We start from the raw sequence: 123,672 nt of genomic DNA on the forward strand, positions 1-123,672 counted from the left end.
GTCGGCGGGTGAAATGCTCATGGTCGAGAAGCGGCTCCAGAGCGAACGCAGATCCACCGCAGGTATCGGTGTCTCTGATACTAGATGTTAACAGCATAGATTGAAGAACATGGAAGCAGATAGGAAATGGGAAGAGGAAGAACAAGATAGCAATGTCGGATTGGAATGTATGCATTTGGAAGAAGATAGAGTTTACATAATTCTTTTCATAACCCCTCTCAACACGACTCTTCTCTATTTAACGCTCGCTAAGCCCCGTCTGGGCCGAACACTCGCGGATTCTTCTTCCTAGGCCTGGTTCCCTTTCGCGGCCCAACCTCGCCTTCAGGTGTTGTTGCTCGTCCAACAACGTCTTCAGCTTCTGTTACTGGTCCAGCTCTTGTCGGCAACTCCTGACGATCAACGCTAACACCGCAATATGTACATGTGGAGAGTATCGTTGTCTTCCTCTAAAAATTTATGTATTTCTACCACCACACAATGATTTTGTGGTGGGCTTCTCCGAGAAACATGGCCCATCACCTCCAAGAACTTCTAGGTCAAGGCGTTCATAACCTTCTACCATTTCTTTCACCATGACCTTGGTGAAGCCCAGCGGTTTGCCATGAATAGTGGCATTCGGCCCCGTTACAATAGCCTCTGCATATGCCACCTAGGTAGCGACGTTCACTGATGATACGTGTAGCTCACGTGGCACACATCGCCTGAAAATCGTCCACGGAATAATGGCCCATGTCCAAAGGTCCCCATAACCATGGTTCAACAGTGGAAGCACAACCACTCCACTTTTGTAGGGGGCTGATGAATGCAGGATTACTCCGTGCCATTTGTTGCTGCAGCATCGCATCGTGGCTCATGGCTTGTTCCATAGCACAGAACTTATCTTCGAAATATTGTTGCAAAGCCTACAACTTTTCTTCTTCTGCTGACATGCTTTCTTCAGTGACTCCGATAAGAAAAATATAGACTAAAAGTGGCCCTTGGTATCTGACACACTGACTGTTCCATTCACCTTCTTGCAATAGGAGAAAAAACATTTCAGACATTTGATAAATAATTAACCATCAAAGGCTTGTGGTGACACATGAATAATGAATTACATTATCATGTGCTTCTTCTTTGGCCTCAATATTGTCCTTAGACATGTTGAGGTATTGGTTAGTTGGGTGACCCTCCTGACCATGATTCGGGTTACCCTTGGGCTACCCACCTAATAAGCAGAACCGGCAATAATCTCCTCTAGCAACATATCATTGGCTCCTGCATCTTCTTGATTGAACCTTGCTACAGGATTGCGATCCATTGAATTCCGAGGGGTGGTGTTGGATTATTGTAATTTGGTATCACAATTCTGTAAAAAAAATATAGACTAAAAGTTCATCACCATATTTTACAATTCATTGATTCCCCCTAACTTTTTTCTAACTAAATTTCCATCCACAAATTTCATCTTCATATTTCACAACTCACTAATTCTCCCTCAGTATTTTTGTAACTAAATTTGCAATATTTCCACAAATTTCATCATCATATTTCACAATTCATTAATTCTCCCTCAGTATTTTTTGTAGCTAAATTTACATTCACAAATTACACACATATAGATACATCGATCGGGTAGGGGCACGTCGTCCACTTAGTCGTGTGGTGTCCGTTCACAAGAGCGGCAACGTAGAAAACAATACCATTGAAAAACCAAATCATAGAAACTAAAGAATGTCAGCCGATTCTTTTAAAGTGGGAAGAAAGAGCAAAGAATCAGGAGAGGACACGTGTAAGCTTCTCGTTTGCCATCGGTTGGTTAGAACCGGCATCGATTCATTTGAATGGATGGATGAGATCATCTTGATCTCTATGTTCCGTAACAAAAAGGAATCTGTGAGTTAGTACATGAGCAAGAAAGGAATCCGTGAGATTTGCATTTGTTTTTTTTTTCAGTTTTCTAAAGATTCAGTTAATCTCCACCGTAAGAACATTACTTTTTTATTTTTGTAAAGTGAAATATCAACCTTTGTATGATCTACTAACCATAACTCAGTCACGTGTGCTAAATTTTTTTTTAGATAAAGGATAGTTTATATCTGGCTTCATCTACCGAGGTAGAATCAGGCCCATTATTACAAAGTTCACAGCACACCACTTTCAAGGTTGAGACGCTCACATCCAGACTTTGGGAAACAAAACATGAAGAGAAGTCCTGACTAAGAAAGACCACAAAACCTATTAGATAACCATACACTGGAACTAAAGAAATGCAGGGCTGAAGTCGTTTCCAAATGCTGCCCAACAAGGGTCAGCTGGTCCCGTAGATCATCACGCCGCTGCAGTCTTGCCCACTGCCGTTGCCAATGGGTTCCCCTGAAGAGCACCTGCAAAAAAGTTTTTGGTCTGCATTTGTCAAAAACCACTTCATTTCTTGTTAACCAAATTATCCAACATAAAGCCGTTGCTGCCGTTAATAACAATGAGTTATAAATAACACGACCCATCTTAGACCAAGTAACAAATAAATCGTCTATGTTGAGAGGAGGTGCTATTCCAAATAATAAGTGTACAGCGCGCCACAGAAATTTGGCATAAGCACATTCGAAAAAAAGGTGGTGAATAGTCTCTGTAGAATGACAAAAGCAACAACTTTTGTCACCATTTCAGTTACGTTTTGCAAGGTTATCTTTGGTTAGGATTACACCTCTTTTTTGGTACCACAAGAATATCTTCAAAAGGCTCGTGTGCTAGATAGACGATGGTCATATATTTTTCTTCTTCTCCGGTTAACGTGAGATTTTTTTTTTTTTTGAGAGTTTATGGTTAGTATAGGTATTGTGGATGTGCCTTTTGGAGTTTAGACAACTAGCAAGGTACTGATGCATGGTATGTGTGCAGGTTATCAATGCTGACACGATCGACGCGGCTGCTCAACTAATTCTTCATGAGCTCAAGGGCGACAGCAACAATGTCATCTACTTCGATGGCTGGGACGGGATGGGGGCGTCTGCTGTCCTTCGAGCCGTCGCCCAATGCTTTGACGTGGCCTCTAAGGTCCCAGTGGGACTGCAATTTGATCAAATCATCCACGTCGACTCCTCAAAGTGGCAGAGCAAGAGAGCACTTCAGAGGGCGATAGCAGAGCAGCTGGACCTGCCCGCAGAGGTGATGGGGATGTTTGACAGGCAAGATGAGGAGGATGATTACTATGGGGTGGCCCAGGGCTCCCGTGCCGAGATACCGGAAGTCCTCAAGGCGATGTATCGACGCATCAAGGAGCTGAACCGCAGGTTCTTGGTGATCTTCCACAATGGGAGCAGCGAGGAGATTGACCTAGGCAGCTACGGCTTTCCTTTGTCTGAACACTATGACAACAAGGTGCTGTGGACTTTCCAAGGGAGATTCCGGCTCTACCCCAAGATGAAGGTTGACAGGGCCTTGAACAAGAGCACTGAAGGGAGGGTGGCGACCTACCTTGTTCTCTTGGCCTCCTCCCACATTGAGGGTCGAGATCCACAAGAGATGTGGTCCTCCCTTGTGCGACAAGAAGCTGCAGAGATCATCACTAATACTACTGGCGGGCCTGCACGAGTTGCTGAGTTCTTCATCTTGTTCATGATGAGGCTTTGTTGCATATCTTATAACTTGATGATGGACTACGATTTGGCTACCCATGCCTGCAACTACTGGGTGTGTGATGGCATCCGACACCTACAACAGGGAGACAGTACTGGTGATGGCAACGACGTATCATGGAGATCAGCAGATGCTCTGCACCTTGAGATGCAACTGGATTTGGACTACTACCACTATAACCACCAATATTTCCCCTCTCACCTGCTATACCGGACTTCACCATTCTCTGGATTTCTTTTGCTCCCTAATGCAGACTTGTTCCAAGACTTGGGCAAGATTACTGTGCTGAAGCTTTCACGCCGCACCTTCAGCTTCACATCACCTCCGTTTGTCCATTGCCACAACCTTAAATTTCTATGGCTTGACCACTGCCAAGACCAAGAGATGATCAGTAGCAGCATAGATGGCTTCCTTCAGGATGAAAAGAAGAAACTCACCCAAGATGAAGATGGAGCTGCAGCAAAGGAGTACATCCAGCAGTGCTTCAAAAGGCTCTGGGTGTTAGACATCCGCTACACACCCTGCAATCAGATCTTGTCTGCACAAATGATGGATGCCATGACTCAGCTCAGGGAGCTAAATGTGATGGGAGCTGAGGATTGGGACATGGGCCAGGTGCAAGGACGGCTTCCTAACATCTGCAAGCTCCGAATAACCAAGTCAGCAATCCGCTGCCCATCAGGAAATGACGCCGACCTCTTGTTGTCAGGAATGGACAAGGTGCAGCTTCTTGACTTTTCTGGGAACCAGATCATGAAAGAGAGTGGCAAGAAAAGCTTACCTACGACAAGCTTACCTGTGGCAAGCAGCCTGGAGACTGTCATCATCAATGACGGATGTGTTGGGTTAGAGAAGATTTCCTTCAGGGGGTGTGCCAAACTGAAGAATATCCTATTGAAAGGATCGTTCCAAGAGCTTCGAATCCTGGACGTCTCGGGCACAGCAGTGAAAACACTGGATCTCAGTGCAGTTACAGCAGCCCAAAAACTTGACGAGCTCCTTCTACTTGACTGCGGCAAGCTCTGTGCAATCCTGTGGCCACCACAAGAGGTAATTAGGAGAGCATTGTTGAGGAAAGTGTGCATTGACACTACCATGCAGACCTCAGTATCAACTGCGCCCCGATCCAGAGAAGAAAAATCAAAGGAGGGTAGTCCTGTTGCTACGACGACAGGACCCCGAGCACCATCTCAATGTGATCGGTTTGTCTCTGTGAGGGATGCGAGGCTCCTGCGTTCACTTGTTCCCTTGGAAGAGCACTTCAATTTCGTTGTGCATGTGGAGATTTCCTCTCCACTTAGTCATCCTGCTATCATCTCTGGAGGAGGTAGCAAAGATGCTGACAGCAGCAGGAGCAGTGAGCAGCCACCGCTTGAAGACGGTAACGGCGGCCACATGCAGCAACTGATGGCAAGCGAAGGCGGCGGCAGGGGTGAAGAAGCTCCAACAATCACACAGATATCCCCTTGCCCGCGTGCTCCTAATCTACCGTCCCAGAACCATGGTTTCTTTTATCGGCCGAAATATCCTGATATTTCCGATATATCCTTTTTATCCGTAGGTGCCGATAAGAAAATATCTATCTTTTTCATACAAATTTTGTTCAAATTTATTTAAATTTACTTAAATTCAAATCAAATTTTATTTGAATTTGGTCCGATATTTTCGATATATCCTATTTATCCTCTTTATCTGTGACCCCCGATAAATTTTAATTTCCGAAAATAAAAACCTTGCCCAGAACTGCTACACGTACATACAAGACCGTGACCAGCATCCGATGACCTTTACAATACCGGACTTCATCTGTGATAGAGCTATGATCCTACACGTCCACGATAGTCTGTCCATCATCAGTATCCCTGGCCCTGCACCTCTACAAGGTTCACAGTGGACAAACCTAAAATGGTGCCGAGTTGAGCGGTGCCCCATGCTGGAGTGCGTCTTCACCGCACCCCGGTCGTTGTTAGGAGATGGCGACGCTTGCGTCTTTTACTCCCTGAGCACATTCTGGGTGTCGCAGTTTCCCAAGGCACGCTTCATCTGGAACTGGAGCTCATCATCCTCAACAATCAGCAAGCTTCCGAGTGGATCGTTTCTTTTCTTGGCCATGTTGCACCTGGACTGCTGCCCCAGCCTGATATATGTACTCCCGATGCCAATCCAAGGTCTACGCGTCCTGCGGACCCTCGAGATCATGTGGTGTGGTGATCTTGTCGATGTCTTCCCATTGGAGCCAAACACCGCATGCCATGCGACCGTGGAATTCCATAGTCTTAAGCACATCTGCCTTCATGAGCTGCCGAAGCTGAAAGGCATATGTGGTAGATGGAGGGTGTACGCGCCTAAGCTCGAGACCATCAGGATCAAGGGATGCTGGAGCCTCAGGCGCCTGCCCGATGTCCGTGGTGGTAGCAGGGTCGAGTGCAGCTGCGAAAAGGAGTGGTGGGACAGCCTGCAGTGGGAGTGGGGAAACCCTAACCACGACCCTTCCCTCTACGAGCCCATCCACTCGCCGCATTACAAGAAGCACCTGCTCCGGACAACTGTGCTCAGATGAGGTATTTAGGTACGTCGGCGGCGAAAGTTAGATTTAGGTTGCTTTGAATGGATTAATCTCTTAATGTTATACACCTTGGCTTCTCTGGATTATTATTGCAGATGGACATCGATCAACATCAATACGTGCTCAGCTCGCTTGCTTCATCATCGAGTGCTTGTGTGAGGTCTTCGATTCACGGTTGCGATGATCCGTCGCTCGCAACAGCTGGTGTCTCTGCTTTGTGATTTTTCTTCCACTCGATCTGCTGCTTTTGGTTTACTATCGATCGAATTTGTGTGTGAGATCTGCATCGCCCCAGCCCCATCAAGCACTGCCCACTTTGCTTTGCTTTGCTTTGGTCGGGCCGGCTTGCTTGCTTCGGCATCAAGTACTGCCCTTGTCATGGCAACTTGTTGGCTAAGCGCATCTTGGTGTGGTGTGATACATATCTATCTACTCTGAGCAGTAGGTAAATATATAAATAAGGGCGAGACATTAGTAGGAATTGGACAGCTGAATTCCCTTTCAGCTTATGCGGCAGCAGATAGCATTCATGCTGCCGCCGCCGCCAACTGCTCTGCTCTAGCTCGGTACTTGTCGTGTGTGTTGTGGCGTACTGCGTGCTATATATGTGGCCCTCGGGTAGTTTTGATTTGCCACCTGTGTGTACGAACTGAATGACCAAGATTTGTTAAACTTGCTTCACTTATTATATATTTGGTCCGTTCTAAATTATTGACGACTTTAGCTTTATTCTAAGTCAAACTTGTCTAATTTTAATCAGATTTATAGAGACAAAAAATTACCAACATATATACATCAAATCAGATTCATTAAATCCACCGTAAAATATATATTGGTAGCGTATTTATTTTATATTATAAAATTAATATATTTTTCTATAAATTTGATCAAAATTAGACAGATTTGACTCAGAAAAACATTCAATAATTTACTAGAACAGAAGAGTAAACCACCTCATCCGTCAACCGGCACACGGAGACATCACGGATGTGGTTAATAACACACGGAAGGTGACAATATTAGTGGTGGCCCCCGAGAAGCACCGGCACGATATGTTGAGTATTCATGCCCCCCAAACAGATTGCCGGTTGCCGCAAGCACCGGCAGTCATCGCCCCGTGCCCCCAAACAGGTTTATTAATATCCAAAACAGCTGTTGGATATTAAGTTGACCTACCTGCCGGTCAAGTTGCCGGATTATTTAAGAGATGAGACAGGGGGACTGATCGATGGCGCTGAAACTTTTAGTTTCCGGAGGCATCATCATCCACAGTGATCTCAGTCACAGGGAGACAGCCGTGGGTGTAAAGCAGGGTTAACAAAGTCGACGATAACTGCGTCGATTTGGCGGTTACCAACATGGGTGTAAAGAGATATATCCAACATTTGATTTTACACACTAACGTTATTGTTGCCTGTAGCACCACACTGAAGGAAATCGTGGATCTTTTAAAAGTAAAAAATGAAGGAAATCGTATTACAGTTAATTTGTAGAGGACGGATGTGAAACCAAATCAAATGTTTTGTCTAGGTTTAATTGAGCAGTGCAAGTGCTAGCTCAACGAAAACAATAACACATTTGTTTTTCACGTCCCCGTGGGTCTGCCTTCCTGCGACACTGCATTCCTAAAAAGACTCCTAAATACTTTTTTTGCCTGTTGCTAAGATCAATCATCCTCAAAACAATATATTGCTAAGATCAACATCATGTTTTCTATGCTCCGTGTATTGCACTGAAAATATTTCGCCGTCCATAGCAACACACGACATAAACATAGTACTTACTAGAATCTTATTTAGGCTATATTAGCATGGTCTTACAAAAATATATACATCATATATGGCCGATAAATATGTAGCCATCGTCCTTAGGCACTTTTTGGTTCGGAATAATATTTTTTAGTACGTAGGCTTTAAAAAAAGTGGGGATATATTGATAGCTAAAATTGACAAGCTTAGTATTGACACTTATTATTCCGCAAATCTAGTGTGTTTACATGTTTTGCAGGTTATAAGCATCATATTTGGATATTTTAGGTATGATTTTTTTGAAGACATAAAGAACTTGTAACAGTACCAAAATAAGGTTACATCATGTATTTGAGTTTGCTAAGACGAAGCCCCCATTGAGACGATGTAAACAGACTAATGGATCGCCTAATTTGGATTCATGATGCTAAAGTTATAATGATAGGAAAGTCTCACAAGCTGCAAAATTGGGTCATCCGGTTTTAGAAATGAGGATGTCCGCGGTTTTGGCAGCCATGCAAGTTATGGAAACCAGAGCATCTAGTTTTTGCAAGTCCAAATCAAGAGTTGTAATTTGACACGATTTTGGACAATCAATCTATCTCATCAATCAAAGACCACATTTGCTCTTTCTGATCAATCTAAGCAAAGGCCCTTTCTGAATTACAAAACTCTTCATTTGGACTTGCAAAAAACTAGATGCTCTTTCTGATCAATCTAAGCAAAGGCCCTTTCTGAATTACAAAACTCTCTTTCTGATTGTCCTTTATATTTATAGAGTAGGGAGATCAGAAAGAGCAAGTCCAAATTCTCAGTATTAGCAATGGGGTGGGCCTTCCCAACAAAACATCTTATCGGATGATCTCACGATCAAAATGACACATTTAGTGCGGCTTTTGCAATTTTCTCAAAGGACAGAAAGAAAGAAATATACATACATACATACATACATACATACATACATACATACATACATACACACACTGTTTTGCTATAATACACCTAGGTGCATCCTGTACGTAGAATGCACTCAGGCCGGCGGGCGCACCAGGTTGTAGCAACCAGCGCACCCAACCGAATATGCGGTGCGTGCTTCCTAAGTTAATTTGTATCTTCCACCTACCACGTAAAGCCACCTAGGATACAAATCCCACCAGACTGCATGCATGCATGGATGGATGGAATCTTTTGTTGGTTCGAATATTTGAAACAAATTTTATCCTAAACCGTAATCCCGATTGACAAACCGTTTGTTGCATTTAACTCAAAAAAATATGCTTAACAAAACTAGATGTGGGAGCTAGCAGTTGGCGTACGTAGAGTGTTACTTATTACCTTGTCAAAAACTATGCCATGCATGGGCACGACTATAATGCAAAAAGAAAAAAAAAGGGCACGACTACGGAAAACATGCAACTCCTAGGAGATTGTGGAATTTCTTACCATGGACAAGCACAGGCTTGATCTCGCATGTTTTGCAGGCGGACACCCACATGTAGTGATGTAGGACAACAATAGAGACAGGCACGCGGCATGTAAAATTGGCAGGGGACACAGCTGAGCTAGCTAACGGCCAACGACGCTGCTGTTACTACTGTCACAGCGCAGCATCCAAACAAGCACCATCTGCAGCACTATAATGCCCATAGTTTTCTGAATGTAATGCAATGATACTGTTTATCTGCTTCTGTTCACAGGACATTCCAATTAATTTGAACATGCTTCATCATTAATTAGCGAAATCCGGTCTCCAATCCATATGCTCAAATAAAGTTGTATTTTTTTCCGCCTGGTTTACGCGGTGAAAATGACATATGAAATTCAGCACCAATGATTTTCTTCTAAAGTTTGTTTCATCTGACTGAAGACAATTGGGGAGGAGCTAAGGTAGCTCTTGCTGCAAACAGTGTAGGAGACATGTACATGTACTGCTACATTTTGCTTTGATTTGCAAATAAACTATATATAGAACACCACAAGGGGGAAATGCATGGGTCAACGCTTCACCTATCCAGAAGGTGGTTGAATGAAATGGATCAAACAAATCACATAAGATTAAGAGACATTCTGTTAGGGTGTGCCTTATCAAATGAAAAAGAACTCCCAGGTGGATATGGGAGAAATCTAGTGCTTTTACTGTAAAGTCTGTGCACAACCATTTGTGCAGCTCTGAGATAGATATCCCTCATAAAAGAATCTGGAAGGCAAAACTTCCCCTGAAAATTAAAGTGTTTATGTGACTGGGTGCAGAATAGTGCCATCTTAACCAAAGATAACTTGTGCAAAAGAAACTGGCAGGGGGATAAAAGATGCAGCTTTTGCTCTGCAAATGAAAATATCCCTCTTCTCTTTTTTGATTGTCCCTTAGCCAGATATGTTTGGAGCTTAATTGCTATGGTTTTAGGTGCTAATTGTAGACCAATTTCTGTTGATCAATATTGGGTTTGGGTAAAAAGCATTCAATTCTACCCCGGGCTCAACAATTTCATATGGTTGGGTTGTCGGATCGGCTGCATTTTGGGCAATATGGATTTCCAGAAACAAAGTGTGCTTTGAAGCAAAACAGTGTAGATCTCCTACCGGGATTATATGTTTAGCTGCTTCTTTTTTTGTCATACTGGGCAGGACTGCAAAAGCCAGAAGACAAGGGAGACCTGGAAGCGGGAGCTGAAGCACTTAAGGCGGCGGCACTCCACTTCCATCCACAGGAGGCCACACCTGAAGATGATGGGGCCGGGTGTTGATTCAGTAGATGAAGGCCAAAAAAGCATCGTGGATTTGAAGCTCCCCCAACTGATGGTAGACAAGTCATGCAGATGTTCTCTTTTGAAGGAAGCTGTTTGTGCAGTGCAATGCATTTGGGAGTCGACAGTTTCTTTTCTTTTATATGGCTGTTGTTGGGCTATGAGAGCATCTACTTTACTTTACTTTCTCTAGTTAAACTCTTTTACCTCCGGGGGTAGTAGGCCCTGTGTGCTGCGCTTCCTGGTGTATCTAAGCAGACTCCTTTTTTTTTCTTCGAAACTTGGTCGGTAATTTGGTTGCTTCGTAGAGTAATTAATTAGCAACCCATAGTAGAAAAAAAAAACTATCCAGAAAGAAATAGAAAAACCTTTCGAGCATCCAAGTGCTAGACTAGGGGCCTACAAAAGCTTCCCTGGGATAATCTTTTTAATTTTATCGCAGCTAGCTAGTTCCTGATGGATTGCTCACTACTACATAATGGACTTATTGTCCCGGGCGGTAACGGCCTTTAGTCCCGGTTACCGTGCCGGGACAACGATCCCTGGGACTAAAGGTGCCACATTTAGTCCCGGGTCATCGAGCCAGGACTAAAGAGGGACCTTTAGTCCCGGTTGGTGTTACCAACCGGGACTAAAGGCTCTCCAGCCGAGCAAACGTGGCCGCACCCTTTAGTCCCGATTGGTAACCCCAACCGAGACTAAAGGTTCCTTTTCTTTTTCTTTTTTTTTTTGTTTAATTTGTTTTCAGTTCAGTTACACGTATTTGTTTAATATATAATATGTTTTTATGTACGTATTCTACGCTGATAATATAAATACACGCACGCATATAATTACATCTAATTCTCATCTCGAGCATTATTATATTCGAATAAAGTATGAACCTATATATATTATAGATATATATATGTATATATACAACACTTTCATAATCTTGTTCTCGAAAATAACGATATCAATAAACATTTAATTTACATCATTTATTCCTTAGGATCAAAGTAAAACTCGCCGTTGGGATTTAGCACTTTTTCTAGAAGATATCCTGCTATTGACTCTTAAACTGCTTTCAGATGGTCTTTTTGCATGACCCTTCGTTTCAACCATTCAGTCTTGCATTTGAAATAAAAGAAAAAATATTAATACATACATACATATATATATATATATATATATATATATATTCATTTAAAATAAATAAAAAATTGATATATACGTACTCTGAGGACATCTTTAGGAGTTCTTCTTATGTGCGCAGTGATAAATTCACAAACGTACTATCCACACAAGTTATTACCTGGTTCCTGCCGCAAACACCACTGTACGAGAAGAAAATTATTCTCATCATCTCACACGTAAATTGAAGTACGATATAGTAATTAAACACGTGGGGAAGTGTATATAGTACAACTTACTGATATTTCAACTACATTAAGTGGTGCCTTGCAATCCTTGCGATATTGCCGAATAAACTCTTTCCAAACCCTGTGCGACCAATAATGTACGATCGTTAATAAATTATGGCAAAGTCTATTCAATAATAGTTGTGCGCGAGAGATCGAAATTACCCCTGGATAATGTCTATCATATCTTGGTATAGTGCCCGCTCTTTTCTTAACGAGTCAAAGATTACTAACCGACTTGAGTTTAACTCAATGACAATGAGTATCCAGTGAAACCTGCATTGGTTTATACACACACGTACATGCATATAAGTTGTATTGAATATTACATAAAATGTGTAGACTACATTATTATTAACACTTACTCAAAGTTGTATGGGAAAAGTATTGTTGTCTTGTCGTGCTGCTTTATGAAGAACATCATGATATTATCCTGTGCTTCAGATACCCACCGCTCCTTGACAATAATACCGGTTTTGAATACGATATAAGGATCAATGAAGCCAACACTGGTGTCTTGTATTCTTTGGAGCTCTGACATCTGGAATCTGTATATAAATATAAGTTACATGTGAAGATAATTATATACACGTACGCATGGAAGTGAGTTTATTAAATAAAAGTAAGAATCACTTACAAACAAAAGGAGCTAATGATTGATTTGTCCAGAGCGTCCATGTGGTATAGTTGATGCAATTCTTCGAAACTAATATGTAAGATGTCATCGCCACGGAAGTAATGATGGTCTCTAAATCTGACAAAGATCCACTGCTCACCCCTGCCACACGCCTGCATGTACCTACTTATTGAGCAAGTACATTTGCGTACCCAATTCATTCAGAGCCGCATGGTTGTATAGACTTTTGCCATATTTATAAGTCTTCCAGGTATCAACTTCTAGGTTCTGGATTGGAGCTTTGCCCGTCAATTGATCCAAGGTTAAACCAGTATCTTGAAAAAAAGCATTAAGGGCTTGAACCGACACTTCTCCAGAGTTGTCTGATCGATAGACTTCTATATTGGAACCATATTCATTAGCAACAACAAGATTTTGCATTGGTTGCTTCTGTTGTCCGAGCTGTGGGACATCCTTCCCTGATGCTCTTTTCCTTTTCTTATCTGCATCATGTGACTTCACGAGGGAGCGGTCATAGTCTGATAGTGGCGAAGGCTTACGAAGTTCAATCATCTTTTTCTTGTGTGCATCGACCTTCTGCCTCAGCACATCTCGTGATATGTAAAAGTATGGCTTCTCCTTAAGCTTCGCTTGACTCTTATTTTTGATATCTATAAAAAAATCTTTCACTTTTTTGTCTTCTTCAGCTGCTATTTGCTCATCAGTCTTTTCAGGAAGTATTTCTTGAGAAATAACTCTTTTTCTCGGGGTCTTCTTTGCCGCCGGGACCTTAGACGTCTTTGTAGTGCGTCGCTGTGGAGGGGGTGGGGGCGGTGTTGGAGACCGGCGTGGAGGCGATGAGGCCGGTGTTGGTGGAGACCGGCGTGGAGGCGTTGGAGATCGTTGTGGAGGCGGTGGGGCCAATGTAGGAGTTGGAGATCGTTGTGGAGGCGATGGGGCTGGTGTAGGAGTTGGTGATCGCCGTGGGGATGAAGTCGTCTCGCCCCCCGCGACGCTGTGATGAGATGGGGAATGAATGATTAGGCTAGGCTGGGGGGAGACCCTGCTACAAAAACAAGTTGTGTGTCAATTATTTTTGAAGCCAATAGAAAATTAATGGAAAAATAATATTTCATTCACTTTCATTCGTACCTAGGGTGAGGTAGGGGAAGCGGTGGCGCCCCAGGAATGATGATGAAGCGTTTGCGCCATTGAATAAATGTCTTCTCTGCTTCTCCTAGTGTTTTCTCCCTATCACCGCCTTCAATGTCAAGAGGAACATTGCTGTAACCTTTGAGCACTCTATCGACCAAGACGCTAGCATATCCAGGTTGAATAACTGACCCATGGATTCTTGGTGTCTTCGTTCGGTCTATTGGAGATACAACCCCGACAGCCACCATGATTGATGCATTATTACCATCTAGAATGTGCAGCTCATATGTTGTTAGAGGCTCGGTAATGTCATCAACAGAGAAGCGCAACCCAGCGTCGTCTTGAATAACTGGCAGCTCCGTAGAAGCACAACTGCTTTTCATCTGACCAACGGGGCTAATGGTGACTCCCGGCGTTGATTGCGATTGCATTTGACTCATTGCTAGCTGCACTTGCCTCTTGATCTCCTCCTGCATTCTTGCCTCAAGAGATTTTTCTCGTTCACGTGATTCAAGCAATGCTTGTCGTGACTCATCAACAAATTGCTCCAATGCACGGATTCGTTCTGCCTCCTCATCCTTCTTTCTCTAGCGGCTTCTGTAGGTATCCTTGTCTGCTGGGAATGCGTGTAGCCACGGAACCGCCTCATAGCCTCTTGTTCGACCACCGTGTTCGGGGTTCTCTAGGGCATATGTCAATTCATCCTTCTCTCTGTTGGGCTTGAAAACACCACTATCAGCTTCTTCCCTAGCACGAGCTAGTCTCTGTGTTGCTCTCTCAATTTTTTGGCCGAAAATTAGCTTGCCAGTGTCTGGGTCTAGGCTTCCCCCATGAGCGTAGAACCAATTCTTCACGCGTTGAGGCCAGTTCTTCTCTATTGTTTTAGGTATGATTCCCTTGGCAGTAATCTTTGCTTCTATGTTCTGCCACTTAGGAATAGCACTCCTATAACCACCTAATCCCATGCGATGATGGTATTGCTTCTGTCGGGCATTCTGCCGATTCCTCATCACACGTTCCTCACTGTCTTGAGATGTCTTGTATTCTACGAAGGCATCCCAATGGGACTCCAACTTGACAAACGCCTTAGCATTGAAATTCGGCGTAGCATTCTTCAAGATAAACTTTTTATACAATGTCTTCTTCCAACTCTGGAAAAATGTTGTCATCTTCTTCATTGTCCAATCCCTCACTAGCTTCTTCAAAGCATCATCTGCTTGTAATGTGAAATGCTGAGTGATATCTCTTCAAGCTAGGTTCTTGTCACGATCAGATACAAAACTAACATTAGGAGCGGATATCTTCTGCTTTCATTCATGAGCACTAACTGGGATCCTATCCCTTACAATGAACCCACATTGATTGACATATGTCTGAGCATGTGGTCCCAATGGTTTGCCGGTGTCGATGTCGAATTCTGATATTATGAAACGGCCCTCTAATGGCTTTTTTGGCCCTCGGACTTTCCTACTTTTGTCGGTGGTTGATGTAGATCCAGAGACCGGCTACAGTAGAAACACAATGATTAACAACAAATATACGTACGCATGCATCTATAAGAGATGATAGATAATCGAATATACCTCGCCAGTATTTTCTTGCGCGATAATTTGTTCTTCAACCACCGGCATATTCAGGATATCCTCATAATCAGCAAAGTACTGACTCGTGTCATCTACATCCACATTGGTGCCGGCGTTGATAATATCCGCCATTATGTCATCACTCAAGTTATCATCCGGAGCAGCCATTTGTATCTTCAAGATAACACATAGATAGAATTACTATGGTACATAAGTACATGTGATAACACATATAGAATTACTAAATCCAATTAAATATAATAACACATAATATTTCATAAGGATAAACAATAATAAGGTATAGGCTTTAGAATCGAATCAAAAACACTTTCGATCCAAAAACATGGAAATAAGTACACGTATATATACACATAGAATGATACAATATATTTTCTCTCTCTCAACACATAGAAATAAGTGCATATGTCTATATCTCTAGATATGCATGTGATAACACATAGAATGTCTCTCTAGATATAATTTTCTCTCTCTCTCAACACATGAAAATAAGTACATGTATATATACATATAGAAATAATTAAGTACATATGTATACATATAGAATATCTCTCTAGATATATATAGAGAGATAGAATATATAATTACTAAATCCAATTAAATAAATCTAACATGAAATCAGATAAACTAGTAATAGATAATACATTTTAATCTAACATATATCAAAAACTATAATAAAAAACTATCTAAATAAACTATCTAGCTAAAATACTAATTAAATTTTAATACATTTAAATCTAACATATATCAAAAACTATCTAAAAATAACTAAAAAACTAACAATAAACTACTAATTAAAATTTAATACATTTTAATCTAACATACAGCCGAGACTTTGTAAAAAAAATCTAAAAAACATGGCCGATTGAGAGCACAGATCAAGAGTTTGACGGAGGGTATGGTGGGCGCGCGGGAAGCGTCGGCGACGGAGGGTGGGGTCGGGTGCGGCGGCGGAGACGGGATGCGGCGCGCGATGCGGGCCGGGAGAATGGCACGGCCGGGCGGGGGTAGACGACGACGGCGGCGCGGCAGAGACGAGCTCGACGACGGCGGATGGCGAGGCCGGGCGGGGCTGAGCGACGGAGGCAAGATCAAAGATGAATAGAACAGACGTTCGATATATATAGGCCGGGACTAAAGGACATTTAGTCCCGGCTGGTAAGACCAACTGGGACTAAAGGTCCAACCCTTTAGTCCCAGTTGGTCTTACCAGCCGGGACTAAATGTCCTTTAGTCCCGGCTGATGTTACCAGCCGGGACCAAAGGTATTTTTGGGCGGGCACCGAAATTGCCACCCACCCTTTAGTCCCGGTTCTTGGCCTGGGCCGGGACTAAAGGCCTCAAATTTTGGCAACCCGCCAGCGTAATTGGAAAGGCCTGGGATTTTGATTTTGTTTAATACTAGGTTAATCAATTAATTCCATAGCAACTTCAATACTTTGCAATATTTATTTTAAAAAATACTATTGATTAACTAATTATTTATTGTAAATAGGAAAATTTTGTAACCTAAAGTTTTTAATTTCTTTTATGAATATAGAATATAAATGTTACTAATACTAAGTATTTTGTTAATGCAAAAATATATTTGTAACTTAAAATTAATAAAACTAATATTATTCGATAGGAAATTTATTATCACATTATTGTAACGTCAATGTTTCAATTTTTTCTCGGTTTTTGACCAAAATTGACAAGAAATTTTTGTTGAACCTATAAAAATAAAGAAAATGTAGTATTTTTTGTTCTACAACTTTTTCAAATGAAAAAATGGCCTATATAAGGATTGTATACATGTTTCACTATGAAGGGTGGAATTTGGACATTTCTTTCGTAATCTTCTGACATGTCTGACTTGTCTTCAATTCCCACTATATTTATTTTCCCAGAAAGAATTATGTGGCGCTTTGGCTCATCCCTCATTGAGTTGATGTCTTCGTTTTTTCCTCTCTTTGATTTTGTAGACATGTCTTTCACATAGAACACCTGACTCACATCGGCAGCAAGGACGAATGGTTCCTCTTTGTACCCAATATTGTTAAGGTCCACTGTTGTCATTCCATACTCTTTGTCGACTGTTACCCCTCCTCCGGTCAGCTTCACCCATTAGCACCGGAACAAAGGGACTTTAAAATTAGGTGCGTAGTCTAGTTCCCATATCTCTTCTATGCGGCCATAATATGTTTGTATATTCCCATTTGGATCTGTGCCATCTATGCGAACACCACTATTTTGATTGGTGCTCCTTTTATTTTGGGCAACTGTGTAAAATGTATTCCCATTTATCTCGTACCCTTGGTACGTGAGGATATGCCACGATGGCTGCCTAGCCAATAAATATAGTTGCTCATCAATATTGTCATCGCCTTGACATTCTTTTCGCAACCAACCACTGAAACTTTTCATGTGCTGACGCCTAATCCAAGCTTCAGTCTTCTCTGGAAACTTGGATCGTAATAACTCCTTATGTATCTCGATGTACGGATGCACCAATGACGAGTTCTGAAGAACTGTGTAGTGTGCTTTATTGAAATAATCGTCTTCCATGCCGATATATGTTTTCTTCCCTAAAGTTCCTTTACCACTGAGTCTCCCCTCGTGTCGTGATTCGGGAACGCCAATCGGGGCAAGGTCAGGAATAAAGTCAACATAGAACTCAATGACCTCCTCTGTTCCATAGCCCTGGGCGATGCTTCCTTCAGGCTTAGAACGGGACTTTCACATATTTCTTCAAGACTCCCATAAATCTCTCGAAGGGGAATATATTATGTAAGAACACAGGTCCAAGAATACTAATCTCCTTCACCAAATGAACTAGGATGTGTGTCATGATATTAAAGAAGGATGGAGGGAACACCAACTCAAAGCTGACAAGACATTGAACCACATCAATCTATAGAGTAGCTAGTTCCACTGGATTGATTGCCTTCTGAGAAATTGCATTGAGGAATGCACATAGCTTCACGGTGGCTAGGCGTACATGTGGAGGTAGAATTCCTCTTAAAGCAACTGGAAGCAATTGCGTCATAAGCACGTGGCAGTCATGGGACTTTAAGTTTAGGAATTTCTTATCTGGCACATTTATTATACCCTTTATATTGGAGGAGAATCCCGATGGGACCTTGATGCTGCTTAGACATTCGAACATGCTGTCCCTCTCTTCTTTGCTAAGCGTGTAGCTAGCAGGACTTAAGTAATGACGTCCATCATCTGTCTTCTCTGGATGAAGGTTGTCTCGTTCTTTCATGCCCTGCAAGTCCTGGCGTGCTTCAAGTGAATCCTTTAGCTTCCCGTACACACCCATGAATCCTAACAGGTTCACACAAAGATTCTTTGTCAGGTGCATCACGTCGATTACGTTGCGGACCTCTAGGACTTGCCAATAGGGTAGCTCCCAAAAGATGGACTTCTTCTTCCACATGGGTGCGTGTCCCTTAGCATCTTTGGGAACAGATTCACTGCCTTGTCCCTTTCCAAATACTACTTTCACATCCTTGACCATTGCGAGTACATCTTCCCCGGTTCGGTTATGAGACTTCTTCCGGTGGTCTGGCTTACCTTTAAAATACTTTTCTTTCTTTCTTACTTGGTGATTCAAAGGAAGGAATCGACGATGGCCAAGGTACACGACCTTTCGATATCTTTTCAAATATATACTGTCAAGGTCATCAAAACAATGTGTGCATGCATTATATCCTTTGTTTGTCTGACCTGAAAGATTACTTAAAGCAGGCCAATTCATTGATTGTTACGAACAACATTGCTCATAGGTCAAAGTGTTCTTGTTTGTACTCATCCCAGACACGTACACCTAGTTTGTTCCATAAAACTAGAAGTTCTTCAACTAATGGCTTCAGATAGACATCAATATCGTTGCCAGGTTGCCTCGGACCTTGGATGAGGATCGGCATCATAATGAACTTCCGCTTCATGCATAACCATGGAGGAATATTGTAGATACATAGAGTAACTGGCCAAGTGCTATGACTAGTGCTCTGCTCTCCAAAAGGATTCATACCATCTGTACTTAAGACGAACCTTAAGTTTCTAGCCTCATTTGCAAACTCTGGAAATTCCCTATCTATCGCTCTCCACTGGGACCCATCAGCTGGGTGTCTCAGTATATTGTCTACCTTACGGTCTTCTTTATACCACCGCAACAACTTTGCATGGTCTTTATTTCTGAACAAACATTTTAAGCGTGGTATTATAGGAGCATACCACATAACCTTAGGCAGGGATTTTCTTTCTAGGACGTTGTTCACCCTCGACGTCATCAGGATCATCGTGCCTGATCTTATACAGCGATGCTTTACATACCGTGCAGTCATCCAAATTCTCGTATTCATTGCCATAGTAGAGGATGCAGTCATTAGGACATGCATGTATCTTTTGGATTTTTAATCCCAAAGGGCAAACAACCTTTTTTGCTTCGTACGTAGTGGTGGGCAATTCATTTAGCTTCGGAAGCATCTTCTTTATGAGGTTCAATAAATTCCCAAATGCCTTGTCGGATACACCATTCTTTGCCTCCCACTGTAGCAATTCCAGTGTTGTACCCAGCTTTTTTTGCCCCTCTTCGGCCGTCGGGTATAGCAACTTCCTATGATCCTCAAGCATGTGCTCGAACTTAACTTTCTCTTTTTCACTTTCCCATTCTTGTTGTGCATCACGAATGGCATCGCCAAGAGCATCACCGAGATCATCTTCTACCACTACCACTTCTTCATCTCTCCCCATTGTAGTATCATCAAAGGCACCATACTGAGCAATAATGTCATCAATGTCTAAATCTTCTCCTTCACCTTCTTCCATCATGACCCCGCTTTCTCCATGCTTAGTCCAACATATATAGTTTGACATGAAACCTGACTTAAGCAAATGTGAATGAAGACTCATTGAGCTTGAATATTTCTTTAAATTCTTACATAGGACACATGGACAGCACATGAAACCATCCCGCTTATTTGCCTCGGCCACACCTAAGAAATAGTGCAAGCCCTCAATAAAGTCTTGGGAGCGGCGATCGGCATTGTACATCCAATGGCGTGACATAATCTGTATTACACGACAAATTATGAAAACCTTGAACATAATTAAGTATTTTATTATACAACATAAATGACACACACATGGTTGATTAATTAACTAAGCCTGGCTACAATGTAAGCAATCCCAATTATCACTAAACAAACTAAAACTACAATGCACTTCAGTAACATAATTATTTCGTGATCGTACGCAACTAAAACAGACAAATTATTCTTCTGTTGAATATCAATAAGCTTCTCCTGCTGGCTCACTGCCTCATCAGCAGCAGCCGCTACCTCAAGCGCACCCAAATTCTACACGTATGTAGCATAATCTTCCTCCCAGTACCAACCATCGCATCCATTGTCCTCCCACTGAAATTAAAGCCAAAAAATATTTAGTCAAAAATATTCAAGAAAAGCAGGTCAATTAGCCATAATTATAAAATACGTAAGAAACTCACATCGCGATCTGGGTACTTGTAGAAAACACGACCCTTGTTGGGTCCCTGTCTCTTGACTCGGTACTCCATCACAATCTTCTGCTTACACTTGCCGCAAATAATGAGAGGGAGTTCTGGCCTCAGTCGTTTCGCAACCGAACGAGAGGCCGAGGATCCGGTACTAGTTGTCATCTACTTTCTATACTTATTTTTGCAAACTAGTGTAAATTTCATATTTTCTAAAATGATATATTTAAACAAAACTAGTACGGATTTCACATGTTTCAATAAATAACCATCCGTACGAGTTGATCTTGCTTATGTGATCATCTCGGTCAGCATTTCTCCACCGGACGGCACCGTACTTGGCCAAGGAAGAGCTCCGATTCTACGAGAAAGGGAACACGGTCTTCTACGACCGTTGCCGCTCTCCCTCGTAGAATCAAAGCTCCTCCTTGACGTCCGTTACCGCTCGGCAGAGAACATGTTGGCCGAGCTGAACACGGTCCGCAAGTTCAACTAGTACGGATTTTCTATAATTTTCTAACTATTTACTAAGTTTTTCATTTCATGGAAAATTTAATTCTAAAAAAAAGGCATGATTTCTAAGTAGTTCATTTCATGGAAAAAATAATTCTAAGTGACCTGCTCGATATCGGCGAGCTCACGGACGTTTAGGTTGCCGAGGATAGTAACATTTGTAGATGATATTTATAGGTCTGAAGTTATCAAATATCCATCAAATTATAGCTCAAAAACATGTTTCAATAAATAACCATCCGTACTAGTTGACCCTGCTTACGTGATCAACTCGGCGAGCATTTCTCCACCGGACGGCACCGTACTTGGCCAAGGAAGAGCTCCGATTCTACGAGAAAGGGAACACGGTCTTCTACGACCATTGCCGCTCTCCCTCGTAGAATCAAAGCTCCTCCTTGACGTCTGTTACCGCTCGGCAGAGAACATGCTCGCCGACCTGAACACGGTCCGCAAGTTCAACTAGTACGGATTTTCTACAATTTTCTAACTATTTTCTAAGTTTTTCATTTCATGGAAAATTTAATTCTAAAAAATAAAATGCATGATTTCTAAGTATTTCATTTCATTTGATGAACTAATTTAACTTTTGTTTATCCAAACATATATGCAAATCATCATGTCATTTTGAGCTAAAAATGACATATAAAATCATAATAAAGTCCAACATATAAAGTTACACATGCATCTACATCGCAAAATGAGATAAGCTACTGATAAAACATAAGAGGATTAAGTTTGTTACCTCCAAAATCGAAGAGCAACACCAATGGAGGGGGAGAGAGCAAGAACAACAGCAAGCTGAAGAACAGAGGCAGTGAGTTTGAATGGAATGGCTCGGGCCCGGGGAGAAAGAAATGAGCTGAATTATAGGCCGGGATAATTAGTCCCGGTTAGGGGTCCAAACCGGGACTAAAGATTAATCTTTATTCCCGGGGCATCACCCAAACCGGGACTAAAAGCTTTAGTCCCGATTGGTAATATCAGCCGGGAATAAAGATCCCTGCCCCGCGGACGACCGTTGGGCAGGGATCTTTAGTCCTGGTTGGTATTACCAACCGGGACTAAAGGGTCCTTTAGTCCGGGGGCAAAAAAAAAAAAATACCGAGACTAATGCTAAATTGAGACATCGTTCTAAAGTCTGTTCTCTAGTAGTGGCTGCTAACTGTTGACTACTTCACCTTGACCTACACTTCCAATCCATATCGCCACAACTCTTTATTACTTTGTTTGACCAAATAAAATATAATAACAATCCCATGCATGCAACTATATATAGTGCTTCTCGTATGTGTCATGTCAAAACTAATCCACGATCCAATGGAAAACCTACGCGGCATGCATGCACTACCATCATAAAATCACTGCAACTTGGATAATGTCAACCTAACAAAACCATCAGTGAAGCTTGCCTTTCTTTGCATGCCTTCGCTAGATTGACTTCGCTGCGATCACAAAGTCAATCTAGTTCCTTCTTTGCAGCACTATGGTAATCACTTTTGAGCGCATGATTTTAGCAGCAAGTCAACGGATGCATCGTCCTGCAATGCTTGGGCTGCAAATTTACATAGAGGCGGGCCGCGGCGGGCACTGCAGGCAGCCTCTGGTCAGCCCAAGCATAAAAGCTGGCAGCCAGCAAGGAAAGAGTACAAGTGGGCGTCTAAGTCGAGGCCCAACCCTTTTCAAAGCCCACAACTGTGCCCTTCTGTCCTTGCCGGCAGCCTTTTGCTCTCCTCTCCGGCTCCGTCGCCGTGACAGCGCTTCCATTGGTTTCTCCGTGCTGCGCTCGCGTGCCGTCCTCGCCCACTCTCACTCGCTACGCCTACTCGCTTCCTTCGCCGCCTACCCCACCCGCGCGCCGTCTCCTCCTCTTCCTCCCCCCGCTTCAGCCGCCGCCGGGGATGGAGGCCTCCTACAAGTTCGGGCCCTACAAGATCGACGCCAGGGAGGTCTTCCATGCCACGCCCCTCTCCTACGCCATGGTCAACCTCCGCCCCCTCCTCCCGGGTATTATTCCCTTCCCTCTTTTCACTTCGCCTTTGCCGATGCTTTGCTTGCCTGCTGTACCCGCCGCCACTCCGCCATATCAATCATTTTTGGTTTGTGGTTGCTATAACATTAGTCATCGCGAGAGAAAGGGGGAAAAAAATTCCAGCTTTCTTGCGGAAATGTGGCTAATGAAAGTTACATTGATCAAACAGCGAGTTCCAAATGCTAAATAAAGATTTTGTGTTGAGAGCCATTTCTGTCCTAATAATAAATTCATCCAGGCACCAGTGTACCATCGTACCATTACGGGTTGTTTCGGTAGGCTAGGAATATGGGCAATGTCTTATGCTTGGCTGGGAATTTGAACTAAGTTCCCTGCAAGCGGATGCTACTTGATCCAATCTAACTACTGAGTAGTGCTTGTCGTGGGCGTTGCATTCAAGCTTTGTAAAGCTTCAAACCATGCCACCACATCGCATTTCTTTTTTACCAGTTTGTGTTCTGCAGCTTTTTCTTAACCAGACAAATCATTCTTATGCAGGTCATATCCTTTTATTCAGCAAAGCGGCTTCTGTGCTTTCTTGGAAGTTAGATTTGGGCGGTTTATTGTGGCTGTGGAATTGGAGCTGCGAATCTATTTTCTTTGTGTTGTCATTTGGTGCAAAGCTGTCATAACTCATAACCCCACCAGAATAAACTTATTTGGCTCAAAGTTTGATACATCACATATTGACAAAAATGTGTTGTTCTATATATCATTTTTTTCCTTGACAATACATACATGTTCTTGTGTGCCCCAAGCATGAAGTGAAAAGATTCGCTGATCTCAGTTCTGATGTGACAAGCGACTTATGGGTTACTGCAAAGGAAGTCGGTGTACGTCTTGAGCAGTACCATAAAGCATCTTCACTTACCTTTGCTATTCAGGTGTGGTCTGCGCTTCAATTTTATTGTTGTAGCGTGCTCATCCTTTCAGTACTAATAACCCAAATTTGTTATGGACTTCTTAGTTGTTATATTCTATGCTGACATACATGAAATTGCTTATTAACAAGTGATATTACTTATCAGGATGGTCCTGAAGCTGGCCAAACAGTTCCACATGTCCACATTCATGTCATCCCGAGGAAGAAAGGGGATTTTGAGAAAAAATGATGAAATATATGATGCGGTACATGGCATAGTTTTCTATCAATCATGTTATTTTATTATGATGTCTGATCAAATAAAGCTTGCCCTTTTCCTTGGTATAATAGATTGATGTGAAAGAGAAAGAATTGAAGGAGAAGCTTGACCTGGACATTGAGAGGAAAGATAGAAGCATGGAAGAAATGGCTCATGAGGCCAATGAGTACCGTGCTCTTTTTTCCTAGAATGACATCTAGTGTAGGAGTTGGTTTCTAAGTTGAGCTGCCTGTTTGCCATGAATAAGTCTTGCTACTTCTTGTTCTCCGTTGTCGCGATTCAGTTACCATTGCAGTGACATGGTGATGGTGTCCAGTGGTGTGAACTGGAATGGTGGCATGTTATGTAAGATGGAGAAATGGTCATCTTGTCTAAGGACTGCATTCTTACTGGCAAACCTTTTAGATTAGAAACTAGTTTTTGTGTACTGAGGAGTGAGGAGGATCAGCTGTTTGTTGGAAGGATGCCTTTACTACAAATCTTTTCTTTGTGTAACTGTAAGAGAGGAGGTACCATTTTCTGTTATCAAATCTAGACAGCCGTTAGGGATTGGATGTAGACTAAGACTAAGACTCACAAATCACAAGTAGTGTACAAAAATACTATGTCATTTATTACTTTGGCTAAATCATTTTCTGAAGCCCACACCCTACCAGAAAGGGAAATTTATACTTCAGGGTTAAGTAGGAAATGTATGGTATCTTACAGAATCATATAACCTTATACTCCATAGCTATGGTTCATGAATTGAGATTGCCTCCACCCTTCAAATTTTTCAAAGGCAATATTCTGTTCACTCTACTTTGAAGTATATTGTTATTATGTAGTTAGATCTGCCCCATCCATGGGCGGACCTAGCACTAGGGCAACTTGGGCTGTGGCCCTAGTCGTGGCCCAAGTAACAAGGGAGCAGTTCTTCAGTTTTTTGGCCCATGAGACACCAGGCCAACAAAGGAGTTCAACCGAACGGCGAAGGCAGGGGTAACGCTCGCGCGAGCGCGTCGGAGTCGCACCGCCTCGCTCGTTTGGACTGGACACTGGGGTCGCGCCGCACGCCGCTCTGCGCTCCGCCTCCGCTCGTCGCCGGTCGTCCCCTCCGCCCGTCACCGGTCTCCCCCTCCGGGGCTCCGGCCTCCGTCGCTCTGCGCTCCGCCTGCGCTCGGCCTCGGCGGCTTGGCCCTCGCCCCTGGCCCCTCGGCAGGTCGCCGGCCGGCCCGCCGACTGCGTGCCCATCCTGACAAAAACATCCAGATATCAAATTGTGCACTCCCATCACCATATCTGCCATCTTCTTTGTTTTTTTTTTTTTTTTTGCTATGAGACCGAAATTAAATTGCTGGTGAATGACGTACTCTTGTGAAACTACATACAAACAAGTAATCTCATTATTACGGCAGTGGGTTGGCCACAGGCCTAGCCCACGAGCACTGTAGCTCGGAACAGTGCCACGAGGGGAATAAGATTGGTTTGTTAGCAGGTCATTAGAGATAAGGTTATTTAGATTAGATTGTGTTTGTTAGGTAGCTGGCTATATAAGCACAGCCACACCATCCATTGTAATCAAGCAAGAAGAACCCTAGAAGTAGTCAGAGCCTCCAAGAGAGGCAGAAATAGATACATAATGAGTTATAGTGGAATAGACTCAGTATTTTACTAAATTTGATGGTAGCTTTCTTGACATCTGTGTTTTAACTTTAACATATTCAGTGAACAAAAGATCATAGCTTTTTTTCTGTATTCATTTCATATGTTAATATACTATGCTCATGTAGCTACCATCACCAAATTAATCAACTAAAGAGGATATCCTTAGCTTATGACTTCCTAATGTCTTTAGGGTGCTGGTCCTGCCCTTCGACCTCATCTGCCAGAACTTGTTAGTTGTATGCTTGAATGTTTGCCAAGTCTGGAGGATCAAAGGTTGAATTATGTCGAGGTATGCTAATTTTGTTTCCCTTTTATAAGGACTGGTGGCGATGATTCTGCAGGTGTATATCTCTCAGATGCAATTCTTTACTCACTCCTGTATTTGGATCAAGATGCATGCAGGGAATGCTGGCATCAAAACAGAAAAGCTTGAAAGCTTGCGTATAGCTGTGGCTAAAGATTCTCCAATGTGGGAAACTCTTGATATATGTATAAAAGTTGTTGACAAGAATTCACTTGATATATTGGTTCCTCGCCTGGCCCAAATGGTTAGATCAGCTGTTGGTTTAAATACAAGGTTAGTATTGCTTTTACCGTAAATCTTATTCATGATAGCATCAAATGCTGCATTTCTCATTACTTCAGTCATATGGTTTCATTCGTTTTCTGTCTGATTTCAGAGTTGGTGTTGCTAGCTTCATCACCTTGTTGGTACAGAAGGTCATGATTGACATCAAACCATTCACAGCATTGTTACTGAAGTTACTGTATAGTGCTGTTCTGGAGGAAAGGAGTTCAGCAGTAAAAAGGGCCTTTGCATCCTCTTGTGCTACTGTTTTAAAATATGCTAGGCCCTCCCAGGCTCAGAAGCTTATTGAAGATACTACCTCTCTGCATTTTGGTTGGAAAAATGATCAGCTATCTGGTGCAATTCAGCAGATATAATTTTCAAATCATGCTTTCTTTGTTCTCTTTTCATGTTTTACCTATTGTCTAATGTTTCTGATGCTTCTTTGATCTATTTTTCATGAGTTTACTTGTATATGACAATAATGGTTTACTTTTTTGATAACCAGAGTCCAGAGGTCCTAGTGGTGTGAAACCAATGAGTTTGCTCGGTGATTTTCTAAAGCAGGCCAGGTTTGGCACCCTAGCTTGAAATTTACAAGCATGTAAGGAATCAATAATCCTTCCATCTGTTACCCCAAATACTGTGTCGTTTATATCATCCCAGTAGCCCACCCTTCATTTTACACCACTACTTATTCAAGTTTGCATTATGTTAAGTATCACATTTCATCACCATATATACACATCATGCTTGAAATAATCATATATCATGCTGGGGAAATCCAAATGTTCCTTTCAGATAGTGCCGATGTCATTATACAGTCATTCCAACTAATAACTCCAAACATCTCATGGTGATTTGGCAAAGAAAGTTCCGACCTTCCGACCTTTACATGGGCTGCACTTTATACTCATGGACTGGGTCATTTCCCCAATTCACCATCCTCACTTAAACATGCTAAAACAGTCTGAAACCAGTGAGACGAAAGGTTCGGGTGCCATGCGAAACCCTTTTCCCCAACAACAGTCCATGTTCCAAGTTTTCTATTTTCAAGCCAAAGATATCTCTGAAAATTTGAATGTTCAGTGTGTAAATTGTAAGGCAATGATGATATCTCTGGTCTCAAAACTAATATTCTGTCATGTAAACAAAAGGTAAATATTAAACCGTGTGATGAAATTCCATCCTTCCATCATGCATTTACCTAACTGCATTATAATGATATCTGTACCTAATGGAGTACTCTCTTGTTTACACAAACTGTTTTTTCATCATTTATATACCATAAGTTGGTTGTCTGTCATGAAATTGTTTGAAGTGGAAGTTCTGTTGCCCATCATGGCATCACCTGAGGACATTTAGAGATGTCAGAATGCTTCCTTACAGGTATGTAAAAATTCATAAAACCGTATGTTCTTCATGGCAGCAAGTATTCATAAAAGACCTATTAAGCCTAACTAACCCATCATTAGCAAATGGTTACTGTAGCATCTCATTGTCAAATCATGGTCTAGTTAGGCTTAATAGATTCGTCTCGCGAATTAGCCTCTATCTGTGCAATGGGTTTTGTAAATAATCTATGTTTAATACTCCTAATTAGTATCTAAACATTCGATGTGACAGGGACTAAAGTTTAGTCCGTGGAACCAAACGGGGGAAACAGAGTTTGGCTTTGGTCCCCTATGTTTCTGAGCTTATGGAATCTGATTGTCACTCTATATGTTCTTTGTGCATAAATTTCAAGACCTTCAGAGTAAACGGCATTGTGAACTGCAGGTCTTACATGGTGTGCTGAAAGCATCTACTATGTAGTAGTATTTAATTTGTCGTCGTCCTAATTAGTGATTACATGCTGTCAAACTTTCTTTTTTTGGCGTGCTGAGCAGATTCAGGAAGTCTTGGTAGCATCAACACTGATAATGTTATTTGGACGCAGCGCAGCTTTGTAGTCCAGGCCCGTCCTGTGCAGCCTCAACACTTGTCAGCATGCCAGAGTTGATTCACTGAACTACTGAAGCGTCACCTTCCTCCAAGTCCGTGGTGACTTGCACATCCACAATGTACTGAACCACGGCAACTCTGCTGCAGAGCCACGGCAAGGAGGACGAGGAGAGGTTCTTGGACTTCCTCAGGGCAGCTCCTTCCAAAGAACTATGGCTGCACCGCTTCGGCGTCGCCGCCCCGCACGCCTTCCTCCGCCGCGTCGCCACCCTCCGCGCGCGCTCCGCCACCTACGCACCGGCAGCCTACGCCAACTTCTTCCTCTGCTCGTCGGCCTTCGCGCGAACGCACCCCACGAACGCCGCGCTCCTCGTCTGGCTCGCTTTCGTAGCCGCGGGCGTCGCGTTAGTGTTCCTACTGATATGGGGTCCATGCATCAGTCACAATTAGTTGTGTGTGAAAGGATCAAGATGCCCAAGAGGAGGGGGTTGAATTGGGCTAATTCTAAATTTTCTTGCAATAATCAAATCCTATGGATAGCCCAATTAACCCCTTGTGCCTAGAAAAGTGTTTCTATCAAACTAACGCACAAAAGACTTGCAACCTAAGTTCCAAACTCACTCTAGCATAGCAATTCTATGAATGTAAATACAAGTATTGAATTGCTCAAAGTAAATACTTAAAGTAAATGCTCAAAGTAAATGGAGAGAGGAACGCGGCGATGTTTTGCCGAGGTATCGGAGAGTCGCCATCCTCCACTAGTCCTCGTTGGAGCACCCGCGCAAGGGTGTAGCTCCCCCTTGATCCGCGCAAGGATCAAGTGCTCTCTACGGGTTGATTCTTCGACACTCCGTCGCGGCGAATCACCCAAGGCCGCTCACAACTTGAGTTGGGTCACCCACAAGCTCCGCCGGGTAATCATCAAGCTCCCAACCACCACCAAGCTGTCTAGGTGACGGCGATCACCAAGAGTAACAAGCATAAACTCTCACTTGACCACGCAAAGCCTAATGCTCTTGATTCACTAATGAGGTTTCACTCTTGGATTCTCAAATCACAAACACCTCGCTAGGACCTTGCTCTTCTTGGCACTCACAAACGTGTTTCTCAGCTGTTGGAATGAGCAAAAGTTACTCCGCACACGAGTGGAGCTTCTATTTATAAGGCAGCCTGAAAAACGAACCATTATGAGCTTCTGCGGGATGACCGGACGCTCCGATCGTTTTGACCGGACGCTCTGGTCAGTTCAACCCGCGCAACAGTTTTCAAGTGATGACCGGACGCTGTCAGGGTCCGGTCAACACTGACCGGACGCGTCCGGTCGCTCTTGGATGCTTACTGTAATCGACCGGACGCTGGATACTCAGGGTCCGGTCACCACTGACCGGACGCGTCCGGTCACACTTTCTCAAGTCTGGACCCTTACTGGAGTCGACCGGACGCTGGCCCTCAGCGTCCGGTCACATTGACCTTCCAGCGTCCGGTCATCCAGACTTGTTCTCCTCGGTCAAATGAACTGACCGAACCCTGCGGCCAGCGTCCGGTCGCACCGGAGCCAGCGTCCGATCAGTATTTGACCCTCCATTCACTTCCAACTCACGATCATATGTGAATGAAGTTTGCTCCAAAGGATCTTAGGCATTCATAGGAGCTACCTAGAGCTAGTTTTAACAAGTGTGCACCACACCTAACTCACTGGGCTCAACTAGGTCAAGCTACCCGTTCATACCCCCCTTCATAGTACGGCCAAAGGAAAAAAAAACAAAGTCCTAAACTACTCTAAGTGTCTCTCCAACTTCAATTGACACTTAGAACTAGTTATCCTTAACTTTGTCGTCCATCCTTTGAAAACCGAAACGATTTCCATCGTAAGGGCATGACAACCTCGATTGCCCAATCGATCTCCATTATCATGACCTAACTTAATTGCCTCTGCAAACCACACGTTAGTCATAGTAATCTTGTATTGTCATTAATCACCGAAACCCAACTAGGGGCCTAGATGCTTTCAATCTCCCCCTTTTTGGTGATTGATGACAATACCACCTCGAGTATGTGAAAGAGTGAGGTTTTTGACGGGCTTGGTTCATATAAGCTTTTGTCTATAAGAACAAAAGTGTTAGTCAAGCTTATATGACCCAAGCCAACACAATGTACTCAGAGGATATTAATTAAGCACGAGTACAAATTACAAAGCTCATTTGCTTCGAAGTTTAAACGCGGAAGCAAAAGCAAATGGGCATAACACAAGTGATATGACATTTAAATAATGCAAAGTGGAAAGCACACATGTCATATATCACAATCACGTAGATAGCACTACCACATATATATAATAGTATGCATGAAAGTAAACACACGAATGCATAAGTAATAGTGTATCACACAAATAAAACTCCAAATGTATATAATAAGCTAATACTAGGTAACTAGCTCCCCCTAAATGTAGCTCCCCCTGAGACTACATACTCGAACTCCCTCTCCCCCTTTGGCGTCAAACACCAAAACCTAGGGGTCGGTCGGCGGGGCTGCAGCGGACGAGCCGGGCGCTGAAGAACGTGGGGCAAGCTGGAACTGGGCACCATCATCATCTGACCCTGAGCTCTGAACTGACTGGCCCTCTGTGGCAGGAAGTGTCGCTGAAGCGGTCTGGGTCTGAGCTAGGGCTGGTGCTGCCTGTGAAGCTGCTAGTATGTCTGTCGTAGGATCTAACGAGGCGACAGACGAGGGGAGCCTCTGAGTGGTTACAGCGACTGGAGCTGCTGTAGACGGACCGACTATATGCATATGAGGCAGGAGTAGGCATGCCGGTCAACTCGCTGAAAGATGCTCCAAGACTCCTGGAGACTGACGTGTTAGACACGAATAACGAGGAAGACCGCTCTGGTGTGAAGCCCGTCTGTAGTGGAGTGAACTGCGGGGCTACCACGGGTGAGGCCAACCACTGGGACACATGTACAAGAGGTGAAGCAAACTGAGCTGGAGGCTGTCCCTGACCCTGAAGCCCGCTGGGCTGTATAGCTGGAGTCGTCGTGGTGGAAACAGGCTGAGCAAGCTGGGGCGAAGTCTGTGGTTGTGGGGCCCCAAGAGCTATCACTACGTGCTTGCATGAAACCCATAAGCTGCTGCTGCAAGAGTATCTGCTGCTGATGCATCTGCTACTGCTGCTGCTGCATGGCCTACTGCTGCCTCTGGAACTTGTCCTGTCGAGTCTGAAACTAGGCAAAAGTAGCAGCTGTCTCCTGTGCCTGTCTATCCTGTGTCTGCTGCATCCGCTCAAGAATAGCAATGAGAGCGGGGTCTGTCTGCAGAGCAGGGGGAGCAGAACTAGAGCTACCAGCCTCTTCATCGTGTCTGCGTGGAGGCATATGAGGAATAGGCAGGTAGTCGTCGTCAGAACTGTCACTGTACTCGCTCATCTCCTGCTGTGCCTCTAGCTCCTCCTCCTCAGTGGCTGCAATCCCTCTGATGATCTCATCCTGCTGAGCTGCGAACTCTGGCACGTCGAGACGATGGCTAGGCTATCTGGGTGCCTGAGGAGTGGTGTGTCTGATCCTCTGTGACAGGTTGTAAGCTGGGAACTCTATGGTGGCACCTGTATACTCATCCATCATACCAGGAGGCTTATCAAGCACTACTCTGCGGATGAAGAACGTGATCCAATGAGCATAGGGGAGCTGCCTGCGACCCTTGAATCCCTCAGCTATAGTATCCTCCATCTCTGAAAGAAGGAGGTCCCAGATATCAAATACTGTCTGCTGCATCAAGGCATTAAGAAGCCAGAGCTGTAGGCGAGTCAGGCCCTCCCTGTATCCCAACCTGGGAAGCAGTGTCCTCCTGATGATGGCCTCTAGCACTCTCGCTGTAGGAGTCAAGTCACTAGGGTTCCTGCTCGACCCCCTCTCCAAAAGGCTCCTTGAAGCAATGTCGCACTAAATCTGTAGGAGGCACCAACCCTCCATGAGGACGCCTGGGAGGCTCCTGCTGTCCATAACAGACCTCATGCATCTTGATAGGCTGCTCTTGTAGCCTCAGTATCTCTCTGGCTCTGCCACTCGTCACTCTGTAGTCTTTGCCTCTGAAAGCAAAGTGAATGAATCTGTGATGTGGATCGATGAAGAGTGAAGCATAAAACTTGACGAACCCAAGATGGTACATATATCCCCGTTCGTCCAATCAAATCTGTCAGTCCTGGCAAATATGATAAGTAAGGCCGAATGTGCTCTCCGGCTGCTGCCACAATAGACTCTATCCGACAGACTCTCTGAGATCTGAACACTGCCCCACTGTTGAGATAAGCATTGTAGAAATCTTCCTGCAGTGGCGTGTAGAAACCCTCAGCTGCTCTCTCATCCCTCCTAGGAGGAAACCAAACCTCAAACTCAACAAAACGCAGCTGCTGAACCTGCCTGGCTGTAGCGGCCCTCAAGTCGAGGTGTACCACTGGAGGTGGACCCTGTGGTCTAGGTGGAGGACGTGATCCCCTCTGCTGTGTCGGCGGCCTCGGTGAGACTGGTACACGGGTCCGACCAGAGCGGCGAAGCTAGGGTGCCGGCTCTGTCTCCTCGCCCTCCTGAGTCTGCTGAACTGGCTCAGGCTCTGCTGGTGGGGGCTGCTGCTGTGTTGACGGACCCTCCTCAATGGCAACCCTGTCGTCCTGCAAACGTGGCAGTCCTAGCCGGACTACCGTGACGACGCTCAACCTCCTCAATCGCAGCTCTGACTGCTGGTGAAACCGGCTGATCTGCAATGACCACTCCGCTGCGGGCACCACCTCTCTCGGCACACTCTGCGGCCTCTACAACAGCTGCTGCTCTCGCTGTCTCTGCGTCGGGGTACTTCTGTTTCTTGGATGTCACCTGCTTGGTTGACTTGCCCTTCGATCCTGCTGGCTGGCGAGGCAGGGGCCTCCGATCATCATCACCTAGGCCACCACCAACGTTCTTGGTACGAGCCATCTGAACTGACAAGATGGTGAACTGCCGCTGATGAAGATCAACTGTCAAACTGCCGCTTTCGAGGCTTGGCCTCGATCCTTACTCGCGAGCTTGGCTCCGAGTTGACTGCCAACTGCCAGAAGGACCACAGCGGAACCGACTCGCTGCACGATAGAATAGATGGATATACAAATAAATACCATATGTCTAATAGATGCGAAAACCTAATGGAGAAAGCAATGTAGATGCGAACTTGAATCGAATGGCTTTCTACCTGACGATCAGCGATCTGAGAAAAGAGAAGGCGACACGTGGGGGAAACCTCGGAACCGGCAGGGGCTAGGGTTACACGGAGCAATGATGAACTAGTGGCCCTGGTATTTGTGAAATCAGTGCATTGGATTGCAAATTGATCTACGCAATTTGAAATTGAAACAAGGGGCTAGCCTTACCGAGAGGAGATGGGGCTAGGGCACACGGCACTTCACGGTGAAGAGAGGGCCGGTCGCACGGTGGCGCGCGGGGAGGCTCGGTGGTGTGGTGAGCTACGGTGGCGCAGGCTGTGCTGGTGCGGTGGCGCGCGGGCTGCGGCGGCGCGGGCTGTGCTGACGCGGTGGCGCGCGAGAAGGCTCGGGCGGAGCTAGCTGAACGGCGGCGCGGCGAGGCTACGGCGGCGCGACTTGGCGGCGGCTCGGGTTAGGGCACGGCGGGATGAGTGCGAACAAGGGTACGGCTTGCGGTTAAATAGTTCCCCACACGTGACAGAAAAGGAAGCAGAGAAAGGAGTCCTGAAGCCGCGCGAGATCCACTGACCGGACGCTCCAGTGGTAGCGATCGGACGCTACCACCCAGCGTCCGGTCGATTCCAGAGAGGTCCAAATCCTCTGGAATCGGGACCGGACGCGTCCGGTGGACCATGACCGGACGCAGGCAGGGTCCGGTCAGTACAACTTGTCCTTCCTACGATCGACCGGACGCAGAACCCTTCCTGACCGGACGCACAGACGCAGCGTCCGGTCGCTCCTTCACCAGTAGTTCACCTCCTGTGAACTGACCGGACGCTGGACAGCAGCGTCCGGTGTAGAGTCCGGTGCACCTTTTCCAGCAAATCTTCAAACATCCTTCACGCTGCCTGTTCCCAATCAAGTCCCAACTTGAATAAGATCCAAATAAACACCAATTGGGACTGATGTGAGTGACCTCTCTCAAACCCTCATATTTTTCAAAATATTTTGCCTTAGGCTATAATTCTTTTTAAGAAAATAGGCAACAAGAGGGCAAATGGAACAAAACGACAAAACAACATTCATGCATATGCAATACTTGTAAGTAAATCTAGTTGCTTGTCAAGTTTGATCCAAGGTTGAGCTTCTTCACACGCTTTTGGGCGGTTATCTTAACCATGTTAGACAAGCCCTATATGCATTGCCACAAATTAAACATGTTGTATATTACAATGAATGCAAGGGACAACACAAGCTCAATTTTTAGTGAAGTTACTAAAATCAAGTACATTGAGCTCATTCCTGCAATCTACAAAATGTAGCCTCATCTAGCGGTTTAGTGAAGATATCCGCTAATTGATCTTCGGATCTTACACCTTCTAGTGATATATCATTTTTAGTCACATGATCTCTTAGAAAGTGATGGCGGATATCAATATGCTTGGTGCGAGAGTGTTGAACCGGATTATTTGCAAGTTTTACCGCACTTTCATTGTCGCACAAAAGAGGTACTTTCTCTAGAACTACTCCATAGTCTAGCAAAGTTTGTTTCATGTATAATATTTGTGCACAACAAGCACCCGTGGCAATGTATTCCGCTTCGGCGGTGGACAAAGCCACACTATTTTGTTTCTTGGAGGACCAAGACACAAGTGATCTACCAAGCAAATGGCACCCTCCGGATGTGCTCTTTCTATCAACTTTGCATCCAGCGTAATCCGAATTGGAATAGCCAATTAATTCAAATAAAGCTCCTTTGAGATACCAAAGGCCAATGCTTGGTGTGTGCTTAAGATATCTAAGGATTCTTTTTACGGCAATTAAATGAGTTTCCTTAGGACTAGCTTGAAATCTAGCACACATACACACACTAAACATGATGTCGGGCCTAGATGCGGTTAAATATAATAAGCTACTAATCATAGAGCGGTAGAGAGTTTGATCAACCGGGTTACCTCCCTCATCTAGGTCGAGATGTCCATTTGTAGGCATTGGTGTCTTGATTGGCTTACATTCATCCATCTTGAATCTCTTGAGAAGATCTTTTGTGTATTTCTCTTGAGAGATGAAGATGAATTCTTTCATTTGCTTGACTTGAAAACCAAGAAAGAATGTAAGCTCACCAATCATTGACATCTCGAACTCCTTTGACATCAATTCACCAAATTCTTTGCATGAGTCTTCATTTGATGATCCAAAGATGATATTATCAACATATACTTGACAAATGAAGATATGCCCATCAAGCTTCTTGGTGAATAGTGTGATGTCGACCTTCTCAATGGTGAAGCCCTTCTCAATGAGGAAGTCCCGAAGGTGCTCATACCAAGCTCTTGGGGCTTGCTTAAGCCCATATAGTGCCTTGGACAACCTATAAACATGATTATGATATCTAGGGTCTTCAAACCCGGGAGGTTGATCAACATAGACTAGTTTATTTATAAAGCCATTTAAAAAAGCACTTTTCACATCCATTTGATATAGTTTCATTTCATGATGTGATGCATATGCAAGAAGGATACGGATGGCTTCTAATCTTGCAACCGGTGCAAAGGTCTCTCTAAAATCCAAACCTTCAATTTGAGAGAACCCCTTTGCAATTAGTCTTGCCTTATTCCTCACAACAACACCTTGATCATCTTGCTTGTTGCGGAACACCCACTTCGTTCCAATGACTCTTGCACCTTTTGGTCGCTCTTCAAGAGTCCAAACTTCATTGCGAGTGAAGTTGTTCAACTCTTCATGCGTGGCATTGATCCAATCCGGATCTTTAAGAGCTTCTTCTACCTTGGTAGGCTCATAGCAAGAGACAAAAGAGTGATGAGCAATAAATGAAGTAAGTTTTTGAGATCGAGTCATTACACCCTTTGATGGCCTCCCTATGATGAGATCTTGTGGATGATCTTGTAGGAGAGGTGTGTTTCTTCTATTGACCACTTGAGGAGGAGGTTGTGGAGCATCAACATCTTGTGCTTGTACCACCATTTGCTCATGAGAGATATGAATATCTTCATTTTCTATTCTCCCATCTTTTTCACCATCTTGTGGTACATTTGATGAAGAAGGTTGGTTAATGACTTGTACATTATCTTCATCATCTTTTGGCTTGATGTCTCCCACCGGAATATTCTTCATAGCCTCCCTCAATGGTTCATCACCTACATCATCAAGATTCTCATGTGCTCCTTGGGAGCCGTTAGATTCATCAAATTCCACATCATATGTTTCTTCAACCAAGCCGGTGGCATGATTAAATACTCTATATGCTTTGGACTTCAATGAGTAACCAACAAGAAAACCTATATCACAACGTCTTTGAAACTTCCCTAGGTGTTGCCGCTTCTTGTAGATGTAGCACTTGCAACCAAACACCCTAAAGAAGGAGACGTCCGGCTTCTTCCCATTGAGCAACTCATACGGTGTCTTGACAAGGAATTTTTGAAGAAATAGGCGGTTGGATGCATAACATGCGGTGTTGATTGCTTCCGCCCATAGAGCTTCGGGGGTGTTGTACTCATCTAGCATTGTCCTTGCAAGAGTAATCAAAGTCCGGTTCTTCCTCTCAACTACACCATTTTGTTGAGGAGTATAGGTTGCGGAGACTTCATGTTTGATTCCAACTTCATCACAATAAGCTTCTATGTTTGTGTTGTCAAACTCTTTGCCATTGTCACTTCTTATCTTCTTGAGCTTCACTTCAAATTCATTTTGAGCTCTCTTGGCAAACTTCTTGAAACAAGATGCAACTTCGGATTTGTCATGAAGGAAGAACACCCATGTATACCTTGAATAGTCATCCACAATCACAAGACAATAGAGATTTCCTCCCTAAACTCTTGTATGTTGTTGGTCCAAATAAATCCATGTGTAGGAGTTATAGCACTCTTGTGGTTGACATGAAAGCTTTGGTTGGATGAGTGTTTGCAACTTGCTTGCCGGCTTGACATGCACTACAAAGCTTATCCTTCTCAAACTTCACATCCTTCAACCCTCTCACCAAATCATTCTTCATAAGCTTCTTGAGTGAGCTCATCCCAACATGAGCAAGTCTTCTATGCCATAGCCACCCAAGTGTCGTTTTGGTGAATAGGCAAGTCTTCAAGTTTGCATCTTCGGAGGTGAAGTCAACTAGATATAAGTTGTTGTATCTAAATCCATTGAATATCACTTGATTGTCATCTACCTTGGATACAACAACCTCCTTCTCGGTGAATAAGCATTGAAAGCCAAGATCACACAATTGCCCAACGGATAGCAAGTTGAAGCTCAATGATGCAACATAGAGTACATTGGAGATGGAATGATCATTTGATATTGCCACTTTGCCCAATCCTTTAACCTTGCCCTTTGAATTATCTCCAAATGTTATTTTCTCTTGTCCATCTACCTCTTCATCTAGTGAGGTGAACATACGAGGATCACCGGTCATATGTTGAGTGCAACCACTATCAATAACCCAATGACTTCCACCGGTCTTGTAGTTCACCTACACATAAGAGATTCAAGTTTTAGGGATCCAAACTTGTTGAGGGCCCTTCACCTTCTCAACAAGTGACTTAGCCACCCAAATCTTCTTAGGCCTACTCTTGTTGGGGGGTCCTAAGAACATGACTTTCATCTTTCCACTAGAGTCTTTTCTAAGCATGTAGTGAGCATTGAAAGCAAAGGGTCTAGCATGCTTGGGCAAGGGTTGTGGTGGTGGAGTTTGACACTCATGAGCAAAATGGCCTTCTTGTCCACACTCAAAACATCTCTTTGGCTTTAGCTTTGGCTTTGATTGTTGGTGTTGAGCTTGAGTCTTCTTCTTCTCTACACTTGCCATATATCCAATGCCACTTCTATCCATCTTCATGACGGTATTCATGAGTAGCTCACTTTGGAGATGCTTGTCCTCTAGCAAACTTGCTCAATCCCACCTTGAGATGCTCTTTCTCCATCTTGAGCTTCTTGTTCTCTTCCTTGAGAATATCATTGTTCTTCTCTTCCTTGAGTTTCTTGTTTTCTTCTTTGAGCTTCTCATTCTCAAGGATCAACTCTTTGTCATGATCAAGAGTTTCTAGCACAATGGTGTTGTGACTTTTCATCTCTTCAAGATCTTTCATGAGCTTCTCATGGTCACTCTTGAGCTTGACATACTCATCATAGTCATTGCACTCAACCACTTGCTTGCCTTTGCTACTAGATCCATGCTCAATGCTCTCATCAATTAAATCATCACATGAGGTAGCTATATCAATCTTAACAACATGGTTAGTAGCGACATGTGGCTCATTTGGTAAAAATTCTTGTGCAATAACAAGGGTATCATAATTGATCTTTAGAGTTGTATATTCATCTTTAGCTTGTTGTGACTAATGGTAAGCTCATTGTGCACCCACTCAAGTTTATCATGTTTATCTTTAAGCTCTTTCTTAGAAGATTTGAGCTCCTTGAGTTTGGATAATATAGAGTCATTTGTTTCTTTGAGCTCATCATTAGCCTTTTCCAATGTATCACACTTAGCTAAGAGTGAATCATTTTTAGCATCAAGTTTTTCATTTGTAGCTTTACTCTTTCTAATGATCTTAGTGTATTTTCTTAATATTTTGACAAGATCATCATATGTGGGTGAATCATCATCGCTATCACTATCATCATCACTAGCTTGCTCATCATCACTACTATCATCACTCTTAGTTACCTTGCGTTCACCCTTGGCCATAAGGCATAGGTGTGTAGAGGATGATGGCGATGGTGGTGGTGAGGATGCATGATCAATAGCAATAGCGGCCACCTTCTCATTGTCACTCTCATCATCGGATGATCCACTTGATGAATCAATGTCCGTAAGCCAATCACCGACAATGTAGGCCTTACCACTCTTCTTCTTCTTGTGGAAGTCCCTCTTTTTGCCATCTCTCTTCTTGTATGGCTTGTTCTTTTTCTTTTCATCTTCATCGCTTGAATCATCTTTCTTGCCCTTGTTCTTGAACTTGTCTTTCTTGGGCTTTGTGCATTGATGAGCTAGGTGGCCAAGTTCACCACAATTGTAGCAATCCATCTCAGAGATTGGCTTTCTTCTTGAGCTAGTGAAGAACTTCTTCTTCTTGCCGTCAAACTTGATGCCACTCTTGTTTAGCTTCTTTAGCATCTTGGCGGTCTTCTTCACCATGAAAGCAAGACTTTCTTCATCATCTTCATCACTTGAGCTCTCATACTCAAGTCTTGCCTTGCCCTTATCTTGGCTAGCTTTGAATGCTAAGTCTTTCTCTTTCTTCTTTGTAGAGGATGAGCCATCTTGTGGTGTGATGTGCATATACATCTCATGAGCATTAATCTTTCCTAAGATTTATGTCGGTGTAGCGGCGGAAAGATCACCTTAATGTAGCACGGTCACAATGTGCCCATATTTGTCAATGGGGAGGACACTCAAGATCTTTCTCACAACGTCGGATGGTGACATTTGAGTAAGTCCAAGCCCATTGACTTCCTCTACAAGAACATTTAAACGAGAATACATTTCATTAGCACTTTCTTTGGGAAGCATCTCAAAAGAGTTTAGCTTTTTAATTACAAGATGATAGCGTTCCTCACGCTCACTCTTGGTTCCCTCATAGAGCGCACAAACGTCCGACCATAGTGCATGGGCGTCTTTGTGGTTCCTTACACGATTGAACACATCTTTGCAAAGGCCTCTAAAGATGGTGTTGCGAGCCTTTGCATTCCATTTTTCATAGTTTACTTCATCACCTTGAAGTTGTGCGGCATTCTTAGGTGTTGGGAAACCTTGAGAGGCGGCTCTAAGAATTCCAACATCTAGAGCTTCTAGGTATGCCTCCATGCGAATTTTCCAATATGGAAAATCATCCCCCTAGAAGATGGGAGGAGGTCCATCCCCGTGAGACATCTTGCTCTAAGCGGTTAAGCTAAAAAACGTGAGCACGAGGCTCTGATACCAATTGAAAGGATCAAGATGCCCAAGAGGGGAGGGTGAATTGGGCTAATTCTAAATTTTCTTGCAATAATCAAATCCTACGGATAGCCCAATTAACCCCTTGTGCCTAGAAAAGTGTTTCTATCAAACTAACGCACAAAAGACTTGCAACCTAAGTTCCAAACTCACTCTAGCATAGCAATTCTATGAATATAAATACAAGTATTGAATTGCTCAAAGTAAATACTTAAAGTAAATGCTCAAAGTAAATGGAGAGAGGAACGCGGCGATGTTTTGCCGAGGTATCGGAGAGTCGTCACCCTCCACTAGTCCTCGTTGGAGCACCCGCGCAAGGGTGTAGCTCCCCCTTGATCCGCGCAAGGATCAAGTGCTCTCTACGGGTTGATTCTTCGACACTCCGTCGCGGCGAATCATCCAAGGCCGCTCACAACTTGAGTTGGGTCACCCACAAGCTCCGCCGGATAATCACCAGGCTCCCAACCACCACCAAGCCGTCTAGATGATGGCGATCACCAAGAGTAACAAGCACGAACTCTCACTTGACCACGCGAAGCCTAATGAGAAGATGGATGCACACTTGTCTACTCTTGATTCACTAATGAGGTTTCACTCTTGGATTCTCAAATCACAAACACCTCACTAGGACCTTGCTCTTCTTGGCACTCACAAACGTGTTTCTCAGCTGTTGGAATGAGCAAAAGTTACTCCGCACACTGAGTGGAGCTTCTATTTATAAGGCAGCCTGAAAAACGAACCGTTATGAGCTTCTGCGGGATGACCGGACGCTCCGATCGTTTTGACCGGACGCTCCGGTCAGTTCAACCCGCGCAACAGTTTTCAAGTGATGACCGGACGCTGTCAGGGTCCGGTCAGCACTGACCGGACGCGTCCGGTCGCTCTTGGATGCTTACTGTAATCGACCGGACGCTGGATACTCAGGGTCCGGTCACCACTGACCGGACGCGTCCGGTCACACTTTCTCAAGTCTGGACCCTTACTGGAGTCGACCGGACGCTGGCCCTCAGCGTCTGGTCACATTGACCTTCCAGCGTCCGGTCATCCAGACTTGTTCTCCTCGGTCAAATGAACTGACCGGACCCTGCGGCCAGCGTCCGGTCGCACCGGAGCCAGCGTCCGGTCAGTATTTGACCCTCCATTCACTTCCAACTCACGATCATATGTGAATGAAGTTTGCTCCAAAGGATCTTAGGCATTCATAGGAGCTACCTAGAGCTAGTTTTAACAAGTGTGCACCACACCTAACTCACTAGGCTCAACTAGGTCAAGCTACCCGTTCATACCCCCCTTCATAGTACGGCCAAAGGAAAAAAACAAAGTCCTAAACTACTCTAAGTGTCTCTCCAACTTCAATTGACACTTAGAACTAGTTATCCTTAACTTTGTCGTCCATCCTTTGAAAACCGAAACGATTTCCATCGTAAGGGCATGACAACCTCGATTGCCCAATCGATCTCCATTACCATGACCTAACTTAATTGCCTCTGCAAACCACACGTTAGTCATAGTAATCTTGTATTGTCATTAATCACCGAAACCCAACTAGGGGCCTAGATGCTTTCAGTGTGATTTAGGGCACCCATTAGGTGGAGTCAACTAGTGAAGGTGCTGTGTCTCGGTGCTACCTTCCCTATCGTGATTTCATTGAAGTTAATTACTCCCTGAGGAAGCATGTCCGATGATGGGACTGCGCAATTTGTATTGAAATGAACCAATTTCCTTTAAATTCAAAAGAACTTCAACTAATTTCTATTGGTTTGTTATCCCATAGCTATACCTGCTAGAGTGCTAGTACACAGAAACTCAGGCCAGTAGTATATTCACTAGTATTTAACCTTGAGAACCTTTGCAAGGGCAGTCTCAACCCATGATATCTATAAACAGTATCTATGCTGTCATATCATCCTGAGGCATGAAAGATTTTTCTGTGACAAGTGTATCATATATAATAGGTTATACTATTCAGCTAGCGGGCTGCAACGGGTACGTGCTTTTTTTCCCGAGAAAACTACAGTAGGCGATTGCCAACCTACACTTGTCATTAATAATGTGTGGCAAATCTATTTTTTCTTGAATACGCAAAAGCTTTGCATATCATTGTATTAGGTAGAATTTAGGCAAACATACAACGCGCTTGTATCGAGCGCCGCAGGAGGTTAACCTGACACAGCCGTAGCCGGACCGTCCTAGCAAAAGACCTCTAGACTCGATATTACATTAAAGGAAGCAACCAATATCTACACAACGGTGCGATCTAGGAGGTGGCCTTGCGGCTTCGCGACTGCCTGGACACAGCTGGGAAGAGCTCGTCAAGCGCTTCGGCCTCGGACACAGTCAGGTCGCCACCGAAGAGCTTCTCATAGGCTTCCAGCTCCGACACGGATGGCGCTGATGGACCCTTAGTGAAGCCCATGCGCTGCATGATCAGCACCTCACCTCGCTTGGAAACAGGTACTCGAGAGAGGGGCTGAGCCTCCAACCGCTTGCTCCGCCGTGGTATCATTGGCTTAGCAGGAGGCTGCATTGGAGGCTCACGAATCAGTGGAGAGTCCCTCTTACGCGTCACTTCATTGATGAAGCTATCGAGGCGGCGTTTGGCAGAGTCGTCGTTGTCCTCAACGGGGTGGGTATCCACCGATGGTGAGCTGAGAGGGGGTGAGTCCACCGCCCAATGAATGTGGCGCGGAGGTGGTGTCCGCAACGCACCGGTCACCACTGCCGCTGGGTCCTCATCCTCTAGCTAGGTGGTCGCCACTACCGGGGCCTCATCTTGTGGTTGGGGGACCACCGGTGGTGACAACAGGCGCTCAAGAGAAGGCCAAGCGACGATCCGACTGCTGGCGAGCGAGGCAGCGAACTCCTCCAACATTGGGTCCTCCGTGATGTCGCGACCATGCGTAGCGTCCGGGTACAGCGTCAGCGTCAACGGGTTAGGCTGGACAATGCCTGTCTCGCTGGACAGCTCACCGTGCCCGGGATGAGCTTCAGCTGCAATCGAGGTGAAGGCCGGTGCTGTCAGTGCGGCCCCTGTCGACCGCCTATGACGCCTCTGTCTTCGGCGCCGCCTCCGCCTTCGGCACCGGCGACCGCTGATGGCAGGAACGGGGCTGCCCGACTTGACCCCACCAGAGTCTTGCGAACCATCATGGTCCACCGCCCTAGTGGAGCATGCGTTACGGGTGCCATGAAGAGGGCGTTGCGGCTGGCGACCCATGGCTCTTGCATCGCTCAAGCTCCGAGAGCCCAATCGCCTTGGCCGCTTGCAGTCGTGCGCAATGTGTCGAAATCCCCTGCACCGTAGACATCGTTGAGGCAGCTTGCAGGTTGCCACCCGATGTGCGGAGAAGAGGCAATTGAGGCACTTGCCGAGAAGATCTGTCGGGATGCGCCTCGGTGGTCGACGACTCGCTGGCTGGCCTCTGTCTGCTGGCCCTCGTGGCTTAGGCAAGGAGGCCGCAGGTCGCGTCTCCTGCCGGTGGCAAATCTATGGATTACAAAGAAATTGCGAGCACAACGCAACAGATACATGGAACACAACAGAGAGACAAGAGGAAGAAAGCAACTCTCATACACACAACTCGTGGACAAAGACCTAAGACTTGCACAGGTGAGAGCAAGATCCACCATCATTCTCCACGAAGCATGTTGCTTGCCTGCTTCACAAAGACCATTATGCCACCCCACAAACCCTCGTAGCTACGCCTCTAGCTCGGCTGCTGCCCTCCAACTCCACATCAGAATTTATCTCTATTAAGCCACGAGGGCCCGCCACAACTGCAAAGGGACTAAGAGTGGGAGGAGCACACCAACCAGAATTTCACCGGACACGCCGATCTCCCTTCGAGCTGGCAGCATCATTTGTAGAGCATCTGGGCCTCCACCTACCGCCGTCCAACGCCCTTAGCTTCAACGGAAGGAAGCCTCGAAGGAGGAAAGTCAGAAGCAATGGCGCTCCTGCCAAAGAACACAGCTTTTTTTTGTCGACTTTTTTTTTGTCAGCCGAGAGAGAGCAACGCGGAGGGGTACGCAGAGGGAATTAAAAAAAAACCGTATTTGGGGAGCATGCTTTGTTGCGGTTGTTGCAAATCATTATTTTCTTTCAATGCCATCTTGCAATTTTAGCTTGGAGCTATATACGTGATTGCTTTGGTTTACACAGGCGCCCCAATTCCTTTGGAGAATCTTGGGAAACTTTGTTGCCTATGCATGTTTCTCGTTTAGTTGTCCGAACGGCCGTGGACTTCGTATCAGCCGACTAAAATTTCGGCTTTCCGTAAAACGTAAGTTATTCTCTGTTAAAAAAATAAGAGTTAAATGCAAAAGAGATCCATTAACTTAACTTGATAGGAGGTTTCAGTTAGGTCCATCAACTTTCAAAGTAGCTTTTTCGGTCCATAAACTTAGTATGGTGTATCACTTAGGTCCATAGCTGTCTATATTGGCTTCTCCTGCTGATGTGGCATGATGCGGGCGCGTAGGCAGGTGCCGCCGCCCAGCCACACGGGCGCGAAAACAGGCCAGCCGTAGCCCCGCGGGCGCGCAAGCAGGCGCGCGGGCGAGCCGCCACTGCGGGCGTGCGAGGAGGTGCCGTCGCCGCCGCTGTGGGCTCGGGTGAGCTGCTGCCGCGGCCACACAGGCGCGCGAGCAGGTCGTCTTCCGCGGCGCCCACCGTTGATGTTGTCGTTCCCCTCCCAGTCTTCATCGTGCAGCGCACCCACCGGGGATGGAGCTCGCGCCGGCGAGGATGGCCTGCGCGCTCACTAGAGAGGAGCTCGCGGCGGCGAGGGGCCTGCAGGCCGCCCGCGCAGTCGAGCTCGGGCCCACGACGGTGCCCTTGGCAGAGCACAGGGGTGCCGGAGGAAGCTGTTGGAGTTGCGCCGGCGGCCGGCCATGAAGGAGGGGACGAAGCGCCGCCGGAGGAAGCCACCGGAGAGGAGCTCGCGCATTGGGTGGATCTACGGGTCAACGCTCGCGCCTCCTACGTGCTCGCCAGCGGTGGCGCCCTATGCAGCGGCGGCCAGTCGGGCGAGGCCCGCGCCCGCGAGCTCGCACGCGGCCGGCGACAGTATGCGCCGCGGCTGTAGCCCGAGCCCGAACGGTGAGCGAGGGGAGAAGAACAGGGTGTCAGGAAGGGGCATGTGGGCCACCACCGGTTGCCGGCGTGCGCAGGATCTGCCGGCCACGAGCGCCACCACCGGCAGGCCACGGGCACGGGCTCTACCGCCGCGCTAGCCTCGACCGAGGTGGGCTCCCAGGAAGGCGTGCACGGGTGGCCGGAGACGCTGTTGCTCCCAGCCGAATCCTGAGGCTCGGTTTCCGCGTGGACGTCCCGCACCGGCAGCAGGTGCTTGCGCGCGGCGCTCGGCTCGACGAAGTCGTCGCTGCCGACCGGCGCGTTGACGGGCCTTTGTCGTCGACCATGGCCTCGATGATGGAGCAGGCCTTGGCGACGCACACCGGTAGCGAGAAGGACGGCGTCGCCGGTGTGACCGCGGAGGGAGCTACGGAGGTGGATTGCTGGTGGTAGTTGTGGATCTCCTCGAGCAGCTGGGTGGTGTACGAGCCGGGGTTGCGCCTGTACGGAGACTGTTCGTTCTTCCTGGACGAGCTCCGGCTGAGCAACGGCGTCGGCCCCACCGCTGGACACCATCTTCCCGGGCTGCTGCCTCACGCGGTCTCCGCAGCCGGAGCCCGCCGTGGCCACAGAGGCCACAACGCCATCCGCGCGTCTCCCGGGCGACCAGCTGGCCCTCCGGCTCCCGCTCCCGCCGTCGCTCCTCTCCTGGTGGCCCGACCGCTTCCGCTACGATGAGCCCCGGTGCGGCAATGGCTAGGACATGGCCGCCGCGCCCTGTCTGTCCCAGTCGCACTCCTCGTCCCTAGCCTCCTGGTCGAAGTCGTAGCTGCGCTTGGACCCCGAGTGTCTCCTGCGGTGTCCGTCGCCGCCGTCATCTCCCACCTCGCCGGATGACGCCGCCCTTCTGGCCCCGGACGAGCTCCTGCTGAGCCGGCCGCACTAGATCAGAATCGCGTCCACCTCCTCCTTGGTGTAGCTGGAGGTGCGCCCCGGCGCCGAGGGCACCAGCACCACCGGTAGCTGCTTCGGTGCCGCCGGCTCTTGCGACCCCGACGACCGCTTCTTCGGATCCTCCCTGGGCGCCGCGGCGGCGTCCTTGGCCAACGACCCCGGCCTCATGACGAACACCGCCGCCTTGTTTGCCATCGCCTGGGGGCGCAGCCAAGCCTCGAGCACTCCGTACCTCGCCCGCGTGCCCGCGGCGGGCTTGTTCGCGCGCTCGCAGCGGCGGCGGCGGCACCTGCTCGCGCGCCCACAGGATGTTTGACGAAATGAAGCGTCAATAGTTGCTTTAGAAGGACAAGTCAGCAGGCCACGTCAGCACGAGAAGCCAATATGGACAGCTGTGGACCTAAGTGATACACCATACTAAGTTTATGGACGCAAAAAGCCACTTTGAAAGTTGATGGACCTAACTGAAACCTCCTTACAAGTTAATGGATCTCTGGTGTATTTAACTCAAAAAATAATTTCTAATTTTTTAGGGACATCAACTTGTTTAGGTGCAAATTTTGCTATTACTAATTAGAGCCTCGTTTTAGAACCTCTACAGTACATTAATCCTCACGAGATGCGCTAAAAAAATATATCATAGAAATTCTCATAAAAATTAGAAACATCCGGCCATCAATATGATAGATTCTAATAATTTATCCATTGAATCTATTATGTTTTCTAAAAATTACCCACCTCTACCATTATAAAAATAGCCTAAAGGAACCCCTAATTTAGTATCTAAACTACCCACCTCTGTCATTATAAAAACTAACTTAAATTAACACCTAGTCTTCATCTAAATTACCCACGTATGTCGGTACTAAAAATAATATCTAAATAAGCATCTAATTCATCTACATATGCATTATAAAAAAATATCCCAAAGGACAATAATTTATGCTTCTAAATTACCTATTTCTGTCATTGTTAATATAAAAATACTAACCTAATGTATACATGCATTATGTTTGTTCACCATGCAAAATATGTATATATGTATGCAGAAAGCAATGAGAATACCGATTTTCATGTTAAACACATAGTTCAAACTAAGAGTTCAATTAAACATATGTCAAATATATATGGAGATGCGATGCAAAATTTAATATGGATGAAAAGGTGTACAAAATAATTGCTAACTAAAGTCTACCACAACCAGATAAGATAAGACATATCTATATGAATATTATATTAAAATATTTAATAAATGAGAGAGAATAAGATAAATACTTTTGATTATTATCTATGGTCATATTTTTCGTGAATTTTTAATACTAATGTCTATTAAAATTATTAGCCTGTGTGGAGCATGGGTTGATAGACTAGTAATGCTAATTTTTTAATAATGGAATAGTATTTTGGTTTCAACCTCCCCAAGCAAGGAGGACGCAAACGATGCTCATATCATGGTTTATAATTTTTGGGGTGTCACAGCTCAGATGGGCACGGCCGGGCTAGGCCTAGACAAAACAAGCATTAATCATTAACAAAATTATTTAGTTAATTAAGTTTACTTTAGAATTCGTGCATTTTATAAAAGGATTCCAAAGAGCACTTCTCTTACAACAATATTCATCTCGTATATATGAGGAGGTAGGGTTACAAATTAAAGGTCTCTAACTATCTCTGCTTTATGCTACAAATACAATTCCATGCTCAACCTTTCACGTACATGTTTTGGACACGAATTTTAACAAAAGCATGGCATCCATTGAACATGATGGGCGCCGAAAGGTAAGAAAAAGCTAAATTCCGTCGTCCTTTGTCACGAATCTGATGCTCTATTAGCTCATCGTTCTAGGCTTCTGGTTACCCGGCCTGCAGGTATACAGTGTATATATACCATATAACCTGTCTGAACTGGTTTTCCATATGCTTTAGGAGAAGTCCAGAGCAACTTACAATGGGCGCAGTAACGTCCTCCCTAGACACTAGCACTTCTAATAACCTGCAGTCTAAATCCAAGACTAGCCTTCACATGTTCGAAGAGATAGTTGGCCAGGAGATTCCTGCTGAAGAGACTCTTGTTCGCGAAACAGGGATCTTGTTGGCCGATAAAAAGGTTAGATACAAACTCGCTACAACTCTAAACATGAACTGATCCGGAACCTTATGACATTTTGTTTTCTGAGAACGATAGATCCGTGCATGCTATAAATTATGTTGCAAACATGCAGAAGTACTGGGTGGACAATGAGAACAAGAACTGCTTCAAGATATTCCCTATAGACCTGTCCATCACTTGGGGTGATGACACTAGATACTGGAGCTGGGAAGAAGAATGGTACTAGAAATGATAAAGAATATCTATCTATATATCTATGTGTTTTCATATATAAAGAATAGCTATATGCATATTCAGTAGTAATTTGTGATCTCTCCAAGATCTATTGTCAGGAACAAGCTAGACTTGTTTTCGTGCTATACATTTAACCTGAGATGTTGACATCGATCATCAGTGATGCTGGTACCACGATCAAGGTCCCGAAGCTGCTGGGCGTCACCTGGTTGGATATCTTTGGGTACCTGGAGCAGTCCTATCTTAATCCAGATGTAACATACGAGGTTTCCTTCGAGCTGAAGCTTGAGAAGGGAGCCGATGGATGGAATGAGCCGGTGGAAGCCGGGGTCATGTCCGCCGATGGTGTAACTCAGAAGGGCAGCGTGTATCTCCAGCAGATCATGGAAAGGGGCAAGTGGCTGCCGATCAAGGTTGGGGAGGTTAAATCACATCCGGGCCGGACTGGAAATGTTTCGGTCTTCTTGCGCCAGGGGTTCTCTCGTTGGAAGACGGGGCTTCTCATCAGGGGCATCACCATCACTCCCAAAAGAATAACTGTACCTGGACGTCCGACGTCCAGGTCTAACATCGAATTGGCCTACGGGTAAAACTCTATTACAACATGAGAAAACATCTGTGACGACATGGGGTAAAAACGTCTGCAATAAAAAATACTAGTGTCTGCAACATCCAAAAAGTGCACTAAAAATATTGCTTTCTCTCTCTTGCATTTGCAGCCCAATTCAAGATAGAAAAAGCCACAGCAACATAAGTGCCATGTTGCATGCAATATTTCAATCTCAAAAACCAAAACAAAATCATCAACTATGGAGCATAAAAAATTATGGATGGAACATCACATGCTAACTACTTGATCAAAAATCAAAACTTCTTGATCAAAAATCAAAACTTCTTGATCAAATGTTTGCAACATCCAAATCAACTACCAGAACTCGAAATAATGAACCAATGCAACACCGGAAAACAAACTATCAAAGCATTGTATCCTATGAAACATCTTGAATCATCAATTACGACATATCGAGAGACATACCATTCCGATCAGGGATAGCTCATCGAAACTCGGCACACCAGCGTTATCCCCACGCGGAGCGTCATCCCCAACCTAGAGGGTCCTGGCCGCCATTGGCTTCTTCCACTCACTCGCCATGCTGCATATGATCTTATTATATTGCCTAAGCCTACTCTCCGAGTACTTAGGGTCTACCAGAGTTTAGCTTTTAGGTTGAACTGGTTTGTGCATCCAACTCTATGGTATCAAGGCTAGAAGTCTCGAGTTCGAATACTAGCAACCATAATTAAACTAAATAATTGTAGCTCACTCCTATTTTATTGTTTGAGACTTGAGAAAGCTTACACATAAGGTGGAGTTAAGTGAAAAGTTAATATGGTTACTCGCATTAAAGACATGGTTAAATAAAGAGAGCCATTGATGGGTTCCAACATTAGTGATCGACATGGTTCAAATAAACGCGTCTCTACTATATGCTACGAACAACACACGTCACTGTGGAGTCACATATCAGAAAAGCTTCTTCACTAAAGCCATCCCTGTTGACATGCACCTATCATCAAGGACGTGTCTCTGATATGTCCACACGAGGGGCATATGTCGGCAAAGACAGTAGTCACTAATTTGGGTGTCTCGTTTGTGCATTTTTTATTTAGTGACAGCAAATCAGAGGCATAACTCCTTTTGCTCTTTAACCTTTATCTTTGGAAAATTCTGCTCCAGGCTACAAGCAAAGAATCATCCGGGCTACAAGCAGAGAATCATCCGATATGGGTGATGAAACCTTACACTAGTTGCACATTTGCCAAAAAAGCATTGTTTACTTGGGCCACTGGCCGTTCAGCTAGTTTCCATCCGCATCCCCTATGTCTGTGTGTTTCTCATTAATCATCCGTCAGTGAATTGTATTTGGCTTGTGTCTATCTGCAGCTAGTTCCGATTCAACAGAGTTAAGGTATGTAACTTTACTGCTCTTTTGGATTGCATCCGCACCAGGATAAGAGACCAGAACAGCCGTGAGATCACTAATTGATTGGTTAGATAATTGATCGAAATGGATCTGGTGATCTGCAGGCAAAACCATCGAATCCCTTGTAGATGAAATGGAGGATCCCTTGCAGTATTACTCTGGTGGCTGTACAAATATACACTGAAGAGACCGAGCAGAGCTAGCCGATCGATCCAATTCCATTCCAATCCAATCCATCATGCGTACTAAGGTAAAATCAGCTAGTTATCATGCTATTTTTTTTAATTTCTTTTGGCGAAGGTGCATGCTTTATTATTTTGTTTGGCCTTAATCCATCCCCGAAGTTGGAGTTTGAAACGCGCCCCCGCGTCGGCCGGGACGGGTGGCGTGGGCTGCGCGGAGGCCGTGAGCGGCGCGTGCGGCGGCGGGCGGCTCAACTAGGACGGCGGTGGCGGGTCGCGCGTGCACGAGACGGCAACGGCCGCGACAACCGAGGAGCGGTGCGGCGAGGTTCCGTCCGTGGGTCCGGAGCAGCCGCGGGAGGAGACGAGGCGGTCGAGGTGACGGCGAGCGCCTTGTGCGAGATGCGGCACCTGCTGAGCGGCGTGGGCAGGAGGCGGAGCAGCGCCAGGGCGTGGTCCGGCGGGCGAGCGGCAGAAGAAGCGGACCGGCAGGGCTCGGAGGCCGCGCGGCGGCGGCGCGCGGGAGCCGCACGCGCGAGGCGGACGACGAGCACTGAGAAGCTGACCGGTGTGTGGGAGAAGCAGCGCTGGGAGGAGCCCGCGTTGAATGGGGGCCGACGGCGGTCCGCCCTCTCTGCGCCCCGATGTGGCCGGACGGAGAGGAGGGCGCGAGGCTCGGGATGAGGCGATTGTGGTTGCGTGCGGGTCGGCACCGGGACAGCTGGTGGTGGGAGCGGCCCTTCTCTTCTTCTCGTCGGCGACGCAGGTCTGCAGTTTTGCGGCGCCGCTGTGGTGGTGGGGCCGGAGGGTGCAGGGTACGCTCGTGACACCACGGTGGTGAGGCGTGACGTGCTAGGCCATCCTCCTAGCGCAGACGTTGCGAAGGGGACAGGGAGCGAGAAGCTGCTGCAAGCGCGGCAAGTTGTGAGACGCCGGGAGGCGCGCCGCCGCCGGGAGGAGCGCGGCCAGGAGAGGGCCAGGAGGAGCACGGCCGGCTAGCGGACGCGCGGCGTCGGCAGGGAGGTGCAGGCGGTGGAGGGAGCTGCACGTGGGCAGCGATGGAGGGCGGCGACAGAAACGGAGGTGGAGGTACGGCGGCTTGACGAGTGGAAGCGCGGCGGCGGAGTCGCCCCGGCTGGGTTCCCGTAGCAGTGGTCCGGGTGTACCGAACCATGTACGTGCAGCGAGGGGTTGTATTGCTCCGGGCGAAAGCCCTCACCGGCCTTTGTGCTGGTGGACATGACGGCGGCGTCCTACGACGTCGTCTTCCCCGTTGGGGGCGTCATGTCGGAATTACGATCCTGCTGCACGGGGCTCTCTGGGTGAAAACCCTGTCCAGATCCTGGACGAGCGATGGCGGCACCATTGGTGTCGTGCCGCGTCGTCTCTAGAGGCCCAACTTGGTTCGTGGCACTGCTGAATCATTGACATGGGAGGTCATAGCCGAGAGCGGCATCTCCGCCGCGTGGTGAACTGAATGGGTGTTTCCGAGCTCATGTGCAGGCGATCGAAGCTATGGTGGCGGCTAGGGGTTGTTGCATGTTTGTCGGATTTGGCTGCTTGCAGCGGACCGCGGTGGCTGACGTTGCTTGGCAGCGGTCAGTGCGGTGTGGGACTGCGTCGGAGGATGGCACTTGCGGCAACAGCAGGGTGGGACGACTGGGCTTGCAGCGGACCGCGGCGGGTTGCTCAGCTTAGCTGGGCTATCCGGTGCGGTACATCGTCGGAAGACGGCGCAAGCGACTTCTCTGGCTTGCTGACACGGCGAAGAAGGCTGTATGTACAAGGGTGAAGTAACGAGGCGAGGTCGACACTCTGCGGCGGCTTGGCTGATCAATGGAGATCTTGGGGAGCGGGGTAATATCGCTCAACACTCTGACAACGATAAAAGAAACGGATCCGTGACGTGGAGTTCTGCGGCGGGCGTGGCGATCGAGAGGCCCCCATGCGCGGTGTATCTTCGAGGCGACGTGAGAGAGGCAGAGTCCAACGGCGGATGTGGCGAGGCCCCTGTGCGTTGTGTTGTCGTGGCAGCGGCTGCGAGGCAGCCTTCGAGAGGTCCGGATTCGGTGCTATCACCCTGTCAGGTGGAGAGTGTTGTTACAGTGGCACTACGGCGGAAGGTTCTGCATGGCGGTGGTCTTCTTGGTGCGGTGCAGTCTGCTTCTCGGTTTAACGTCGACGCTAGGTTACGCTGGGAGGTTTCGTTGGGTTCTCGACCGTGTGTTTGGTGGTACGGGCTGCGGTAAGACTTCGGTTCTGTCGTCGAGGTGTTGTGAGGAGTGGAATTCGGCGTCGGTTGATTTCCCAATCCAACCGGTCGAGGGGTTGTAGCGATGAGTTTGTGCCGTCCTTGTTTTCTTGTTTTTGTTTTTAGTCCTGGACTTCATCTTCTTTATTAATATAATCAGCAGCTCTCCTGACTCGTTTAAAAAAAATAGTGATGACTAATTGTCAACCCGTGCGAATAGACATATAACATTTAGTTTGTAGTGTTACTAATTGATTTACTAAATATATATCGTGCTAGATACTTAGATAGAAATTGTAACAAATTTATAAGGAATACTATCCACAACCGGTTATCATCATTGCCTGATTACAACTCCCAGAATCTTAGCAAGTTTAATCAGACGCCACCTCCATCCAATCTATCATTTGCAACTCTGTACTTTTGAATGAATGGCTTCAAAGAGGGAGAAATAGTACAGATCAATGAAAAGCTTATTGCTGATAGCAGATAACACCTTTCATGTCCGACTGAATCATCACACCCATGCCTCGTGCATCTAACCTTCCTTGTTATGCAAGAGTACTGTCTCGCATGGGTCAACAATATGCCCAGCTGTGTAGTCCCTCGCTCATTCTTCCCAATCATCTATAGAATCATCTTCTACGTAATGTTATGCACACGAACTATTGTCCACATCTTGTTTTACGCACAAAGCATCTATTAAGCCAATGATTTCCTCTGTGGTTACATCTATTGTCATCCTTGTTGTTTTGCCGATTGGCTTTTCCAATAACAGATTTTGGACATAAACCCGGTCTACTGGGAATGAACTTTGAACCTTTCTACGTTAGATTAGCTTGGTGACAATTTTGAATGCATACAATAGATAACTTTAGTAACTTAATTGTGCTGATTAAGCCCCTAATCCACTGTAAATTCAGCCCACCAGATAGATGGCTGTATCATTTATTTTTGTAAATCAACTCGAGAAACTTTTTTATTAATAAAACATATGGACTACATCGCGTTCTTATTGCAGTGGCATGCCATACGACAATATTAATCAAAATTAAATAACCAATGCAGCTGCATATTGTCTCAAACTGGGAATGTTTCCTAGTGCGCCACAACCGATTTGTATGGCCAACTGGTTGTAGCGATTAATTGTAAAAGTAAAAATGCTAGAAACCACAGATTAAAAATTGCAGCTTTTAAAATAAATAAAATTACACTAAAGGCCACAGTTGAAGTACACGGTACTCTTGCTACCCTACTCATTATATATATTACATACATAAAAAAACATCCATAGGTCTTGTACCCTAATTAAGCATTTACATATGCTCACATGCATGTCCACAATTATAAGATTTACTTAATTATAAGTGTTACATAGAATGTTTTCTTGTCCATGCATGTGGGACCTGTCCGTCAATGGTGCTTTTTACCTTTTTTTTCTTAAAGTACGTGTTTAGCCCCTCAACTTTTTAGTTTATCTAATTTTGAGCCTCAAATCCAATATCTTCTAACTTGGGTACCCCAACTTTTAATACAGCCTATTTTTGGCCCCTGAGTCCAGTCAAAGCGATTTAGGGCTGATGTGGCAGTGGTTTTTTAATTTAGACAAAAAAAATGAGTGGAAATAAACTCAATCACCTCCAAAAATTTTAGATAAAATATTGGAGATAGTTTGGGACACCATGAATCCCAAAAAATAACTACAACTCATGAAACAAGTTTTACAATCTTCAAATAAAAGATTCTTTAAATCTAATAATAAATTTGAAGATTTGTTGAATCTTATATTTGAAGAATGTAGAACTTGTTTCACAAGGTCTAGTTATTTTTGTGGGACTCTTTGTGCCCAAAACTATCTCTAGGATATTTTCTAAAATTTTTGGAGGTGTCTAACCCAGCTCGACTACCGGTGATCCCATCATCCATGCCATGCACACCACCACCAGCAGCCCCACCCCTCACGCTCAATCCCACGATGCCTCAATCCTCATAGCTAGCTTCTCCCCAAGACAAAATTGCTCCCTCCTTCACACCACAACCTGCCCACCAATGCAATCAGATCACTCACCGCTACAACCTCGATGAATTGGGCACGAAGACTCCAGCCTGTCCTTCATAATTCGACGCGGCCAGATCGAAGCAAAGCAACTAGGAAGTGATTTGGTGACTGAATCGTAGGAGGGAAGTGATTTGGCTTGGATCCATGAGCGTCCGACTAGCATCTTTGCCGGCGGAGAGCAGCAAGAATGGCAAGCACAGAGCAGCAAGAATGGGCGGTGGCGCCGTCATGCTAGCATGATGCGGTTGTCCTCGAGCATGACCGAGTTGACGCGAAACAGGAACCGTGGTGACCTGATGCTGCTTGTGCTTGCACTTGATGTGTTTGATGGAGAATGAGAAACACGATGTGCTTGCACAAGAAGAAGAGGAGAGATGAGATGGAGAATAGGAAAAGAGAGGAGAGGAGCAGCGGTAGTACCTGATGCTGCTTGGAATCGAGGGTAGGGAGGAGTCCGACTAGCCGAGTGCCCAACCCAGCTCGACTAGCTAGTATAGCCTGCGTGGAGTTGCCCAGCGGCCCAGCAGGGTAGGGTGCGATCGATGCGGTGTGGGGCACGCGGAGGTCCGTCGACTTGGGCGAGGCCGGCTCCGACTCATGCAGAAGCGGCGGCCCCTCCGCTAGCAGCACCACCAGGCGAGGGCGAGGTGGACGACGGCCGTATTCTGGTAGATAGGCTCCCTAAGGTACCAATGCAATCTTGGAAGTGCCGCATCCTGGTAGATAGGCTATCAGTCTTCTCAGGTCAGCAAATGGCAAGCCTAGCGAAATTGTCTGTGCAATTGGTGCCGGTTCCATGCCAAGTTTCTGCTAGAAAAGTTGCTTGGGGTCCTCCGGAGGATCCATTTTCAATTTATTCTTTTCATCATTCGCCTTAACCAATACGTGCTCATAGTCTGATCGAAGCTCTTTCTCTGGCTGTTTTTTGTGCAAGGCGATTGCCAAGATTTTTTTTTGCCCCCGATGCATCGATTGACGGATCCGTCTTGGGCCTTGTAGGAGCAAGCTGACACCATACTTCTTTCCTAGACTCTACTAGAATCGTTTTGAAGGGGCTCTGACTTCTTGGATCGGTCGCATGACGATGGCTTCTTTGGTGGGAGGGCCACCTTCGTCTCCTTACGTGTTGTTGGTCATGGCAGATCACAACTACAAAAAGTATTTGTAGGAGCGGCTGGTAAGCCTTTGTAGGGGCGGTTTGGCCAGCCGTCCCTACTGAACCGTCTCTACAAATCATGTATTTGTAGGGGCGGTTCCTAGGCCGCCCCTACAAATCGATTTGTAGGGACTGGCTGTAGTACCAGCCGCCCCTACAAATATATGTTTGTAGGGGCGGTTCAATCTAGAACCGCTCCCTACAGTACGTTTTCCCGCAAAAAAAAATTTTAATTTACAATTTAAAATTGCGTTGCCGAACGTCCCGCGACCAACGTTCCGAACCGCGTTCGCGTTGCCGAACGCCCCGCGACCAACGTTTCGAACCGCGTTCGCGTTGCCGAACGCCACGCGACCAGCGTTTGCGTTGCCGAACGCCCCACGACCAGCGTTCTCATTGCCGAATGCCCCGCGACCAACGTTCTGAACCATGTTCGCATTGCCGAACGCCCCGCAACCGCGACTACAAGCACAAGAGTATTATAGAAACTACAATTACAAGTCCAATTCACAAGAATATATACAATCCATCATTAAATATATAAATTCTATACACATTGTTGTCAACGTCCTAGAGCTAGCCTTTCAGTCTCATGAAGGTGTTGGTACTGAGGATTTGTACCTAACTCAGACTCTCGGTCATGGTAGGCGTCTTTGACGTGTACAATCTGGTCCAATATGAAGTTGCAAAGGTCGCCGACGAGCTCTAAGAGTTGGTCATCCTTGTATGGGTCTCTTTTCATTCCTTTCTCTTCTCTCCACTTCAAGAGAACAAGTTTTGGTTTAGTATTTCAGACTATGTACGAAGTTTTTAAACTACGGGTGAAGAGGTTCAAACTTACCCTTAAGGGGTGTCTCCTGTAGGCACTGGTGTTACTCATCATAGAACATATATAGTATCCACAATGTACACTCCCAGACTTCTGCTTGGGGCACTGTGTGTTTTGCATATAAAAATGTTAAGCAATGCTTTTGACAGCTATGTAACGGAGTACTGAAGAAGTAAGTTACACTTACCGCACATAGTGTTTTTATAGCCAGCTTTTCCTTCCTTGCTGAATCATGCCTTCTGTGATGATTAGTGACATAGAACCTAAATGCCCTGTTCGAATTATTTTAGCAAATACAACTTGTTAGTATCCAAAAGTGAACATTACAAGTACGTATACAAACATATAAGCTAATGAGGATTGTCGATATGTATACGTCTTGAGAATCGATATGAAGTCTTTATATGTCACCGGGTCCCTATCTATTGAATCAAAGACCCATGTCATGCTCCTCTCGACATCGACGGCTATACAAATCCAGTGGTTGCTGCATGGATTTAATCATAGAACTAGATAAGCTCTTTTGCATCGAATAAAATATATCGAACAAAGCTTTAAGTATAGAGTTGAACTTACTCGAAGTTGTATAGTAGCCATATAGTAGAGTGTTGTTGGAGAGTTTTGAAAGCCAGGGCAATATATATCGCAACCTTAAGGGACTCTTCCCTTAGTTTCGCCGTACGGATGCGCTCTTTCTCCCGAAGAGTCTTTGCAGCAGCTAGCTCTTTGTCATCCAGTGTCCACTGTTTAGGGTAATTAAAATTTGTTTGGGCTATAGCTTGAGGGTCTAGATACCCGGCTTTCAAACTTGGCATTTGTTTGACAATGTGCACTTGCATTCTATAAATCACGGCATGGGTTAGTTACAACAAAATTCAAAGATTACATTCATATCATATCGGGAGGACAAGGACTTATAGGCACCACGTGCGAATTAGATTCATCTCTATTTCTCCCAGGTGAAAGCATGTGTGCATGTCATTGAAGTCAAAGACAATTTTCCCGGCTGGGCTTCCAAATGTGTTGGTGGGGAAGCATGCTTGTATGAGATCTATGCTCGTTGGGAGAACACACAAGTACCAATCATGGAACCTTCTCATTCTAAGTGGTAGGCGCTGGATGTCCCGATTTGGCAGGAAGGTCTTACCTCTTTCATATGTTTTCGGGCAATCCTTTGACCATTTGATGGCATCAACATTTGGATACTGTTTTGCAATTTGGTGGAGTTTGCTAGTGATGGCCTCCTCAGAACCCGTGATGGGACTTTTTTAACTTGGTTCTCAGGCTTGAACTGGTCATGGGAATACCACTTGGACACCGACGAGACGTCTTTTATCGAAACATAAACTGGCCTTATGTTGATTGGAATCTTCTTTCGAAGTTCCCATTCAGGCACGTCCTCATCTTCTTGTGCATCACCTTCTTTAGGATGCACTCGTTGTTCATGTATCGGCTGTCCTTGTTGAGAAGACTGTGGCATCTCATCATGCACTTGCTCAGTACGAGCTGGAGAAGGTTGTGGCATCTCATTAGGCACATGCCCTCTAGGAGGCGGGGAAGAATGTGGCATCTCAGGAATATGGTGGTCACGAGATGGTGAAAATATCTCCCCGACCTCAACAACTCGCTCCAAATTTGTGAGAGGGGGAGGCGGCGAAGAAGCAGTCAATATAATGTCCCGTTTGTGCCAGAGTATGAACTGCCCCAAAACGTCTCCGAGTAACACCAGCCCCTTGAGAGTTGCGTAGTCTATCCTCCACTGCATGAACTTGGGCTTCACTGTATGCACATCGACCCTAGTGTAGTCCGGCGGTATCTTATTATTGTGGTATAAGCCACCGGGAGGATGTGCCACACCTGTTGCCACCTCCATCGCAGTGTTCTGCCGGCCGCTGAGAAATACCAAGGTGCAACTAGTTGGTTCCCGTATGCGATCGACGGGGGTTGTGACTGTAGTGGAACCTTGGCTGCTAGGAACTTTTGAAGGGTTGTCAACTAATGCCAGTTTTCCCGGCGGCGTCACTAATATCCGTGGCTTCGTAGACAGTCCTTGCTCCTCTAATGCCTTCGCAACTAGAGCCTTCACTTGGAGCTCAAGACTAGTCTCCCGGTCTCAGCCATGTTTCTTGTACATGTGCTTGTCCTCTTCGAATCCTTGCTTCCAGGTCGTCCTTTTCCCTAGCCCCCTGGTGCGGCCTGTGTGCTCCTTGTTTCCCAAGCCAAGGCTAAGCTCGTTCCTCTCTCTGGAAGGATTGAATGAGCCCTTCTCCTTGTCTTCAGCATATTTCAGTATCCTTGATACCGCCTCTTGGGTCTCCGGCTTATCAAACTTAAGATTACCGCCGGATGATTCTGTACTCCTCGCATATATCCAATTCCTTGAGCATACCTTCAAATTCGTCACATCGATATTCTTAGTACCTACGGCCTCTTCGTCCATCTTCCTAAACTGCTCTTCCTTGGTATAGTAGCCACCAGGGCCTAGATGATGGTTGTGTTTGTTCCTCTTCGCCAGCTCGGTGTTATGGGCACTGAGCTCCAATGTCTCCGGTGAAGTCTTCTGAGCCACGAGCTCCTCTCATTGACTAGGAGTTATTTTGCCGAACTCATTGAAGGGAGTTAACCCCTTTTGGTTATACTTCGTGTTGAGCTCCGACCTCCAACGTCGGAATGACTCTCCCATTATCCTGAAAGCATTTTTTTACCAGTTCATGCTTACCCACTGAAAATCTAAAATTGAGCTTCAGCTGCCTATCCCATAGTTCATTCCTTTTGTTCTCTGGTACCTCTTTCCAATTAGGAATTACTGGGTTCAATTTATCTTTTACTAGGGCCCCGATCGTATTACGAAATCGTCCTCTTAATTCCTTCAGCTCAAGGATCTCCTCTGCTGGCCTGACCTCCGTTATCACATAGCATGCCTTATCTGGATATAGATTTCCTTTTCTATCCCCTCGTTTCCTCTTAGGCTTGGTAGTCGTGGTTGTGTCTTGAGGTTGTGGAGCAGAGGCATCGTGATTCGTCTCTGTGGCTATTGCCTCTGCTCTCCTTTCCTCTACTATGTCTTGTCCAGCGAGATGTCGCGGACGTCGACGTCGTCTTTTCTGAGTTTCAGGAGGGACCTATATATACGACAGGTCAAAGTGTTAGCAGAGGTAACATAGCCAAAGCTTTAGCAAAATTTACAAGCTAAGGCTTTTCCCTACCTCCTCGTTCGGGTCAAAATCCTTGTCTAAATCTTCCTCCGTTGGCCTCCTTCTGGCTTCACGTGGGAAAGGATCCTCGGGACTAACATATCCCTCTTCTGAGTCCTCATCATCAACTTCTTCGCCTTCAGCAGCCTCTCCTGCTCCCCCTTCCTCCTCGTCACACTCCTCCTGAGTAAGCATCACTTCTAGATCCTTTTCTAACTCGTTATCGAACTGCTCCTGAGTAAGCTGATCCTCTAGTGCTTGCTCCTCATAGGTTGGCTGCTCATCATGCTCGGGGCATCGGGCTGCACTGTCTGGTGTCCGCGACATTATTTCGCGCTTTGTTCTAATAGATGCAAGAAAGTGTGCTTTAGGTACGCGAGAAGGTATAAGAAATCAAAAAGGTCTATAAACTAAAGTAGTCCTATAAAACAACAATATATAAAAAAAACAAGAAGTAGCAGTGGTAGAGGCCTCAGAAACATGTCAAACATATTTCAGTTGAATTGGTTGCCTGGGTAAAAACAAAAGTAGGTGTGAAGAAAAAACAAAAGTGGTGTGAAGAAAAATGTACGTGCACCTAGAAGTAAATCAGCCAAGTCATATAAAAAGTCTATCTATCTATATGAGTGGCAAAGTACCTATATGAGCATCGGTGGCTCATTTGCACGTGGACGCATGGTCTATGACTTTTTGCAGAATCAAAATCAGCAGAGCTGTCGACCAACGACCAACAGCAAGATAAATAAAACCCTAGATAGAACCAACACACAATTCGTCTAAATGCAACTCCTAGCAAAGGATTCAAGCTATTGTCACCAAACGCTCCCTGCAGGAATCCATCCTATCATCCCAGCAATTGACACCCTATCCTCATTCCGCAATCAATTTGACCAAATTCCTACGGCGACGGGCAGCATCGAAATCTATCCAGCAGAAGCAGGAGCGTACCGGCACAGGTGTTCAGAAGACAGCGGCGAGCCAGAGTGGCGGGTGATGAGGTCATCGAAAGGGTCCTGATGGCCGGTGGCCTGGCAAGTTGAAGCAGTAGAAGGTCCAGAAGCCGTAGGGGCATGGCCACGCTCACCCGTCGCCGAGGAGCTCGCCCGTCGTAGGGGCGAAGCCCACCCGCGGGGGAAGACGGAGATGGTGCCGCGTGACCTTGGAGGGGGCGCGCGGGTGTGGAGATGGGGCGAGCGGCTGCGCCACCGACCGGGTACGCCGCGGCACCTCAAGGTCAGAAACCCTAGCGCCGCCAGCTGGTCGGAAACCCTAGGGCGAGGAGCGGGCGCGCGGGTACGGGAAGAGGGCGCGGGTGTGGGGAGGGGGAGCGCGGGTGCGGAGATGGGGCGCGCGGGTGCGGAAATGTAGTCTCACACACATACAAAAATATGTAGTCTTACACACATACATAAATATATAGTCTCACACGCATGGATCAATGAAGTCTTACAAACACACACACAAACACTCCACGTTCAATAAGTAGCTAGCCCGCTGTAACGACTTTCCCATCGACACCTTTTCATTCACATGGCAATATGTCTTTGGGTAGATTCTTTTCCACAACACTGATCTTCTTAGGAAAGTCTGTGAATAGCGGCATCTCATCTTAGTTATTGTAAGCTTCAACATCGTCCACGCCATCAACTCCAATAATGTGTGGTTTCCCGGAGGCAACCACGTGATTTGTCTTCTTCTTCGGGGGGAGGTTACTTTGTGGGTCAGACATATAGAAAACTTGTGCGACACGTGAAGCGAGCACCCAAGGGTCATCTTGGTAGCCTAGATTCTTGAGGTCCAGGACTCTCAATCCAATCTCGTTCAGTTGGTGTTGTTTGATCCAGCTGACATCGAAACAGGGCCACAGTTATATCCCTTCCATAGTCAAGTTTCCATATCTCTTCAATGATACCAAAGTATTTGATCTTTCACCCCAATCCATCAAGAGCCTCTATTCAAACGCCGCTGTTTTGGTTCACATATTTACTATCCTTTGCGTGGGTATAGTACATATACACATTGATGTCATAAGCATTCCAAGATGTCACTTGTCTCGATGGCCCCTCCACCAACCTACTGATGGTAATAGAGTCTATGGTTTCTCCAAGCGGTATGTTTTGGTCCTTTAACCATGTAGTTAGTCGTTGCTTGTGTTGTTTCATGACCCAATCATCCGAACGGCCATTTCTCTCTGCCATAATGATAGCCAAGTGTTTATCAATGTATGGTTGCATCAGTTGTGTACTCTGCAAGACACTGTAATGCGCCTGACTCACCTCTTTGTAATCATGGTCGATGAACACTTTTCTACCACTGGTGCCCTTCCCAGCCAGCCTACCCTTGTGTCGAGAATTGGGTTTACCAATCCCTTTCTGTATTTTTAGGTACTCTTGACAGTACTCGACGACTTCTTTAGTACTGTAACCCTCTATCATGGAGCCCTCTGGGTATGCTCGATTATGCACGTATCGACTTAGAACTGACATAAACCGCTCGTAGGACCACATTTCATGCAAGTAGCAAGGGCCCAGCGCCTGTATCTGATGAACCATGTGAATCATGAGATGTGGCATTATATCAAAAAAAGCAGGAGGTAAACACATCTCCAGTTGGTTTTGTGTCTCCACCACAAATTCATGTAGGTCACTCAGCTCTTGCTTGCCAAGCGTCTTCTGTGAGATCTTCGAAAAGAAGTAGCGCATGCGGGTGATGGCCATTTTCAAGAACTCTAGCTTTATAGCCCTGATTGCAATAGGTAGAAACACTGTCAGCATCACATAGGCAATCGTGAGCCTTGCAGTGTGTTATTGACAAGTCCTTCATCGACACTAGCTTCTTCACATTTGCTGAAAACCCAGTCGGGACTTTGATCCCCCTCAGGAAAGTGCATATAGATCTCTTCTCGTCTGGTGTTAGGTTGTAGCACGCCGCGGGTAGAGTGTATTTTCTATTAGCCTCAGGTAACGGGTGAAGCTGTGGCATCACGTTTAGCTGCTACCATGTCTTTCCGTGCTTTAGACCATCCTTTGACTTGCCTGTGTCCATCAAGGTAGCAATGAGACTCTCAAAGATATTCTTCTACATGTGCATAGCATCAATGGCATGGGGGACCTCCAAGTCTGCCAATAAGGCAGATACTGAAAGAAGATCGATTGTTTCTTGAAAGGTACGCCTTCGATAGGAGGTGTGCTTCTATCTCTGTTCGTCCCATCCGGATTCTTCTTTCCATAGACGACGCGTATGTTTTTCACCATTCTGTACACGTGTTCTCCATTATGACATCTCTCCGGAGGGGGTTCAATCTCGAGGGCATTGTCATAAAATCTAAAGAACAATTTGCTGCGGTACTTGTGACTTGTCTTTAAGAAGCGTCAGTTCCTTAGGTAAACTATCTTCTTGGATGTATCTAGGTACACCCATGTAGTACCATCTAAGCAAACCAAGCATCCCGTCTTTCCTTTGATCTGTCCAGACAAAGCAAACAGCGCGGGGTAATCATTGGTAGTAACAAATATTATTGCTCTACATATGAAGTTCTCCTTTCGGAATGCATCGTACATATGCTCCCCATGCCTCCATAGCCTCTCCATTTCTTGCATCAAAGGCTCGAGGAACACGTCTATATCAATGCCTGGTTGTTTAGGGCCAGAAATAAGAATAGTGAGGAGAAGGTACTTTCTCTTCTGACACAACCATGTTGGGATGTTGTACATGGTCAAGATCATTGGCCATGTGCTGTGGTCGCTCATCCTCTCATTGAAGGGATTCATTCCATCGGTGCTCAAGCCAAACCGTACATTCCTTGGGTCATCGCTGAATTCTTTGTGCTTCTCATCAAACCTTTGCCACTGACTACAATCAGCCGGGTGTGCAATCTTATCATCATCCACCTTGCGCTCATCATCCCACCATGTCATGAGTGCAGCTTCTTTAGGGTTTAGGAAGATACGTCTCAAGCGGTCGGTCACTGGCAGGTACCACATTACCAAGGCAGGAATTCTTCTCTACTTTGCATCGTTGCCTAATGGAGTGTCCTCTGGGGGCTGAGATTCTTTTACCACCTTTTTGTACCACCTTTTTGTACCCTTCTTATTCCTCTTTTTCCCCGTGGAGGCTTCGTCCCCACCTGTAAAGGTCATTGTTCTTGTACTGGCTAGCCCCACACCGGGGACATTTATCCAGTGACTTGAACGTTTCGCCACAAAAAAGTATATAGTAGTTGGGGCATGCATGGATTTTTTCAACCCCCGTTGTCAATGGACTTATGACCTTCTTCGCTTGGTATGTGTTGGCGGGAACTGAGTTTGGTTGTGGCAGCACCCATGATAGGAGATGCAATAGATCATTGAAACTACAGTCTGACCAGCCGTACTTAGCCTTCAGGATGAGCAGCTCAAGTACAAAATGTAGCAATGTCCAATGTGTCGGACAATCCTTTTCAACACCATACACAGTCTCCTTCGATGCTTTTGTCACCCTTTCCAAATTTTCTAGACCTTTCGGGCTATTTAGTAAAATCTCTGGTCCAAGGGCTCGAATCATGTCCTCCAAGTCATCTTCATCCCCGACACGTGCTCCACCATCATTATTGGCACCACCTTCGTCGTTACCATCCCAACCACCAGCATCACCACCTTGTTCATTGCCTAAACTCAAAATCCATTCGTGCATCAAGCTCTGCTGAATATTGGGACAGGGATTCTATGGTTTCGTCGTCGTATTCCTCCTCATCCTCGTCGTTAACAATAACCGTTTCACCATGATGAATCCGCACTGTGTAGTCCTCAACAAATTCTTGCATAATCAAATGTGATCGGATGATAATCACATCTGTCCATGCCATACAGTTCTTGCAATCTTTACAGGGGCAAATAATTGTATCCTTATTCTCTTTCAATGTCGTTGCATGCTTCTTTGCGGCTTCAATAAATTTATCCACCTCTTCATGGAAACATACCTTGAACCTTAACGAACCATACATCCAAGAGTTCCTGTACTCCATCTTTTACAATAACAAAACAAACATTAAAGGACTACTTATTCAGATATATATAAAAATGAATCAAATTAATAATTACTTGAGAATAATTGTATATACTTCAGATATATATGAATATAAATCTAATATAATTACATGAAGCATATAAACACACTATGGTAGAGGAAAATTAATTAATGGCCTATTTATCCATAAATAATTAAAATACATATTTATTGATTACAATAAACAATTTCAAAGACAACAATTAGCAACAATTATACTTTACCCAATATCTTTCATACAAACTCTAGTCCAATTTCATCAAACATAAATTTACAAAAACGAAATTAATAAAAAAACCAAACCCTAGATCTACATGCACATGAAACATGCATAAAACTAACTAATTGTTCACTAAAATCAAGAAACATGGACCAAATAAGGGTATGATCTTGTTCCCCTCCCTAATTTACCCTAGTACATTTAAAACTTGAGTCTAATTTGCTTCATAAGTAGCTCAAGCACCATAGAAGAGAGAGAAAAAACAAAACTCTAATTACTCACTAACCAACCATGAAAACTTCAAAAAAAAGTGTGGAATAGTATTTTCTTATCTTCTACAACCTCTCCACCAAAGGATTTGAGACCAAAACCTTTCCCCCTTAGTAGAGCAATTTTTGGGAGGATGCCTAAGGCCTCCCCACCTTTCTTTCACTGGGTTGGAGTGAGTGACCCGAGGAGGAGGAAGGTGCTCCAGCTGTTTTATATGTGGGTCATTTGTAGGGACGACAGGTGATTGAGCCACCCCTACAAATCGGAGCTATATATATGGGGGCATTTGTAGGGGCGGCTCAATCACCAGCCGCCCCTGCAAATAGAAACTCCAGGGGCGGCTGGTGATTGAGCCGCCCCTACAAATCAGACCCCATTTGTAGGGGCAGCTCGTATCACCAGCCGCCCCTGCTGTTCCATTTGTAGGGGCGGCTGGTGTCTGGGCACCTGAGCACGCCACTGTAGGGGCGGCTCTATCACCAGCCGCCCCTACAAAAAATTCGAACCGTTGCTGAAAATCGTTTTTTACGTAGTGGATTCAATGTCGAACTTCTCCTCAGTGGGGCCACCTTATCTATCAGTTGGGTGTGGAGGCGATTGTTCACATGCAGCTTTAGGTGCAGGTGATTGTAGTGTTAGACTTCCGCTTCTCGTCAGCGGCTTCGATGGACGAAAAACTCGTTAAGCTAGCTCAATTGCTTGTTTAAAAAAATGCTCCGATTACATTTATTTTTCTTTTAAAATTAAAATTAGCTGATTTTGAATGAAAGTGGTTCATTAAACTCATTTCAAGTTGGGTCTCAAAAGAAAATGGAGATTATAATAAATAAGAATAAGTCAATTTCGAAGAAAGTTCGTAAAAAAGTTGAAAAACTCATTTTCACCCCTAGCTCTGAGTCCGCATATTAACAGCACAGATCGAAGAACAGGGAAGCAGATAGGAAATGGGAAGAGGAAGAACAAGGTAGCAATGTCGGATTGGAATGTATGCTTAAGGAAGAAGATAGAGTTTACATAATTCTTTTCATAACCCCTCTCAACATGACTCTTCTCTATTTAACGCTCGCCTCGCGTGCTCAGCTACATCTAAGCCCAGTCTAGGCCGAATACTCGCAAATTCTTCTTCCTGGGCCTGGTTCCCTTTCGCAGGCCCAACCTCACCTTCAGGTGCTGTTGCTCGTCCAGCAACGTCTTCAGCTTCTGTTACCACTCCAGCTCTTGTCGACAACTCCTAACGATCAGCGCTAACATTCCACCCTTGAAGAAAACATGCTTGTCCTCAAGCAGGGGCATGTGGAAAACGCTGGCGCAAAGGGGATTAGATCCTCCCAAGTGGCAAGAGATCGCGGCATACCTGACCACTTGATAAAAACCTGAGACACACCATAGAGGACATGCGACGACGCAAAACTCGTTCTGAAAACTGCAATCCATCGAGATGAGCAGGTAAGTGAGCCACCTCCTCTGACGGTGCCGATGCCCTCTTCAGTTGTGAGACATGGAAAACAGGATGAATGGCAGAAGTGGCTGGTAACTCAAGCTTATAAGCAACGATACCAATCTTGGACAGGATTTTGAAAGGACCAAAATAGCGAAAAGCCAGATTTTGATTTGCACGAGGGGCCAATGAGGACTGCACATAAGGCTGTAACTTCAAATAAACCATGTCACCCACCTCAAAACTACACTCTGAACGATTTTTGTCAGCCGGGTGTTTCATGCGCAATTGAGCCTGAGACAGGTGCTATTGCACTAAGTCAGTCATAACGGCCTTGTCCTGCAACCATTCATCCAAGGAAGGAACTGGGCAAGCCGATAAGGTCTCAATACCAAAATGCTTAGGAGCATACCCATACAATACTTCAAACGGGGAGAACCCCAATGCTGAATGCCAACTGGAGTTGTACCAAAACTCAACTAAGTAAATCCATTCTATCCACCTATTTGGACAGGCACTCACAAAACAGGACAAAAAGGTCTCCATACACTAGTTCACCCTCTCTGTCTGACCATCAGATTGGGGATGATAGGCTGAACTCATGCTTAATGTCACCCCAGCCAATTGAAACAAGGTCTTCCAAAATTGACTGGTGAAAATCCTGTCCCGATCTGAAATTATGACTGAAGGCATGCCATGGAGCTTATAAACATGCTGCATGAAAAGTTTAGCCACCACAGCAGTAGTGAAAGGGTGCTTTATAGGAACAAAGTGACTAAACTTGGAAAACTTATCGACAATAACCAGAACACAGTTTTTGCCACCAGATGGAGGAAGACCTTCCACAAAATCCATACTGACAGTTTGCCAAGCTCTAGAGGGAACAGGAAGAGGTTGTAAGAGGCCAGGATATTTAACTCTCTCAGCTTTAGCCTGCTGACAGACAGCAAATGGTCACAAAGGAATGAATAGCTTGTCTCATGCCCGGCCAAGCAAACAATTGTTTAATGCGATGATAAGTGACAGGAAAGCCAGAGTGCCCCCAACAGCTGAACTATGCATAGCTTGCATAACAGCTTGCTGCATAGAAGAATTGTTGCCTAACCAAATCTTTCCTTTAAACCTGAGTAACCCATCCTGAAAGGAAAAATCAGGAACAGAATTCTTATCCACCACTAATTTAGCTATCATGTTCTGAGCATCAGAATTCTTGTAGTAGCCATCCATAACTTCCTGACTCCATTGAGGTATTGACATAGAAATAGATAGACATTCTGTAGCCTCATGAGCTCTTCTAGATAAGGCATCAGCCACTCTATTGCTAGAACCTGGTTTATAAACAATTTTGTACTGCATGTCCAACAGTTTAGTAAACACCTTCTGTTGCTGAGGGGTATTGAGGCATTGTTCATTCAAATGGATCAAACTCTTCTGATCAGTAAATATAACAAACTCAGCATGCAACAAGTAAGATCTCCGGTGCTCAATAACTATTAAAATAGCTAAATACTCCTTTTCATATGTAGACAAACCCTGAGTTTTGACACCCAAAGGTTTGCTAATGAAAGCCAAAGGATGACCATCTTGCAGAAGAACAGCACCAACACCATTTTTACAGGCATCAGTTTCTAGGCAAAATTGTTTGGTAAAGTTAGGCAAGGCCAGAACTGGAGCTGAACTTAAGGCCTGCTTCAAAGTAGAAAATGCTACTTCCTGATCCTTAGTCCAAACAAAAATGTTGCCCTTATTAAGTAATTCAGTCAGGGGTTTAGTAATCACAACAAACTGTTTCACAAATTTTCTATAATAACCAGCCAATCCTAAAAAGCTCCACAATTCCTTGACAGATGTAGGGACAGACCAATTGACAACAACTTCAACCTTAGCCAAATCAGTGGAAACACTAGCTTCACTAATAACATGGCCTAAGTAAGAAATTGACCTTTGGGCAAACTTACACTTAGACAACTTGACATGCCAATGATCCTTCTATAAAAGAATCAGAACCTCCCTCAAATGACCCACATGATCTTCAAAGGTCTTACTGTAAATCAAAATGTCATCAAAGAAAACAATGCCACATCTTCTGAGCAAGGGAGCTAAAGTAGTATTCATGGCACCTTGAAAAGTCCCAGGAGCACCAGAGAGACCAAAAGCCATAACCAAAAATTCAAACTGCCCATGGTGTGTTTGAAATGCAGTTTTGTACTCCTCACCAGGTTTCAGCCTGACTTGATGATAGCTAGATATAAGATCCAATGTAGAAAACCAACTAGCCCCAGACAATTCATTCATAAGTTGATCAAACATAGGTATAGGAATCTTGCCCTTGAGAGTTAGAGCATTCAAATATCTGTAATCTACACAAAATCTGAAGGTGCCGTCTTTCTTTCTAACAAGCAACACTGGAGAAAAAAAGGCTGAAGAACTAGGCCTAATAATTCCCAATTGGATCATATCTGCCACTTGCCGTTCAATCTCATCCTTGAGAGAAGGTGGGTACCTGTAGGGATGAATATTGAAGGGCCTAGCACCAGGTATGAGACGAATAGTATGGTCACAATCTCTGGCAGGAGGTAATGAAGTAGGGGTAGAAAAGACAACTTCAAACTACACCAGCAACTTAGAAATTGCATCAGGTAACTCAGCCTTAGACTCACCAGGTGACTGAAGTTGAACTGATGAAATCTGAATCAAAAGTTCCTCATCATATTCCGGCAAAATACCTTGCAACACAGCCGAAGAACCTTGATAAGGTATAACCATCCACTTGTGGCGCCAATGAACCTTCGTTGGACTGAAACTCTCCAACCAATCCATACCCAAAATGATATCATAGGACTGCAGAGGCAATATTTTGAGTTGTTGTTTAAACTGACAGCCCTGAATAGTCCATTCAGCATCTGAAACTGCTTGAGAACAAGGCATAATACCTCCATTGGCAACCTCTTCCTGCAAAAGGGCAAGAGTGCAAGCAATATCCAAGTCTGATGGGCGTTGGACAAGAACAACTGCTCTAATATCATCACGTAAACCATCAACAAATCTAGTACTAAAGAATAATGGGTCTGCTACTGATTCATAAGCTGAAAGTTGATCAACTAAACTGGAAAACTGCTCGATGTATTCAACGACAGTGCCTAACTATTTAATACGAAACAATTGCCTGACCAACGATTGATATTGATCCTTTCCAAAACGTTCATGAAGCAATGAACAAAACAGTGGCCAATTCAGAAGAGGGTACTTGCGCTCAATAGATTGGAACCAACACGCTATGACAGGTGACAAATGCATGGACGCCACTCTGATCCAAGCGTCAGGCTCAACATGAAACATATCAAAATAAATTTCACAGTGAGAAATCCACAGTCTAGGATTGTAGCCGTCAAACGTGGGAAAAGAAATTTTGGGCAATTTACCCAAATAACGGGGGCCTTGATCCACAGAACGGCCAGGAGCCATAGAGGACTCAAACAAAGGACCATGGAACTTAGGAGGAATACGCGGGGCGGAATCGAGCGTACCCTTGACCGGGCCAGGGAAGAAGGTCGCAGGGGACCTAAACCCCTGATCCCGGTAATGAAGATCATCACGGTGCCCCACTGGGCCATCGGTGTGGATCCCGGCAGATGGGCGAGCGGACACCGACTCTGGCTTGGCGAGTAGCCCCGGATCTACAGCAACGCTCTCCAGCACCGAGCGATCCCATTCTTTGGTGAGGCGCTTGAGCTCGAGCTTTATGCTGTCCATGGCGGCATCCACCGACGGCTTCCAGGACACGAGCTCATCGTTGGCTTGCTCCAGGACATCGAGGCAGTTCCTCCTTGGTATGGGTGAGCTCATCGAACTTCTTCTCCCACTTTAGATCCATCGCCGTGAAGCGCTTCTTCATCTCGTCCAGAATCAGTTTGGTGTTGGGATCCATCGCGCCAAGGCGACGCTGTCGGCGGGTGAAATGCTCATGGTCGAGAAGCGGCTCCTAGAGCGAACGCAGATCCACCGCAGGTATCGGTGTCTCTGATACCAGATGTTAACAGCATAGATTGAAGAACATGGAAGCAGATAGGAAATGGGAAGAGGAAGAACAAGATAGCAATGTCGGATTGGAATGTATGCATTTGGAAGAAGATAGAGTTTACATAATTCTTTTCATAACCCCTCTCAACACGACTCTTCTCTATTTAAGCGCTCGCTAAGCCCCGTCTGGGCCGAACACTCGCGGATTCTTCTTCCTAGGCCTGGTTCCCTTTCGCGGCCCAACCTCGCCTTCAGGTGTTGTTGCTCGTCCAACAACGTCTTCAGCTTCTGTTACCGGTCCAGCTCTTGTCGGCAACTCCTGACGATCAACTGCTAACACCGCAATATGTACATGTGGAGAGTATCGTTGTCTTCCTCTAAAAATTTATGTATTTCTACCACCACACAATGATTTTGTGGTGGGCTTCTCCGAGAAACATGGCCCATCACCTCCAAGAACTTCTAGGTCAAGGCGTTCATAACCTTCTACCATTTCTTTCACCACGACCTTGGTGAAGCCCTAGCGGTTTGCCATGAATAGTGGCATTCGGCCCCGTTACAATAGCCTCGGCATATGCCACCTAGGTAGCGACGTTCACTGATGATACGTGTAGCTCACGTGGCACACATCGCCTGAAAATCGTCCACGGAATAATGGCCCATGTCCAAAGGTCCCCATAACCATGGTTAAACAGTGGAAGCACAACCACTACACTTTTGTAGGGGGCTGATGAATGCAGGATTACTCCGTGCCATTTGTTGCTGCAGCATCGCACCGTGGCTCATGGCTTGTTCCATCGCACGGAACTTATCTTCGAAATATTGTTGCAAAGCCTACAACTTTTCTTCTTCTGCTGACATGCTTTCTTCAGTGACTCCGATAAGAGTTGGACCACTCGGGCCAAGCGTCCTTCCCTGAAACTGAGCCAAATCCTCATGTTTGCTAGGGTGCATAGGGTTCTTTAGGGCATTGGTCAGCTTGTCCTTCTCCCTATTTGGTTTGAAGGTACCTTGAGAAGTATCCGTGATGGCTTCCAAAAGCCTTGATCCTGCTGCTGCTGCTGGCCTATTTGGTTTTTTACACCCTTGGTATCTGACACACTGACTGTTCCATTCACCTTCTTGCAATAGGAGAAAAAACATTTCAGACATTTGATAAATAATTAACCATCAAAGGCTTGTGGTGACACATGAATAATGAATTACATTATCATGTGCTTCTTCTTTGGCCTCAATATTGTCCTTAGACATGTTGAGGTATTGGTTAGTTGGGTGACCCTCCTGACCATGATTCGGGTTACCCTTGGGCTACCCACCTAATAAGCAGAACCGGCAATAATCTCCTCTAGCAACATATCATTGGCTCCTGCATCTTCTTGATTGAACCTTGCTACAGGATTGCGATCCATTGAATTCCGAGGGGTGGTGTTGGATTATTGTAATTTGGTATCACAATTCTGTAAAAAAAATATAGACTAAAAGTTCATCACCATATTTTACAATTCATTGATTCCCCCTAACTTTTTTCTAACTAAATTTCCATCCACAAATTTCATCTTCATATTTCACAACTCACTAATTCTCCCTCAGTATTTTTGTAACTAAATTTGCAATATTTCCACAAATTTCATCATCATATTTCACAATTCATTAATTCTCCCTCAGTATTTTTTGTAGCTAAATTTACATTCACAAATTACACACATATAGATACATCGATCGGGTAGGGGCACGTCGTCCACTTAGTCGTGTGGTGTCCGTTCACAAGAGCGGCAACGTAGAAAACAATACCATTGAAAAACCAAATCATAGAAACTAAAGAATGTCAGCCGATTCTTTTAAAGTGGGAAGAAAGAGCAAAGAATCAGGAGAGGACACGTGTAAGCTTCTCGTTTGCCATCGGTTGGTTAGAACCGGCATCGATTCATTTGAATGGATGGATGAGATCATCTTGATCTCTATGTTCCGTAACAGAAAGGAATCTGTGAGTTAGTACATGAGCAAGAAAGGAATCCGTGAGATTTGCATTTGTTTTTTTTTCAGTTTTCTAAAGATTCAGTTAATCTCCACCGTAAGAACATTACTTTTTTATTTTTGTAAAGTGAAATATCAACCTTTGTATGATCTACTAACCATAACTCAGTCACGTGTGCTAGATTTTTTTTTTAGATAAAGGATAGTTTATATCTGGCTTCATCTACCGAGGTAGAATCAGGCCCATTATTACAAAGTTCACAGCACACCACTTTCAAGGTTGAGACGCTCACATCCAGACTTTGGGAAACAAAACATGAAGAGAAGTCCTGACTAAGAAAGACCACAAAACCTATTAGATAACCATACACTGGAACTAAAGAAATGCAGGGCTGAAGTCGTTTCCAAATGCTGCCCAACAAGGGTCAGCTGGTCCCGTAGATCATCACGCCGCTGCAGTCTTGCCCACTGCCGTTGCCAATGGGTTCCCCTGAAGAGCACCTGCAAAAAAGTTTTTGGTCTGCATTTGTCAAAAACCACTTCATTTCTTGTTAACCAAATTGTCCAACATAAAGCCGTTGCTGCCGTTAATAACAATGAGTTATAAATAACACGACCCATCTTAGACCAAGTAACAAATAAATCGTCTATGTTGAGAGGAGGTGCTATTCCAAATAATAAGTGTACAGCGCGCCACAGAAATTTGGCATAAGCACATTCGAAAAAAAGGTGGTGAATAGTCTCTGTAGAATGACAAAAGCAACAACCTTTGTCACTATTCCAGTTACATTTTGCAAGGTTATCTTTGGTTAGGATTACACCTCTTTTTTGGTACCACAAGAATATCTTCAAAAGGCTCGTGTGCTAGATAGACGATGGTCATATATTTTTCTTCTTCTCCGGTTAACGTGAGATTTTTTTTTTTTTGAGAGTTTATGGTTAGTATAGGTATTGTGGATGTGCCTTTTGGAGTTTAGACAACTAGCAAGGTACTGATGCATGGTATGTGTGCAGGTTATCAATGCTGACACGATCGACGCGGCTGCTCAACTAATTCTTCATGAGCTCAAGGGCGACAGCAACAATGTCATCTACTTCGATGGCTGGGACGGGATGGGGGCGTCTGCTGTCCTTCGAGCCGTCGCCCAATGCTTTGACGTGGCCTCTAAGGTCCCAGTGGGACTGCAATTTGATCAAATCATCCACGTCGACTCCTCAAAGTGGCAGAGCAAGAGAGCACTTCAGAGGGCGATAGCAGAGCAGCTGGACCTGCCCGCAGAGGTGATGGGGATGTTTGACAGGCAAGATGAGGAGGATGATTACTATGGGGTGGCCCAGGGCTCCCGTGCCGAGATACCGGAAGTCCTCAAGGCGATGTATCGACGCATCAAGGAGCTGAACCGCAGGTTCTTGGTGATCTTCCACAATGGGAGCAGCGAGGAGATTGACCTAGGCAGCTACGGCTTTCCTTTGTCTGAACACTATGACAACAAGGTGCTGTGGACTTTCCAAGGGAGATTCCGGCTCTACCCCAAGATGAAGGTTGACAGGGCCTTGAACAAGAGCACTGAAGGGAGGGTGGCGACCTACCTTGTTCTCTTGGCCTCCTCCCACATTGAGGGTCGAGATCCACAAGAGATGTGGTCCTCCCTTGTGCGACAAGAAGCTGCAGAGATCATCACTAATACTACTGGCGGGCCTGCACGAGTTGCTGAGTTCTTCATCTTGTTCATGATGAGGCTTTGTTGCATATCTTATAACTTGATGATGGACTACGATTTGGCTACCCATGCCTGCAACTACTGGGTGTGTGATGGCATCCGACACCTACAACAGGGAGACAGTACTGGTGATGGCAACGACGTATCATGGAGATCAGCAGATGCTCTGCACCTTGAGATGCAACTGGATTTGGACTACTACCACTATAACCACCAATATTTCCCCTCTCACCTGCTATACCGGACTTCACCATTCTCTGGATTTCTTTTGCTCCCTAATGCAGACTTGTTCCAAGACTTGGGCAAGATTACTGTGCTGAAGCTTTCACGCCGCACCTTCAGCTTCACATCACCTCCGTTTGTCCATTGCCACAACCTTAAATTTCTATGGCTTGACCACTGCCAAGACCAAGAGATGATCAGTAGCAGCATAGATGGCTTCCTTCAGGATGAAAAGAAGAAACTCACCCAAGATGAAGATGGAGCTGCAGCAAAGGAGTACATCCAGCAGTGCTTCAAAAGGCTCTGGGTGTTAGACATCCGCTACACACCCTGCAATCAGATCTTGTCTGCACAAATGATGGATGCCATGACTCAGCTCAGGGAGCTAAATGTGATGGGAGCTGAGGATTGGGACATGGGCCAGGTGCAAGGACGGCTTCCTAACATCTGCAAGCTCCGAATAACCAAGTCAGCAATCCGCTGCCCATCAGGAAATGACGCCGACCTCTTGTTGTCAGGAATGGACAAGGTGCAGCTTCTTGACTTTTCTGGGAACCAGATCATGAAAGAGAGTGGCAAGAAAAGCTTACCTACGACAAGCTTACCTGTGGCAAGCAGCCTGGAGACTGTCATCATCAATGACGGATGTGTTGGGTTAGAGAAGATTTCCTTCAGGGGGTGTGCCAAACTGAAGAATATCCTATTGAAAGGATCGTTCCAAGAGCTTCGAATCCTGGACGTCTCGGGCACAGCAGTGAAAACACTGGATCTCAGTGCAGTTACAGCAGCCCAAAAACTTGACGAGCTCCTTCTACTTGACTGCGGCAAGCTCTGTGCAATCCTGTGGCCACCACAAGAGGTAATTAGGAGAGCATTGTTGAGGAAAGTGTGCATTGACACTACCATGCAGACCTCAGTATCAACTGCGCCCCGATCCAGAGAAGAAAAATCAAAGGAGGGTAGTCCTGTTGCTACGACGACAGGACCCCGAGCACCATCTCAATGTGATCGGTTTGTCTCTGTGAGGGATGCGAGGCTCCTGCGTTCACTTGTTCCCTTGGAAGAGCACTTCAATTTCGTTGTGCATGTGGAGATTTCCTCTCCACTTAGTCATCCTGCTATCATCTCTGGAGGAGGTAGCAAAGATGCTGACAGCAGCAGGAGCAGTGAGCAGCCACCGCTTGAAGACGGTAACGGCGGCCACATGCAGCAACTGATGGCAAGCGAAGGCGGCGGCAGGGGTGAAGAAGCTCCAACAATCACACAGATATCCCCTTGCCCGCGTGCTCCTAATCTACCGTCCCAGAACTGCTACACGTACATACAAGACCGTGACCAGCATCCGATGACCTTTACAATACCGGACTTCATCTGTGATAGAGCTATGATCCTACACGTCCACGATAGTCTGTCCATCATCAGTATCCCTGGCCCTGCACCTCTACAAGGTTCACAGTGGACAAACCTAAAATGGTGCCGAGTTGAGCGGTGCCCCATGCTGGAGTGCGTCTTCACCGCACCCCGGTCGTTGTTAGGAGATGGCGACGCTTGCGTCTTTTACTCCCTGAGCACATTCTGGGTGTCGCAGCTTCCCAAGGCACGCTTCATCTGGAACTGGAGCTCATCATCCTCAACAATCAGCAAGCTTCCGAGTGGATCGTTTCTTTTCTTGGCCATGTTGCACCTGGACTGCTGCCCCAGCCTGATATATGTACTCCCGATGCCAATCCAAGGTCTACGCGTCCTGCGGACCCTCGAGATCATGTGGTGTGGTGATCTTGTCGATGTCTTCCCATTGGAGCCAAACACCGCATGCCATGCGACCGTGGAATTCCATAGTCTTAAGCACATCTGCCTTCATGAGCTGCCGAAGCTGAAAGGCATATGTGGTAGATGGAGGGTGTACGCGCCTAAGCTCGAGACCATCAGGATCAAGGGATGCTGGAGCCTCAGGCGCCTGCCCGATGTCCGTGGTGGTAGCAGGGTCGAGTGCAGCTGCGAAAAGGAGTGGTGGGACAGCCTGCAGTGGGAGTGGGGAAACCCTAACCACGACCCTTCCCTCTGTGAAATTTTCGTATTTTGGTCTTTTTTGAAAACAATTTTTAGAAAAATACCTACGCCAAAACATTTTTTGAAAATAGACCATTTTTAGGCGTCTTAGCACATGACGCCGAGATATGAGGCTCAGCGTCGTGTCACTCAACGCCGAGGTATTGCCACGTCACGGACGACCGTGGTCGTCGTCGACATGGTGGCGCGTGGGTCCGAGATGTCGGCGTCGTGTCCGCCGACGCCAAGTGCCCAACCTCGGCTCGGCTCGACTGCGCGCCGAGCTACTGGACCCACCCGGAGCGCGGCCCAGGCGGCCCAACAAAGCACGGTGGCCCAGAAGCTCGGCGTTGGGTCACTTAACGCCGAGCCTCCAGACCTCGGCGTGACCCGACTCAACGCCGAGGTCTGGACCCTTTAGGCCGCGCCGAGGCCCCTTCTTCTTCCTCCCTTCATTCTGAAAACCGCCGGCCTCCCTCTCTTTCTCTTCTCCCCCGCGCCGCCAGCAAACCCTAACCTCCAAAATCGACCCCCGGTGCCACGATCTCGGCTCCCGAAGCTTCCTCGAGGTAATGGTCCCTCCCCTCCTCCATTCTATCCGCGTAGATGTGCTTACATTGTCCCTAATCATGTGGAATCATGGTTGTTTGGTGATTTGGTATATTTGTGTTTGCATTTGCAAAATGTATGGCTTAGGATGATTGAGTGCATTGTTGTTTAACTGTTTTATGTGATGAACATGTTAGGTTAGTTTGGTTTCTAGTTATTTTGGTCATTAGGGTTATTTGTTTATTGTAGGTGTCATTAGGGTTAGTTATTTGTTGGTCATTAGGGTTACTATGTATTTTATTTATTTGTTGGTCATTACATTTCAATTTGTTATGACTAGAAATGATTATGTTGTTGGGGTTGAAAAACGATGAAATGATATATTTTAGTTTCTACTTATTGGATTGAAATATATTCATATGTTACACTACTTGTTGTGTGATGGCTGTAGATGGATAAATTAGTGAGGTTGCATCATGGAGGCCGTATTGTTAGGACAAGAGATGATAGTTTGGAATTTCTGGACATGTGTGAGGAGTTGTTGATTTTTTCTGAAACACCATCTTTGACCCAGTTAGTGGAGCGAGTGAAGGTTAAGTTAGGCTGGAATGAAGGAGACGTGCATGTTCAGTTTGAAGGTGTCATAGATGTTGGGTCATCGAAGGGTCCTCGGATCAAGCGGTTGCTCAAAATTACAAGCGAGACTGAATGGAATGATTACAAGGCAGTTGTATTGGCCTCAGAAGTGCGATCTTTGGATTTAGTAGTAAGTAAGGAGTCCGGCTTAGGAAATGATAACTTCGAAGCATGGCCATCTTCCCCCGCTCACATAGGTTATGGTCCTTTGCCTGAAGAAGAAATACTTGTCACACAACTAGGCTACGGTGGAGATGAGGAAGAGAATCCGGTTGCCGATGGTGAGGGCAATCATGATAGTGATGAAGAGGATGATGATTATGTAATTGTTGATGCAGAAGAAGGTTTGGACGACGCTAGCGGAGACTTTTCTATTGAGGATGAGCTTAGCGACGAAGATGATCTTAGTAGTGAAGAAGACTTTGGTGATGCTAGGGCTACGAACCGTTTTGACATGGAGATAGCTGGAGATGATGAGTCCTTCGTAGAGGAGATAGCCGAAGACTCTGATGACGATCGCCCTGTTGGTCGTCTGAATTTAAGGGAAATAGAGATATTGTCTAGGGTCTTGCCTTGGAGAGATCCACTAGTTGGTGATTTCGAGGACCTTAGCCATGGTCATAGGGCAGTAGCTGATGGTGGGCCAAGTGATACAACTGTGCCTGATGTTAGCGGTTGCCTCATCATACGGAAGGGCATATTGTTTGCTACCATGGATGAGTTGAAATCATGGTTGCAAGAGTACTCCATTGTACACAACCGACCTTTTAGGGTCATCAATTCATTCAAGGAGAAGAGGTACACTGTTGCTTGTGAAGAACAACAGTGTGGTTGGAGAGTATGTGCTAGGAAGACGAAGGCAGGCAAATGGAAGATTACCTCAGTGAAGCAACCACATGTTTGTGCCACTGCTGAGGCAGAAGAGAACCATCTGCAGCTCAATTCTAGGTTCATTGCAAGGCAATTATGCCCCGTGGTGAAGCATATGCCAACCATTACGGTGTCTGCGTTGGTTGAGATCATCTTCCAATGGTACAATTACTATGTCAAGTATGGGAAAGCATGGAGGGCAAAGCAGCGTGCACTGGAAATAATATTTAGGAAATTGGGAAGAAGCTTATGAGCGCCTCCCTGTAATGTTGAACGCAATGAGGGCTGTAAATCCTGGGATGCACTTCGAGTATTTACCTAAGGAGGGTGAAACAAGGAATGGTAGCCAGGTATTTGGAAGGGCGTTTTGGGCGTTCGGGCAGAGCATCGAAGCATTCAAGCATTGCAGGCCCGTCGTCTCAATTGACGGGACCTTTCTTACAGGGAAATTTGAAGGCACAATGCTTATTTGTATTGGGACAGATGCAGAGGACCAGCTTGTGCCATTGGCCTTTGCGATTGTTCGGAAGGAGGACACGGATAGTTGGTGTTGGTTTCTCAGGCTAGTAAGACAAGTGGTAATTGGTCTGGGACGTGATGTTTGTGTGATATCCGATAGGCATGCTGGCATTCTGAATGCCGTAGAACAAGAGATTCCTGGTTACGGCCAAATACATCACCGGTGGTGCACCAGACACCTTGCTCAGAATCTTATAAGGCGTGATCACACAAAGGACAACTTCAAATTATTTGAGGAGGTTTGCAGGCAGCAAGAGGTTCAATTATTCAAAGACAAGTTAGATGCCCTGAAGTTAGCCACAAATGTTGATGGCAGGCAATTCTTGAGCGAGTTGATGGCGTCGAAGGATAAGTGGTCACTTGCATATGACACGGGTGGTTGGAGATGGGGCTTCATGACTAGTAACATGGCAGAGATGTTCAACAGCCTTCTAAGAGGTTGTCGTGGTCTGCCTGTGACTGCTATTGCCTCATTCACCTTCTACAAGTTGAATTCTTGGTTCGTTTCGAGGAAGAAGCATGCGAGGTCTCTATGGACAGCAGGCAAAGCTTGGCCACTTTTAGCATCTCAGGAACTAGCTTTCTCAAAGAAAAAGTCTAAACGACAGAAGGGTTCATGTTTCGATCCGATCAACCATGGATATGAGATTCTAGAGGGTGGCGGAACTAACATTGGTGGTGAAGACCGGGGTGCTCGAAAACATAAAGTAGTGATCAATGAGAACAAGTGTACGTGTGGAAAACCGATCATATACCATAGGCCTTGCTCCCACATGATTACAGCCTGTCGCCTTAGACGTGTTGACCCTGAGGTCCCTCCCCGTATGGCCGCGGAGTTCTCTTTGAGGAACCTAATGAGCACCTGGAATCCTCAGTTCGAGCCATTTCTTGACGAGAGTCAATGGCCTACTTATGATGGCCCCAAGTATGTGGCTGATCTTGGTTTACTCTGGAAGAGTAGAGGACCTAGGCGGCGGAAGCGGTTCAGGATGGACATGGACCGAGCCACGAAAGGTAGATCAACCACGAGTAAGGTTGGGAGACATTTTGTAGAGGACACCCAAAAGAGCCGTTGCTCTGGTTGCCATAAGCCGGGCCACAATAAGAGAAAATGTCCTGAACTACTTAGACAACAGGTATCCATCAAGCTAGCTACTAGAATTGCTTTGTGTAATGGTACATTGGTTTACTTTTGTTTTTTTTATTTTTATGTTACTTCGTACCACATACACATGCTTTAACTTATACTAATGGTTTGGCATTGCTTATGTTGCAGGATGGATCGGTTCCCCCTTCTTGATCCAAGGTTCGATGAGCACCACCGGGCTCGGAGGATCGAGAACGGAGAGGTATATTCAACAATTCGTATGAAAACATTGCATTGTTCATGTTTTGCTCTATAGTCCATGCTCTTTATAAAGTGACATGAACTAATACTTTTTCATGCTTGTCTTTTTTTTGCAGGTTTTGAATGTGCTGAGGCCAATGACACATGAGGCCTCTACGACCATGGTCTACGACGAGAGGTACACGCCCCTCCTGAAGCTGGCGAACCTTGCTACCGTTGCTCGTGTTTGTCGTCGAGGCACGCCACCTTTCAACCCAGCGGCGCTGACGGCGTTGATAGATCGGTGGCGTCCGGAGACACACAGCTTTCACCTACCATGCGGGGAGATGACGGTCACTCTCGAGGACGTTGCCATGATCCTTGGAGTCAAAATCCGAGGATTCCCAGTGACAGGAGACACGGAGTCTGAAGGATGGCAGCAGCGGGTTGAGCACTTCTTGGGACTGGCCCCTAGCGGCAGTTGAGGCTGGCAAGAAACGGCGCAGCAGTGGGGTGTCCCTGAGGTGGCTTCGTCAGCAGTTTCGGGAGTGCCCACCCAACGTAGACGCCGAGACCGTGACATACTACTGTCGGGCCTACGTCCTCCACATGTTAGGTACGGTTCTCTTCCCTGACGGCACTGGAGACACGGCGTCCTGGATGTACATCCCGTGCCTTTTGAACTGGGAGGATGCCGGCAATAGGAGTTGGGGCTCGGCTATACTTGCCTTCCTGTACCGTCAGCTTTGCGAGGCTTGCCGCCGTCCTGGAGGCGCGCACGCTACAATGTCAGGGTGCATCACACTGTTGCAGGTAATAAAGCAAAGTTGTACAAGTTACCACTACAATTCAATGTTTTTTCTTAACAAAAGTGATTAACATTCATGTTTCCACTCTTTTTTTGTAGATTTGGATGTGGGAGAGGCTTCCAGTTGGGAGACCGCATCAGCTTGATCCCCCACAACCTTGGTTTCCTCAAGGAGACGCAGTTGTCGCCCCTACCGTGGCACACCTCTACGAGCGAGCCCACGGAACATACCACGTGTCACGCCACGCGTACATCAGCTTCACCAACGAGCTGGACACCCTTTTGCCACAGCATGTAAGTTTCCCACCCTTTTGCCCTAATCGAGGATATGTGCACAAATTGAGCGTCGACTAGTTGATGACGACGTTGTGTACAGGTTCAATGGAGCCCATATCGGCGGAGGCAAGTAACGGATCTCAACTTGAGCGCCTTGTGCATGGCAGACGAGGACGTCTGGACGATGAGGACCCCCCTTATTTGTTTCTATGCAGTGGAGTACCATCTCCCTCACCAGTGTAGCACGGCAGTTTGGTAGGCTGCAGCCTTCTCCGCCCGATGATTTCTCCACCGGTTGGCAGCTCCACAAGTACGTAACATACAATATTTTGTTCGTTTCACATGAAAGAATCATTGAGTAGGCCTTCATATTGCCGATTTGGTGTAAAATTTGCAGGTTCAACAGACAAAAAAATAAGAAGATCACCAACTGGCAGCTGGAGCACCAGCGCTACATTGATGAGTGGATGTTGATGGAGCAGAACAACATGGGCATCCACGCCGTCCATCGTGACAAGGCATTCCATGATTACCTTGTTTGGTTTGGTCAACGAACAAGGCTTCAATTGAGGCCCGCTTGGACGGAGCAAGACATTGCTGACATTGCGAGCGAGGATGAGGGCAACAACCCATATGACCAAGCTACCCGAGAAGGCAGGCAAGTTGAGATCGCCCCTGCGTTAGCCAGAGCTGTAAGTGATACAACTATTTCAATCTCTGAGGTCTTTACTGTGATAGAGACTTAAATTATTGTTTTTGTTGCATAGAGCATGGAGATAATGAGGACAGTGGCCGACCAAGGAAGGGCATTGATGATTCCTGTGGGCGATCCTGATGAGGCCTCCATGTTACGACAGCACATTCAGGTAGTCTCCTCTCATTCAGTTGATGTTACATCTTTATATAGTTTTGCGACCAACCCCACTTACTAATAGTGCTTTCAAAATGCAGCGTGCCATGCATCGCCTACGAAAGGTAGCTGCACGCCTTGGATGTAGACGTTCCCCGGATGTGGCAGTCCCACAACAGCTTGGTGCTGGACCTTCTACTGCACATGTTGGAGGGACTTCATCTTCACATGGTGCACATGGTGGCAGGACTTCTTCTTCACATGGTGCAGCAACTACTGCAGAGGGTGGTCAAGGACATGGTCATTATGATGATGAAGATGATGAAGGACAGGGAGAGTACTATGATCATGAGTATGATGAGATTGGCATGTCCCAGCTTGGAGATGCACCCCAAGGAACTCAAGGCCCCTCCGGTTCTGGACGTCCACATAGGACGCTCAGACCAGTGGACAGGTACACTCCAGGTACCTATCCGTTTGGGAGGGGAAAGCGTTACGCTCGCCGTCCACGTTAAGGTACAAGGAGCGATAAAAGATCCAAAGACTTCATATGCTTTATTTTGTGCATGGACTATGTATGCATTGGACCTTGTACTATGTTTGGACTATGTTTGTTGATTGATGAAGCATATGTATGGACTATGTTGGATGTTGAATGTGTTGGACTATGTTGGATGCTTAATGTGTTGGACCTTATGTATGTACGGATGTTGAATGAATGTGTCTGTCGGTGTGGTCATGTGTTATGTGAATGTGTGGAACGTCGCCATGTTTCATGTTTCCAGCTATTAAGGGCCTCCGTCGCAACTCACAAGGAAGAAGGGGTGTCATCATCCCCATCCTCCATGTTACGATCAACCTCTGTTGGATCCACGGTGACATGGCAAGCACGCAAAGGGGACGAAGCGGCTTAGGAGAGTCAGGGGAGCTAGCGAGCTCAGGTCCGTTGTTGGCACAAGGTCATCGTCGGCTGATTAGAGTAGTGGGAAATAGTGAAGCAAATCAAAGAAGAGATGGTATATTTTGGTGAACCCAGGGGCTCGGCGTTTAGTCATTTGACGCCGACCCCTGGTACATACTGGAAAACAATTCACCGAAGCGCCGAGGTGCCCAACCTCGGCGTTTAGTCATTTCACGCCGACCCCTGGTACATACTGGAAACCCTTGCATCGAAGCGCCGAGGTGCCCAAGCTCGGCGTGGGGTAAATTGACGCCGAGCCATGAACCTCGGCAGTGTTACGACTAAGCGCCGAGGTTCGGCCCAAACCGGGCCACGGCCGTTGCCAAACCCTAGGGTTGGCGTGGGCCGACTCGACGCCGAGCCTCAGCCCAACTCGCAAATGGCTGAGCCAAACCCTAGGGTCGGCGTGGGACGACTCAACGCCGAGCCTCAGCACACCTCACACACGGTCGAGCCAAACCCTAGGGTCGGCGTGGGCCGACTCAACGCCGAGCCTCAGCCCAACAAAACCCAAACCATTTGGTATATGTTGCGATCCTATTTGCATGATTCAAATGAAAAATCTTTCTCAAGATTCCTCTTCGACTAACACGAGTTATACTAATAAGAGTAGACAAGTTATATTTATGTTTGTATGTTTGTTCCTGCAGGAAAAACCGATTGTTGGTTCGATTTCAATCCCCTATTTTTAGAGAGACTCAAATCTTTTTTTCAGTTTGGGAATCAACCATAGTACATGAAACTTAGAGGTAGGTAAACTGCAATTTATGAAATAGCGGAGGCACAACGATTACACTCACATCAAAAGTAACAAATGGCATGTCGCAAACTAAACCTAGCATGCCTTAGGGGATTGAAAGAAACAAGTGATACAGACATTGCAAAGGGTACACACTCACATAAAAACTAACAAGGGCATGTTGCAAACTAAACCTAGCATGCCTTACGAGATTGAAAAGAACAACTCATACAAGCATTCCACATTCGGATTGACTAACAAATGTTGGTCCTAATAATGCTCCCACATATTGAACTGAGTTGCGCCTTCCCCATAGTATCCTCCAGTTGACGGAGGCGGTGGTGGTGGCGGTGGCGGTGGAGAAGGAGGTCCGTCCTTCTTATGGTACGGGCACTCGCAGTACGGATTATTGCATAGTGCCTCCTCTGCATCATTGCTGTTGTCGTCGTCCGACTTGTCCCTGTTACCACTTCCAGGGCCATACTCTAGGTCAAAGATGCGTCCCTGTAGATATGTGATGTACTGTTGATGGGGATAGATAGGAGGAGGGTCGACCCATCTAGTGAAGCCACAGTTATCTGGACAGCTTGAATCCTGAAAACCCATCTACCAATAAGTACTACTAGAAACCAAATGCAAATCTAAAAAAGGAGAGAGTTCAAAGGCAATACAAATCCTCGCGGGCATCTGAAGAAACGACGGCCTCCACCGTCACAGTCGTTGTACATCTGCACAACGCAATCCAAACCGTGGCGGCATTTTGGCCAATCTTCAATGCGCTTCTCGTATGATCTAAGAGGTCTCTCACGGGTGAAGTCACTCTTCCTCTCCAAAGGAAATTCCTCTATTGGTTCTTCAAAAGAATCAGGACCCAGAGAACCCTCCCACACAATCGGAGGTCCCTTCCTCACCCCCTTTCCTCTCCCTCCGCCGAAACCCTTTCCACTCGAGGAACCTCCGCTCGACATTTGCTAAAACTAAACCAGAAAACAAGTTGTGTGGATGTGGAGCAAGACATGGAGCACTATATATAGAGATGAAGGCAGGTTCACCATGAATGCTACTTGACAAAAAACATGTGTGCGTACTCATTTATTGAATCTGCAAAGGCTAGATGCTTCATCTGAAAAGCCTACAACCATGACTGGTCATTTCATCTGAAAAGGCTACACCTGTGTTTTGTCACTTCATCTAAATGCAGTACATCACTCTGATATTAATTCATTGCGTATACGGATACAACAGTAAACGAATCTAGGCTTTTCAGTGAGTTTTCAAATAGACTTGTAGCCCTTTCAGTGACTGCAACAGTACCTGTAGCCCTTTCAGTGACTGCAACAACACAAGTAGTCTTTTCAGTGATACAAACAGTACCACTACAGTCTTAGGATAGTTAACGAAGTACAGGGCATAAGACCATCTGAAATAAAATCATAGTGCATTACAACATAATAAAAAAAGTCCAGGGAATAAGTTCATCTGAAATAAAAGCAGAGTGCATTACAACATAGTAAAAAAAGTCCAGGGCTACACGACATCGCTCGTGAATGAACCAAATACCTACTGAGTGCAACGAGGCCACTTTCCCTTCCTCTCGGCATCGGGATTCTCCTCCATCGCTGCCTTCGCTCGGCGCACACGCTCAAGCTTCTTCTCCCTCTCCGCCCTGTACGCAGCAACACGCCTCCTTTCCTCCTCTTCCTTATGCTCCTTTTCTATAGCCTCCAGTCTGCGTCTCTGCTCAAACCTCTCCTTAACCTCCGCATCCCACTCCTTCAGGCCTTCTAGACGCTGCTTGTCCGACTCCTTGATCTCAGTGTCAATCCACTGCTCAAAGTCACACAGTGGTGGAACGGTCTGCAAGAAAAACAAATTGTTACAAAACAAATAAATAAGCAATACTTAATATCACAAGAAAATTAATTAACACAATAAAAATTCCTCACAAACGATGCACGGCGCTGTTGCTTTGTAGGTTCCCATGCATAATTGGGACACATCCAGTACCTCTGTCTATATGTTTCCTCATCTTCAGAGATGTCTACCTTGCAAGGATCACCACAAAAGCACATTGGTCGAGGAACACCTTCAGGGAGAGGCTTTAGGTCGTAGGGATTTGCCCTCTGGCGACCATAGCTACAATTGAAAGAATTTAGTCATATTAACGGAGAACCAAACCTAAACCTAGGGTTTTCTATTTGTTGCACAGATAATGAATAAACATTGGGATTACCTTGGAATACGAGCTTTACCACGCCTTGGCATCCTAACATTACGTAGAAAAAAAATCAATCCAAAGTACCTTGCAACGAATGTAAAGGTACTAACACTACATCACCATACCTCCCAAATAAGCTTTTCATTACAAACCCTAAACAAATTTGAATCCCAACAAACACAAAATTTAACTCAATGATTATAAACCATAACATATACAACAACAACAACACCAACAACCATACATTTGGGTCATTCAATCATTTGAACCACCATACATTGCACGAATGACATGAACATGAACCAAACCTATAATGCCAAGTTCAAAAACAAACGAATCTAAATGAATGAATTGAAAGAGGGGAAAGAGGAGTACCTTGGCAAAACGCCTTGGTCATAACAAATTGAAATGTAATGACCAACAAATAAATAAAATACATAGTAACCCTAATGACCAACAAATAACTAACCCTAATGACACCTACAATAAACAAATAACCCTAATGACCAAAATAACTAGAAACCAAACTAACCTAACATGTTCATCACATAAAACAGTTAAACAACAATGCACTCAATGATCCTAAGCCATACATTTTGCAAATGCAAACACAAATATACCAAATCACCAAACAACCATGATTCCACATGATTAGGGACAATGTAAGCACATCTACGCGGATAGAATGGAGGAGGGGAGGGACCATTACCTCGAGGAAGCTTCGGGAGACAAGATCCGGGCACCGGGGGTCGATTTTGGAGGTTAGAGTTTCGTGGGGGCCGTGGGGATTTGGGAGCCGTGGGGGAATGGAGGAGGGGAGGGAAGAAGAAGAAGGGGGCCTCGGCTTAAAGGGTCCAGACCTCGGCGTTGAGTCGGGTCACGCCGAGGTCTGGAGGCTCGGCGTTAAGTGACCCAACGCCGAGCTGCTGGGCCACCGTGCTTTGTTGGGCCGCCTGGGCCGCGCTCCGGATGGGGCCAGAGCTCGGCGCTCAGTCCGACCGCGCCGAGGTTGGGTACTTGGCGTCGGCTGACACGACGCCGACGTCTCGGACCCACGCGCCAACGTGTCGACGACGACCCCGGTCTTCCGTGACGTGGCAATACCTCGGCGTCGAGTGACACGACGCCGAGCCTCATATCTCGGCGTCATGTGCTAAGACGCCTAAAAATGGTCTATTTTTAGAAAATGTTTTGACGTTGGTATTTTTCTAAAAATTGTTTTCAAAAAGACCAAAATACGAAAATTTCACCCTTCCCTCTACGAGCCCATCCACTCGCCGCATTACAAGAAGCACCTGCTCCGGACAACTGTGCTCAGATGAGGTATTTAGGTACGTCGGCGGCGAAAGTTAGATTTAGGTTGCTTTGAATGGATTAATCTCTTAATGTTATACACCTTGGCTTCTCTGGATTATTATTGCAGATGGACATCGATCAACATCAATACGTGCTCAGCTCGCTTGCTTCATCATCGAGTGCTTGTGTGAGGTCTTCGATTCACGGTTGCGATGATCCGTCGCTCGCAACAGCTGGTGTCTCTGCTTTGTGATTTTTCTTCCACTCGATCTGCTGCTTTTGGTTTACTATCGATCGAATTTGTGTGTGAGATCTGCATCGCCCCAGCCCCATCAAGCACTGCCCACTTTGCTTTGCTTTGCTTTGGTCGGGCCGGCTTGCTTGCTTCGGCATCAAGTACTGCCCTTGTCATGGCAACTTGTTGGCTAAGCGCATCTTGGTGTGGTGTGATACATATCTATCTACTCTGAGCAGTAGGTAAATATATAAATAAGGGCGAGACATTAGTAGGAATTGGACAGCTGAATTCCCTTTCAGCTTATGCGGCAGCAGATAGCATTCATGCTGCTGCCGCCGCCAACTGCTCTGCTCTAGCTCGGTACTTGTCGTGTGTGTTGTGGCGTACTGCGTGCTATATATGTGGCCCTCGGGTAGTTTTGATTTGCCACCTGTGTGTACGAACTGAATGACCAAGATTTGTTAAACTTGCTTCACTTATTATATATTTGGTCCGTTCTAAATTATTGACGACTTTAGCTTTATTCTAAGTCAAACTTGTCTAATTTTAATCAGATTTATAGAGACAAAAAATTACCAACATATATACATCAAATCAGATTCATTAAATCCACCGTAAAATATATATTGGTAGCGTATTTATTTTATATTATAAAATTAATATATTTTTCTATAAATTTGATCAAAATTAGACAGATTTGACTCAGAAAAACATTCAATAATTTACTAGAACAGAAGAGTAAACCACCTCATCCGTCAACCGGCACACGGAGACATCACGGATGTGGTTAATAACACACGGAAGGTGACAATATTAGTGGTGGCCCCCGAGAAGCACCGGCACGATATGTTGAGTATTCATGCCCCCCAAACAGATTGCCGGTTGCCGCAAGCACCGGCAGTCATCGCCCCGTGCCCCCAAACAGGTTTATTAATATCCAAAACAGCTGTTGGATATTAAGTTGACCTACCTGCCGGTCAAGTTGCCGGATTATTTAAGAGATGAGACAGGGGACTGATCGATGGCGCTGAAACTTTTAGTTTCCGGAGGCATCATCATCCACAGTGATCTCAGTCACAGGGAGACAGCCGTGGGTGTAAAGCAGGGTTAACAAAGTCGACGATAACTGCGTCGATTTGGCGGTTACCAACATGGGTGTAAAGAGATATATCCAACATTTGATTTCACACACTAACGTTATTGTTGCCTGTAGCACCGCACTGAAGGAAATCGTGGATCTTTTAAAAGTAAAAAATGAAGGAAATCGTATTACAGTTAATTTGTAGAGGACGGATGTGAAACCAAATCAAATGTTTTGTCTAGGTTTAATTGAGCAGTGCAAGTGCTAGCTCAACGAAAACAATAACACATTTGTTTTTCACGTCCCCGTGGGTCTGCCTTCCTGCGACACTGCATTCCTAAAAAGACTCCTAAATACTTTTTTTGCCTGTTGCTAAGATCAATCATCCTCAAAACAATATATTGCTAAGATCAACATCATGTTTTCTATGCTCCGTGTATTGCACTGAAAATATTTCGCCGTCCATAGCAACACACGACATAAACATAGTACTTACTAGAATCTTATTTAGGCTATATTAGCATGGTCTTACAAAAATATATACATCATATATGGCCGATAAATATGTAGCCATCGTCCTTATGCACTTTTTGGTTTGGAATAATATTTTTTAGTACATAGGCTTTAAAAAAAGTGGGGATATATTGATAGCTAAAATTGACAAACTTAGTATTGACACTTATTATTCCGCAAATCTAGTGTGTTTACATGTTTTGCAGGTTATAAGCATCATATTTGGATATTTTAGGTATGATTTTTTTGAAGACATAAAGAACTTGTAACAGTACCAAAATAAGGTTACATCATGTATTTGAGTTTGCTAAGATGAAGCCCCCGTTGAGACGATGTAAACAGACTAATGGATCGCCTAATTTGGATTCATGGTGCTAAAGTTATAATGATAGGAAAGTCTCACAAGCTGCAAAATTGGGTCATCCGGTTTTAGAAATGAGGATGTCCGCGGTTTTGGCAGCCATGCAAGTTATGGAAACCAGAGCATCTAGTTTTTGCAAGTCCAAATCAAGAGTTGTAATTTGACACGATTTTGGACAATCAATCTATCTCATCAATCAAAGACCACATTTGCTCTTTCTAATCAATCTAAGCAAAGGCCCTTTCTGAATTACAAAACTCTTCATTTGAACTTGCAAAAACTAGATGCTCTTTCTGATCAATCTAAGCAAAGGCCCTTTCTGAATTACAAAACTCTCTTTCTGATTGTCCTTTATATTTATAGAGTAGGGAGATCAGAAAGAGCAAGTCCAAATTCTCAGTATTAGCAATGGGGTGGGCCTTCCCAACAAAACATCTTATCGGATGATCTCACGATCAAAATGACACATTTAGTGCGGCTTTTGCAATTTTCTCAAAGGACAGAAAGAAAGAAATATACATACATACATACATACATACATACATACATACATACATACATACATACATACATACATACATACATACATACATACATACATACATACATACATACACACACTGTTTTGCTATAATACACCTAGGTGCATCCTGTACGTAGAATGCACTCAGGCCGGCGGGCGCACCAGGTTGTAGCAACCAGCGCACCCAACCGAACATGCGGTGCGTGCTTCCTAAGTTAATTTGTATCTTCCACCTACCACGTAAAGCCGCCTAGGATACAAATCCCACCAGACTGCATGCATGCATGGATGGATGGAATCTTTTGTTGGTTCGAATATTGAAACAAATTTTATCCTAAACCGTAATCCCGATTGACAAACCGTTTGTTGCATTTAACTCAAAAAAATATGCTTAACAAAACTAGATGTGGGAGCTAGCAGTTGGCGTACGTAGAGTGTTACTTATTACCTTGTCAAAAACTATGCCATGCATGGGCACGACTATAATGCAAAAAAAAAAGGGCACGACTACGGAAAACATGCAACTCCTAGGAGATTGTGGAATTTTTTACCATGGACAAGCACAGGCTTGATCTCGCATGTTTTGCAGACGGACACCCACATGTAGTGATGTAGGACAACAATAGAGACAGGCACGCGGCATGTAGAATTGGCAGGGGACACAGCTGAGCTAGCTAACGGCCAACGACGCTGCTGTTACTACTGTCACAGCGCAGCATCCAAACAAGCACCATCTGCAGCACTATAATGCCCACAGTTTTCTGAATGTAATGCAATGATACTGTTTATCTGCTTCTGTTCACAGGACATTCCAATTAATTTGAACATGCTTCATCATTAATTAGCGAAATCCGGTCTCCAATCCATATGCTCAAATAAAGTTGTATTTTTTTCCGCCTGGTTTGCGCGTGAAAATGACATATGAAATTCAGCACCAATGATTTTCTTCTAAAGTTTGTTTCATCTGACTGAAGACAATTGGGGAGGAGCTAAGGTAGCTCTTGCTGCAAACAGTGTAGGAGACATGTACATGTACTGCTACATTTTGCTTTGATTTGCAAATAAACTATATATAGAACACCACAAGGGGGAAATGCATGGGTCAACGCTTCACCTATCCAGAAGGTGGTTGAATGAAATGGATCAAACAAATCACATAAGATTAAGAGACATTCTGTTAGGGTGTGCCTTATCAAATGAAAAAGAACTCCCAGGTGGATATGGGAGAAATCTGGTGCTTTTACTGTAAAGTCTGTGCACAACCATTTGTGCAGCTCTGAGATAGATATCCCTCATAAAAGAATCTGGAAGGCAAAACTTCCCCCGAAAATTAAAGTGTTTATGTGACTGGGTGCAGAATAGTGCCATCTTAACCAAAGATAACTTGTGCAAAAGAAACTGGCAGGGGGATAAAAGATGCAGCTTTTGCTCTGCAAATGAAGATATCCCTCTTCTCTTTTTTGATTGTCCCTTAGCCAGATATGTTTGGAGCTTAATTGCTATGGTTTTAGGTGCTAATTGTAGACCAATTTCTGTTGATCAATATTGGGTTTGGGTAAAAAGCATTCTATTCTACCCCGGGCTCAACAATTTCATATGGTTGGGTTGTCGATCGGCTGCATTTTGGGCAATATGGATTTCCAGAAACAAAGTGTGCTTTGAAGCAAAATAGTGTAGATCACCTACCGGGATTATATGTTTAGCTGCTTCTTTTTTTGTCATACTGGGCAGGACTGCAAAAGCCAGAAGACAAGGGAGACCTGGAAGCGGGAGCTGAAGCACTTAAGGCGGCGGCACTCCACTTCCATCCACAGGAGGCCACACCTGAAGATGATGGGGCCGGGTGTTGATTCAGTAGATGAAGGCCAAAAAAGCATCGTGGATTTGAAGCTCCCCCAACTGATGGTAAACAAGTCATGCAGATGTTCTCTTTTGAAGGAAGCTGTTTGTGCAGTGCAATGCATTTGGGAGTCGACAGTTTCTTTTCTTTTCTATGGCTGTTGTTGGTCTGTTGTTGGGCTATGAGAGCATCTACTTTACTTTACTTTCTCTAGTTAAACTCTTTTACCTCCGGGGGGTAGTAGACCCTTTGTGCTGCGCTTCCTGGAGTATCTAAGTAGACTCCTTTTTTTTTCTTCGAAACTTGGTCTGTAATTTGGTTGCTTCGTGGAGTAATTAATTAGCAACCCAAAGTGGAAAAAAAAAACTATCCAGAAAGGAATAGAAAAACCTTTCGAGCATCCAAGTGCTAGACTAGGGCCTACAAAAGCTTCCCTGGGATAATCTTTTTAATTTTATCGCAGCTAGCTAGTTCCTGATGGATTGCTGCTAACTGTTGACTACTTCACCTTGACCTACACTTCCATTCCATATCGCCACAACTCTTTATATATTACTTTGTTTGACCAAATAAAATATAATAACAATCCCATGGATGCAACTATATATAGTGCTTCTCGTATGTGTCATGTCAAAACTAATCCACGATCCAATGGAAAAACCGACGCGGCACGCATGCACTACCATCATAAAATCACTGCAACTTGGATAATGTCAACCTAACACAACCATCAGTGAAGCTTGCCTTTCTTTGCATGCCTCCAGTTAGTGGATCGATGTGAATCATCATGCCACTGCCCTAGCTAGCTAGATTGACTTCGCTGCGATCACAAAGTCAATCTAGTTCCTTCTTTGCAGCACTATGGTAATCACGTACTTTTGAGCTTGCATGATTTTAGCAGCAAGTCAACGGATGCATCGTCCTGCAATGCTTGGGCTGCAAATTTACATAGAGGCGGGCCGCGGCGGTCACTGCAGGCAGCCTCTGGTCAGCCCAAGTATAAAAGCTGGCAGCCAGCAAGGAAAGCGCACAAGTGGGCCTCTAAGTCTAGGCCCAACCCTTTTCAAAGCCCACAACTGTGCCCTTCTGTCCTTGCCGGCAGCCTTTTGCTCTCCTCTCCGGCTCCGTCGCCGGGACAGCGCTTCCATTGGTTTCTCCGTGCTGCGCTCGCGTGCCGTCCTCCCACTCTCACTCGCTACGCCTACTCGCTTCCTTCGCCGCCTACCCCACCCGCGCGCCGTCTCCTCCTCTTCCTCCCCCCCCCGCTTCAGCCGCCGCCGGGGATGGAGGCCTCCTACAAGTTCGGGCCCTACAAGATCGACGCCAGGGAGGTCTTCCATGCCACGCCCCTCTCCTACGCCATGGTCAACCTCCGCCCCCTCCTCCCGGGTATTATTCCCTTCCTCTTTTCACTTCGCCTTTGCCGATGCTTTGCTTGCCTGCTGTACCCGCCGCCACTCCGCCATATCAATCATTTTTGGTTTGTGGTTGCTATAACATTAGTCATCGCGAGAGAAAGGGGGAAGAAATTCCAGCTTTCTTGCGGAAATGTGGCTAATGAAAGTTACATTGATCAAACAGCGAGTTCCAAATGCTAAATAAAGATTTTGTGTTGAGAGCCATTTCTGTCCTAATAATAAATTCATCCAGGCACCAGTGTACCATCGTACCATTACGGGTTGTTTCGGTAGGCTAGGAATATGGGCAATGTCTTATGCTTGGCTGGGAATTTGAACTAAGCGGTGTTTAAGGTGAAAATTTTTGGGTGTCACATCGGATGCGTCGGAGGATGTTGGGAGGGTTTTTTTGATACTAATAAAAAAAACAAATTACAGAACCCATCAGGAAACTGCGAGACGAATCTAATGATACTAATTAATCGGTCATTAGCACATGTGGGTTACTGTAGCACTTAAGGTTTTTCACGGGCTAATTAGGCTTAAAAGATTCGTCTCGCGATTTCTCACCCAACTGTGTAATTAGTTTTTTTTTTCGTCTACATTTAGTACTCCATGCATATGCCGCAAGATTCAATGTGACACTTTGGGGTGAAAAATTTTGGAATCTAAACAGGGCCTAAGTTCCCTGCAAGCGGATGCTACTTGATCCAATCTAATTACTGAGTAGTGCTTGTCGTGGGCGTTGCATTCAAGCTTTGTAAGCTTCAAACCATGCCACCACATCGCATTTCTTTTTTACCAGTTTGTGTTCTGCATGCTTTATTATTTTGTTTGGCCTTAATCCATCCCCGAAGTTGGAGTTTGAAACGCGCCCCCGCGTCGGCCGGGACGGGTGGCGTGGGCTGCGCGGAGGCCGTGAGTGGCGCGTGCGGCGGCGGGCGGCTCTCCAGCTGCCGGCTCCGGCGGGATATGCGGACCTCGGTGCCCCCACAGCTCAACTAGGATGGCGGCGACGGGTCGCGCGTGCACGAGACGGCGACGGCCGCGACGACCGAGGAGCGGTGCGGCGAGGTTCCGTCCGTGGGTCCGGAGCAGCCGCGGGAGGAGACGAGGCGGTCGAGGTGACGGCGAGCGCCTTGTGCGAGATGCGGCACCTGCTGAGCGGCGTGGGCAGGAGGCGGAGCAGCGCCAGTGCGTGGTCCGGCGGGCGAGCGGCAGAAGAAGCGGCTCCTGGGACCAGCAGGGCTCGGAGGCCGCGCGACGGAGCATGGCGGCGGTGGCGCGCGGGAGACGCACGCGCGAGGCGGACGACGAGCACTGAGAAGCTGACCGGTGTGTGGGAGAAGCAGCGCTGGGAGGAACCCGCGTTGAATGGGGGCCGACGGTGGTCCACCCTCTCCGCCCCCCGATGCAGCCCGACGGAGAGGAGGGCGCGAGCCTCGGGATGAGGCGATTGTGGTTGTGTGCGGGTCGGCGCCGGGACAGCTGGTGGTGGGAGGCTGGGAGCGGCCCGTCTCTTCTTCTCGTCGGCGACGCAGGTCTGCAGTTTTGCGGCGCCGCTGTGGTGGTGGGGCCGGAGGGTGCAGGGTACGCTCGTGACACCACGGTGGTGAGGCGTGATGTGCCAGGCCATCCTCCTAGCGCAGACGTTGCGAAGGCGACAGGGAGCGAGAAGCTGCTGCAAGCGCGGCAAGTTGTGAGACGCCGGGAGGCGCGCCGCCGCCGGGAGGAGCACGGCTAGCGGACGCGCGGCGTCGGCAGGAAGGTGCACGCGGTGGAGGGCGCTGCACGTTGGCAGCAATGGAGGGCGGCGACAGAAACGAAGGTGGAGGTACGGCGGCTTGGCGAGTGGAAGCGCGGCGGCGGAGTCGCCCCGGCTGGGTTCCCGTAGCGGTGGTCCGGGAGTACCGAACCATGTACGTGCAGCGAGGGGTTGTATTGCTCCGGGCGAAAGCCCTCACCGGCCTTTGTGCTGGTGGACATGACGGCGGCGTCCTACGACGTCGTCTTCCCCGTTGGGGGCGTCATGTCGGAATTACGACCCTGCTGCACGGGGTTCTCTGGGTGAAAACCCTGTCCAGATCCTGGACGAGCGAAGGCGGCACCATTGGTGTCGTGCCCTCCTTGGAGGCGTCGTCTCTAGAGGCCCAACTTGGTTCGTGGCACTGCTGAATCATTGACATGGGAGGTCATAGCCGAGAGCGGCATCTCCGCCGTGTGGTGAGCTGAATGGGTGTTTCCGAGCTCATGTGCAGGCGATCGAAGCTATGGTGGCGGCTAGGGGTTGTTGCATGTTTGTCGGATTTGGCTGCTTGCAGCGGACCGCGGTTGCTGATGTTGCTTGGCAGCGGTCAGTGCGGTGTGGGACTACGTCGGAGGACGGCACTTGCGGCAACAGCAGTGTGGGACGACTGGGCTTGCAGCGGACCTCGGCGGGTTGCTCAGCTTAGCTGGGCTATCCGGTGCGGTACATCGTCGAAAGACGGCGCAAGCGACTTCTCTGGCTTGCTAACACGGCGAAGAAGGCTATCACTATCGCAAACGTCAAATTTACCGAGTGTTTTTATGTTTGCCGAGTGTATTCTCTCGGACACTCGGTAAACAAGTTCTTTGCCGAGTGCTACGCTAAAAACATTCGGCAAAAAAAAACACTCGGTAAAAAGGAGGTTTGCCGAGTGTAAAAAAAACACTCGGCAAAGAGGGGGCTTGCCGAGTGTTTTTTTTTACACTCGGCAAATCAATAAATTATTTTTTCTGGAAAAGAAGAAGAAGAAAAAAAATAAAAAAAAACTATGCCGAGTGCCCAGATCTAGGACACTCGGCAAAGCAAAAAAATATTTTTCTGGGAAAGGAGAAGAAAAAAAATGAAAAAAAAGGTTGTCGAGTGCCCAGATCAAGGACACTCGGCAAAGGAAAAAAATCTTTTTCTGGGTAGGAAGGAGAAGAAAAAAATGAAAAAAAACTTTGCCGAGCGCCCAGATCTAGAACACCCGGCAAAGAAAAAAAAATCCTTTTTTAACCGGCCCCAGCGGACGCCCCTCCACCTCCCCCTTCTTGATTCCCCCGCAGGCGGCCTGCCCCCTCCTTTCTTCCCCCGCCGGCGGCCCGCCCCTCCCCCTCCCCCTTCTTCTTCCCCGGGGGGCGTCCCTCCCCTCCCCCTTCTTCTTCCCCGGCGGGCGCCCCTCCCCTCCCTTCTTCCCCCGCCGGCGTGGAGGGCCAAGACGAGCTCCAGGCCGATGAATCCGTGGCGGGTGGTCCGAGCTCTGGTGGCATTGAATCCAACGAGGAGGGCCAATGGGAGCTCCACGGCGGCGGATCCGCGACTGCTGGGGCTCGGATCCGGCGACGATGGGGTTGCGGCGGCCGGCATGGGTCCGAGGTAGGTCAGCTCTCCCCATCTCCCTCTCTTATCCTCTCTTCATCTCCCTCACTCTCTCCCTCACCGGTGATCAGATCCACGGTGGTGGCGGGCGGATCCGGCGAGGGGCAGCAGCGTGGAGGCGGACGAATCCGGTGGGGAGGTGCCCACCGATGGTGGATCCAGCAGGGAGGAGTGCACCGGCGGGCGGCGTGGTGGTGGTGGTGGTGGTGGCGTGGTGGTGGTGGCGGCGGGACTTGTTTTTTTTTATTTTTTTTCCAAAAAATGTTTGCCGAGTGTTTTTTTTGGACTCGGCATAGTCTTTGCCGAGTGCCCGACGTTTGACACTCGACAAACAGCTCTTTGCCGATAAAATCTTTGATGAGTGTCATTTGTCGAGTGTAACACTCGGTAAACGCATTGCCGAGTGTTTTTTGGGCTTTCCCGAGTGCCCTTGGCACTCGGCAAAGCTCCTGTATCGGTAGTGTATGTACAAGGGTGAAGTAACGAGGTGAGGTCGACACTCTGCGGCGGCTTGGCTGATCAATGGAGATCTTGGGGAGCGGGGTTGAAAGGATCTAGGATGCCGCCTAGAGGGGAGTGAATAGGCGTTTTTGAAAATTAACACCTTTAAATGCGGAAACGATAAGTAAAGAGAGTTTCCAAAATGGAAACTCCAAATAAAGAGTAGTCCCACCCCTCATAAGTTAGCCACAGAGTATACAAGGTATAAAGAATATATCTATAAGCTACAATCCTGTAACACAAAGTTAGAACTAAGAATAAGTATTTTCAGCACAGAGCTCTAATGCCGGACGTGTCCGGTATGAATACCGGACGTGTCCGGTATACACGATTTCTGCAGATCAGCCCCGAACTTGCTCCTTTCGATTTCTATCTTCAAACCAAAATGCAGGTACTACTAGAGATATAAATATACACAGAGAACCTGCATAAGAACTAAAGCAACACAAATATCAAATGTAATGTGAATTGAGACACGATATTTGTTTTACCGAAGTTCGGACTTGTTCAAGCCCTACTCTCCGTTGAGGGGGCTGCGGGCGATCCAACGAAGGTCAGCCCTAGAGGTTACCACGAAGGTCACTCTAGCCAGAGTCTTTTCCAACTCCTTTTCCTCCTTCCACTAGTTGATTCCGAGGAGGCAGAATCGACCGTTATAAACTTTCCGAGGCACACCACAAACTCTCGGGTGCTCTCCGGCGACGCCTAGCCGTCTAGGACCGAAGAGTCCAAGAGTAACAAATACAAATCACGAGATTGACAATATGCACAAGTGCTCAGGTGGTTGGATTGCTCTATTTTTGAATTTCACTCAACCCACAATTTGATTTGGCAAACTTGATCAATCACTCACTAAGAGAGGGTTGAGAGAGTTGGCAAGGCTAAAAAAATGTGGGTGTATGTCAGCAGAATCAGCAGCCTCCAAAGGTGGAGGCTTGGGGGTATTTATAGCCCCCTTGGAAAAACTAGACGTTTTATAGCCGTTGTCATACCGGACACGTCCGGTATGACTTAAACTGCCCCAACGATAACTAAGTCACAGAGACAATATGAGGCGTCGGAACTCCCGATGAATGCCGGAACCCCCGACCGTCGGAACTCTCGACTCACGTCGGAACCCCTGACCTTCAGCAAATTTGAAAATCATGTAACTGAGTTAAAGTATGTGAGGTGTCGGAACTCCCGACTCATGCCGGAACTTCTGACCGTTGGAACTTCCGACTCACGTCGGAACTCCTGACCCTCAGTAAACTTGAAAACTATCCGTTGGCCTTTGATCGTGCATATCGGACACGTCTGGTAGAATATCGGACACGTCCGGTATGACCAGAACAGTGAACCCTCCAATGTCAGTTAAAGTGCGAGACGTCGGAACTCCCGACCATTGCCGAAACTCCCGACCGTCGGAACTCCCAACGAACCAACCCGAGAACAACAATTTTACCACTGCTGGGCACATACCGGACATGTCCGGTATTGCGAGACAATCAAAAATAAAGTTAGCTCTTTTGTCGCTCAAATACTCAAAACTCACATGGGTTGACTTGAGCACTTATAAAACATTATCTATCAACATGATGCATCCCTCTTAATAGTACGACATTCCTATTAACTCAAATTCAAATGTATAACGAATTTAAACCTTTTGAGTTGTTCTCTTTCAACCGAAGCCGTGTATTCCAATCTTCATCAAGTGAGGGTGCTAACATGTCAATATTAATCTTTTCACTAGAGCATAACCATCTTGAGCATGTAACTTGATTCTATTCATCAAATTTGAATAATTCCAAATGTATCAAGTCACTTCCATCAAACACTCCAATAGTGATTTGATCCTCCATATCAATATGACCATCGTAGCTTCATTAGTACCTCAACTAAATGCAAGTACTTTCTTCTTTACCCTAGCTAGGTTCTTCGGCCACCAAGCCGTTGCTTGCCCTTCACCCTTGCTTAGTACCTCGAAGCCTTTCCTTGCTATCTTCACCATCATAAGCCATCAAGTCACATCTTGTGTTGAATCATCTATTCATTTATATTGTTACCTTTTTCATTTCAACTTAGCAAGCTTTAAATATGAGACCATTCCATATGCAATCCCTCATGTATCATTAATTAATTCTTACTAGCTTGCTTTCACATAGTATATGGAGATCCCACAATAAATGAGCCTTTGCATGAATTCCATTTGCATTGTTGTCTTGTGCTTGAACTAGATTGTTTATACAACAACACATCATTTTGGCTTTTCATTAAGTACCTGTGAGATAACCTATTACCTGTTCACACTTAGCAAATGGGTTAGACCTTTAATCACGTTGTCATTCAATCATCCAAAACCCACTAAAGGGCTAGATGCACTTTCAATCTCCCCTTTTTGGTGATTGATGTCAACTTGATTAAAGCTTATAAAAGAATATAAACATTTAAGATTTTGGGTTCAATGATTTATGAGAGGCTCCCCCTTAATATGTGCTTGTAATTGGAATTCACAAAATGACCTCGATTTGTCAATTGCACATACTAAAACATATAGGAGACTCCCCCTAAATCATTACATCCGTGGGGTGCATTTGTGTGTGACAAAGTAGAATTGTGATGCGTATGACAGGATATATCACACAAGAATAAACATAAAGGCATCACATCAAATATTTCCATTCTAGCATGCATAGACCTTATGAAAATAAATACAACACATGTATGCCACACATAGCACTCATTACACATTTTCTCAAGTCCACAAGCCACTGATATATAAATAAAGATCATGTCTCAAGAGATATATGGATAAAGCATAAGTGAGTTTCATCTCTCACATGATACAAATTGTCTTAAATCCAAGATACATCAATGAAGCTCAAAAGCAAAAACTAACTACAGCCTGCAGTACATATCATCAGGTACAAAGATAAGTCCAATGAACCAAATATCCTGAAACCCGAAGCTTAAATTAGTCTCTCTCCCCCTTTGTCATCTATCACCACAAAGGTCCAACTATGACAAACTAAGGACAAAAAGAGGCTGCAAGCTATATCTGATCTTTGGCATCACTCATCATCATCATCATCTCTCCCAGCATCTTCATCATCTGAGCATGTAACACCAGCTGAACGAGAACCACCTGCGCCGAACGGGTCATAGCCACCAGACCCGTAGTAGCCGCCACCAGTGAGGTCACTCCACCAGTCTGAAGCATAGTCAACTACAGAACTGGTACGTGGCTGAGAGTGAGTAGGCACACAAGCCTGTAGTGGTAGAGTGTCAGGGTGCTCTGGTGCCTGCTGCTACTGCTGTCGCTGAAGGAACTCAGCATACTCTCTATCATACCTAGCCTGCAGCTACTCCTCAGACTCAGGCTCACTAGCTGCCTCATCTGATAGTGGAGACCTAGGAGGATCAAGCTCAAGTCTAGAAACAATCTACTTTAAAGTCCAAGTGTCCTTCCTCCTAGCCTCCCTCTCCTTCTGCTGCCTGGTCTGGATGTCTCTGCACATCCCAAATATGGAGCTGAAAAGTCTACGGATAGGCGATGGAGGACTGCCACGGCGTGAAGAGGAACGTGGAGGTGCACGTGGTGAAGGTGAAGCTCCTGCTACTGCACCACTCTCAGGTGCATCTTCCTTAGCTGTATCTGCTGCTCCTCCTGGACCTGCTGGAGCTAACCCTGTCTCAGGCAAGTCTGCAACAATCTTTAGGGCCTTGTGAATCTTGTCATACTCGAATGTGTGCCCTGTGACCTGATCAATCATATACATGATATAAGGAGCAAACCCACGGCCCTTGAGGGGCCTCTCTCCCACACTCCTGATCTCATACCAAATGAAGTCAAACACGCTGAAAGGCCGAGCATCAGGTGCCATCCTATGGAGCAGGTTCCTGGAGTAATCTGCGATGTTGCCCTTGTCTCCACCCTTGCAATCAATAGTCTTCCTGAACATCCTGTCCAGGTATCTGTAAGTGGGGTGAAGACCTAGAACTTTCCCACTGCTCCTCTCTCACCGCCTGGAGGATACATATAGGCAAGCTGCTCAGGAGGTAACACCTGCTCGGTGTGGATCCTGTCTCTCTGGAGATCCTCCTCTAAGAAGCCAAGGAATGCTGCAAAGGCATTGTAGTCAACACTGTACCACTGGCCCTCAAGCATCCAGTGCATCCACCTCTCATCCTCCTCAATAAACAGAGTAGCATAGAACTGAGCTACCACCTCTGTGTTCCAGTCATGCTGGAACTCCATGATCTCATAAACTTCTGTGCGCTGGCAAATGGCAATGGCATGATCAACTGAGGCCTTCTGCAACTCTCTAATATACTGCCAGTCTATCCACTGAGATTTGGCTGCCACAGGGTTCCTGGTGAGAATCACACTGAAGTAGTAGTCCATGTGAAAAGCTGTCTGGAAACGGTGATCATACTAAACCTTAGGTAAGCTTCTCGAATCTACTCTTCTCTCATCTCTAGCCTTCCTGGTCATGCCTTTTCCCCTGTAGTCAACCCTGGAAACATATGATGGCACATTGGGCAGACGTGTCTCAAGAAGACCATAATGCATACCCTGACCAGGCTGGTGCTGAAAAGGAGGTACTGGCTCCTCCTCCTCAATCTCCTGCTCCTCATCTGAGCTGTCACCTTCTGAGCCTCTGTCAGTGCTCTTCCTCTTTCTATCTTCTCTGGACTTCACTATGAACTCATCAGTGTCAGTGTCAGAAGAAGAGCTCCCTGACCCCTCTACATACTGAGGTGCTGCACTAGAGGTAGCCCTGGTAGACCTCCTGCTGGTTGGCTTGAATCCTAGATGCATTTCCTATCTTGCCTTCTTGTACTTTTCAAGTGAGGGATCATACCTATGCTTGGACCTAGGCTCCTGTCGTCCACTCATGGCTGTTGTCCTTGAGAGAAGAGATGAGAATGCGATGTGAAATCCAAATCCCCGGGCTTTCAACCTTGATGCAAGCCTTCTCCAATGCGATCTCCCTCTCTCTCTTTTCTTGGTGAAATCGACGGTCGCCCTAGGTGAGGAAGAAGGGCGTCGGCTGGTTGGCTTGGAAGAAGACAGACTTGTCTGGGCTGAAGGGGTACGCTCGGTTTTATATCCCCGCTCATACCGGACACGTCCGGTATACGCGGGCTGGCCCAAATTATTCCAAAACGTGTTTTCTCTCTTCCAATCCCCTTTTCTATTATTTCTCAGTCCAAAAGGGTATATAATCTTGATCCATAGTGAGTATCATCACTTTTCTTATCCAATGCCATAAAATGATTTTCTCTTTTTCAAATATTTGGCATATACAAGATTTCGCTTACTTGAGAGAGATAGAGTGAGACATAGTAGATTGTGGACTTAAGAAAGCCATGTCATGTGTGATTAGCCAATCAAACAATCAAGGAGAGCTATAATCATCACATGACAAGGCTAGGTCACAAAGACCAAGATTCAAATAGTTTTTCAAATTCACACCACCTACACATGCTAGTTATGGGTTTTGAAAAAATATCTCTCCTATGTCACACAAATGCACATTCTAACATATAAAGGGCCTTAGATGCACTTACAATGTATGTATGTAAACACATACCTTTGCCTTGAGCCCACAAGAATATCACTAAGAAGATAAATAGCATGATAGTCTTTATGTTGACCTTAATTGTCAAATAATCATGCTAGATTCTAAATCACTTTTCATCCAAAGAACTACAAATAATGCTAGATAGATTTGTTAGTCCACAAGGTGCAAAATAGAAATTGGGCTCCCCCTTAATAAGTGCTTTAAGTAATTTGAATGACCTCTATCTAGCACTTTATTCTATTAAGTATTTGAGAGTCAATTTTCTATTTTGAACAATAACCAAATAATTTGTCATATTTAAATTGAGTTCAAGAGATGCTCACAATCCACTTAGATTTGATAAATCACAAGCTTCTGAGTAAGTTAAGTAAGTATGAAAGTATATGGATCAAAAACTCAGTTGCAATCCAATTAGTGTTCTGGTTCCTGTAATACCGGACACGTCCGGTATGTATACCGGACACGTCCGGAATACACAGAACAGAAACACTTACTTTCTGTCCCTGACCACACCGGACACGTCCGATAGTAATACCGGACACGTCCGATAGGTGCAGGACAGAAACAATTAATTCACTGCTTGTGATTCTTCGTTTAGCTCTAGTATTTATTGTATACTTGCATCTCAACAAATGAATTGCTTTACTAGAGAGCCGTTAAAAGCATCATATGGCAAAGTAAAATTCTTTTTAATTGAATCTAATTAGCCACTTTCATTATTTCACAAATGTACCTATTTGTGACCTATAGAACACGAAACGAACAAAGTGGCTATCCTATAAGGTTTAGGTACTTGTTACCAATGGTGAGGATGAAATATATGTTATATTCATTGAATTATCTTTGGGTCAACCATATAAGTAATTATGATTAGAATTGGTTGATAGATTGAGTGAATATTATCAAATTGCTTGCTCAATCACCCTGAAGCTTTCATCTCATCACCAAGTACCTTCATCATTATCCTAAGCATACTTTGGTACCTAACCCTTGTTGGGTCCTTTTGAGTTAGTCAACAAGTGCTTAGGCACCCAAATGGCTTTAGCATTAGTTTTTGGTGAACTCATCACCTTGCTAGCGCTAACTCCATTTGTGGTCATCCTAAGCATATCATTATAAACAAATGTGTTCGGCTTAGGAGTTTTACAATTTGGACATTCATAGCTTAAATGCCCCTTTCTCTTACAAGCATAGCATATGCGGCCTTTGTTTGCTCTATGCTTGTTTTGCTTGTATGGACATCTATTAACCTTGTGACCCATCTCATTGCATCCATAGCATCTTCTTGTTGTAACTTGGGCTTCCTTTCTTGCCTCTTTGTACATTGGGCATTTCTTGGTAGGATGCCCCAATTTCTTCCTCATGAAACAAGTGCTTTGTCCATCACTCTTCATTTGCTTGGCCTCCTTGGTGGAAGCCTTTTGAGTGGAGGCTTCAACCTTGTCGGTCCAACTCTTGTGTGGACACATAGCCCACTCATGTCCATACAATCCACAACCATAGCACATTCTTTTTCCATGTTTCTTGCTCTTGGTTGTGTTGGCCTTGCTTGAAATGTGATTCCTTTGTTGGGTTTTGGAGGAAGCAAGGTTTGAACCCTTCTCAAGCTTCTTCACCATGTTATCATGGTTATCTTGAGAATGTTGTGCTTTCTCCTTACCCTTCAATCGAATCACATCTTTCTTTAATCTTTTCACCTCTTCTTTGAGCTCTATGTTTTCTATAAGATTTAGCTCAATCGAAGATTGGCTTGCTTGAGGAGCACACTCATTAGTACAAGAAACATTTAATTGAGATGGTGTACTATTAAGTGGAAGTGTGAGAGGTTGAGAAAATTTTACCGATGTGATCACAACCTCATGAGCCACCTCAAGCATGATGCTTGATTCTACAACTTCATCATGAGAGCACTTTAGATGAACATAGTTTGCTTGTAGCACATTATACTTGCTTGATAGTTCTTCTAGCCTTGCCTTGAGCTCAAAGTTTTCCTTCTCTAGTTGTGAAACACTAGAAGAGGAGTTAGTAACTAAGCATGCTCAATTGACAATTTTTCATACCTTCCACTTAGAGCCTTTAGTTCTTCCATCTTGGAGATGAGAAACAATTTTTGCTTTTGAAGTGATTGCTCTTGCTTCTCAATCTCTTCTTTAAGCTCATCATTCTTTTTGACTATCTTCATGATGATGAACTTGTCTTTGTGGTTGAGATGATCAAGGTTGTAGTTGTCTTCAACTTCAACATCACTCTTATATTGATCATCCACTTGTGCCTTCTCCTTTTCTTGATCTTTCTTGTTACTCTTCTTCTTGATTTTCTTGGCCATGACACACAAGTGATGAGTATCATGGGATACTGAGGTTGACTCATCACTTGGTCGCCACCGGGCTTGAGCATTGTTGCCATCAGCTGCTTGCTGCTCTGCTGCCTCGGCCATACCGACACGTCCAGTATGTGCAGGCAGACAGCAAGTCATGCGCTGCTTGCACTTCTTGCTCCGGCTCGGCGCTCTTGAGGTCTTGTGAGGCTTCTTTGCTGTATGAAGACACAATGGACATACTTTCCATTGACTCGATCTCAAGTGCATCATCATATTTGGATTTTCCATATAAATGAAAAAGTCTAGTCCAAATAAAATGAGCACTCTCCGGAGGTGGTTGTTCATTGAATATTGCCTCATCTTGAACCTCTACACTTAATGTACTCAAAATGACATTAATAGCTTGAGCATTGAGTTGCACACATATCTCTTCCTCTTTTGACAAATTTTTGTAGTTGCTCCAATCAACTATAGGAAGAGGTATGCTTGCATACATAATATGCTCAACAAGAGGACTAATATCCCTAAAAGCATTGAGTACATTAATTGACCAAGGTAGAAAGTTTGAACCATCATTTTGGAGAAGCACCGGCTCCAACTCGATAGGCGTTGACATCCTTTTCTCACGGCGGTGAAGCTTTAGGTGAGAACCTTGCTCTGATACCAATTGAAAGGACCTAGGATGCCGCCTAGAGGGGGGTGAATAGGCGTTTCTGAAAATTAACACCTTTAAATGCGGAAACGATTAGTAAACTCCAAATAAAGAGTAGTCCCACCCCTCACAAGTTAGCCACAGAGTATACAAGGTATAAATAATATATCTAGAAGCTACAACCCTGCAACACAAAGTTAGAACTGAGAATAAATATTTTCAGCATAGAGCTCTAATACCGGACGTGTCCGGTATACACGATTTCTGCAGATCAGCCCTGAACTTGCTCCTTTCGATTTCTATCTTCGAACCAAAATGCAGGTACCTACTAGAGATATAAATATACACAGAGAACCTGCACAAGAGCTAGAGCAACATAAATATCAAATGTAATGCGAATTGAGACACGATATTTGTTTTACCGAAGTTCGGACTCGTTCGAGCCCTACTCTCCGTTGAGGGGGCTGCGGGCGACCCAGCGAAGGTCAGCCCTAGAGGTTACCACGAAGGTCACTCTAGCCGGAGTCTTTTCCAACTCCTTTTCCTCCTTCCACTAGTTGATTCCGAGGAGGCGGAATCGACCGTTACAAACTTTCCGAGGCACACCACAATCTCTCGGGTGCTCTCTGGCGACGCCTAGCCGTCTAGGACCAAAGAGTCCAAGAGTAACAAATGCAAATCACGAGATTAACAATATGCACAAGTGCTCAAGTGGATGGATTGCTCTGTTTTTGAATTTCACTCAACCCACAATTTGATTTGGCAAACTTGATCAATTACTCACTAAGAGAGGGTTGGGAGAGTTGGCAAGGCTCAAAAACGTGGGTGTATGTCAGCAGAATCAGCAGCCTCCAAAGGTGGAGGCTTGGGGGTATTTATAGCCCCCTTGAAAAAACTAGCCGTTTTATAGCCGTTGCCATACCGGACACGTCCGGTACGTCCGGTATGACTTACACTGCCCCAACGGTAACTAAGTCACAGAGACAATGTGAGGTGTCGGAACTCCCGATGAATGCCGGAACTCCCGACTCACGTCGAAACTCCCGACCCTCAGCAAATTTGAAAATCATGTAACTGAGTTAAAGTATGTGAGGTGTTGGAACTCCCGACCCTCAGCAAATTTGAAAAACTATATGTTGGCCTCTGATCGTGCATATCGGACACGTCCAGTAGAATATCGGACACGTCCGGTATGACCAGGACAGTGAACCCTCCGATGTCAGTTAAAGTGCGAGACGTCGGAACTCCCGGCCATTGCCGGAACTCCCAACGAACCAACCCGAGAACAACAATTTTACCACTGCTGGGCACATACCGGACACGTCCGGTATTGCCAGACCAGCAAAAATAAAGTTAGCTCTTTTGTCGCTCAAATACTCAAAACTCACATGGGTTGGCTTGAGCACTTATGAAACATTATCTATCAACATGATGCATCCCTCTTAATAGTACGGCAAACGAATTTAAACCTTTTGAGTTGTTCTCTTTCAACCGAAGCCGTGTATTCCAATCTTCATCAAGTGAGGGTAGCCATCTTGAGCATGTGACTTGATTTCATTCATCAAATTTGAATAATCACAAATGTATCAAGTCACTTTCATCAAACACTTCAATAGTGATTTGATCCTCCATATCAATATGACAATCGTAGCTTGATTAGTACGTCAACTAAATGCAAGTACTTTTTTCTTCACCCTAGCTAGGTTCTTCGGCCGCTAAGCTGTCGCTTGCCCTTCACCCTTCTTAGTACCTCAAAGTCTTTCCTTGCTATCTTCACCATCACAAGCCATCAAGTCACATCTTGTGTTGAATCATCTATGCATTTATATTGTTACCTTTTTTTATTTCAACTTAGCAACCTTCAAATATGAGACCATTTCATATGCAATCCCTCATATCTCATTAATTAATTCTTACTAGCTTGCTTTCACACAGTACATGGAGATCCCACAATAAATGAGCCTTTGCATGAATTCCATTTGCATTGTTGTCTTGTGCTTGAACTAAATTGTTTATACAACAACACATCATTTTGGCTTTTCATTAAATACTTGTGAGATAACATATTACCTGTTCACACTTAGCAAACATGTTAGACCTTTAATCACGTTGTCATTCAATCATCCAAAACCCAATAAAGGGCTAGATGCACTTCCAGGTAATATCGCTCAACACTCTGACAACGATAAAAGAAACGGATCCGTGACGTGGAGTTCTGCGGCGGGCGTGGCGAGGCCCCCCGGAATCTGTGAGTTAGTACATGAGCAAGAAAGGAAATCCGTGAGATTTGCATTTGTTTTTTTTTCAGTTTTCTAAAGATTTGCATTACTTTTTTATTTTTGTAAAGTGAAATATCAACCTTTGTATGATCTACTAACCATAACTCAGTCACGTGTGCTAGATAGACGATGGTCATATATTTTTCTTTTTCTCCGGTTAACGTGAGATTTTTTTTTGAGAGTTTATGGTTAGTATAGGTATTGTGGATGTGCCTTTTGGAGTTTAGACAACTAGCAAGGTACTGATGCATGGTATGTGTGCAGGTTATCAATGCTGACACGATCGACGCGGCTGCTCAACTAATTCTTCATGAGCTTAAGGGTGACAGCAACAATGTCATCTACTTCGATGGCTGGGACGGGATGGGGGCGTCTGCTGTCCTTCGAGCCGTCGCCCAATGCTTTGACGTGGCCTCTAAGGTCCCAGTGGGACTGCAATTTGATCAAATCATCCACGTCGACTCCTCAAAGTGGCAGAGCAAGAGAGCACTTCAGAGGGCGATAGCAGAGCAGCTGGACCTGCCCACAGAGGTGATGGGGATGTTTGACAGGCAAGATGAGGAGGATGATTACTATGGGGTGGCCCAGGGCTCCCGTGCCGAGATACCGGAGGTCCTCAAGGCGATGTATCGACGCATCAAGGAGCTGAACCGCAGGTTCTTGGTGATCTTCCACAATGGGAGCAGCGAGGAGATTGACCTAGGCAGCTACGGCTTTCCTTTGTCTGAACACTATGACAACAAGGTGCTGTGGACTTTCCAAGGGAGATTCCGGCTCTACCCCAAGATGAAGGTTGACAGGGCCTTGAACAAGAGCACTGAAGGGAGGGTTGCGACCTACCTTGTTCTCTTGGCCTCCTCCCACATTGAGGGCCGAGATCCACAAGAGATGTGGTCCTCCCTTGTGCGACAAGAAGCTGCAGAGATCTTCACTAATACTACTGGCGGGCCTGCACGAGTTGCTGAGTTCTTCATCTTGTTCATGATGAGGCTTTGTTGCATATCTTATAACTTGATGATGGACTACGATTTGGCTACCCATGCCTGCAACTACTGGGTGTGTGATGGCATCCGACACCTACAACAGGGAGACAGTACTGGTGATGGCAACGACGTATCATGGAGATCAGCAGATGCTCTGCACCTTGAGATGCAACTGGATTTGGACTACTACCACTATAACCACCAATATTTCCCCTCTCACCTGCTATACCGGACTTCACCATTCTCTGGATTTCTTTTGCTCCCTAATGCAGACTTGTTCCAAGACTTGGGCAAGATTACTGTGCTGAAGCTTTCACGCCGCACCTTCAGCTTCACATCACCTCCGTTTGTCCATTGCCACAACCTTAAATTTCTATGGCTTGACCACTGCCAAGACCAAGAGATGATCAGTAGCAGCATAGATGGCTTCCTTCAGGATAAAAAGAAGAAACTCACCCAAGATGAAGATGGAGCTGCAGCAAAGGAGCACATCCAGCAGTGCTTCAAAAGGCTCTGGGTGTTAGACATCCGCTACACACCCTGCAATCAGATCTTGTCTGCACAAATGATGGATGCCATGACTCAGCTCAGGGAGCTAAATGTGATGGGAGCTGAGGATTGGGACATGGGCCAGGTGCAAGGACGGCTTCCTAACATCTGCAAGCTCCGAATAACCAAGTCAGCAATCCGCTGCCCATCAGGAAATGACGCCGACCTCTTGTTGTCAGGAATGGACAGGGTGCAGCTTCTTAACTTTTCTGGGAACCAGATCATGAAAGAGAGTGGCAAGAAAAGCTTACCTATGACAAGCTTACCTGTGGCAAGCAGCCTGGAGACTGTCATCATCAATGGCGGATGTGTTGGGTTAGAGAAGATTTCCTTCAGGGGGTGTGCCAAACTGAAGAATATCCTATTGAAAGGATCGTTCCAAGAGCTTCGAATCCTGGACGTCTCGGGCACAGCAGTGAAAACACTGGATCTCAGTGCAGTTACGGCAGCCCAAAAACTTGACGAGCTCCTTCTACTTGACTGCGGCAAGCTCTGTGCAATCCTGTGGCCACCACAAGAGGTAATTAGGAGAGCATTGTTGAGGAAAGTGTGCATTGACACTACCATACAGACCTCAGTATCAACTGCGCCCCGATCCAGAGAAGAAAAAGCAAAGGAGGGTAGTCCTGTTGCTACGACGACAGGACCCCGAGCACCATCTGAATGTGATCGGTTTGTCTCTGTGAGGGATGCGAGGCTCCTGCGTTCACTTGTTCCCTTGGAAGAGCACTTCAATTTCGTTGTGCATGTGGAGATTTCCTCTCCACTTAGTCATCCTGCTATCATCTCTGGAGGAGGTAGCAAAGATGCTGACAGCAGCAGGAGCAGTGAGCAGCCACCGCTTGAAGACGGTAACGGCGGCCACATGCAGCAACTGATGGCAAGCGAAGGCGGCGGCAGGGGTGATGAAGCTCCAACAATCACACAGATATCCCCTTGCCCGCCTGCTCCTAATCTACCGTCCCAGAACTGCTACACGTACATACAAGACCATGACCAGCATCCGATGACCTTTACAATACCGGACTTCATCTGTGATAGAGCTATGATCCTACACGTCCACGATAGTCTGTCCATCAGCAGTATCCCTGGCCCTGCACCTCTACAAGGTTCACAGTGGACAAACCTAAAATGGTGCCGAGTTGAGCGGTGCCCCATGCTGGAGTGCCTCTTCACCGCACCCCGGTCGTTGTTAGGAGATGGCGACGCTTGCGTCTTTTACTCCCTGAGCACATTCTGGGCGTCGCAGCTTCCCAAGGCACGCTTCATCTGGAACTGGAGCTCATCATCCTCAACAATCAGCAAGCTTCCGAGTGGATCGTTTCTTTTCCTGGACATGTTGCACCTGGACTGCTGCCCCAGCCTGATACATGTACTCCCGATGCCAATCCAAGGTCTACGCGTCCTGCGGACCCTCGAGATCATGTGGTGTGGTGATCTTGTCGATGTCTTCCCATTGGAGCCAAACACCGCAGGCCATTCGACCCTGGAATTCCATAGTCTTAAGCACATCTGCCTTCGTGAGCTGCCGAAGCTGAAAGGCATATGTGGTAGATGGAGGGTGTACGCGCCTAAGCTCGAGACCATCAGGATCAAGGGATGCTGGAGCCTCAGGCGCCTGCCCAATGTCCGTGGTGGTAGCAGGGTCAAGTGCAGCTGCGAAAAGGAGTGGTGGGACAGCCTGCAGTGGGAGCGGGGAAACCCTAACCACAACCCTTCCCTCTACGAGCCCATCCACTCGCCGCATTACAAGAAGCACCTGCTCCGGACAACTGTGCTCAGATGAGGTATTTAGGTACGTCGGCGGCGAAAGTTAGATTTAGGTTGCTTTGAATGGATCAATCTCTTAATGTTATACACCTTGGCTTCTCTGGATTATTATTGCAGATGGAGATCGACCAACATCAATACGTGCTCAGCTCGCTTGCTTCATCATCGAGTGCTTGTGTGAGGTCTTCCATTCACGGTTGTGATCCGTCGCTCGCAACAGCTGGTGTCTCTGCTTTGTGATTTTTCTTCCACTCGATCTGCTGCTTTTGGTTTATTATCGATCGAATTTGTGTGTGAGACCTGCATCGCCCCAGTCCCAGCAAGCACTGCCCACTTTGCTTTGCTTTGGTCGGGCCGGCTTGCTTGCTTCGGCATCGAGTAGTACCCACTGTCCTTGTCATGGCAACTTGTTGGCTAAGCGTATCTTGGTGTGGTGTGATACATATCTATCTACTCTGAGCATAGATAAATATATAAATAAGGGCGAGACATTAGTAGGCATTGGACAGCTGAATTCCCTTTCAGCTTATGCGGCAGCAGATAGCATTCATGCTGCTGCCGCCGCCAACTGCTCTGCTCTAGCTCGGTACTTGTCGTGTGTGTTGTGGCGTACTGCGTGCTATATATGTGGCCCTCGGGTAGTTTTGATTTGCCACCTGTGTGTACGAACTGAATGACCAAGATTTGTTAAACTTGCTCCACTTATTATATATTTGGTCCGTTCTAAATTATTGACGACTTTAGCTTTATTCTAAGTCAAACTTGTCTAATTTTAATCAGATTTATAGAGAGAAAAAATTACCAACATATATACATCAAATCAGATTCATTAAATCCACCATAAAATATATATTGGTAGCGTATTTATTTTATATTATAAAATTAATATATTTTCTATAAATTTGATCAAAATTAGATAGATTTGACTTAGAAAAACGATCAATAATTTACTAGAACAGAAGAGTAAACCACCTCATCCATCAACCGGCACACAGAGACATCACGGATGTGGTTAATAACACACGGAATGCGACAATATTAGTGGTGGTCCCCGAGAAGCACCGGCACGATATGTTGAGTATTCATTGCCCCCCAAACAGATTGCCGGTTGCCGGAAGCACCGGCAGTCATCGCCCCGTGCCCCCAAACAGGTTTATTAATATCCAAAACAGCTGTTGGATATTAAGTTGACCTAGCTACCTGCCGGTCAAGTTTCCGGATTATTTAAGAGATGAGACAGGGGACTGATCGATGGCGCTGAAACTTTTAGTTTCCGGAGGCATCATCATCCACAGTGATCTCAGTCACAGGGAGACAGCCGTGGGTGTAAAGCAGGGTTAACAAAGTCGACGATAACTACGTCGATTTGGCGGTTACCAACATGATATATCCAACATTTGATTTTACACACTAACGTTATTGTTGCCTGTAGCACCGCACTGAAGGAAATTGTGGATCTTTTAAAAGTAAAAAATGAAGGAAATCGTATTACAGTTAATTTGTAGAGGACGGATGTGAAACCAAATCAAGTGCTTTGTCTAGGTTTAATTGAGCAGTGCAAGTGCGAGCTCAAGGAAAACAATAACACATTTGTTTCTCACGTCCCCGTGGGTCTGCCTTCCTGCGACACTGCATTCCTAAAAAGACTCCTAAATACTTTTTTTTTGCATGTTGCTAAGATCAATCATCCTCAAAACAATATATTGCTAAGATCAACATCATGTTTTCTATGCTCCGTGTATTGCACTGAAAATATTTTGCCGTCCATAGCAACGCACGACATAAACATAGTACTTACTAGAATCTTATTTAGGCTATATTAGCATGATCTTACAAAAATATATACATCATGTATGGCCGATAAATAGGTAGCCATCGTCCTTAGACACTTTTTGGTTCGGAATAATATTTTTTAGTACGCAGGCTTTAAAAAAAGTGGGGATATATTGATAGCTAAAATTGACAAACTTAGTATTGACACTTATTATTCTGCAAGTCTAGTGTGTTTACATGTTTTGCATGTTATAAGCATCATATTTGGATATTTTAGGTATGATTTTTTTGAAGACATAAAGAACTTGTAACAGTACCAAAATAAGGTTAAATCATGTATTTGAGTTTGCTAAGACGAAGCCCTCGTTGAGACGATGTAAACAAACTAATGGATCGCCTAATTTGGATTCATGGTGCTAAAGTTATAATGATAGGAAAGTCTCACAAGCTGCAAAATTGGGTCATCCGGTTTTAGAAATGAGGATGTCCGCGGTTTTGGCAGCCATGCAAGTTATGGAAACCAGAGCATCTAGTTTTTGCAAGTCCAAATCAAGAGTTGTAATTTGACACGATTTTGGACAATCAATCTATCTCATCAATCAAAGACCACATTTGCTCTTTCTGATCAATCTAAGCAAAGGCCCTTTCTGAATTACAAAACTCTTGATTTGGACTTGCAAAAACTAGATGCTCTTTCTGATCAATCTAAACAAAGGCCCTTTCTGAATTACAAAACTCTCTTTCTGATTGTCCTTTATATTTATAGAGTAGGGAGATCAGAAAGAGCAAGTCCAAATTCTCAGTATTAGCAATGGGTGGGCCATTCCAACAGAACATCTTATCGGATGATCTCACGATCAAAATGACACATTTAGTGCGACTTTTGCAATTTTCTCAAAGGACAGAAAGAAAGAAATATACATACATACATACATACATACATACATACATACATACATATACACACACTGTTTTGCTATAATACACCTGGGTGCATCCTGTATGTAGAATGCACTCAGGCCGGCGGGTGCACCAGGTTGGAGCAACCAGCGCACCCAACCGAACATGCGGTGCGTGCTTCCTAAGTGAATTTGTATCTTCCACCTACCACGTAAAGTCATCTAGGATACAAATCCCACCGGACTGCATGCATGCATGGATGGATGGAATCTTTTGTTGGTCCAAATATTTGAAACAAATTTTTTCCTAAACCGTAATCCCGATTGACAAACCGTTTGTTGCATCTAACTCAAAAAAATATGCTTAACAAAACTAGATCCAAGGTGGGAGCTAGCAGTTGGCGTACGTAGAGTGTTACTTATTACCTTGTCAAAAACTATGTCATGCATGGGCACGACTATAATGTTCAAAAAGAAGAAGAAAAAAGGGCACGACTACGGAAAACATGCAACTCCTAGGAGATTGTGGAATTTCTTACCATGGACAAGCACAGGCTTGATCTCGTATGTTTTGTAGGCGGACACCCACATGTAGTGATGTAGGACAACAATAGAGACAGGCACGCGGCATGTAAAATTGGCAGGGGACACAGCTGAGCTAGCTAACGGCCAACGACGCTGCTGTCACTACTGTCACAGCGCAGCATCCAAACAAGCACCATCTGCAGCACTGTAATGCCCACAGTTTTCTGAATATAATGCAGTGATACTGTTCTCTGCTTTTGTTCACAGGACATTCCAATTAATTTGAACATGCTTAATCATTAATTAGCGAAATCCGGTCTCCAATCCGTATGCTCAAATAAAGTTGTATTTTTTTCCTGGTTTGAGCGTGAAAATGACATCTGAAATTCAGCACCAATGATTTTCTTCTAAAGTTTGTTTCATCTGACTGAAGACATTTGGGGAGGAGCTAAGGTAGCTCTTGCTGCAACAGTGTAGAAGACATGTACATGTACTGCTACATTTTGCTTTGATTTGCAAATAAACTATATATAGAGCACCACAAGGGGGGAAATGCATGGGTCAACGCTTCACCTATCCAGAAGGTGGTTGAATGAAATGGATCAAACAAATCACAGAAGATTAAGAGACATTCTGTTAGGGTGTGCCTTATCAAATGAAAAAGAACTCCCAGGTGGATATGGGAGAAATATGGTGCTTTTACTGTAAAATATGTGCACAACCATTTGTGCAGCTCTGAGATAGATAACCCTCATAAAAGAATCTGGAAGGCAAAACTTCCCCTGAAAATTAAAGTGTTTATGTGACTGGGTGCAGAATAGTGCCATCTTAACCAAAGATAACTTGTGCAAAAGAAACTGGCAGGGGGATAAAAGATGCAGCTTTTGCTCTGCAAATGAAGATATCCCTCTTCTCTTTTTTGATTGTCCCTTAGCCAGATTTGTTTGGAGCTTAATTGCTATGGTTTTAGGTGCTAATTGTAGACCAATTTCTGTTGATCAATATATTGGGTTTGGGTAAAAAGCATTCAATTCTACCCCGGGCTCAACAATTGCATATGGTTGGGTTGTCGATCGGCTGCATTTTGGGCAATATGGATTTCCAGAACAAAGTGTGCTTTGAAGCAAAACAGTGTAGATCTCCTACCGGGATTATATGTTTAGCTGCTTCTTTTTTGTCATACTGGATAGGACTGCAAAAGCCAGAAGACAAGGGAGACCTGGAAGCGGGCCGAATTTTTTACTTTTTGGCCCTTTTTCCGAAAGTTTCTCTCAAATAGACCCCTGGCGGAAAGAATTCCAGAAATGGACCCTTGGCTCGGCGCCAGAGTAAGTGGCGCCGAGCTCGGCGCCACAGTGACTGGCGCCGAGCTCCTGGCCACGGGCAAACGGCCTGCAAGGGGCTCGGCGCCAGAGCGGATGGCGCGGAGCTCGGCGCCGTAGATCTTGGTGCCGAGCTCGGCGCCACTCACTCTGGCGCCGAGCTCGGCCTAAATATCTACCCGGGCCGGCCGGCCTTCTTCTTCCTCTACTTGCCCTAGCCAGCCCCCGCGCCGCCGCCGCGCCCACGCCCGCCCGCGCGACGTCGCCGCGCCGCCTGCGCGCGCCACGCCGCGGCACCCGCTCGACGCGCCGCCGCGCCGCGCGAGCGCCGCCTCGCCGTGCCGCGCGCCGCAGCGGCCCGCGCCCCCCGCGCGCGCGCCGCGCCCGCCTGCGCCGAGCGCCGCGCGCCAGGCCCGTCCGAGCCGTGCTGCTCGGCGGCCGAGCCCGCGCCGCTGCCTCCGCTCCCTCGCCGAGCCCGCACCGCGCCGCCGAGCCGCGCGCGCCGGGCCCGTCCGAGCCGCTGCTGCTCCGGCGGCCGAGCCCGCGGCTGCCTCCGCTCCCTCGCCCGAGCCCGCACCGCGCCGCCGTGCCCTCGCGTGTTGCCGTTGGTTGGCTGCAGCGCCGAGCCGCCACGCCCTCCACCGTCGTCGTAGCCTTTGTCTCCACCGCCGGCCTCGGCCTCGCCCCGCCTTGCCGACGTCCACCGCTGTCCTCCTCGCCCCGCCTCCCGCGGCCGTCGAGCCGGTCTCGCAGCGCGGAGCGCCGGCCACCCCGCGACCGCCGCGCGCCACCTCTGTCGTTGGCCGCGCCACCGCAGTCCCGGATATTCGCCTAGACCTACGCCCATCGTCCGTCGACCCGGAAAGGTATAAAATATGAATATGCAATGTACCTATTTAGTTGGTGTATGTTATTGACTAGTTATATTGTGATGACTTTGTTAGTTGATTTAGTTATATATATATATGTAGATAGATAGAAACATAGATACATTGATAAATAGATATAGTTAGATAGCTACTTAGATATGTAGTTATATTTGTAGTTAACTACATATGATCTTGCTATTTAGTGAGTACACTATAAATATATACGTAGTTATGATCATGATTACTTAGTTTGTAGTTAGAAAGTACTTGTTAGGTACTATCTATCGTATAATTTGGACTAAAGGACATGTGTTTCGTTACGTTTTTTAAATAGATGGACAACCTAGTGACCATATATCATGGAGGCACGGTTGAAAGCGATCGTTATGGATATGTTGAGTTTCTTGACATGCAAAGCGTGCATGTGCTATTCAATGATAGGCCTTCATTTAGTGATATGGTTGCAAGGGCTCGGGAGGAGCTGCATTGCTTTGGAGATGATGACATTGCAGTTGATGGTGTACTGCACCTAGGTTGTCCTCCGAACATCTTCAGGCGAATGATCTCAATTGGTTGTGCGGATCAGTGGGACAACTATGTGAGATCGGCTATGAAGAGCCAGCTGCAATGTTTGGACGTGGTTGTTCATCGGGTGTTAGTTGATCCAATCCCTCATGGGTTTACCCCAGCAATGGATCATCCGGCACACATCGACCCTCCCGTTCTAGAACCTTACCTGCATGTGCAGATTGCGCCTACGGTTCCTGATGCTCAATCTGCCCCCAATGCGTTATTTGGAGATGGTTGTCATACTCATGTTTTCGTGGCAGATCCTCCTTATGAGATCCCTTTGACACAGAATCATCCGAGTAAGTGTCTTAACCGCATGGTTTTTGGGAGCTCATCAGAATCATGGTATTTTTTTCATTCTTTCCTCATTTCTGTAATGACAGTTGCAGGAGACATTCCTGAGAATATCGATGTGCCCCATGTTGCTGCGCAAGTGCACTTTTCAGATGGATTTCATGGCTCCAATAATGTTGAAATTATGAATGATTCGGAGCCATATGAGATGGCTAGGGCTCTTGATTCTGATGATGATCGTCCTGTTGGAGAGCTGACGGAGAGTGATGTTGAGATGATGAGACGTATCTTTCCCGACCGCCGTGATCCTAGAGTTCATGAGTTTAGTGATCTTGCTCATTCTGATCTGGCGTTTGCAGAAGGACGTGATGATGAGCTCCTAGAAGCTCCTGAGGCCGGTCCTAACATGGTAATTGAGGAGGGGAGGGTGTTCAATGACCTCCCTGCTTTGAAGAGGTGGTTGCAGGCTTTTGCAGTGATACGAAAGAGACCTTACAGGGTATTGCATTCATATGTGGAGCGCTGTTACATAGTTGTGTGTGACAAGGAACGCTGCCCATGGAGGGTTTGTGCAAGGAAGCAACAGGTGACCGGAAAATGGAAGATCACAAAAGTAGTTGGGCCACACAATTGTGCTGACCATGAGCTGACACTGAGGCATCGGCAGTTGACATCTACCCTAATTGCCAAGCGGTTGATGGGAATTTTGCAGGGAGAATCCCAACATGAAGGTGAGAACAATTATCAGGACCGTTGAGGCGTTGTATGGAGGATATGTGATAACTTATGGTAAAGCATGGAGGGCTAAGCAGCGAGCGTGGAACATGATATATGGGGACTGGGAGGATGGGTATGAGCAGCTGCCAGTTCTTTTCAATGCAATCAAAGTGGTGAATCCAGGCATGCATTATGAGTACATCCCAAAACCTAATGCATGGAAGGATGGGAGGCAGATATTTTTCCGTGCCTTCTGGTGCTTTCCTCAGTGTGTCGAGGCCTTTAGGCATTGTCGTCCCGTCTTCTCCATTGATGGTACGTTCTTGATTGGCAAATACCAGGGCACACTTCTTATAGCCATATCCTGTGACGCGAACAACAAGTTGGTTCCTTTAGCATTTGCTTTGGTTGAGAAGGAGAACAATGACAGTTGGGGATGGTTCTTGAGGCTAGTCCGGATACATGTGGTTGGCCCTGGCAGGGAGGTTGGCGTCATATCTGATAGGCATCAGGGCATACTTAATGCCGTGCGAGAGCAGTTAGAGGGGTATGCACCTTTGCACCATCGTTGGTGTACTCGACACCTTGCCGAGAATCTCCTACGAAGGACAGTGTGAAGAAAAACTTTGATCTGTTGCAGGAGGCTGCTCGACAGCTTGAGGACAAGTACTTTAGGGAAAAGTTGGAGCATGTCAGAACCGCATCAAATGCAGAAGGTAGACAATGGCTCACGGGTTTGATGAGGGATTTGGAGAAATGGACGAGAGCTCATGACGATGGTGGCTGGAGGTACGAGTTTCAATGCAGCAACATGGCAGAGTCATTCAATAAATTGCTATTGGGGATACGTGGTATGCCCGTGAATGCAATTGTTCAATTCACCTTCTATAAGCTTGTTGCCTGGTTCAACGATAGACACGCCCATGCATTGCAGTTGAGTAGTGATGGAGAGATATGGGCTCCGAAACCAAAGGCACACCTAGAGAAGGCAAGAGAAAGGGCTGGCACACATGAGGTTGCATGCTTTGACCACGCCACAGGGACTTATCAGGTCGAGCATAGGGGCGGTACAACGTCCGATGGCGAGGTCCGAGAGTCGAGGATACATGTGGTTGTCCTCCAAGATTTCAAGTGCACTTGTGGTAAACCAAGGCAATACCACTTTGTATGTTCGCATTTGGTGGCAGCAGCTAGGCATCGCAACTATAATATCGAGAGGAGGATACCTCACGAGTTCAGTGTCAACACGCTTGTGAACACATGGAGCCCTCGCTTCGTGCCTTTCCGGGACCCTGGAGAGTGGCCTCCTTATGATGGGCCGAAGTACATTGCGGATCCAGCTTACCGTTGGAACAAGCGTGGATCAAGGCAGAGGACGAGACATAGGATGGTTATGGATCAGATACCCGGAAGAACTAGGCGTGGGAGAGGAACTCCATTTGTTACTGATCCCGAGCAGTACGAGTGCGGCAAGTGCGGTAGACTTGGCCACAACTCACGAAGTTGCCATTGGCAGATTAGTGAGGTAGGACTATTGGTTTATAGTATTATTTTATATTTTGTCGTATCATATATTTAATTATGCATGTCTCAATTTATGCTTGTATTTGTGTCAATTATGTATACATTTATAAGTTCATGTTTCATTGTACATTGCAATTCTAATTCATTCACTTTTTTTGTAGGATGGAGCAATTCCACCTGCTCGACCCGACGTACGAGGAGACCCACAGAGGACTGTCTCGTTGCGCTGGGGCAGGTAATAATCTATAAGTTTTATTCGTACATGTGTTCGTGAAGTAACATGTTACTATGTTATCTTCGATGCAGGACCTTCCGCACCTTCGTTCTAGGACCCACAGTGGGTTCTTGGACATTCGGTACGATGATAGGTACACTCCATTCCTGCAAAGAGCTGGCCTGGATGTCATCTCCTTTCAGGTTCGTCGTGGGTTGCCCAAGTTCAACTCAGCGGCGATAACTGCGTTGGTAGACAGGTATTAAAGTGAATCATTGCCTCCATTCATGGCCATTTGTTAATGCGATTGACTGTTTGACAAGTAATCTTCCTTGGTCTTAAATATAGGTGGCGGCCGGAGACTCACAGCTTCCACCTACCTTTCGGGGAGATGATAGTCTCGCTTCAGGACTGTCAGAAGATGCTAGGCCTAAGGATTCATGGGAACCCAGTCACCGGGCAGTGCAGGTCAGAGGGATGGAGAGCACGAGTGGAGGCCTTCCTTGGGCGTGAGCTTGGCGAGCAAGGGGCTCGCACTTCTGGAGTTCCCATCTCATGGCTACGTACAGAGTTCGCACAGTGCCCCGAGGAGGCAGATGAGGAGACGGTTGTGTACTACTGCCGGGCAGTGGATCCTACACCTTTTTGCTTGCGTTCTCTTTCCAGACGCGACGGGTGATAATGCGTCCTGGATGTGGATCCACTGCCTCAGTAACTGGGACCAGGCGGGTCAATACAGCTGGGGCTCTGCAGTCTTGTGTTTTCTATACCGGCAGCTGTGCGAGGGGTGTCGTCGGTCTACGGCGAACCCGTCACTTGGTGGATGCGTGTACCTGTTACAGCTGTGGATGTGGGCTCGTTTTCCAGTTGGTCGTCCAGAGGTACTGGCTCGTCGTGAGTGGTTCCAAGGTCAGCCTCCAAGTCGCCAGCCGACGTGGGCGTACCTTTGGGACCAGGTCAGGGTTTCGCACACGAGGATAGACCGGGCGTACATTCAGTACACGAACGAGCTAGATTCGCTGACGGCGTCTAGTGTAAGTAAATTTTATTTTCCATGCACCTATTAAAAGGATTAGTATACCATCTAACATCTTATTTGAACATGATGCAGGTAGAGTGGGAGCCATATGGTGGACAGGACGCACTACTTTTTCAGCTGAGCACCGTATGTGGGGCCGACGACTACTTCTATAGGATGAGGTGTCCTCTAATCTGCTTTTATGCTATCGAGTACCACCTGCCAGATAGGGTTGCACGCCAATTTGGAGTGAGACAGCTTTGGCCTATGCCTATGTTCTCAACTGGCGTTGACTTACACAAGTAAGTGTTTTGATATTTCAAATGAGTCATGATGATGGTCCATTTATTATAATATGGTGCCACGTACGTGGATTAATGTAACGATGACATACGTGCAGGTTGGATCGTCAGAGGAACAAGAAGATTTTTGACTGGGAGAGGCACCACCAGTCCTACATTGAGGAATGGGAGGAGATGCACGACAACCTGGACGACAACAACGAGCCGCACACGAACCGTGAGTTCAGGCGGTACCAAGCTTGGTACCAGCGTTCGACAAGGTGCAGGCTCAGACTACAGTGGACCGAAGCTGACTACGCCGACATCGAGTCCTCCGACGATGAGGACACGACGTACGACCGGTCCACTCGTGCAGGAAGGCAGGTGGAGGCAGGACCGATCTTGGACAGAGTGGTAAGCCAATCGACTTATTTTGTTACGTTTAGTTACATAACAATACATTAGGTGTTCTTGGACCGACGTTAGGAGTTATCTATTGTAGTTATTGCAACCTTCGCGCTGTATAACCCTTGTAATAAGTTACATTCTTGTACAAAAGAAAACAAAACTAAATATATAACCCTTGTAATACATTAGGTGTTCAGAAGTCTTAATATTGAAAACATTGTTGCAGGGCAATACACTGAGAAGCTCAGTTGAAGAGATCGAGCGCGTTCGGCCTAGAGTCAATGATGACTACATACTTGGCTTCCTAGATGTAAGATTACAAATATTCTTTCAAACAAATCATTAATACGTTATATTC

At 45.9% G+C, this 123,672-nt stretch overlaps 8 protein-coding genes, 1 long non-coding RNA gene and 2 pseudogenes across 15 annotated transcripts; 7 read left to right on the forward strand and 4 right to left on the reverse strand.

Annotated features, from left to right (window-relative positions):
• The first annotated feature begins 2,868 nt into the window (after positions 1 to 2,868).
• Positions 2,869 to 6,181, forward strand: LOC136523459 (uncharacterized). Its single transcript, XM_066517138.1, has 2 exons — positions 2,869 to 5,178; positions 5,363 to 6,181. Exons 1-2 carry the CDS (start codon positions 2,869 to 2,871, stop codon positions 6,179 to 6,181), a joined length of 3,129 nt encoding a protein of 1,042 aa, XP_066373235.1.
• Positions 6,182 to 23,176: 16,995 nt separating this feature from the next.
• On the forward strand, positions 23,177 to 25,745 carry LOC136519630 (bifunctional bis(5'-adenosyl)-triphosphatase/adenylylsulfatase FHIT-like; annotated as a pseudogene).
• A 353-nt stretch (positions 25,746 to 26,098) lies between these two features.
• On the forward strand, positions 26,099 to 29,415 carry LOC136519627 (uncharacterized). Of its 3 annotated transcripts, none has more exons than XM_066513017.1 (4): positions 26,099 to 26,571; positions 26,675 to 26,859; positions 26,963 to 27,454; positions 28,942 to 29,415. In XM_066513017.1, exons 1-3 carry the CDS (start codon positions 26,521 to 26,523, stop codon positions 27,225 to 27,227), a joined length of 501 nt encoding a protein of 166 aa, XP_066369114.1. In that variant the 5' UTR covers positions 26,099 to 26,520; the 3' UTR covers positions 27,228 to 27,454; positions 28,942 to 29,415. The 3 variants fall into 3 exon arrangements, 2 of the variants coding, with proteins under 2 accessions (XP_066369114.1, XP_066369115.1); XM_066513018.1 differs by having other exon boundaries at positions 26,685 to 26,859; XR_010774987.1 differs by lacking the exons at positions 26,099 to 26,571; positions 26,675 to 26,859; positions 26,963 to 27,454 and adding an exon at positions 27,556 to 28,847.
• Positions 29,416 to 46,124: 16,709 nt separating this feature from the next.
• On the reverse strand, positions 46,125 to 47,256 carry LOC136523460 (uncharacterized protein At1g65710-like; annotated as a pseudogene).
• Positions 47,257 to 48,869: 1,613 nt separating this feature from the next.
• LOC136519617 (lectin-like) lies at positions 48,870 to 50,296 on the forward strand. The gene is made up of 3 exons (XM_066513005.1): positions 48,870 to 49,042; positions 49,158 to 49,264; positions 49,440 to 50,296. Exons 1-3 carry the CDS (start codon positions 48,884 to 48,886, stop codon positions 49,867 to 49,869), a joined length of 696 nt encoding a protein of 231 aa, XP_066369102.1. The 5' UTR covers positions 48,870 to 48,883; the 3' UTR covers positions 49,870 to 50,296.
• Positions 50,297 to 50,316: 20 nt separating this feature from the next.
• Positions 50,317 to 93,488, forward strand: LOC136519600 (uncharacterized). 4 transcript variants are annotated; one of them, XM_066512986.1, is made up of 6 exons: positions 50,317 to 51,514; positions 74,915 to 78,461; positions 81,743 to 81,815; positions 81,931 to 82,606; positions 82,701 to 82,895; positions 82,978 to 83,108. In XM_066512986.1, the coding sequence occupies exons 1-2, from the start codon at positions 51,503 to 51,505 to the stop codon at positions 77,993 to 77,995; spliced, it is 3,093 nt and encodes a 1,030-aa protein (XP_066369083.1). In that variant the 5' UTR covers positions 50,317 to 51,502; the 3' UTR covers positions 77,996 to 78,461; positions 81,743 to 81,815; positions 81,931 to 82,606; positions 82,701 to 82,895; positions 82,978 to 83,108. The 4 variants fall into 4 exon arrangements, 3 of the variants coding, with proteins under 3 accessions (XP_066369083.1, XP_066369084.1, XP_066369085.1); XM_066512987.1 differs by having other exon boundaries at positions 50,317 to 51,249; positions 51,369 to 51,514; positions 82,701 to 83,064; XR_010774986.1 differs by lacking the exons at positions 50,317 to 51,514; positions 74,915 to 78,461 and adding an exon at positions 80,310 to 81,602 and having other exon boundaries at positions 82,701 to 83,064.
• LOC136519639 (uncharacterized) lies at positions 74,163 to 76,219 on the reverse strand. Its single transcript, XR_010774995.1, has 3 exons — positions 76,090 to 76,219; positions 75,854 to 76,020; positions 74,163 to 74,401 (listed from the first exon to the last, which is right to left on the reverse strand). It is a non-coding gene; the product is annotated as an uncharacterized lncRNA (long non-coding RNA).
• On the forward strand, positions 83,121 to 84,409 carry LOC136519616 (uncharacterized). The gene is made up of 4 exons (XM_066513003.1): positions 83,121 to 83,187; positions 83,275 to 83,569; positions 83,645 to 83,743; positions 83,829 to 84,409. Exons 2-4 carry the CDS (start codon positions 83,345 to 83,347, stop codon positions 84,240 to 84,242), a joined length of 738 nt encoding a protein of 245 aa, XP_066369100.1. The 5' UTR covers positions 83,121 to 83,187; positions 83,275 to 83,344; the 3' UTR covers positions 84,243 to 84,409.
• On the reverse strand, positions 86,840 to 88,417 carry LOC136519626 (uncharacterized). The gene is made up of 3 exons (XM_066513016.1): positions 87,661 to 88,417; positions 87,374 to 87,563; positions 86,840 to 87,284 (listed from the first exon to the last, which is right to left on the reverse strand). The coding sequence occupies exons 1-3, from the start codon at positions 87,690 to 87,692 to the stop codon at positions 86,988 to 86,990; spliced, it is 519 nt and encodes a 172-aa protein (XP_066369113.1). The 5' UTR covers positions 87,693 to 88,417; the 3' UTR covers positions 86,840 to 86,987.
• A 1,152-nt stretch (positions 93,489 to 94,640) lies between the features above and the next one.
• LOC136519599 (uncharacterized) lies at positions 94,641 to 113,625 on the forward strand. 2 transcript variants are annotated; one of them, XM_066512984.1, is made up of 3 exons: positions 94,641 to 94,886; positions 109,863 to 112,925; positions 113,018 to 113,625. In XM_066512984.1, the coding sequence occupies exons 1-2, from the start codon at positions 94,836 to 94,838 to the stop codon at positions 112,914 to 112,916; spliced, it is 3,105 nt and encodes a 1,034-aa protein (XP_066369081.1). In that variant the 5' UTR covers positions 94,641 to 94,835; the 3' UTR covers positions 112,917 to 112,925; positions 113,018 to 113,625. The 2 variants fall into 2 exon arrangements, with proteins under 2 accessions (XP_066369081.1, XP_066369082.1); XM_066512985.1 differs by having other exon boundaries at positions 109,863 to 112,917.
• Positions 113,626 to 117,633: 4,008 nt separating this feature from the next.
• Positions 117,634 to 118,266, reverse strand: LOC136523462 (uncharacterized). Its single transcript, XM_066517139.1, has one exon. The coding sequence runs from the start codon at positions 118,264 to 118,266 to the stop codon at positions 117,634 to 117,636; it is 633 nt and encodes a 210-aa protein (XP_066373236.1).
• Between the last annotated feature and the right edge of the window lie 5,406 nt (positions 118,267 to 123,672).

Source organism: Miscanthus floridulus, chromosome 18 (genome assembly GCF_019320115.1).
Source record: "Miscanthus floridulus cultivar M001 chromosome 18, ASM1932011v1, whole genome shotgun sequence".
Taxonomy (NCBI): domain Eukaryota; kingdom Viridiplantae; phylum Streptophyta; class Magnoliopsida; order Poales; family Poaceae; genus Miscanthus; species Miscanthus floridulus.

Bases quoted from the DNA above. Each gene is read 5' to 3' on its own strand.
- LOC136523459 (XM_066517138.1), top strand. From the start codon at position 2,869: ATGGTATGTGTGCAGGTTATCAATGCTGACACGATCGACGCGGCTGCT. The intron at 5,179-5,362 runs GTAGGTGCCGAT...AACCTTGCCCAG, and splicing joins CCGATATATCCTTTTTATCC to AACTGCTACACGTACATACA.
- LOC136519627 (XM_066513017.1), top strand. From the start codon at position 26,521: ATGCTTGAATGTTTGCCAAGTCTGGAGGATCAAAGGTTGAATTATGTC. The intron at 26,572-26,674 runs GTATGCTAATTT...ATTTGGATCAAG, and splicing joins AAAGGTTGAATTATGTCGAG to ATGCATGCAGGGAATGCTGG. The intron at 26,860-26,962 runs GTTAGTATTGCT...GTCTGATTTCAG, and splicing joins GCTGTTGGTTTAAATACAAG to AGTTGGTGTTGCTAGCTTCA.
- LOC136519617 (XM_066513005.1), top strand. From the start codon at position 48,884: ATGGGCGCAGTAACGTCCTCCCTAGACACTAGCACTTCTAATAACCTG. The intron at 49,043-49,157 runs GTTAGATACAAA...GCAAACATGCAG, and splicing joins TCTTGTTGGCCGATAAAAAG to AAGTACTGGGTGGACAATGA. The intron at 49,265-49,439 runs GTACTAGAAATG...ATCGATCATCAG, and splicing joins TGGAGCTGGGAAGAAGAATG to TGATGCTGGTACCACGATCA.
- LOC136519616 (XM_066513003.1), top strand. From the start codon at position 83,345: ATGTTGATGGAGCAGAACAACATGGGCATCCACGCCGTCCATCGTGAC. The intron at 83,570-83,644 runs GTAAGTGATACA...TTTGTTGCATAG, and splicing joins CCCCTGCGTTAGCCAGAGCT to AGCATGGAGATAATGAGGAC. The intron at 83,744-83,828 runs GTAGTCTCCTCT...TTCAAAATGCAG, and splicing joins TGTTACGACAGCACATTCAG to CGTGCCATGCATCGCCTACG.
- LOC136519626 (XM_066513016.1), bottom strand. From the start codon at position 87,692: ATGCCAAGGCGTGGTAAAGCTCGTATTCCAAG. The intron at 87,564-87,660 runs GTAATCCCAATG...TTTCAATTGTAG, and splicing joins GGTAAAGCTCGTATTCCAAG to CTATGGTCGCCAGAGGGCAA. The intron at 87,285-87,373 runs GTGAGGAATTTT...TTTTTCTTGCAG, and splicing joins AACAGCGCCGTGCATCGTTT to ACCGTTCCACCACTGTGTGA.
- LOC136519599 (XM_066512984.1), top strand. From the start codon at position 94,836: ATGCCACGCCCCTCTCCTACGCCATGGTCAACCTCCGCCCCCTCCTCC. The intron at 94,887-109,862 runs GTATTATTCCCT...GTATGTGTGCAG, and splicing joins CCTCCGCCCCCTCCTCCCGG to GTTATCAATGCTGACACGAT.
- LOC136523462 (XM_066517139.1), bottom strand. From the start codon at position 118,266: ATGGGCGTAGGTCTAGGCGAATATCCGGGACTGCGGTGGCGCGGCCAA.